Source organism: Musca autumnalis, unplaced genomic scaffold, assembly GCF_047663935.1.
Source record: "Musca autumnalis isolate F117 unplaced genomic scaffold, ASM4766393v1 scaffold_2, whole genome shotgun sequence".
In the NCBI taxonomy this organism is placed as follows: Eukaryota; Metazoa; Arthropoda; class Insecta; order Diptera; family Muscidae; genus Musca; species Musca autumnalis.
In genome coordinates this window covers 128,199,644-128,343,822 of record NW_027411755.1, presented here as the reverse complement: position 1 = coordinate 128,343,822, position 144,179 = coordinate 128,199,644, and the positions used below count along the sequence as shown (strand labels likewise).

At 34.9% G+C, this 144,179-nt stretch overlaps 7 protein-coding genes and 1 long non-coding RNA gene across 10 annotated transcripts in view; 4 read left to right on the top strand and 4 right to left on the bottom strand.

The window, feature by feature from the left end:
• Nucleotides 1-12,751, bottom strand: part of LOC141393082 (uncharacterized) — a 21,085-nt gene extending 8,334 nt beyond the window's left edge. The window contains exon 1 of the mRNA XM_073966033.1: nt 12,353-12,751. Coding sequence (XP_073822134.1) covers nt 12,353-12,658 — 306 coding nt within the window. The 5' untranslated portion in view covers nt 12,659-12,751. The remainder of the gene's footprint in view (nt 1-12,352) is intronic.
• Nucleotides 12,752-55,472: 42,721 nt separating this feature from the next.
• On the bottom strand, nt 55,473-65,147 carry LOC141394626 (protein insensitive-like). Its single transcript, XM_073969308.1, has 4 exons — nt 65,027-65,147; nt 59,959-60,054; nt 57,138-57,322; nt 55,473-57,041 (listed from the first exon to the last, which is right to left on the bottom strand). The coding sequence occupies exons 3-4, from the start codon at nt 57,150-57,152 to the stop codon at nt 55,677-55,679; spliced, it is 1,380 nt and encodes a 459-aa protein (XP_073825409.1). The 5' UTR covers nt 57,153-57,322; nt 59,959-60,054; nt 65,027-65,147; the 3' UTR covers nt 55,473-55,676.
• LOC141394627 (protein insensitive-like) lies at nt 62,879-65,041 on the top strand. The gene is made up of 2 exons (XM_073969309.1): nt 62,879-63,335; nt 63,448-65,041. The coding sequence occupies exons 1-2, from the start codon at nt 63,321-63,323 to the stop codon at nt 64,804-64,806; spliced, it is 1,374 nt and encodes a 457-aa protein (XP_073825410.1). The 5' UTR covers nt 62,879-63,320; the 3' UTR covers nt 64,807-65,041.
• Nucleotides 65,148-81,234: 16,087 nt separating the features above from the next.
• Nucleotides 81,235-81,918, top strand: LOC141392386 (ras-related protein Rab6-like). The gene has a single exon (XM_073965334.1). It carries the CDS (start codon nt 81,235-81,237, stop codon nt 81,916-81,918), a length of 684 nt encoding a protein of 227 aa, XP_073821435.1.
• Nucleotides 81,919-85,956: 4,038 nt separating this feature from the next.
• On the top strand, nt 85,957-97,386 carry LOC141394625 (uncharacterized). Of its 3 annotated transcripts, none has more exons than XM_073969305.1 (5): nt 85,957-86,742; nt 92,021-92,205; nt 92,265-92,388; nt 92,466-92,805; nt 94,992-97,386. In XM_073969305.1, the coding sequence occupies exons 1-5, from the start codon at nt 86,687-86,689 to the stop codon at nt 95,286-95,288; spliced, it is 1,002 nt and encodes a 333-aa protein (XP_073825406.1). In that variant the 5' UTR covers nt 85,957-86,686; the 3' UTR covers nt 95,289-97,386. The 3 variants fall into 3 exon arrangements, with proteins under 3 accessions (XP_073825406.1, XP_073825408.1, XP_073825407.1); XM_073969307.1 differs by lacking the exon at nt 85,957-86,742 and adding an exon at nt 89,606-89,732 and having other exon boundaries at nt 91,980-92,205; XM_073969306.1 differs by lacking the exon at nt 85,957-86,742 and adding an exon at nt 90,395-91,337.
• A 5,515-nt stretch (nt 97,387-102,901) lies between these two features.
• Nucleotides 102,902-118,778, bottom strand: ND-13A (NADH dehydrogenase (ubiquinone) 13 kDa A subunit). The gene is made up of 3 exons (XM_073969303.1): nt 118,552-118,778; nt 118,247-118,423; nt 102,902-103,067 (listed from the first exon to the last, which is right to left on the bottom strand). Exons 1-3 carry the CDS (start codon nt 118,687-118,689, stop codon nt 102,999-103,001), a joined length of 384 nt encoding a protein of 127 aa, XP_073825404.1. The 5' UTR covers nt 118,690-118,778; the 3' UTR covers nt 102,902-102,998.
• A 786-nt stretch (nt 118,779-119,564) lies between these two features.
• LOC141394624 (uncharacterized) lies at nt 119,565-125,223 on the top strand. The gene is made up of 4 exons (XR_012410465.1): nt 119,565-119,720; nt 121,266-121,481; nt 123,942-124,127; nt 124,189-125,223. It is a non-coding gene; the product is annotated as an uncharacterized lncRNA (long non-coding RNA).
• Nucleotides 125,027-131,116, bottom strand: Snx1 (sorting nexin 1). Its single transcript, XM_073969302.1, has 8 exons — nt 130,785-131,116; nt 127,635-127,756; nt 127,407-127,561; nt 127,180-127,349; nt 127,005-127,121; nt 126,482-126,925; nt 126,240-126,392; nt 125,027-126,156 (listed from the first exon to the last, which is right to left on the bottom strand). The coding sequence occupies exons 1-8, from the start codon at nt 130,941-130,943 to the stop codon at nt 126,106-126,108; spliced, it is 1,371 nt and encodes a 456-aa protein (XP_073825403.1). The 5' UTR covers nt 130,944-131,116; the 3' UTR covers nt 125,027-126,105.
• Between the last annotated feature and the right edge of the window lie 13,063 nt (nt 131,117-144,179).

Sequence of the window (144,179 nt, the reverse complement as noted above, 5' to 3'; positions counted from 1 at the left end):
ATTTCATATTGTCGCTTTAAAAAAATAGCATCGGGCACGCATACTCGTATTTTGCAGCACACATGATCAACACATATCAGAAAAGAGAATAAGCAACAAAGTTTCAACGGCTTAGCAATGTTTTCAGCAAACAATTGTTTTTGAGATCAGGGTTACCAGTGTAATGCATTCAAAATCACGATATAATTAATTCCACTTTTTCGTTCAAAGGACATGTGAATTTTTGTTGAAGGCGTTCAAAATATATTTTTTTTATTTTTAAACAATAATAATTAGTATTCTTTAGGTTTTACCATATGATGGGGGCATTTTGACATTAAATGACACCTTTTTTATTACTGCGTTGGCAACCCTAATCACTAAAAATACACTCGGTTGTTAATTCGCTGCGACGAATGGTCAGCCGACTGCTAAATATATAGCGTGGTTGTCGATTATGCCTAACGAAAAAAATATTAGGCGTAAAAAACGGACAATACAAAACAAATAACTGCATGCCGTCAAAATTATAAGCAATTCATGATCAGGCTTTAAAATGGATTTAAGCCAAAATTTTACAGTGCTACTAGAGCCTTAATGATGACCCCCAGTTGAAAAGCCATTGAAACTTACGAAACTACGAAACTTTTTTTGTAGATTTTTTCTTCATTTGAAACAGTATAACTTAATATGCTATGTCGGCATACTAATGATTAGATTACCACATTTTGTTGACTTCAAAATACCTCATAACTAATCCTACAAATAGGATTTTCACCTTAATGACTCAACCAAATTGGTTAATAAGTAATTTAAAGATAAATGTACACCCAGTATGGAGCGGTACTTGTAGTGTATGGTTCGGAATGATGTATGGGGTACTAAAAAAATAGGTTTTGTTATAAAGTGCCAAAAAATATGCATATTTTTAGTGCATTAACGGAAAATAAGGCCTAAAGCACCTTATTAGGGGTTATAGTAATACTTCGGCCCCTTAAAGGACTTTCGGCGGGAGTAAAGCATGAAATCAGTTGAATACACTATAAACTAACTAATACGAACAATTATTGTATAAAATTATGCATCAATTAACCTTAAAGATAATTTTACTACTAATGTCTCTAATTAGCTGGCCAGGCTAATATGGACCATTTTTAGAAAAGTGGGTTGTACTTCCTCCACATATGTGGAATCTCAGAACGTTTGACATTACTCGATAGTGCTTATTATACCAATACATTTTATGCAAAATTTATTTCATCAAAATCTAAACAACCGTGTAAAACGCTTCGATACTAATATTAAATAAATATTTTGTAAATTTTCCCTGAAGACGCAATTTAAAGGAGTTGCGAAATATTGGAAATAATAAAAATAAAAGCATGACCTCAAGCTCGAAAAACACTTGTTTAATTTGAATACAAATACAAAAGGTTGTTCGACAGCACTGAAGAAACAAAATCTAAACATTTTTAAATGAAATCGAATAATCTATTAAACTGAACTTGTTGCCCTTAATTATCTGGCCGCCACTGTAGGTAATAACTTGTACGAAATATATAAATATACGGATTTTTTGAGAAAGGAACGGGTAAAATTGGAAAAGGACAATGAAGACGTGACAATATCGATTTTTTTGGAACCTACATAATATTCTCGGAGGAACATTTTTGTAGAATTTTTTCATGTAGAAAATCCCGTCTTATTTTTCTTTTTCAGTTTAAGAACAAAACGGATATGGAAGGAACTGAGCTATAAGGTCAAAATATTCTACAAAAAGATTCCTCATTCTATTTAACTGAAAACATGTCATCTCAAAATTATGAAACAATATCAAACAAAGCTATAAAGCATTTTTTCAAGGCGTTATTGGGGGCCAATCAAAAAATCATTACGTCATAACTCAGAAATATCAGCTATGAGATCCTATGGGTTTTTTAATATACTCAATATTGGCTTTCATTCCCAAAGGGAATTTTTCACCCCTAGACCTTGACTTCCATTTGCTGTCACCGTGTAAACAGTAGGATATCCGAAGAGACCGAAATGTTTTTCGACGGAGTAGACCTTTGTAAGAAGACCAGTAGCTCTTCTGACAGAAAACTTGTAGGATTTATACACGCAGAAAAATATATGTAAGAAATATGTTCGGATCCAAACAAATATTTGTTTGGCACTGATTGCAAGCAAATATATGTTTGGATCCAAACATAATTTGTTTGTGTCCAAACAAATATATGTTTGCAACATTTTGTAACATATCTCAATTTAATATGTTTGGGTACCAACATATTTTTTATATTAGAACATATATTTTATGGGTGGAGAGGATTTTTGTCAAAGAGAGTAACAACAGGGCTCTCGCAGCTGCGGAATGCTGGTTTATAATAAAGAGCTGTGCGCATGGTGTAATAGGAGACACAGAAGTTTTGTGATGTGTATGCGTAAAACACGTGTGTTTCGTGCTTAGTTGTTGTTAACCAACGTAGCAAGCGAAAAGGAAAAGAAAACAAGTGGGAAAAGCGTTAAGTTCGGTCGGACCGAACTTTTTATACCCTCCACCACAAATTTCAGCCATTTCGGTGGATTAATGTGGCCACAACTTTCAAAATACCGAAAATCGGAAGTTAGCGTTCTATGGGGGCTATATGACGGCGCGGACCTATACCTACAAAATTCTGGGCGGGGGGGGGAGTTTTATAGCCTCAACGAAGACTAAATACCAAATTTCAGCCATCTCGGTGTGATAATGAGGCCAAAACCTTCAAAATACCGAAAATCGGGATATATCGTCCTACGGGGGCTATATCAAAACGTGGACCTATATGAACATTTCATGGTAGAAATGTTTCTTAGCCTCTGAAAACACCAAATACAAAGTTGCAACTGATTCTGTTGTCAAATGGGACTAATACATTCAAAATATATTAAAACAAGTGAGCCAAGGCTATAGTCGGGTCGGGGCCGACTATGTGTGGTACCCTACACCACTACCCCTGTTCATAAGCTTTTGACTAATAAAATTCAAAATATTAAAATTGGGATAGCTTAGCGCCTTTGCTCTGAATGTCTTCATTAACACAGGTCAATTTTTTTGAAACGCATTTAAGTGCATCGACAGTACAACCCAAATAAAAAATGGAAAAGTGGGATGTATGCCAACCATCAATAGGCTTCTTTCTCTGTTAGACCCCCATCAACCCCCAAAATATCGTGAGGATCCGATCAAAATTTCGTAGTGTGATTGCACAAAAATGGAAAAAGGGATGCATTACCGACCATTGCGATATCTCTGTTGTTTGACCACCTATGACAACCTACTTCACATCGTTGTAAAGGTTATATTTTCTACTTTCTTTGCCAGGTTTTGCTTTCGATATACCTCCTACAGAAGAGAGATATTAACTTTGAAATAAAACGTTGGTCTTTTTTCCAAATATTTTTTTTCACATTCCGACCCCTGAATAATATCCGACCATTATCAAAAATCAAAAGGTTTTTTCCTCCCCCAAATACAACCAATAACACCCAAAATTTCGTGACGATCTAATTGAAATTGCGACCTGTAGCGTGATTTCCAAAAAAGTGGAAAAATGGGATGTATTACCGACTATTGCGATATCTCCGTTATTTGGCTACCTATGCCAACCTGCTTTACATCATTGTAATGATGGGATTCTCTACTTTCATTGTCAGACTTTGCTTTTGAAGGTCCCGAACCAAAGCTGTGATATTCGTCAATATTATTAAAATCGCAAAAATGAAAAGTTGTGTTCTATTAGCGGCTATTGCGATATCTTCGTTGTTTGACCACCTACGACGATCCGATCAAAATTGCGATCTGTAGCGTGATTACAAAAAAAATGAAAAAATGGGATGTATTGCCGACTATTGTGATATCTCCGTTATGTGGCCACCTACGCCAACCTACTTTCCATCACTTTAAAAATGGGATTTTCTACTTTCATAGTCGGACTTTGTTTTTGGAAGATTCCCAACCGAAGCTGTGATATTCGTCATTATTATTAAAATCGCAAAAATAAAAAGTTGGGTTCTATTAGCGGCTATTGCGATATATTCGTTGTTTGATCACCTACGAGAACCTACTTTACATAATTAGAAAGGCGATATTTTCTACTTTCATGGCCAGGTTCTGCTTTTGGTATACCCCATATTGAAGCTGAGATATTCGCTTAGGAAAAAAACATTGTATTCTTCTCCAAATTAGTTTTTTGCCCATTACGACCCCTAAATATTATCCGACCATCACCAAAATCAACAGGCTTCTTCATCTGTGTGACCCCCATTAACCCTCAAAATTTCGTGACGATCCGATCAAAATTGCGACGATTTACGATTTCCAAAAAAGTGGAAAAATGGGATGTATTACCGACTATTGCGAAATCTCCATTATTTGGTCACCTACGCCGACCTAGTTTACATCATTGTAAAGATTGGATCTTCTACTTTCACAGCCAGGCTTTGCTTTTGGAAAGTCCCTAACCAAAGCTGTAATAATCGTCATTATAATTAAAATCGCAAAAATGAAAATTTGGGTTTTATTTGCGACTATTGTGATATCTTCGTTGTTTGATCACATACGAGAACCTATTTTACATCATTAGAAAGGTGATACTTTCTACTTTTATTGTCAGGTTTTGCTTTTGGTATGCCCCGTACAGAAGCTGAGATATTCGCTTTGGAAAAAAAGTTGTATTTTTACCCACATAAGTTTTTTGCCCATTCCGATCCCTACATATTATCCGACCATCACCAAAATCAATAGGCTTCTTCCCCTCCGGGACCCCCATCAACATCCAAAATTTCGTGACGATCCGATCAAAATTGCGACCTATAGTGTGATTACAAGGTTTAGATGGACAGACGGACAGACGGACGGACGGACTGACGGACGGACTGACGGACGGACGCACATAGCCAGATCGACTCAGCTCGTCGAGACATTCATTTTGGTATATATAAGTATGGGTCTACGACCAATATTTCGATGCGTTACAAACTTTTTGACCAAAACCAACTTATAATACCCTCCCCACATAGTGGTGTAGGGTATAAAAAGTCTAGACTTCAGGGGATAGTAAATATCCTGTAAATCGTCCTCTAACTACCGTTCGCTTTTAGGTTTTCTTATAAATTTCTTTTCAAATAAATAATGTTTCTTTTAAAAACTTGGTGTGCCGAATTTAGTGTTATATTTCTATAATGTAGAAAAAAAATTGCCCGGAGTCGAAGTCGAGATATTTTTACGACCCTGAATTAAACAAAATCAATTTCACTGTTTTTTGTTTTTTTTATACCCTACACCACACTGTGGTAAGGGGTATTATGTGTTAGTGCATTTGTATGTAACATGCATAAGGAAAAGAGATAGACCCATAGTTCCTTCTAGGGATATGCATGTCCGTCCGTGCGTCCGTTCGCAACGTACAGGTCGCATTTGTTCTCCGATTTGGCTGAAAATTGGGCAAGATCATTTTTTTAGCCGCCGGAAGAACGCTATTGCTTTTGGTGAAAATCGGTTCAAATTTGGATATAGCTCCCATATATATTTTCGGCCGATTTGACGTATTTGCTGCAAACACTCTATTTACGTCCAATTGTGATGAAATTTGGAATGTGTGACTGAATTTGGTCTAGAAATAATTGTACCAAGTTATATCGAAATCGGTTCAGATTTGGATATAGCTCCTATGTATATTTTCGCAAGATCTGTCCAATTTTGATGCAATTTGGAATGTGTGACGTAATTTTCTTTAGTAATATGGGTACCATATTATATATAAAATATAATATAATATATATGAATCAGTTCAAATTGATATATATCTCTTATTTTTACATATTCACAGTGGGTATCATATAGTCGGCCACGCCCGACTATGACCCTTTCCTTACTGGTTTTTTCTTTCGTTTAAATTTTTATTTCGCTGTTTTTTTTTTATTTTGTTTTGACAGAGCGCGTTGTTTTATTTATTTATTTATTTATTTATTTATTTATTTATTTATTTATTTATTTATTTATTTATTTATTTATTTATTTATTTATTTATTTATTTATTTATTTATTTATTTATTTATTTATTTATTTATTTATTTATTTATTTATTTATTTATTTATTTATTTATTTATTTATTTATTTATTTATTTATTTATTTATTTATTTATTTATTTATTTATTTATTTATTTATTTATTTATTTATTTATTTATTTATTTATTTATTTATTTATTTATTTATTTATTTATTTTTATTTATTTATTTATTTTTATTTATTTATTTATTTATTTATTTATTTATTTATTTATTTATTTATTTATTTATTTATTTATTTATTTATTTATTTATTTATTTATTTATTTATTTATTTATTTATTTATTTATTTATTTATTTATTTATTTATTTATTTATTTATTTATTTATTTATTTATTTATTTATTTATTTATTTATTTATTTATTTATTTATTTATTTATTTATTTATTTATTTATTTATTTATTTATTTATTTATTTATTTATTTATTTATTTATTTATTTATTTATTTATTTATTTATTTATTTATTTATTTATTTATTTATTTATTTATTTATTTATTTATTTATTTATTTATTTATTTATTTATTTATTTATTTATTTATTTATTTATTTATTTATTTTTTATTTATTTATTTATTTATTTATTTATTTATTTATTTATTTATTTATTTATTATTATTTTTTTTTTTTTGTCAAATGAGCAGTTTTACAGATTTTCAACTTTTTTCACCATGACATTTGTAGAGCAGAAAGTAGGAAAAGAGAAAGCCATTTTGGCATGCTCTCTCTTAAATTTTACTTCAAGTTTAGCTACTTTTTGGGGTGGAGGAACGCTTTACGAGTTACAAGTGGTAAAACTGATCAAACTTTAACAAGTAAAAAAGCATTAAGTTCGGCCGGGCCGAACTTTTCATACCCTCCACCATAAAATATTCATTTCTGTCCCCAACTTCAAGTGAGTACGTTAAAATGTCAGATAATGTACATAAAATGAAGCATTCGGGAGGCCCTTTGGTGCCTATATCTAACTGTTGACAATTTTTGGTGGGCTAGAAATTGGGAGGTACTGTTATATAGGGGTTATAATAAAACATGGGCCTATGTTGACAGTTTTTGAAGGGAGCCTTTAATGTCAAATAACTCCTAATTCGGTTAAAAAATTTAGCTAGATTCCTCAAAATATCGAAAATCGGTACATAACGTGGGAACTTCAAATGCCATTAACATCTAGTTCGGAGGTATCTGGGCTATACAAAAATATGAACTTAAATGAACAATTTTTTTGCAGAATTTTTGTTGACTTTTAAATTTCAAATTACAGAAAGTTCGTCCAAAAAATAAAGCTAAGGTACGGAAAATCGGGAGGTTTGTTTTGGGGCTGTACAAAAACATGGACCTACGTTCGGTTAAACATTTTAAGTAAAATCCTCAAAGTACCGAAAATCGGGAAGTATTGTTATATTGGGGCTTTGTGGAAAATTGTTGATGCAGATGTGTGGTGACCACTACAACCTTCAAATGTCAAATTACAGTTAGTTCTGTTAAAAATTGTAGCTAAAATTGCCAAATTACTGAAAATTGGGAGTTCCGTTACATGGTAGCTATATCCGAAAATGGACCTATGTTGACAATTTTTGATGGAGAGGTGTTGTGACCACTAAGAACTTCAAATGTCAAATGTCAAAATTGTAGCTAAAATCATCAAATTACTGAAAATTGGGAGGTACCGTTATATGGGGGCTTTCTTGACAATTTTTGGTGGAGAGGTGTGGTGACCACTAAGAATTTCAAATGTGAAATGTTCAAATTACAGATAATTCGGTTAAAACTTGTTGGTAAAATTCTCAAAATACCTGAAATCGGGCGGTAACGTTATATGGGGGCTATTCCAAAACATGGAGCTATGTCCACTAGTTATATAAGTTTATTGACATTTAAGAACCCTAAATGTCAATTGATAGCTAAATCGGTCTGAAAATGTAAAATTATGCCGTAAATCGGGGGTACCGTTATATGGAGGCTATACCAAAACGTGAACATAGGTCCACAACTTTTGTTATGTAAGTTTAGTTACACTTAAGAACCCTAAATGTCAAATTATAGCTATATCGGTCTGAAAGTGTAGCTAAAAACGTCAAAATACCGTAAATCGGGGGGTACCGTTATATGGTGGCTGTACCAAAACGTGGACCTATGTCCACAAGTTTTGTTACATAAGTTTATTGACATTTAAGAACTTCAAATGTCAAATTATAGCTTCATCGGTCTGAAAATGTAGCTAAAAACGTCAAAATAACGTAAATCGGGGGTACCGTTATATGGGGGCTATACCAAAACGTGGACCTATGCCCACAACTTGTGTTATATAAGTTTAGTGATACTTAAGAACCCTAAATGTCAAATTATAGCTAAATCGGTCTGAAGATGTAGCTACAAACGTCAAAATACCGCAAATCGGGGGGTACCGTTATAGGGGGGCTATACCAAAACGTGGACCTATGTGCACAAGTTTTGTTAAGTAAGTTTAATGACACTTAAGAACCCTAAATGTCAAAATATAGCTAAGTCGGTCTGAAAATGTAGCTAAAACCGTCAAAATACCGTAAATCGGGGGTACCGTTATATGGGGGCTATACCAAAACGTGGACCTATGTCCACAACTTTTGTTATATAAGTTTATTGACATTTAAGAACCCTAAATATCAAATTATAGCTACATCGGTCTGAAAATGTAGCTAAAAACGTAAAAATAACGCAAATCGGGGGGGTCCCGTTATATGGGGGCTATACCAAAACGTGGACCTATGTCCACAAGTGTTGTTATATATGTTTATTGACACTTAAGAACCCTAAATGTCAAATTATAGCCAAATCGGTCTGAAAATGTAGCTAAAACCGTCAAAATACCGTAAATCGGGGGGTACCGTTATATGGGGGCTATACCAAAACGTGGACCTATGTCCACAACTTTTGTTATATAAGTTTATTGACATTTAAGAACCCTAAATGTCAAATTATAGCTACATCGGTCTGAAAATGTAGCTAAAAACGTCAAAATACCGCAAATCGGGGGGTACCGTTATATGGGGGCTATACCAAAACGTGGACCTATGTCCACAACTTCTAATATATAAGTTTATTAACACTTAAGAACCCTAAATGTCAAATTATAGCAACATCGGTCTGATAATGTAGCTAAAAACGTCAAAATACCGTATATCGGGGGGTACCGTTATATGGGGGCTATACCAAAACGTGGACCTATGTCCACAACTTTTTTTATATAAGTTTATTGATACTTAAGAACCCTAAATGTCAAATTATAGCTAAATCGTTCTGAAAATGTAGCTAAAAACGTCAAAATACCGCAAATCGGGGGGTACCGTTATATGGGGGCTATACCAAAACGTGGATCTATGTCCACAAGTTTTGTTATATATGTTTATTGACACTTAAGAACCCTAAATGTCAAATTATAGCCAAATCGGTCTGAAAATGTAGCTAAAAACGTCAAAACACCGTAAATCGGGGGGTACCGTTATATGGGGGCTATACCAAAACGTGGACCGATATAGCCCATCATCGAACTTGACCTGCCTGCAAACAAAAGACGCATTTTCCCAAAATTTCAGCGTCCTATCACCATTTTTGTGGATGCTAGAGTGATTACCACAGACGGACGGACGGACGGACGGACGGACGTGCTCAGATCGACTTAGAATTTTACCCTGATCAAGAATATATATACTTTATAGGGTCGCAAATGAGTATTTCAATGCGTTACAAACGGAAAAACAAACTTAATATACCCTCCATACTATGGTGGAGGGTATAAAAACAAATGAACAAAGCTAAAAATTTCCAGTTATCGATAATTGTCGGTAATTCTGTCGTTAACTAGTTACAGAACCGCACTACAGGTTTTAGTAGTCTGTAGTAATCGTATTGACAGCACAATAAGAGACAACAAAGTGAAGGAAAATGTCGATAAAAACTTCAAAATGCCCAAAACGGGTGGTACGGTTATATGAAAACTATTCCAAAACTTGGACCAATGTCCATAATTTTTGATGAAGAAATTTATTGATCAAATCATAGCTATTTGGTCTGAAAATGTAGCTAAACACGTCAAAATACCTGAAATCGGACGGTACCGTTATATGGGGGCTATTACAAAACCTGCACCTATGTCCATATTTTTGTAAATAATTTTCTTGACATCTAGGAACGCTAAATGATCTGAAAATGTCAATATATCTCAAATCAGTCGGTACCGTTATATGGGGGCTATTCCAAAACGTAGACCTGTATCCCTAATTTTTGTTTTCTGTAACAAAACGTGGACCTATGTTCATAATTTTTGGTAAGGAAGCTCCCTGATCACTGGGAACCTTAAAACCAAACTATAGCTAAATAGGCCTGAAAATGTAGCTAACTGGAGGCTATACCAAAACATGGACCGATATAGCGCATCTTCGAACTTGTCCTGCACGCAAACAAAAAACGCATCTTTCCAAAATGTCATCGTCCTATCTCAATTTTTGTGTATGCTAGAGTGACTACTACAGACGACGAGCGACTCAGAATTTTTCCCTGATCAAGAATATATGTACATACATATCGCTCATTTACTCAAAGAGTGGCATAACTCAAAAAAACGCGGTTTCTGAGTTAGCAATTCCTATTTTTTCTACGACTTCTACTTTATCTTGTGTCAAATTTTCATGCTGATATCTCACAAATTCGACGAGTTACAGCTCATTTACTACGAGCTACACATAATTCAACACAAAAGTTTTTTGTGTTTATGAAGCACTAAAACACTTCAAATCATGCTTGATCTTGCACAGAAATTTAGCACTGATATCTGACTAACTGTTTCCAAAATATGGTCCAAGTTGTTATTTCATTATTTGTGTAAACATTTTTTTTAGTTGCGTAGTCAAATTTCAATCGCCAACTTAAAACGCGATTTTCTCGAAACTGTGTTTTTTAAGATGTGGCACTCTTTGAGTAAATGAGCGATATATATGTACTTTATAGGATCGCAAATGATAATTTCAACGCATTACAAACCAATTTAATATACCATCCATACTATGGTGTAGGGTATAAAAACAAAATCCAAAGAGGAATAAAAAAGAATAAACAACTAAATAAAAATTTGTTGGTATACAGTCAGGGACAAATATTTACATACACCATATAAATTTCAGGTTTTAGGGTAAGGAATGATTTTTTTTTTGAAATTCCAAGTGCACAGTCTTATTTCTTCTTACTAGTTAACAATATTTAATTCAAAATACACATATTTCTTAGGGGTGTATGTAAACTTTTGTCCCTGTCATTGTTTTGGTTTTTGTAAAATTTACCGTTATTTGTACTTGGAATTTCACAGAAATCATTACTTACCCTAAAACCCGAAATTTATAGGGTGTATTTAAACTGTTGTCCCTGACTGTACATGCACAAAAGACAAAGATAAAATCATCCTGTCATACAAACAAAACTCACCAATGTTGCTTTTCACCACGGCATCGAATATAGAGAGAAGATAATAAAATTTGTTGAAGAAAAGAACATTTTATTGCCCATACTTTAACTTGACAGGTACAGTTATATTGGGAGCTATACCAAAACTTGATCTGTTATAGCTCATACTGTACCCAATATTCCCCACGAACTTTGTACGACAACGCTTGCTTAAGAAAAAATGTTTGATGTTGTCTTGCCAGATGCTCAAACTCAGAATATATAAAGGGAATAAGTCCAGTTTAGAGCCCGGTCCCGGGCTGATGATATATACCACCTTTGCCTTTGGGGTCCTGGCTATAACGCGGTTAAATCGCCTTTTAAAAACTAAACGTTTTATTGTGTGACCAGCCATCGGTCGGACAGGGCCCAAATCAGCTAAGCAGTTAAATATTCCCTTTAAAAATGAAAAGTTTTTCCAACTCCCCATATCCATAAAAATACGAGAAATATCATTGATATTTACAGAAAAGCCCATATCTCGGGACGTATGAACTTATGCAACACAAAATTTACATTGTTATACTCGGGACAACAAGGTCCTGTGGTATATTCCGGGACCAGGCCCTAAACTGGACTTATGCCGCACTGAGATTTAGCATAGCCCCTATTTAACCATATTCCCATAATAAAGAAATTTGTTCAGCCGAAATGTCTTCAAATTTAACATATTGCTAGCAATAGTTTTACATTCAATTTTAAATATGTATAATTACATTTGATGCCGGATTATTATTTAATAGTTATTTGTTTTGTTTTTTTCCCCTTCTTCCCTACTTCTTACCAACTGCATGCATATTATTTGCAAATACGTGTGATGATCTATGCACTCCTCCAGTGTTTTTGCCCTATAAATGATGTGACCCAAGTGGAGTTTATTTTGATCGCGTATCAACACATGTTCCTTTTTCTTTTGCCCATCGTCCGATTCCACTTTCAGCAACTCTTCATTCCACATTAAATCAGCTGAATTAACAATTTTTCTCGTTAGCTTTTGAGCATCCTGATCGTATTGCACTAAAAACCATTCACTTTTGTTTTCCTCATTGGGGGGCATGGGTAAGTCTTTTTGGAAATCTTTAGAATCCATTTTAGAAATGTTTTGTAACACAGAAGTAGGAGATTCTTTTAAGCAAAAAATAAATTTCGTGTTGTTATTTTTGTATGTGACGCTCAGTGACAACTGGTTCTCTGATTTTAATGCAGTTGGTTACACACTGCAATATTACTTCGTTATTAGAGATGGCACGTGTTAAATAAAGAGATACGATGACGTATTTTTTTGACATTTACTTAGAATGATAGATCGCAAAATAAATAAGATAATATATTTTTCAAAATGAATATATTTGCATTATCATTTCTATACATTTTTGAAATGGAACTGGAAAATGGTACAGTGGCTTGGGAAACTTAAAACGTCAGATAAAAACCAATAATGAAGAGATCAAAGTCGGACAGGCCGACTATATGATGCCCTACACTATTGTAAATATGTAAAATACATACTTGGCACACTTATTTCTAGACCAAATTCCGTCAAACATTCCAAATTTCATCGAAATCGGAGATATATATCGTGTTTGTTTTAGCAAATACGTGAAACTGACCGAAAATACATATGGGAGCTTTATCCAAATTTGGACCGATTTCGATATAATTGGCACATGTATTTTTAGACTGAATTCAGTCACACATTCCAAATTGCATCGAAATCGGACATATGTATATTAGGGTGGGGCGATTTGTGTGGAATGAAAAAAACCTTAATGAGCCCTTCGCGTTTCTGATTCCTGGGATTGAACTGAGCAAAAAAGTCCACTGGACCATATATCTACCGTGAAAATCGAGCCTCCCGATTTTGATTTTCGATTCAACACAAAGCACAGAGGGGAAATTTGTGTTAAAAGTTGATCAAAAGCCCTAGAAAGCTCATTTATAGTCCGATTGATATAAAATTTTGCACAAAGCATATCTTCTGTATAAGGATTAATCCTATAGAAAATAATGAAAATCGGTCCAGATTTGGATGCAGCTTCCATATATATTCGCATCTGACATGAGATAAAAATGCACCAAAATCACTGAAATTTGACACATGCAACCTGAACAAGCCTAAAAAAACATTGAGCCAATTTTCAAACAAATCGGTACAGATGTATATATAGTCCCATATACATATATTTCATTCCAAATTTTATTTTTTGAAACTTACTTAAATGAAATTTATCTCAATTCACATAAGAAAAGTCGATATTTGATAGGTGTTGGTTTAGTCTGACTGATAAATAAGGCGGAGCAAAATTTAGTGTGAGTAAACCTTGCAATTCCATATAAAAATATTTCATATTTTAGTTGAGAAAAATTAGATTTTTTCGGAATGGCGCAAATATGCGCAACTTTTTATGATTGAATCTGATATTTGAGACTCAAGCGCATAAAACATTAGAAGAAACTATGATCGGGAAACGACGGGGAAATAGACTTTTTCACTATTGAAATTGAAGTAATCTTAAAAATTATCATAAAAAAATTTCATAAAGAGGATATGTATCACCATTATTAAAGAGCAAAGATGTAAAATCAATCTGAAAATTTTAAATGCTAATCTTGTTCGGAGACTGTACAAAAACAATAAATCTTGAAAAATATAAAATTTCGCGAAAATAATGTCATTTTATGTTCACCTAATTTCTTAGTTTTCGAAAATTTACTTTTTGTTTTCAGTATGGCTGAGTTCAATCGACTGCTGCATTGATTGGTTAATCTTACAAAGTCGAGGATGGTTATAGCAAATGTAGAAAAGAGTCTGGTTGCCGTTTATCAACATTTTTTCATAAAAAAACGATTTTCATATTTTGAGTTTTGAGCAACTTTAGGCCTATGTTTCCCCTCTGTGCAAAGACAAAAATTGTAGCCAAGACAGTAATTGAAAACTCTCTAATACATTGCAAAAGCATTGGAACGCTTTTTCAGGCAGTTTTGGCCTTAAGAATGTGCAAACTTTTCGAAAAATGTCGATAAATGGCATTGTGCTACAAAATTTGACCAGAAAATTATTCAAGCGTTCTGATGCAAAATTCTATCGTGTTGGGATCCATGGACAACGAAAATGCCTTTAATTCGATTGGGTAACTCCGTTTTATTTTTTTTATAACACTAAAAGTAGTGAAAATCTGGGTTTCAAAAATTTTCAAATTTATACGGACATATCTTCTTTTTTTCACAACGGATTTCTAGTGATCCTTCTTCCTTTTAAAGGGGTGAATAATATCTTTAGAACAAGTTATTACTTGTTTAAATCGGTTAACAAATGGCTAAGTTATAGTGGTTTAATTCTGAAAACCCTCTCAAAAAAACTATAACTGAATTTCTCATAATTTTGAAAATAATTATTGAATAAAACAAAAAAACATTATATTTTTGAAAATTATGAAGAATTCAGTTATAGTTTTTTGAGGGGGTTTTCAGAATTAAACCACTATAACTTAGCCATTTGTTAACCGATTTAAACAAGTAATAACTTGTTCTAAAGATATTATTCACCCCTTTAAAAGGAAGAAGGATCAATAGAAATCCGTTGTGAAAAAAGAAGATATGTCCGTTTAAATTTGAAAATGTAAGAAACCCAGATTTTCACTACTTCTACCGTTATAAAAAAATAAAACGAAGTGACCCCAACGAACTAAAGGCATTCTCGTTGTCCATGGATCCCAACACGATATAATTTTGCATCAGAACGCTTGAATAATTTTCTGGTCAAATTTTGTAGCACAATGCCATTTATCGACATTTTTCAAAAAGTTTGCACCTTATCAAGGCCAAAACTGCCTGAAAAAGCGTTCCAATGCTTTTGCGATGTATTAGAGAGTTTTCAATTACTGTCTTGGCTACAATTTTTGTCTTTGTGTTGAATCGAAAATCAAAATCGGGAGGCTCGATTTTCACGGTAGATATATGGTCCAGTGGACTTTTTTGCTCAGTTCAATCCCAGGAATCAGAAACGCGAAGGGCTCATTAACGTTTTCAAATCGCCCCGGCCTAATGTATATAATGTGTTTGGTGCACCAAATACGTGAAATCGGACGAAATTATATATGGGAGCTATATCCAAACCTGAACCGATTTTCTCCAAAAGGAATAGTGTTCTTTCTATGGCTAAAAAATTATATTCTCCAATTTTGCAGCTGAATCGGACAGTAAGTACGACCTGTGCGTTGCGAACGGACGTACGGACATGCATAAATCGACTCAGAAATTGATTCTATATTAGACTGATTGTAACTCAAAGGGATAAAATCAATATCGGATTTTTTATGCGGTAACCCCTAAAGTGTTTAGATTTTAAGATTGCCAAAGTTTGAGCACAATTGGAATATGTTAACACTTGCCACTGTGGCCTCAGAGTTTCCATAGCAATTTGTACAGGGCCAAAGGCCAATTTTCACGAAATTGCTCTAAACGCCACATTTATTGTCCAATCAAAGAGAAAATTTTACCCGTTCATTTCCGCAATCTTACCAAAAATTGTGAAAATCGAGCAGATATTAATAGAAGGCTATATTATAGAGTCCCAATTGGCCAAATATGCTATTGGAGCAATACTCTATATATTCCCAAAAGGAACTATGGGTTTATCTCATTTCCTTATGCATTTTACATACAAATGCTCAAAGACTAATACCCCTTACCATAGTGTGGTGTAGGGTATAACTACATTTCTAAATATTACCCCCTCTTTATGTATTTCGAAACGAAAATGTGTGCGCATGAAACACACCCAAACTTTAGTTTTGGAAATATTATTTTCTTTGATTTTGCTTCAAAACAAAAAACAAATTTGAACAAGTAAGAACGGCGTTAAATTCGGCCGTGCCGAACTTGTTATACCCTCCACCACAAGTTGTATTGAAGTAAAATGGAATAATTAGTTTCCTTTCGTGTATAAAGAATACTTAATACTTAATTTCAGCAATTTCGGTAAAACAATGTGAGGCACCATTCTATGGGGGCTATTTCAAAACGTCGATCTATACCGACAAATTTATGACGGAAAGTTTTTAGGCTCAAAGAAGACTAAATACCAAATTTCCTATATTTCGGTAAGAGAATGTGGCTAAAACTTAAAAAATACCGAAAATCAAGTAGTACGCTTCTATGGGATATAGGAAGACGTGGACCTATACTGATAATACTCTTCTGGAATATGTTATAACTCTTGGAGGACGAAATAACGACGTCACAATATTCAGTATTACGAAAATCGGGAGGTACCGTTCTATGGGGGCTATATCGACACGTGGACCTATACCGACGAATTTTAGTCAGAAATGGGGCACTATGAAAGCGTGGACCTGTACAGACATATTTCTGGCGAACAGTTTTATATCACATTGAAGACTAAATACCAAATTTCAGCCATTTTGGTGGAATATTGAAGACACAACCTTCAAAATACGAAAATTCGGGAGGTACCTTTCCATGGGGGTTATATGAAGGCGTGGACCTTTACCGACAAATTTAAAGGGGAAGTTTGAGTACCCCCAACGAAGTCTAAATACCAAATTTCAGCCACTTCGGTGGAATATTAAGGCCACAACGTTCAAAATACCGAAAATCGGGAGGTACCGTTCTATGGGGGCTATATGAAGGTGTGGACCGATACCGACAAAATTATGGGGGAAAGTTTTATACCCCTAAAGAAGATTAAGTACCAAATTTCAGCCATTTTGGTATGATAATGAAGCTAAAACCTTAAAAATTCCGAAAATCGGGAGGTACCGTTCTATGGGGGCTATATGAAGGTGTGGACCGATACCGACAAAAATCTGGGGAAAAGTTTTATACCCCTAAAGAAGACTACGTAGCAAATTTCAGCCATTTTGGTAGGATAATGAAGCTAAAACCTTAAAAATTCCGAAAATCGGGAGATACCGTTCTATGGGGGCTATATGAAGGTGTGGACCGATACCGACAAAATTCTGGGAGAAAGTTTTATACCCCCAAAGAAGACTACGTACCAAATTTCAGCCATTTTGGTAGGATAATAAAGCTAAAACCTTAAAAATACCGAAAATCTGGAGGTACCGTTCTATGGGGGCTATATCAAAACGTGGACCGATATATCCCATTTTCAATACCAACCATCCTGCAAGTAATAAAAACTTCTGTACCAAATTTTGACTCTCTATCTTTAAAATTGCGAGCTGTATCTTGATTTCAACAGACAGACAGACGGACGGACGGACGGACGGACAGACGGACAAGGTCAAATCGACATAGAATTTTATGCTGATCAATAATATATATACTTTATAGGGTCTCCGACGAATATTTCGATGTGTTACAAACGGAATGACAAATTTAATTATACCCTCCATATGGTGGAGGGTATAAAAACACTCTCAAATTTGGTAGTTTTTCTTACTCATTAATTTTCTTACCGACATACATAAACAGGCTCTTAATATAGGTACAAACAAGTCTGAACATAATTAGTCCATATTTATATTAGGCAATTTTACTTACGGCAATTGTCAGTATGAAGGAGAGAGAGGTGAGACATATGGTTACCCTTTGCCTCTGAACACCCTCTCTCACCATGGTAGAACAAATACAAGGTAAAGTTAATACTACAACAAATACAACTCGAACAACAACCACAAAGGAATTTGTTTTTGTTTGTAACGTTACTGCCAGTTGTATTTGTAAACAAAACAAGGAAATGTCTATAAATTATTGGAATTTAAAAAACTAATAATTTTTCACATTTGGTTGAATATTTTGGAAAACATGAATGAAAATTAGTTACATTTTCAATTTTCATGTTTCCACATCATTCCACTAAATGCATAAATTCTCGCAGAAAGTAGAATTCTTGCAGAAAAGTTTGGGGTCGCTGGAAATTCATAGAAAAAGGAGAAGCTGTTTCAATGTTTTGTTTCAGAAATCAAAGAAGCACATGTTTATTAGGGCTTTATTTTTTTTAAATTTTAACAAAATACCTCACATATTAACGAACGTTGTATCGCCTCTACAAGCGGGGATTTATGCTTACGGCTTATCGTTCGAACTTGGAGGAGGTTACATATCATTGATATGAAGAAGTCTTTCTGGGAAATGTTTTTTTCCGAATGATATATTTTTTTTTCAAAAAATATATGTCCCTAATGTTCATCGAAATAGAAATAAATGTATAAAATGTCATATGAAATTTGACACTAACGTTACAACCCAGTTCAGTCAGCTGTGTATTGCTGCTACCTTTTCTTATTCTACCATGCTCTCTCACCTACAAACTGACAATTGCCGCAAGGTAAATATGGACTTAGATTAGTCTTCTATTGGGAAAACCCCCATAAAAATCTTATATAGACAGCTAAAAACACTATTAGTAAAATCAACCAATTTGGATTAGTTTCTCCACAAATATTGAAATATTAATTGGCTGACCGCCACTGTACAATGGTTTTATTGGCCCATATAGTCCAGTCAAAATAGACATTGAAATAGCAAAAATTCCCACATTTTGGTGGAGAGAATTTTGGTGGAGAGCTAGGGTTTGCCATTAGAAGCAATGTCCTAAAAGTCCCCATCAATCCCATGTGTGCAAAAACAGTTATTCGGAATCATAGGTTAAAATTTAGAGATTTTTTAGATTTTCGGATTTTTTTCTTGAAAACGGTAGGTCTAATCAAAAAGTGACAGAAAAATTCTATAAAAGTTAAGTCTTTGTTATTTTTCCTAGAAGGAACCATTCCTGAGATATAGCGGTTTTAAAAAACATACCATTTATATGCACTTATAAGAGGAATACGCACATATTCCGATGAACCGGCTAAAATAAGCGGAGTGACCGGGTCTGTCCCCCCAAAAATATATGTTTCCTTAAAGAGCGATATGATACCTATCTTTAAAAAAATCCAGCAAAATATGAGCGTGTTTAGTAGAGTTATTCCATGTTAGAGGCATTTTACGCCAAAAATAGTGCAATCGAAAGCCGGCGGATCCGGTTCGCCGGTTATTTGACCCGAAAGTCCAGATTTAAAACCGTTAGACCCGGTTCTACTGAACACTGCATAGTATCGGTATCGTTTGATAGCTTATAGAAATACCTAACACATGACGTTGTAATTTTAACCAGTGCGCCTTATGATCTTCTTACGAGGCTTATTTCTTCACATGTCTAACTTGAAACTTATTTCACGATATCTCAAGAATGGTGACTCCTATTGAAAAGTCATAAAGATCATTCTTGTAGACAATTTTTAGGCCTACAACTTTTACTTTAGTCGATTTCTGATAAGTCTTACCGTTTTTGAGAAAAATCAAAAAACTGAATAAGGCCTCCAAAAAAAGACCCTTGACCCTGAATAACTTCGTTCGACGGGGACTTTTAGGACGTTACTTCTAATAGCAAACCCTAGATTTCCAGCTTTGTGGGAATTTTTGCTATTCCCCCTTATACACATGTCTATTTTGAGTGGACTAATATAGACAGCTAAACAGGGACACTTGTAGCAAAATCGACGAATATTGTGTATAGAACATTTTCGACGTTTACACTTTTACTTTGGCCCTAAGGCAAAAAAGTCTCATCTCTATTGATAACAGTACTTCATATTCTCTGCTGTGCAAAGAGCCGTGTATTATGTGAAATGATTATGTCTCTAACTGACGAACAACAAATAATTTGCTGTTAACGAATACGGGAATGTAAATCTAAATATTTTTTGTTATCAGGAGAAAAACAAAGCATGTAAGAAAGTATCAGTCAGCTGTACGGACGGAGATATACCATCAGTCTCTGAACAAAAAAGAAGCAAACACAATAATTATGCCGTATACAAAATATATTGATTTGTACCACGAGTTTGCTTTAAAATATGTGTGGAATCTGTAGGTACCATAATGTGGGACTCTACCAAATCATTAACATATACCAACAATTTTTAATAAGGTCACTTTTGATTATATAAATCGAACTTGAAATATTAAATTACGTTAAACTAAGTTTGGAAAAAATGTTTGAAAAAGTTTGTGAGTTAGCCGCAGTATGTGCCGGCAGGTTCTTTGGAGCTTTTGGGCCATTGTCTCAGGAAGTATGCCCATACTCTAAATAATAGGAACCGACAAAAACAACCTTCTGCAAGAAATGTCAAATAAATAATAGGAACCGACAAAAACAACCTTCTGCAAGAAATGTCAAATAGATCCAAGACGAGTCCTCAAACTCCACCTTTCCCAAATTTTGTGTGGGAGATGCCCGAAGGACAGGACCGATATAGTCCATATTCCAACCTGATAAATGACTGGATGAAATAATACGATATACAAATGTTGGGCCAATCATAAACTCCCTGCGAGAGTTTTATTGCGGATTTGCAATATTAGATGGAGTTTTAAGGTCATTATCTCAGAAAGTTAAGACTTGCCCCGAAAAAAAATTGTACCGTAGTAAAGGGAGCCGCAAGAGTAACGTGCTAAAAACTTAAAACTTAAAACTCAATAGAAAGAATTCATAATATTTAGGATACAATTTTAAATATTTACAGAGTAGAATATTTAGAATTGAAAAAAAATATCGGGCCACATTCGGTAAAGTCGCCATGTAAAATTTAAGCCCCGTTTTCAGTATATTGAAGTTTTTAATAATAAAAATAATAAAAAATACAGGCCCACGTTATAGTTTATCGCAGAATTTTACAACCACAAAGAATTGCCGTTGCCTTTGCTATAGCAAGGTTTTTACTATTTCGATGCCGTTACTGTGTTTCCAAATGAAAATATCAGAAAAATTTAAGAATTTTGGGGATATGGTGCGAAATCTATACAAATTATGGAATTTTTAGATACATGTATTATAAAATTTGAGGTAATAAATGTAGGTTTTCCAGTTCAATATTTGTCCAAATATTTTATTCTGACCCTTTTCTACAAATTTGATTCAGAGGTCAGAAGAAGATTTTCATTGGTTTCAGAGATATAGCCCCGAGCTTCTTTAAAAAGTCGATAATTAACAATGTTTAGATGGGGCCATAAATTCCAAGCTGGATCTGACTCAACAAAACGCTTTTGTACTTTGGGCCTGTACTTTCAAAAATCCTCACTTCAAATTGTTTGCACAAGATTACCTTAAAAATGCTGCACAGTGTTATTTACCGGAAGAGATAGAGTCTGATTCAGGATTATGTTTTACTTTTAATATAATGTTAAAAAAGAAGCATTATAACTTTTTTTTAATTGTACGATTAGAAGTTTTTGGACTCGACACTTTGACGAACACTTTGATGGACTTAGTTCTATATAGTTTTGACAAATAACAATCGATCCTTATTGAACCCCACTTAAATATTCGCTAATTAATTTTAGAAATGGATCTTATTTTGAGATACACTTCTCTCGATAGTTACCACGCCCATTAGCTATTTTAGTTGGTCACCGTAGCATTTAGAGCTTTGTCAGGAAGCATGAACTTGTTCACGAAAAATAGGATATCGCTGTAAACAAGACTACAAAATGTCCAAAGGATCCTCGAACAGTCTTTACACTGCAGTTATGTATGAGTGACCTGAAGATGTTGTCCAAACATATTCTCTTGGAACTTGATGTACTTTTGGAAGTAATTTTGCGAGTGAACGAAGATAGTCTATATTAGGTTCGATTTTAGACCGAATCGGTTAGTCCCTTCGACCATTTTAGTGACAATTGTTGAACTTTTATGGTGGAGGTACCGATATGACTTAAATTTAATTTCGACAAAACATTACGAGATCCAAAAATTGGACCAAATCAGTTGATCCGTTCGAGAGTTATCATGAGTTCCAACCTGCCAGACAAACAGAGATACAGACGGATGGACGGTGGTAGGTACTTCCATCATGTCTGAAACGAATATCGTCCAAACATATCTGTGTGGAGTCTAAAATCATTATTTTGATGAGACCTATTTGTATCGTATCCTAGTGTATATAATATCGTAACCTTAAAGTCTACGCCTACAATTATACTTCGGTAATGATAAGGAAAAAAATCAAGTGACGCACAAAAATTCATTTGTCTTCATTATTTTCTCATACCGTTTAGCAGCAAATTTGTCTAAAATAGAATAACAAAATTTTGGCGATGGCAGTAAAACAAATTTCTAAATGGCTTTCAAGATGTAGTCCACGAAGGACCGACCCTTCATACATTGTATCCAATAGACATTTTTTCATCCATTCACACAATACTGAACTCGTTATTTTTGTTGTTACAGGATGAGTTTTAAGCCTCGAGAGCTCTATATAGTTCGAATATGGCATAAATGATATGACATGAAGAAGTAATTCAGATTTCATTGGAAGTTTCTCTCAAAAACAGCATACAAACAAAAATTTTTAAAATATTTTCGTACAAAACTTGTTAATGATGTACATTTTCTGTTCAGAAATTTAAGAAAACATAAATTTTAATTTGAAATCTGCAAATATACAAACATTTTTATGAGATAAAAATATAATAACTAGTTACAGCAGATTAACAAATTTTGTTCGATCAAACCATTTAGAGGGGGGGGGGCCGGGCCCCCTGTGCCCCCCCCCCCCCCCTGCGTACGTCCCTGTTTTTTACATATTCATGCATAGCAACTGTCACTTTTTTTCGTCCATATGTAATTCCTTCTGCACGGCAAAATTTTATTTTACATTCGTTTTCTGTTGTTTTCTTTATTTATATCGCGTACAAACAAAACAGCTGTTTACCTTTGTAAAAAACATACCGTGTAGAAACCCCATTATACTAAGTTTGTGTAAACTATTACGAAGTGTAAAATTTGGTTCGAATTGGTTGATGCATTCGAAAGTTATCGTGCGCACTAGCCAAACAGACGGACGGACAGGGCAAAATGGTTGTCTGAAATGAATTTTTTCCAAACATCCTTGGGGTCTAAAACTATTATTTTGATGCAGACTATATCAAAGTGTGGGCCTATGTTGACAATTTTTGGGGGAGAAGTTCTACTATCACCGGGAACCTCAAATAAATAAAAATAAATAAATACCGTTATTTTTGGGGGAGAAGTTTTGTGGCCTCTGGGAATCTCAAATATCAAATAACAGGTAGTTCTATAAATGTAGATAAAAATAAGGGGACTACACCAAAACATGGAACTATGTTGACAATTGTTGGTGGAGTAGCTTTGTTACCGCTGGGAAGTCCAAACGTCAATTCGGAGGTAGTTAGCTTAAAAATTGTAGGTAAAATGCTCAAAATACCAAAAATAGGGAGGTACCGTTATATGGGTGCTATACCAAAACATGGTCATGTCAACATAAGTTTTCGGCGGAGATATTTTGTGGTCACTGGGAACCTCAAACGTCAAATTACAGGTAGTTCGGTTAAAAATTGTAGCTAAAATCCTCAAAATACCGAAATTCGGAAGGTACCGTTATATGGGGGCTATACCAAAAATAGACCTATGTTGAAGGTTTTTGGTGGAGATGTTTTGTGAGCACTGGGACCCCAAATGTGAAATTACAGGTAGTTTGGTCAAAAAATGTAGCTAAAATCGCCAAAATGCCGAACATCGGGAGGTACCGTTATGTGGGGGCTATACCAAAACGTGGGCCGATATGGCCCATCTTCGAACTTGATCTGCCTATGGAAAAAAGACACTCGGGTCCAAAAATATAGCGCTCTAGCTCATTTATTGCGAACGCTAGAGTGATTACAACAGACGGACAGACAGAGCCTGGATGCACAACATCCAAAGGAGTCTAGCCTACGATCACCCATTGTAGAATGAACTCCCTACTCTTACTCGATAAGCTAGGGATGAAAATCATGATGTGACTTATTATTGGTCAATGTAGGTTGAAACCTCTAATCCAGGATGAACACAATGGAGCAAAGGTCTCCAAATGAAGCAGTCACTATACTATTAGATGACTGCGAATCCTTAAACCAAACCTAATCACTGTGCTCTTGAAGCAACATTAAATGGAATGTGCTTACACCTAGCAAGTTTTTGCGGATTATGAATGATGTTCATAGATGAGAAAAATAAAAAAAATCGGCGGAGCGCTTTTTAAATAAATCGCGATTCAAGTTGACATTTTTAGGGGTTTTGTATGTTTTCACAATTTTGCTTGTAAACCGCAATCGTTATGGGACTAAAGAAGATGTTGTAGCTATGAAAATTCTCTACAAGATTGACTTTTATGATAATTTCGTAGGTTTTACCGTTATTGAGATATAGAAGTTCAAATCGAAGTTCCGAGATGTAAGCACCTTCCATTTAAAGTTGCTTCAAGACCACCGTGTAATTAGTTTTATGTGGAATGTGGTACTGTTCTCAACCAGATATTATTTGCGACGAAATCAATCAGTCGCATGTCATCATCAATCCTACCATTAAAATCTTCTAGAACAATCTTAATGTCACGGACAGGATTGCAGTGTATATTTTTAATCTATTCCTCTTTTCCATCTGTCGGAGCATGTGTCCAGATGAAGCTGGTGCTATTGAACTTAGCTTTTACTTATGACAAATATTTTATTTACCTAAGTGAATCTGGAAATAAGAATTTTTCTCTGGTTTACCATAATTCCAACAGCTCATGCCTCGTCCATCCTAAGTTTTATTGTTCTTATGCTTCAAAGCTGACACCCCGGAAGTATAAGTGTTACTTGAGAAACCAAAATAAGTCCGAGAATGGAAGATAATGATATCCTACTATGGACTCATAACTTGATTCATCACAACAACATGAGTATCTCAAACATATGACATCCATTTTCAGGTCTACCAAACAGCGTTACGATTCTTCAGAGATTAAAAAGAGGTCATTCCTTTAGCCTTGGTTGTAAGAAAGAAGAATTCCTGCACAATCCTAATACCCTCAAATAATATCATTGTCACAGTTTTAATCTTCCCTAGGAATAAGTGTTATAAAACACAGCAGGACAATAATTAATCTTCTCTACACCTCAGAGAAAAGGAAGACATGTGCGCATTTGTTTTGCAACAAAAACAGTACCAAGCTAGAAGGACGTATCAAAAAGCCATAAAATGAAAAAAAAAAAACAACATTCATAAACAGCAGCAAAGACATTCGTATTTGGCATCTTCTTTGTTTTCTATTTCGTTTAATCCTTACAAGACAATTGCAAACAAGAATCCTTCAAAACGAAACAACAACCAAAGGCCACAACAACACAAATTCTATATTTCACAAGAACTCTATTCACACAATTCAAAATCTAATATGCCACCTTTGCAACTTATTCGTTTTCTTCTTTTGATTTTAAAACGTAGACCTGCAATACGATCGCCCCAGCACGCACAGGTTGTCCTGAAACGGGGAATTCCCAGTTGTAAAAATGCCACAAACTCGTACCAAACTTATAAAGAAATTGTGTGCATATTCTACGAAGTTCATAAAAGTGGCCTTTTATGGCTATGGTCGGTGAGCACACACACCCACACCAACTACCTACCTGAAGGACCCTAAAAAGGATCCAGTGATCATAGTCGCCATAATACTCGTTGTGTGTGCATCTGATCGAATTATTATAATCATAGATCTATTTTGAAAACCTTCACTTTTATCTGTTCTTATCTGAAATCATAATCCTTATACTAAATACAGGTATTAATCTTACAATATACCCTTACTTATGTACGTCAGGTAAATTATTTCACGATCCTGTTCAGCTTTGATTTCATTCTTCATTTTTCTTATTATGGCCAATTGGAATAAAATGTGCGAGGGACATAAGTAAACTAATGAAGGAATGTGTTACGTTAAAATATTAAATTGGATCGTCATTGCTCTTTATTCTTTTACATTTTAAGGCAGCTTATGTGTAAATACCTCAGCCGTAAGCATCTGTTAGACAATCTACGTTTTAGTTTCGATTTAATTGTCAGTATGATTTTTCTACCAAATAATTTAAAGGATTCGTAAAACATAACTAAAAGAACTATTTTTTTAATTTTTACCACTTTTTCACATTTTGTGTTCCCTTACACACAATTCGTATGAAAATTGTTTAAGACTTTTACAACTTTTGTGAGATTTAGATTAGTATATTGTTTATACCCTCCATCATATTATGGGTGGTATATTAAGTTTGTCATTCCCTTTGTAACTACTCGAAATAATAATTTTAGATCCTACAAACTATATATATTCTTGATCAGCGTGCAATTCTATATCGATATAGCCATGACCGTCTGTGGAAATCACTCTAGCGTCCGAACGGATTAAAGTAGATGAATGAAATTTTGGGCAAATCTCTTGTATGTACGTAAGACTTTTGGTATTGAAAACGGGCTATCTTGGTTGACCACTGAATTAGTTTTAATTTGGTATTTTGTGCCTCCAGAGGCTAAAAAAACATTTCTACCAAAAATGGTTTACATAGGTCCATGTTTTGGTATAGCCCCCATATAAAGCCCCCTGTATAGTACGTGTCACTCTAAGATATAATGACTGTATTAGTTCCATTTGACCACAGAATTGGTTGTAATTTAATATTTTGTGTTTCCAGAGGCTAAGAAACATTTCTACCAAAAATTGTTTATATATGTCCACGTTTTGATATAGCCCCCATAGGACGGTATTTCCCGATTTTCGGTATTTTAAAGGTTTAAGCTATATTATCCAAACAAAATGGGTGAAATTTGGTATGTGGTTCTCCTTTGGGCTACAAAACTTTCTCCCAGACATTTGGTAGCACAGGTCCACGTGTTGATATAGTCTCATAGAAGAGTACCTCCCGATTTTCGGTATTTTGAAGATTTTAACCACATTACCGAAGTGGCTGAAATTCGGTATTTAGTCTTGTGTTGGGCTACAAAACTTTCTACCACAAATTTGTCGGCATCGGTCCACGTTTCGATACAGCCCCCATAGAGCGGTAACTCCCTATTTTCGGTAGTTTGAAGGTTTTAGCCTCATTATAACAACGAAATGGCCGAAATTTGGTATTTAGTCTTCGTTGAGGGTACAAAACTTTCCCCATGAAATTTGTCGATATAGGTCCACGTCTTCATATAGACCGCATAGAACGCTACCTCCCGATTTTCGGTATTTTGAAGGTGTTAGTGTTAGCTGGGAGTGCAAAACTTTTTACCTCAAATTTGTCGGTAGAGGCCCACGTTTCATGTAGGGAGTGCAAAACTTTTCACCTGAAATTTGTCGGTATAGGCCCACGTTTCATGTAGCCCCCATAGAAAGGTACCTCCCGATTTTCGGTATGTTGAAGGTTGTGTCCTCCATATCAAACCGAAATGGCTGAAATTTGGTATTTAGTCTTCGTTGAGGATGCAAAACTTTCCACCTGAAATTTGTCGGTATAGGTCTTTATATAGACCGCATAGAACGCTACCTCCCGATTTTCGGTACGTTGAAGATTGAGATCTCAATATCCCACCGAAATGGGTTTAATTGGTATTTAGTCTTCGTTGGGAGTACGAAGCTGAAATTTTCGGTATATGTCCGCGCCTTTAAATAGCCCCCTTAAAGCAGTACCTCCCGATTTCCGCTATTTTGAAAGTTGTGGTCTCACATAGCCCCATAGAAACGTATTTATTGGTTTTCGGTATTTTGAGAGTTGAGGCCTCAATATATACCAGCGATATGACTGAAATTTGGCATTTAGGCTGCCATGGGGGTATAAAATATTGCAAAAGAGAATGATCAGTATAAGTCCATGTCTTTTATTAATTTTCTCGTTTAGAGTTAAGCTTGATGATCGAAATTTTTTGCAACTGAAAAAGGAAAGCCAAGTACTCGAACCCACACTGTTACCAAATTATGTGACCGGTTTCGCTGTTAGCTGTGCAGCTCTTCAGACATATCGACTGTGGAATGGCTTCACTGTCCTAGAACTTTTGGTTTTTCAAATGCAAATGTGTTTTCCATGTTTTCAAATAGCTCCCATATAAGCGTACTTCCCGATTTTCTCCGTTGGTGATATAAAACGTTCTACCTGAAATTTTCCAGTATTGTTCCATGACTTCATATATAGCCCCCATAGAACAGTCCCTCCCAATTTTTGAAGGTTTTAGCCACATTATTCAACCGGTATAACTGAAATTTGGTATATAGTCTTCGCTTGAGTAACAAAACTTTCCTCCAGAAGTTTATCGTTACAGGTCAACGTTTTATACAGCCTCCATATAACGGTGCTCCCGATGTTGTTAACTATCCAAATCCAGAATATCCAGGTTTAGGTCTAGCCTGTATTGCCCAATTTTATGTATTTCGCTCTATTCGGAAAATTGTAAATCTTGGTCCATGTTTTGGAAAGAATAACGATGACGCCCCATATCAGTTGTTTTGAAGAGAGTATCATCAGTTGGGATATATGCACTACTCCTGCAATAAAAGGAAGAATTTAGTACATTCATAAACAACATTAAACTAATTATTTCTATTCACTGCAATACAGTTTGTAATGGAGGATATAAAAAGATTGGCCCGGCTGAAAATAGCGCCTTTTTACTTGTTTAATATAAATGCGGAATTTGATTTGCTGCCACAAACCTGTTTCGGCAACCTAGTCAAAACTTTTTTCTGTAAATACATATGTAAGTTAATTATTTTTATTATTATTTGGTATATTTTTTAGCCCAATTTATAAAACACGGCGGCATTGTTGCCAGAATTACCTTCAGAGCCAACTGCTCTGTTTATTGTAAAAAAAAAAAAAAAAATATTGACATTTAAGTCAGCATCTTATTGCCGTATTGTTATTAATTAATATTTTGCTTTGCTTATTGCGACTATTAATATTTATTACTAATTATAAAACAATTACATAATAATCATAATATTTAACATTATAATTTAATATTATTAACTTCCGTTAACATGTATAATATCCCGGTTACCCTTAACCGGATTGACACAGTGGGTTTGGGTTTCAAATGTTAATATGCGTGGTCGTTTACTCAAAATTTTTACAAATTGTTACGGGATGTTGTTCGTTTACTCTCCAGTACAATGCAAAAGACCTTAGTTGTTTACAAGAAGTTACTGGACTTGTACAAATTTGTACAAATTATTGAGTAAACGAACAGACATAATTCCATAGCGCAAACTCAAATAAATCCTCATGAAGTGGGGGTTAACCCGGCAAAAAACTCAAAAAACTCTAATGTAACATGCTAAATCAAGGTGACACCTTTATTCAAGATGATAAATTGTCGAAACTAATCGGTAATAATTCTTATCAAGTCGCTGAGCGCCATCTATAAGTCATCACTAAAAGATCGCTCATTACCACAGACACAACCCACAATATACAGAACAATGAAATCATAGATCAACATCATGGCACAATCATACAGGTACCCGCATCAACGAGCTGTCAATAATGTTGTTGTAACAAAAACAAAATGTGTGTTGCTGTACTTTTTTAATGGTAAAAGTAGAAAAAGAGCGAAGTGTGAATAATGAGATACACACAACTTTATTCAAAAAGTACGGAGGAAATGGAGAAAATGTAAAAAAAAACTGGGGGAAATGTCAAAGTCGGCATACCAGCCAATTAGAAGCCGGCAACCATGTTACTATTTTTCACACGCTCAAATTTGTCGTGTAAAAAGTTTTTAAAGAGAGCAGCATTCAGCGCCATTTCGTTTAAAGAGAAGGAAAGATTTTACAATATTTTTGTGTACGGAAACGGTTTGGGAAAAGTGGTAAAATTTGTAAAAACTTTTTAGTTCTGGAACAAAGCTAAAATTAAACCAGTAAGGAAAGGACCAAAGTCGGGCGGGGCCGACTATATGATACCCTACACCACTGTGAATATGTAAAATATAAATCGGAGCTATATTCAGATCTTAACTGATTTCGATATAATTTGGCACATTTATTTCACACATTCCAAATATCATTGAAATCGGACATACATAGCGTGTTTGGTGCAGCAAATACGCGAAATCGGCCGAAATTATATATGGGAGCTTTATCCAAATCTGAACCGATTTCGATATAATTTGGGACACTTAATTCTAGACCGAATTCAGTCAAACATTCCAAATTGCATCAAAATCGGACGAATATAGCGTGTTTGGTGCAGCAAATACGTGAAATCAAGCGAAAATATATATGGGAGATATATCCAAATCTGAACCGATTTTCACCAAAAACAATAGCCTTCTTCCTATGGCTAAAAAAATTGTTGTTTCCAATTTTCAGCTGAATCGGTCAAAAAATACGACCTGTACGTTGCGAACAAAAATACATGGACAGACGGACGGACACGCATAAATCGACTCAGAAAGTGATTATATGTATATTCCCAAAAGGAACTATGGGTCTATTTCGTTTCCTTTTGGATGTTACATACAAATGCACAAAGACATAATACCCCTTACCACAGTGTGGTGTAGGGTATAACAATGATTGGTTCATTTTACAGTGCTTTAACGGTGTTTTATTTAACTTGCATTTCAGCTCTGGTAACTCATGTTCCACACTGCTGCAGTTGACCAATCGAACTGAAACTTTGCACACTTTCAGATTTGAATATGGGCCCAATTTTACAGCCCCCATATAGCAGTACCACCCGATTTCAGGTATTTTGAGGATTTTATCTTCATTTTTGCCCGAATTAGCTGTCATTTGGCATTTCCAATGATACAGTCATTTCCCCACCAAAAATTGTGAACATAGGTCCAGGTTTTGGTATAGCCCCCTTATAGCGGCACCACCCGATTTCAAGTGTTTTACGGATTTTATCTTCATTTTTAGCCAGAATTGGGTGTAACTTGGCATTTGGAGTCCCCAATTGTACAGAAACTTCCCCACCAAAAATAATGAACATAAGCCCAGGTTTTGGTATAGCCTTTATATAACGGTACTACACGATTTCAGGCATTTTAGAGGTTTAATCTAAATTTTCGGCCTAAATTGACTATAATTTTGTTCTCAGTGGTCAAAAAAATGTATTTACTAAAAAGTTAAAAATAAAAAATATAATTTAAAAAAAATTAAGTTTCAGTGTTTTATTTAGAAGTGCACTCAAAACTAGGAAATAATTGTCGCTTAGGCTCAATAAATATATTCTTTCTCACGATGGAATCTCTCAAATAAAAGGCTTGCATTTAAATTATAAATGGTGGCAAAATTAAACGTGAAGCGTTTTATTTAAGAGATTCCATCATGAGAAAGAATATATTTATTGAGGATAAGCGACAAATTATTTCCTAGGTTTAAGTGCATTTCTAAAGTCCCGGTCCACACTAGCGTGAATTTCATTAAAAAATTTCATGAAATTAGGTGTTCTTAAATCGAACTCCCCACTATTATGATTTTACTCTACTATGGACGTCGATCTAGAGTCGCATAATTTCATATCAAAATTTCAGAGAAATTACTGTAGTGTGGCCCGGGACAAATAAAACACTGAAACTTAATTTTTTTTAAATTATATGTTATTTTTAAGTTTTTAACATTTTTTTGACCACTGGGAACAAAATTATAGTCAAATGTCAATTCCATAGTATATACGTCAAATACGTAGTTCTAAATCCACTGTTTTTTTTTTTTTTTTTTTTGACGTATATTTTATGGGTTTGACAGTTTAAATCGTAGTATAATTTCATAGTCTAACAGGCGTTTTAGTTCCTTTATAAATCACTTTGATTTTTGTCGAAGCAACGTGCATACGCTGCCTCAATTACGACGGTAAACGTCCGAACTGAACAACCGATTTCGTCAAAAATTTGGCCTTCGACATATATTGTCCAAACTTTGTTTCAGTTTGAAGAAATATATTTAAAAAATTTCACTAAAATGGTATCGGTATAATGGTATGAACGCGGCAACAAATTTGGTCCAAACTTTGGATTTCCTAATGTTTTGTCCAAATTTAGTTTAACTTTTAAAATGGTCCATATCGGTCCTCTCCTCCTCCGGTACTTCCCCCACATAAGTTCAACATTTGTGTCTAAGTGCAGTTTAGGGTCTGTTCGAAGATCCTTTGGAAATTTACACCGATGCTGTTCGTTGTGGGCCTGTTTACAGCGATATTATGTTTTCCGTGGACAAGTCCATGCTTCCTGGCACACTGGTCCACAACTTATACGATAACACGATATCTATCGAAAAGATATTACTTCCAAAATAAGATCCACTTCCATAATGGACTACAACATTTTTGAACTTAATTCCTAATCCACATTTTTATAGGCATGTTGAAATGTCCAAAAATGTCCACCAAATTCTGAAAAGACCCTAAATACATTCGACCTGTCCGTAGATGAAAGTTCCAATTCACATAGGCTGAGGGTATATCTCTGTTTTAGAACACTGTGACACAAAATGGAACTCAAAGTCCGGGGGTGGAAAAATCCATTTGGAGATGAAAGCCCTTTTGTTATTAACGTCTTCTTCATTACAGGAGCTTTTTTGGTAAATATGTATGTCTACATAAACAATTACCAATTAGTAAGTCTACATACCAATAACACGGTGCTCTTGAAACAATTTAAATGGAAGGTGCTTACATCTTGGAAGTTTTTGCGGATTCTGAAACAACAATGTTCATAGATAAGAAAAATCAAAAAACAAAAAAAAAATCGCCGGAGCGCTTTTTAAATAAATCGCGATTTAAGTTGACCTTTTTAGGGGTTGTTTAGGTTTTCACGATTTTGCTTAGAAACCGCAAGTTCTATCAATATGAGACTAAGAAAAATGTTGTAGCTATGAAAATTATCTACAAGATTGACCTTTATGGTATTTTCGTAGTTTTTACCATTTTTGAGATATAGAAGTTCCAATTGGGACAATGCCCTGACTGTATCGCCCCCTTATAAAACAATGTCATGAAGGGTGCGCCTTAACTAACTTTTGATAAAAACCGCTTACACAGGGAAAGTTTTTGTGATTTCTGAAATAGCAGTGTTCATAGATGAGAAAAATCCATAAACGAGAAAAAATCGCTGTAGGGATTTTTAAATAAATCGCGGTCAAAATTCACATTTTTAGGTGTTTTTTAGGTTTTCACGATTTTGCTGGGAAACCGCAAGTCCAATCGAAATAGAGCTAAAGAAAATGTTGTAGCTATGAAAATTCTCTAGAGGATTGACGTTTAAAATTTGTTCCCAGCCTGTACCATTTTTGAGATAAAGAAGCTCAGTTTACATTTTTAGGTTTTTTTTTTGTTAGGGTTCCGCGATTTTGCTTGAATACGGTAAGTCTTATAGATATGGGACCTGAGAAAATCTTAAGTAACTTATCCTAAGTTGTAACATTTTTTAGATATATAAGTTTAAGTTGGGAATTTGCAGTAATGACATTGTTTTATAAGGGGGCGATACAGAATTGAATTGTCCCAATTTGAACTTCTATATCTCAAAAACGGTAAAACCGACGAGTATACCATAAAAGTCAACCTTGTATAGAATTTTTATAGCTGCAACATTTTCTTTAATCCCATTTTGATTTGGTTTCTAAGCAAAATCGTGAAAAACTAAACAACTCCTAAAAATGTCAACTTAAATCGCGATTTATTTAAAAAGCGCTCCGGCGATTTTTTTTTTGTGTTTTGATTTTTCTCATCTATAAACATTGTAGTTTCAGAATCCGCAAAAACTTCCCAGGTGTAAGCACCTTCCATTTAAAATTGTTTCAAGAGCACCGTGATAAATAACCAATGTCGAATATACAGAAAAACCAAACATAGTTTTTTTCTGAACCAAGACCGAGTAAACATTAAAAAGACAATGAAAACGGGACAATATTGATTAGTTGTCATTGATTAGTCAAAGAGAACCCTACCTAAAATATTCTGAGCAACATTTTTGTAGATAATTTTGATGTTGAAAAATCTCATCTTGTGGTACTTCTACTCCGGTTCAAGAAATAAAGGACGAAAAGGATGTGAAAGGAATTGAGTTAGAAGAATGAAATATTCCACAAAAAGATTCGCCAATCGATTTGACTGAAGACATGTAATCTCTAAACAAAGCTACAATAACGCCAAAGTGAGAAGCTATTTTCCCAAGTATTATAGGGGAAAAATCAAAAAATTCATATCGCGATATCTCAGAAACTTGACCTATGGCGAAAATTCCCTTTTGGGTTCTAAATATACTAATCAAGGGCTTTCATCTCCAAATGGAATTTTCCACCTCCCAAAAATGCTGCTACACAGTGTTATTTATATTATTAGACGTTTTTACTTGTTTTTGAAAATACAATTATATAGTATTACAATTTTTATAGTTTTTTGTAATTTTGTAGTTGGTTTATTGGTGTTTGGCCTTTTTAATAGATTGAAGCATAAACTCAAAGCACTTATATTTTGCATAAAAAAATCAAAATCCTCTGCAACTACTAGACCGAATTTGATTGTTTTTGATGCATCGAAAAGCTGATTGTGTTATCCGTAGAAAAAATATGATAATACCGTTGGTAACTTTCCACAAAAGATTTGACATTGCTCTGGAATATTTTGAGCTTCTTTGCAACAAATTCAACATTTCCTTCATATGGATGTTATAAGTATTGTATTATTTTATTTTTTTGGCGAGAAAAGTGAGGTTTTGTGTCTGTTATTGTGTTAAAAGTTTCAACGGAAGTAATAAATTTTATTTTTCAATTGACAACTTAGAATACAAAGGTATATTGATGATACAATATTTAATATAGCAAAGTATTATTTTGGGAGTTCATATCACTCTTCAACACCCCCACTAGATTGTACTCCCAATGCCATAAGTTCACAACAATGAGCATGTTTCAATCTTGTCAAGGGTTTGGTAAGCAGTGTTGCCGTTTTGGGCATTTCGGCCCAAATTTGGGCCGAATAAAAAATAATTTTTAATTTTGGGCCGATGGGCGGCCCAGATCCATTTTGGGCCGTTTTCATGCTAATAATTTTAAACAATATTTTATAAAATAAGAAAAAATATTATTCTTTGGGCTATTATTACATGCTTACTTTTACTATTGGATGGATTTGAAAACGTAAAATAAAGCATTATAATTTTCACATTAAAACTTAATGCCAAGAAGGTCCTCCTAGTAGTTTAATGGTCACTTTTAATTTTTAGTTACCCGGGTTTTGAAATATATTTTTCACGATACTTAAGTATTTGGTAAAGATTCATGCATTGTGTTTATAAATAACAAGTAAAAAAGTATCAGTCGGCTTTGCCGACAGAGATATACCCTCAGCCTGTGCAAATTGAAACACTTTTTTCACAAAAAACTTATGTGTTTAAAGTTCAAAAGTTTTGCGGAAATAGGGGGTTTTTACACCCTTCGGACTGTTTTCTCAAGAAGTATGGACTTGCCCCTGAAACAACTTTTACCATCGTAATTGAGACAGCAAAAATCAAAGTGATTCAATAGCAGGTCTTAAAGTGAACTTATCCAAAATTTTGTGTGAGAGGTACGGGATGGAGTGGAAAAATATAGCCCATATTCGAACCTGATCTATATCTGGTAGATATTTTGAGAATGTGTAAAGTATGGACCAAATCGGTCACTCCCATCAAGAGTTATCGTGCGCACAATTTTTCCGAATATTTTTGAACTTTTGTGGGGTAGGTACCTGAATGAGTGGACCGATATGGCTTCTCTATGAACTTAAACCAAGTTTGGAAACAATATTACGAAGGCCAAATTATGGCCGGAATCGGCATTTCCGTTCGAGAATTATCTTGCGCTTCCACCCATTAACATGGTGTCATAGGGTTTGTTTTTCAACTTTCAGGCTATTTTTTCAGGAAGTATGGACTTGCCCCTGAGGAAACTTGTACCTTCGTATAGGGGACAGTGAATACAAGATGTTACAACGAAAACCAAGGCGATTCGAGAGCAGGTCCTAAACTGAACTTTTCCGAAATTTTGTGTGGGAGGTACTGGAAGGAGTTTACCGATTGAGTCCATATTGGAACCTCATCTAAGTCTGGTAGAAGTTTCATAATGTGCAAAGTATGGACCAAATCGGTTACTTCTTCCAAGAGTTATCGTACGCACAAACTTTCCGAACATTTTCGAACTTTTGTGGGGCAGGTACCGGAAGGAGTGGACCGATATAATCCATCTTTGAACTTGAACTAAGTTTGGACAAAATATTACGAAAGCCAAATTTTGGACCGAATCGGCAGATCCGTTCGAGAGTTACCTTGCGCTCCAACCACTACACACGGTGTCATAGTGTTTTTTGTAACTTTCAGGCTATTTTCTCAGGAAGTATGGACTTGCCCCTAATGAAACTTACAGCGTCGTATAGAGGACAGCGAATACAGCTAGCGTAAACAAAAATCAAAGCGATTCGAGACCAGGTCCTAAACTGAACTTTTCCGAAATTTTGTGTGGGAGGTACCAGAAGGAGTGGACCGATTGAGTCCATATTGGAATCTGATCTAAGTTTGGTAGAAATTACACGATGTGCAAAGTTTGGACCAAATCGGTTATTCCCTTCGAGAGTTATCGTGTGCACAAGTTTTGCGACAATTTTTGAACATTTGTGGGGGAGGTACCTGAAGGAGTGGACCTATATGGCCCATCTTCGAACTTAAATCGAATCTGGACAAAATATTTCGATACCCAAAATTTGAACCGAATCGATTGATCCGTTCGAGAGTTATCGTGCGCACCAGCCAGCCAGACAGACATACCGACAGACAGACAGACAGACGGACGGACATTGCTAGATCTACTCAAAATTGTCTGAAACGGATATCGTACAAACATACTTGGGGTCTAAAACCATTATTTCGATGAGGCACGTTTTTGGTCGTATCAAAGTGTAAATACCCTCTTTAGCCTAAAGGCTGAGGGTATAAAAAAAGTTCATAATAATTTGGTGGCAACGGATTCATGCCAAGCTAGAGGTTTTTTTTTCTATTTTTATACCCTCAGCATTTATGCTAACGAGGGTATACACACTTTCATACGGGCAAAATGTGCCTCATAGAAATAATGGTTTTAGACCCCAAATATGTTTGGACGAAATGTGTTTCAGACAATTTGGAGTCGATTGAGCAATGTCCGTCCGTCTGTCTGGCTGGCTGGAGCGCACGATAACTCTCGAAGGGATGAACCGATTCGTTTCAAATTATGACTTTCGTAATATTTTGCCCAAACTTAGTTTAAGTTCGAAGATGGGTTAAATCGGTCCACTCCTTTCGGTACCTCCCCCACAAAAGTTAGAAAATGTTCGGAAAATTTGTACGTACGATAACTCTTGAAGGGAGTAACCGATTTGGTCCATACTTTGCAAATCGTGAAATGTCTACCAGACTTAGATGAGTTTCCAATATGGACTCAATCGGTCCACTCCTTCGGGTACCTCCCACACAAAATTTGGGATAAGTTCAGTTTAGGACCTGCTTTCGAATCGCTTCGATTTTTGTTGTAGCAACTTGTATTCACTGCCCCCTATACGACGGTACAAGTTTCATCAAGGGCAAGTCCACACTTCCTGGGAAAATAGCCCCAAAGTTGCAAAAAAAAACCCTATGACACCGCGTGAGGTGGTTGGAGCGCAAGATAACTCTCAAAATTTGGCCTTGGTAATATTTTGTCCTAACATAGTTTATGTTCGAAGATAAGCCATATCGGTCCACTCCTTCAGGTACCTCCCCCACAAATGTTCAAAAATGGTCGGAAAAATTTTTCGTACGGTAACTCTTGAAGGGAGTGGCCGAATTGGTCCATACTTTACACATCCTAATATATCTACCAGATATAGATCAGGTTTAAATTTGGACTATATTTGTCCACTCCATCCGGTACATCCACACAAAATTTCGGATAAGTTCACTTTAAGACCTGCAATCGAATCACATTGATTTTTGTTGCAGCAACTTGCATTCGCTGCCTCAATTACGATGGTAAAATTTTCTTCAGGGGCAAGTCCATACTTCTTGAGCAAACAGCCCGAAGGGTGTAAAACCCCCTATTTCACCATATGTAGTGGCTGGAGATCCACTTCCATAATGGTCAATGTGGATCCATTCCTTTAAGTATCTGCTCCGCAAAACTTTTTATCTTTAATCATAATCGACCTTATTGTCGGTTTAAACATCCAACATTTTTAAAACCCCTTTTTTGGGAAAACATTGTTTCAATATACACAGGCTGAGGGTATATCTCTGTCAGCAAAGCTGACAGATACTTTTTTGCATGTTGGAATATATTTTACCTATAATTAACAACCTTAAGAATGAATTTAAAGCAGATAGTTCAGGTTTATCCTATTTATATCCGAGTGTCAACTCAATATGTCCTTTTTTATAAAAAAAAAAAAAACAAAAAACATTGACTACAAAAATAAATCGTACCAGCTCGAAACTTCATAAATATTTGTAGGCACAAAAGCAGACAAATACATTTATGCACACTTACTTAACAGAAAATGAAAACTTTGAAATAAAATTTGCTGTTTTGGAGTTTTATATTTAATTACAAGATCAAAATAATAAGAGAATAGACTATAACCCAAATACCCCCTTTATTAGAACTCTTCTTTTGTTATAGTTTGGATTTTGCGAACAGATTTATAGCGTTTCGGCTAACTTAAAGTTGAAAGTAATAATTAAAATTGAAGGAGGACCTTCTTTGTATTAACGTTTAGTGTGAAAATTACACTTTTAATGCATCCGAATTGGGTTTTTTTGCGTTTTCAAATCCATCCAATAGTAAAAGAAAGGATGTAATAATTGCCCTTAAACTACTAAACCTCAAACGAAGTTTTGCCTATTATGAACCAGGTATTACATTTTCCCAGACTTGTAGAATGTGACCCCTATTTAATAGTAACAGATTGGAATTTGCTAAGACTCGGTGAAACTATACTTTCTTTCATTTCAAAGAGCACGATTGGAATTTTTGTTGTTGAAAAATAGTGCATATTCTTGAGGTAAATGGCTAACCATCTTTTTGTAAAAGCGTTTTGCGGTGCCAACGATAGCTCGAAAACGGATGGTCCGATCATAGCATATTTTTGTAAGCGTTTTAGGAACCTCATAAAACAGAATTATAAAAAATATTTTTAAAAAAACGAAAACGAAAAAAATTGACTTTTTTTATCAAAAAATTGGGCAAAATAATTGTTTTAATCTGTCTCCCTTAAAGGCAAGCGTTTTATGCATTTAATAAGCTCACATGGATAATATAATAAGGTCATATGAAGATCGGTCAATTTCTTTTAGAGCTATCGTTGGCACTTACTTCAAAAACGCCGTTTCGAGAAACACGCACTTAAAGTTTATATGCTACATTCAAATCACTTCCAATCATATCTCAGACAATTTTTTGCGACATACTACCTTTACGTAAAAATAGACAATATTTTTTTCGATTTTTCTTAAAGTAATAAAAAGTATCTATGAGAAATATATATTTTTGTTTTAATTTTTAATGTTGGGCCGTTTTAGGTCGTTTTGGGCCGCTTTTAGGAAAATTTTGGGCCGAAAAAATTTTTTCGAACGGCAACACTGTTGGTAAGTGCATCTGCGACCATATCCTCTGTACACAGATACTCAACATTTATCTTTCCATTTTCTACAAGTTCTCTTATGAAATGATGTCTAATGTCGATATGTTTTGATCTGGCATGGTAGGCGCTGTTTACAGTTAAATTAATAGCGCTTTTATTGTCACATTTAATTTTGACCGGTGATGCTTTTCCCAGTTCATAAAACAAAGACGTTAACCATAAGGCTTCTTGTACACACGCAGACAAAGCCATATATTCTGCTTCGGTCGTTGACAATGCTGTAGTCTCTTGTTTTTTTTTTTTTTGAATTCCAAGAAATGCAACCACTTTGAAATTTGAAGACATACCCTGAGGTCGATTTTCTTTCGTCGAGATCACCAGCCCAATCAGCGTCAGAAAATCCCTCCAGATATTCTTTATCTGTTTTTTCAAACTGAAGCTTATATTCAACAGTATCTTTGAGATACCTCATAATTCTTTTGACAGCTTGCCAATGTGCTTTTCCAGGGTTATTGTTGTATCTGGACAAAACCCCCACTGCATAAGAAATATCTGGACGACTGACTTGTGCTGCATAGAGTAAGTTTCCAATGGCTTCTTGATATGGAACTTTCCTCATTTCTTCTATATCTTCTTCTGTTGTTGGGCACATCTGCTTTGACAATTTCTGGTTAACATCTAACGGCGTCGAAATAGGGTTGCAGTCTATCATGTTGAACTTCTGCAGAATGTTACGAATGTAGAGTTCCTGATCCAACCAAAGCTTCCCATATAATGAGGTTGTCCTATATCTTTCATCTTGAAATTTGTTGAAAGGCTTTTCTCAATAAAAAGTTTGGATTCTTCATTATTTGTAAATATCAAGATGTCGTCTACGTATATTGCTACGTATGTAATTTCTTCCTCATTTATCTTGTAGTAAACACACGGCTCTGTTTTCGATTGTTTCAGACCAATTCTTTTCAATGTACCATCTAGTTTCTTGTTCCAAACTCTACTAGCTTGCTTCAGACCATACAATGATTTATTTAACTTGCAAACCATACCATTAGAGTTTTGAAGTCCTTCAGGAATTTTCATAAATATTTCCTCATCCAAATCACTTTGAAGGAAAGCAGTCACTACGTCCATTTGGTCAATATCCAAATCGTGCTGAACTGCCAAGCTCAGTAACAAACGTATGGAGGATTATCGGACGACAGGTGAAAAGGTTTCCTCATAATCGACACCGTACCTCTGAGAGTATCAGTTATCAGGAAACAAATATGCTATTAAATATGTAGTTAAAAATATAAATTAATATTATTAATAAATTTGAATAGTTGCAATAAGGTGCTGACATAGCTGTTAACGCCCTGATTGCGACAATAAGAATATTAAGTAGGGCAATAAGGTGCTGACTTTGTGTCAATGCCCAAATTGCCACAATATGCTTATTATACAATTTGGTGGTGGCTAGCTATACTTTTAGTTTTAGTTCAATTACATTTATACCTTTAATGGGAGCGGTTAGCTCGTACTAATAATAAAGTAATTCACAAATCAATAACAACGTTGTGTTATTATTATGCATTGACGAAAAGGCCAATGTGATGAAATAAAGATCTTAAATAAATAATTGGCGCCCAACAAAGTAAGATCATCCACGCCCAACTATAACAAAACCATCATCTACATTTGGATCAACAAGCAACTGGAGATTTAGTTTATATTTGTAAATATTAAATTAATCAAAAATAAAGACATGTAAGTAGACTTTTTGATAAAACATAGACTTCAAAATTTTATGCACTTTTTGAGAAAAAAAAAAGAATTAAAAAAATAATGTGGAAATGTGTTTTAGAAAATGTGACAAGAATTTAATAATTCAGTGTAAGTGATATCGTAACATGTAACTAAAAATAGTTTTTTCGGCTAAATTTTTCTTTCGTGAAAGTTTCATCCTGAAGTGCTCGTCCATAATAGACATGGATATAATCGAGCTACAGAAGGTGATAGAAGCGGCGGTGAAAAATGCCGTCCGCGAACGAACGGAGCGATTAGAGAAACAACTCCAACTTCAATTTGACGATATAACATCAAGATTTGACCACATTTATGCCAATAGATACTCCTTAGGTACGGAAGAGAATAGACGGAAAATTGACGATAGTTCTTCATGTAAAAACATGAATGTTTTTTCGGAAAAATGTTCGAATTCTAACGAAGCGAAAATGGTCAACTCTTCAGTTAAAATTGGTTACGGGACACCCGATGAACAAATAGAATTCCCTAATAAATTAAAGGAAACAATTAAAAAATTTTGAACTAAATAAACCCAAGGAATTACTGACCCCTAACGAGGCAGTAACCTTAAACAGTTTAGTTCCAATAAATACAAATAATTCAAATTCAGTTCAGATAATTGAACAATCAAAAAGTCGTAATAAAATACGGAATAACTTTAAGAAATCGGACCTGAAGAAATCTACGGTATATTCGACCTCTAACGAGGCTATAACCTTAAACACTTTAGCTCCGATAATTAATCACACGTTACAAAAAGTGTCGAGCACTTATAAACAATTGGATATAAATAAACCGAAAGAATTTTTGACCTCAAACGAGGCAATAATCGAAAAGTCTTTGGTCTGCTTAAAGTCTGATAATAAAATTATACCTATTAAAGTTAAATCTCAATTTAAAAACAAGTAAAAAAGCATTAAGTTCGGCCGGGCCGAACTTTTCATACCCTCCACCATAAAATATTCATTCCTGTCCCCAACTTTAAGTGAGTACGTTAAAATGTCAGATAATGTACATAAAATGCTTCATTCGGGAGGCCCTTTTTATGGTGCCTATATCTAAAGGCCTGCGTACATAAGCTGCCTTGCCTGGTTGCCTTGCTTTTCTGCTTCATTTCTGACACAATAAAAATAAAAGAATAAAGAAGGCCGAGCAAATTTCGAACTGGGTTGCCCTTTTCTTTTTTATTCTTTTATCAGAAGCAAGCAAGGTAAGCAGGCGAGGCAGCTTATGTACGCATGCCTTAACTGTTGTCAATTTTTGGTGGGCTAGAAATTGGGAGGTACTGTTATATAGGGGTTATAATAAAACATGGGCCTATGTTGACAGTTTATGATGGGAGCCTTTAATGTCAAATAACTCCTAATTCGGTTAAAAAATTTAGCTCGAATCCTCAAAATATCGAAAATCGGTACATAACGTGGGAACTTCATATGTCATTAACAGCTAGTTCGGAGGTATCTGGGCTATACGAAAATATGAACTTAAATGAACAATTTTTGTTGCAGAATTTTTGTTGACTTTTAAATTTCAAATTACAGAAAGTTCGTCCAAAAAATAAAGCTAAGGTACGGAAAATCGGGAGGTTTGTTTTTGGGGCTATACAAAAACATGGACCTACGTTCGGTTAAATATTTTAAGTTAAATCCTCAAAGTACCGAAAATCGGGAAGTATCGTTATATTGGGGCTATGTTGAAAATTGTTGATGCAGATGTGTGGTGACCACTACAACCTTCAAATGTCAAATTACAGTTAGTTCTGTTAAAAATTGTAGCTAAAATTGCCAAATTACTGAAAATTGGGAGGTACCGTTACATGGGAGCTATATCCGAACATGGACCTATGTTGACAATTTTTGATGGAGAGGTGTTGTGACCACTAAGAACTTCAAATGTCAAATTACTGCTAGTTCGGTTTAATATTGTAGATAAATCATCAAATTACTGAAAATCGGGAGGTACCGTTATATGGGGGCTTTCTTGGCAATTTTTGGTGGAGAGGTCTGGTGACCACTAAGAATTTCAAATGTCAAATGTTCAAATTACAGATTATTCGGTTAAAACTTGTTGGTAAAATTCTCAAAATACCTGAAATCGGGCGGCAACGTTATATGGGGGCTATTCCAAAACATGGACCTATGTCCACTAGTTATATAAGTTTATTGACATTTAAGAACCCTAAATGTCAAATTATAGCTAAATCGGTCTAAAAATGTAGCTAAAAACGTCAAAATACCGTAAATCGGGGGGTACCGTTATATGGGGGCTATACCAAAACGAGGACCTATGTCCACAACTTCTAATATATAAGTTTATTTATACTTAAGGACCTTAATGTCAAATTATAGCTACATCGGTATGATAATGTAGCTAAAAACGTCAAAATACCGTAAATCGGGGGGTACCGTTATATGGGGGCTATACCAAAACGAGGACCTATGTCCACAACTTCTAATATATAAGTTTATTAATACTTAAGAACCCTAAATGTCAAATTATAGCTAAATCGGTCTAAAAATTTAGCTAAAAACGTCAAAGTACCGCAAATCGGGGGGTACCGTTATATGGGGGCTATACCAAAACGTGTACCTATGGCCACAAGTTTTGTTATATATGTTTATTGACACTTAAGAACCCTAAATGTCAAATTATAGCCAAATCGGTCTGAAAATGTAGCTAAAACCGTCAAAATACCGTAAATCAGGGGGTACCGTTATATGGGGGCTATACCAAAACGTGGACCTATGGCCACAAGTTTTGTTATATATGTTTATTGACACTTAAGAACCCTAAATGTCAAATTATAGCCAAATCGGTCTGAAAATGTAGCTAAAAACGTCAAAATACCGCAAATCGGGGGTACCGTTATATGGGGGCTATACCAAAACGTGGACCTATGTCCACAACTTCTAATATATAAGTTTATTAACACTTAAGAACCCTAAATGTCAAATTATAGCTACATCGGTCTGATAATGTAGCTAAAAACGTCAAAATACCGTAAATCGGGGGTACCGTTATAGGGGGGCTATACCAAAACGTGGACCTATGTCCACAACTTTTGTTATATAAGTTTATTAATACTTAAGAACCCTAAATGTCAAATTATAGCTAAATCGGTCTAAAAATGTAGCTAAAAACGTCAAAATACCGCAAATCGGGGGTACCGTTATATGGGGGCTATACCAAAACGTGGACCTATGTCCACAACTTTTGTTATATAAGTTTATTAATACTTAAGAACCCTAAATGTCAAATTATAGCAAAATCGGTCTAAAAATGTAGCTAAAATCGTCAAAATACCGCAAATCGGGGGGTACCGTTATATGGGGGCTATACCAAAACGTGGACCGATATAGCCCATCATCGAACTTGACCTGCCTGCGAACAAAAGACGCATTTTCCCAAAATTTCAGCGTCCTATCTCCATTTTTGTGGATGCTAGAGTGATTACCACAGACGGTCGGACGGACGGACGTGCTCAGATCGACTTAGAATTTTACCCTGATCAAGAATATATATACTTTATAGGGTCGCAAATGAGTATTTCAATGCGTTACAAACGGAAAAACAAACTTAATATACCCTCCATACTATGGTGGAGGGTATAATAAAGGACTTAGATATCCCCTATTTTTGGAGGACAAACAAAAAGAAAATAACAGTAGCGACAAGTTAATTGAAAATTTAAATGAAATAAATGAAGTTTCCATTATGGATTACAAGAAAGATTTTAGAAATTATAATAAAATGTATCTTCATGACTATATAAAAAACAGATTAAGTCAAATTAAAAGTGAATTTAAAATAAAAAAAATGAAATACTTCAGCCAAAAGAAGTAACACAGTCTGATAAAAATGACAAGAGGGTTAAATATATTAATAAAAATTTTGTAAGAAAGAATTCACACAAAATTATAACACATGGTTTGCTCTTAGAAAAGAAGAGTCGATATAAAGTACTACATCGTTTGCTAATAAACAATAAAAACCCGTTAAGCAGATGTAATACACACAGGCAAAATAGGGTGTTTGACAAAGGCAAAAAAGCCTACTATCCATATTTCATACTTATTGCTCATTTTATTAAATTTTTTTGCAATCTTTTATCTTATTTAATCTTATTTGTATTTAATCCAATTTAGTTGATTTTTAAGTTTGTTTTCTTAAAAAATATTAATTTATCCATTTAATATTTCGCATTATTAGTAATATTCATTAATCTCATATTTTGCCCTTAGTAATCTATTAGAGTCCTCGTTTCTTAAAATTTCGAAAGTAGTAAATACAAGCAAAGCATCAAGTGAGCTCCTTTATAAGATTTTTTATGAGTATTTTAGAAAAATGCGAAAAATTAATAAGTTCCAAGGTTTTTCCACAAAATTGGTTTATAGATATGATTAAGTGTTTATTTCAACACCAAATGATACATTTGTTCATACAAATTTTCTAAAAACGATTTAAAATATCATACAATCCCATTTTTAGCATATTATTCAGCAGACAGGTTGAAGTTTTATAAGACAACCGAAGAAAAAATTGCAAACTGACGACAGCTTTAGCAAACCGTTCTATTTAAGCCATGATTCCATGACTCGTCCTAGCAATTATATTACTATCTGTCCTAACTCTAGCTTCTACCTAACATTGGCATATTAATCTTTAGAAACTCAATACTACCTCTTAGTTGAGAATAACTTATTTATTTTCCAATTTTTTATTCAAATGATTACATGATTTTCCGCACTTTAAGAAAGGGATTGTTCTTTCTTAGCCAAAGTAAAAAAATCATTGGTGCACTCAGATTTTTTCTCTAAATTTTTGTTCTTATTTCATGAGCATTAGGCAACTTTAAAGTTGGTGTCAACTTTTTATTAATTAAATTTATTAATTTGGATTACATTTATGTTTAAAATATGATTTACATATCGCAATTTCGCTCACCGCTACCTTAACTTGACAGACTAGGTATTTCCTAAATCGGATGTACATGAATTTTAGAGAAAAATCGGTCACTAAAGATGTTCAGTAGATCGACATGTTTGTTATTGTAACAAATACACAAAAGCTCGTAAATTTTGCATGTGAGAAAAAAGGGCATAATAATGTTTAGACAATCTTGGACATTACTTTAGCCATAGCTAAAACCCTTAGAACTGATTGCCGCATTCTCTGAAAACTCTATCATGGATATGAGTGAATTCATCCTCCGTGGGAAATGATTTTAATGGTATTTTAACCTCATCGAAAATAGAAATAAAAGCACAAAATTTCGTTTTGAAATGGACACTTATATTACAGCACAGGTCAGCAATCTGAGTTTTTACTTATATAAATACTCCATGACTAGTATCTTAATAATAATTCGAACAATTTTTCGACGATTTTTTAGAAGGGGAGTGGCCCGAAAGGTCAATTTGCGATAGATTTATTTGCTTTCTTTCCTTTTATTGCATTGTCCAAGCTGTATTTTTGTTTCTCTTTAATAAATCAATATTACAATAGCATTGCCGTTAGGTCCACAAAGATAATTCAAGAGATCAATTTCTTTTTTATATGCCGGTTAAAAAATCAATAGCGAAATGGGACGGAAAGGCAAATGGAACCAACTCATAGGCAAATCTTGGATATAAGTAATAATAGTGACCAAAATTGCACAGTTTCGCTCAAATTCTGAATTTTAAGATTATTGTCACACTAGCTAAATATAACGTTAAAAACTCCCCAAATTTAGGGAATAATAAATTGAAGTCTATTTATTGAAAGGTTTATAATTTTGCAATTTAATTAAAATTATTAGTTAATGTAAAATTATTAATTAATGTGAATTTATAATAACCATTTAGAATAAGTTATGTAGTGCATGTATTATTTATAATATATGTAGCTCACCTGCGATCGGATTGAATAATAAATCACCAAACAAACAGCAACCACGATGATCGAGCGACGACGATCTAAACGCGCGACTAAATAATGGTAAAGATATATTTACCAGGTTACATAAAGAGCACAACAACAACCCAACTTTTGCCGAAAATTCTTTAAAATATCAAAATGTTTGTTTAAGTTTTCAGACAGACAGTTTTGACAGATTGAAACCAACCACCAAGCTATTTTACGCCACCTTATTATTCCATCATGCGCACTACTAAGTACCGATAGTGTCACCATAAGACATGTTTTCACCCACACTCCTGGATCCACTCGCTTTCACGAATTCCTGTAAACCATAACGACACCATATTGCAGTTGGAAGAAAATACAGTTGCAGAATGCGACGATAGGGTCATAGCTGTCAACAATTGTGCAAAGGTCAACCAAGCAACATTCTGCAGAGTAATGAAAAGCGATACCTGTGCGCGTGCAATTCATTCAGGAGGTTCTGCCCAATGCCACACACAACCAAGTCACCTATAACCATCGTGGACGAGGGTGTAATAGTAATCAACGACCAATCCGCAAGGGTTAGAACAGATAACAGCCCTGAAATGACCATAAGCGGTACTTATCTCATCACCTTTGAGAACACAGCTACAATAAATGATACCAATTACATAAACCACAATGGAAACCTAATGAAAGCACCAGGAATAGCCTCTTCACCGTTACTGGACATCATTGGCCATAATGATGTTTTAAGCCTGCCGATGTTGCACCGAATGAATGAGCAAAACCTGAAAATCATAAAGGAACTTAGGGATGACGTTGCATCAGATGGCTCCCCAAAAATGTTGTTTGCCGTTGCAATGACAGCAAGTCTATCTTTTAGTGGCGCTATCATCCTTTGCCAATATCTTAAGACAAGACGTGCTTCTAAGAAAATTCAACGAGTTGTTGAAAGCTATGTCGTGGCTGGGACACCCACTTCTTAAAGGGAGAGCAGTTATCAGGAAACAAATATGCTATTAAATATGTAGTTAAAAATATAAATTAATATTATTAATAAATTTGAATAGTTGCAATAAGGTGCTGACATAGCTGTTAACGCCCTGATTGCGACAATAAGAATATTAAGTAGGGCAATAAGGTGCTGACTTTGTGTCAATGCCCAAATTGCCACAATATGCTTATTATTAGACATCGGATTTTGCATATTTGCATATTTTTTATTAATAAAGATACGAAAATTCTGATTGGACCAAAATTCGTTTTGAAGAAAACTGAATGCAATGACAGGCTCATATTTTTTATTTTTTTGCATATTTGCATATTTTGCATATGCACAAAATATGCAAAATATGCAATATATGCAAAAAATATGCAAAATATGCAAGTAATTTTTTTGACAAAAATCATCAAATTAAATTTGGAAAGTCATCAAAAAGTGTTCTAAATTAAGTTTATTGCCGTCAAACGTCGATTTCTTAGCAGATTATCATGTTATTAATTATTATTCCGCCACAGCAATAAATCTGGACTAAAAGACTTAGAAAATTTCCTATAACCCAGCCTTCTTATTACAACATAAGTTGCTTTCTAATATAAATTTGTTAAAAAACTCAATCAGAAATGTCAAAATGAACGTATCAAAATATCTTGATAGTTTCTGCTCGGCCAAATTGTCTGACAGAATATCAAATGAGCTAGAAATTAAGACTAAGACTTGTGCCAGACTATGACAATTTTCATGAAAATGTTTTGAGCTTATGGGTAAGAAGGGAGAGAGGGAGCTCCTTCACCTCCGCTCTCTCCTAAAAGCTAAAATATTTTCATGTGTTATTTTCAGTGTCTGGCACAAGAGTAAGACATTTGGCCTGTTCCCGTACTTTATAAAGTGGTAAAAGTCGTAAAAGTTGTAAAAGTCGTAAACGATTTTCATATAAATTTTGTGTACGGGAACGCAAAATGTGTAAAAGTGGTAAAAATTGTAAAAACTTTTTAGTTCTGGAACAGAGCTAATATTGAATATTACATAAATGGTCTGTTCCTTTACTTTTGAAAATGGTAAAACTGGCAATAGTAGCAAAAGTTGTAATCTACTTCCATATGAATTGTATGGTGTCTGAAGTAAAGGAACGCTTTTCGAGTAAAAAGTTGTAAAACTTGAAGATTCTTGCACGTAAAGGAACAGGGCTAAAATCTTTCATATTTTATTAAAAACATATACAGGGCAATCATGAATATTTCCCTCCGAATTTTCCGCACGGAAAATAATTTTAGAAACTCTTTTAAAATCAATATTTGTTAAAAGTTGAAAGCTACTAGATTCGCTTCATGATGGCATATTCTTGTCGAATCGACAAAAATATTGCATTTTTGGGCAAAAATATGGAAAAAAAATTGTGACATTTGGGAAAGGAAACAAATTATGCACGGAATTTTTATTCATGATTGCACTGATAACAATTTTTTAATACCCTAGGGGTATTATGTCTTAGTGAATGAGTTTGCAACATGCAAAAGGAAACAAAATAGACCCACAGTTCCTTTTGATTATCTGCATAGATTCGCACTTATCCATCTGGCCAGGTCATTTTGAAAACAAAGTACAGGTCACATTTATAGACCAATTCGCATAAAAGTTGGAGATTTTTTGGCCCTAGGGCGATCCCTGTTTATTTTGGTAAGAATCGATTCAGATTTGGATATTGCACCCATATATACAGTATAATCTCGATAATCCCTACACCACAGGTTTCGGCCGTGTCCGAATTATCAAATTGTCCGGATTAACGAATAGTAAAGAAAATAAATTATTTTCTATGATTAAATAACTCGTGGTAGTTATATAATACTCTACGTGCTCTAAGTGTTAAAAATAGTGAGATTTTTCTATACGCCAATCCGCACATTTTTATTGGCATTGGCCTTATTTGTTCCTTTCCTTACTTTTTACCAATTTACCATGCAACAAGACTCAATTTTCCCAAATTACAGAAAACGCCAATCAGATTGTGAAAGTTGGTTGGCAACTTTAATGACAATATTGCGGCGAATATTTTTCTTAATATTTTATTTATATCCTAGACAACAAGACTAACGTGTTATAAAAGCTGTTATATCCTTGTACTCGACAATTTTTTCTAAATGTTGCTGAAAAAATGTATACAGCAACTCCTCCATTAAACAACTGTCCAAATTCGAAACATTTTTAATAATTAGTTCAAATTATCGAGTACACAGTCAGGTATAAGTTAATTAATTGTATAATTTCTTTTCGACTGTGTTATCAATATTGTTTTCCTGTAGCAGGAATGATAGAACTATATTTTTTAGCATTCCAAATGCTTTTCTAGCAGAAATATGTGAGTGGTTTTGCCATGTTAAAGATAATTCCAAGGGTTTGACTTATTTTACCACTACCACGCTATTGTGTGGTTTTTCTGAGTGATGTCATTTTGCACTAATCATTTGGTGTTCTTCACATCAATTTTAACTACATCCCACTTTAAATAAAACTTGTTGTTTTTAAAAATTTGAAAACAACAAAACCCGAGATTAAGCTGAAATTATTTTACAACAATAAAATAATGCATATCTCAACAAAACTGCCAAAAGTGAATCTAAAAATAATGCATTACTTTTCGCCGAGGAGTGAACATTTCCCAATTCTGCATTAAGCGGTTGTATGCGTACAATATACATATAAAATTATGTATTTTTAGTGCATTAAGCTAAAACCATGTCATCAATATTAAAGCGGTAGTTAGAGCATTTTCCAAAGAAGCTTTTTGACCACAAATATAGGACTAAACACTATAAAATATATTCAAATCTAATATGTGTATATTCAAAACGTATACTTCTAATTATAGTTATATTCCAGAACCTGGAATCGTAAATGGTACTTTAGTACTTTTTCCCATTTTGCGCTAAAAAACGAACCCTATTTCCAAAAACTAGAAAAAATTGCGCTTTTATCTAAACAAAAATAGCGATGACTAACTCTAGCTCCTTTGTTTTTCTGTTAGACAATTTTGGCCGATTAGAAACTATCACCATATTTGGATACGTTGATTTTGACATTTCTGATTGAGTTTTTGAAATTTGTCCATTATCTATCTACATTTGTATAGGAAGCAAATTATGTTGTAATAGGAATGCTGGGTTATTTGACATTTTCTCACCTTGTGAAAACTGATTTAAGTCTTGTTAGTCTAGATTTATTGCTGTGGCGGAATATCTGGAGAGTCTCAATAACATAGTAATCTGCCAAAAACTATGTTAAACTTCAAAAAACTTAATTTTGAATGCTCTTTTGATGATTTTCCAAATTTAATTGACGATTTTTGTCAAAAAAACACTTGCATATTTAGCATATTTTTTGCATATTTTGCATATTTTTTGCATATATTTTGCATATTTTTTACATATTTTTTGCATATTTTTTGCAAATTTTTGATATGACCCCAAATATCGAAAAATTGACCCTCAAAACGCCTAGATCCAAAATTTGAGTCCAATCGGATAAGAAATAAAAAACATGCTAAAATCCGATGTCTACTTATTATACAATTTGGTGGTGGCTAGCTATACTTTTAGTTTTAGTTCAATTACATTTATACCTTTAATGGGAGCGGTTAGCTCGTACTAATAATAAAGTAATTCAGAAATCAATAACAACGTTGTGTTATTATTATGCATTGACCAAAAGGCCAATGTGATGAAATAAAGATCTTAAATAAATAATTTATCCTTTAATAACAAGCCTTGCCTTGAATCTCTCGATATCACCTTTTGAGTCTCGTTTAATCTTAAAACACCATTTGCTGTCAATTGGCGTTTTCCCTTCTGGTAAATTGGTGAGAGTCCAGGTATTGTTTTCATTCAGAGCTTTCAGTTCATCGTTCATTGCCTTTTCCCATTGTTCTTTATAGGTTCCTTCTAATGCCTCTTTCACCGTCTTGGGTTCTTCCTTTATATCTTTAGCATTGTATACGTAATCATGTCTTTTTACAGGCTTTGGAATTCTTAATGACAGTCTTAAATTTGGTGGCGATGTGATTCTAGTTCCAGATGGACCAGCGGAATTACTATCAGATCCATTATCAGTACCAGCTAATGGCAAGCAATCCGTTTCATCAGAGTAATACTCAGAATCTTCTTCCTCATGCGCATCTTCGGAGCTTGTGTCGCTTATGGTAATGTCGTTATCTAATTCCGGTAGGATTTCTTTAGCATCTGGGTTATCAGTATATTTTTCCCCCACTGAATCACATCCGCTTAAAATGTAAAATTTTACATCATCTGTCTGCATCTTGCTACTAAATTCACTCTCTAAAAATTTCACGTCTCTACTCAACTCGACCTGATTTCGAATTGGGTCGTAAAATCTATACGTCTAAGGGCCATTATTATATGTGTTCTTTTACTATCTGATGGATTTGAGAACGCAAAATAAACTAATTTGGCAACATTAAAAATATTTTTTTTACATAGAAAGTTAATGCCAAGAAGCTCCTCCTTGAAATACAATCATCCCTTTCAACTATAACTTAACCGGAACGCTATAAATATGTTCGGTAAATCCAAACTATAACAAAAGAAGACTTATAATAATGGGGGTTAGAGTGATTTGAGTATCCAATAAATATGACTTCTTTACCTTTATTGTCTAGCTTCCTTCTCTTTTGTTTTGGGATATGGATGACGGCTATGCATCCAAATACTTTAAGATATTTCAAACAGGGCTTTTTGCCCGTCCAAATTTCCTCAGGGGTAATATTGTTGATAGATTTACAAGGAGTTCGATTAATAAGGTGTACTGCTGTATTTGCAGCTTCGGCCCAAAACTTCTTGTCGAGCTTCGATTCTATTAAAAGTCATCTTGTTTTCTCTATTATTGTCCTATTCATTCTCTCAGCCATCCCATTTTGTTCTGGGGTATAGGGCACTGTGGTTTGATGATCAATTCCATTTTGAATCATTATTCTCTTCATTTGCTTGTTACAGAATTCCGTTCCATTGTCACTTCTTAAGGATTTGATTTTTCTGTTCGATTGATTTTCTACTAATTTCTTGAACTCCAGGAATTTTCCTGCAACTTCCGATTTTCTTTTTAAGAAGTATACAAAAACTTTTCTTGAGAAATCGTCTATAAATGTGAGCATATATTTTGATCCACTTATTGAAGGAACTTCCATTGGGCCACAGAGATCTGTGTGCACCAAACCTAAAATATCATTGGCTCTTGTTCCACCATCTTTAAACGGCGCTCTTGATATTTTACCCTTCAAACATGAAAAACACAATCTTTATCACTTATTTCGCAGTCCACACCTAGAACAGCACCTGAAGACATTTTCCTCAACGTTTCTTTATTGACATGTCCAGTTCGCTTATGCCATAACTCGCCCAGCTTAATTTTTTCTTGGCAAATGAGAGATCTGTTATTAGCAATATTCATGCGAAACATACCATCTATCAATTCGCCTGTAACGATGATATCTCCGGCTTTGTTCAGAACTTTACATCCCTTTCTGTTGAATACAACTTCGTACCCGCTTTCCACGATTTTGGAGACTGATAGCAAATTTGTAATACACAAATTTGGAACATGCAGGAAGTCCTGAAAAGTTACATTTTCCTTCTTGAACTTTCCAACCATTGAGACCATATCCACATTTCCAACACCATTCACAATCTTTGTATTATTCGCTATAACAACTTCAGAATTCTTTTTTTGAAAGTCGTCGTTGAAAAATTCTGATTTGGAGCACATATGGGCGGTTGCACCAGAATCAAAGTACCAATCTCTATTTTTCAACGTTCCCACCGCAACTGCTCCCATCGCAGAATTGCCTTTATCTTTCTTCTTAGAATCGCCTTTTGAATTTTTGCATGGGCATTTTGCAGCAATGTGCCCGTACTGATTACAGCTGTAGCATTTAGGTCCTCTAGCTTTCCTTACTTTTTTGTTGCTAGCAAATGCCACATCCGTTGATTCCGTCTTTACATCTTGTAGCAATTTCCATTTTATTGAATCTCCCGTGACTTTAATACCGGAACTTTGGATTCCCATAATCATCGGCTTATATTCCTCGGGTAATCCAGCCAGAAGCATAGATCCAATCCATTCTTCGTCGACATTGAGGCCAGCCGACCTTAGCTTGTGTGCCGTATTAATTATTTCATTCACGTACTCTTCAACGCTGGAGCAATCCTTCAATTTGGTTGAGCAAAACTTCTGGATGAGCCCAACTCTCCTTACAAGACCGCTATCTTCGTATATGCCCTGTAATGTTGTCCATATTTCCTTCGCACTTTTGCACTCACGTATGTGGGAATACACCGCTTTGTCCACCAACAAAATCAGTTCAGCTTTGGCTTGAACTTCCTTATCTTCCTTTTCTTCTGTTCCTTGAACTGAACTCCAAAGGCCTTTCATTTGAAAATATGCCTCAACTGCAAATTTCCAATCTTCAAAATTCTCGCTTCCACGAAGCTTTTCCAACTGCAAATTGGTCGACATTGTATTATCCTCTTTTCTATACGCGAAATCACACAAAAATTCAAAATTATACGCGGAAGAGGAGGCCCATAACCTGTTATTGTGTTAAAAGTTTCAACGGAAGTAATAAATTTTATTTTTCAATTGACAACTTAGAATACAAAGGTATATTGATGATACAATATTTAATATGGCAAAGTATTATTTTGGGATTTCATATCACTCTTCAACAGTGTCCCAGCCCCAGCAATTTATAAAAAAAAGATATTAATTATGACATACAATATAACAATAGTATTTGGTTTTATTTTCTTTCCTTGGAAATAAATACAATTTTCAATGTGCAATTACATCGGTATTTGAATAATTTTGTACTATAGGTGCTTCTAGAACTAAAGATTCCTTGGGATTTTCAACACAGACTTAAAACGAAAAATAAAATCAACTTTTTGAGCTTCGATTAAAGAGAGAGAAATTACACCATCATATTGTTGTTGATGGCTATGTTTTCTTTTTTGCTGATTTCTCTCATTGGCGTCCGCTTGTTCAACTGTAACTTCATCATTTTATTTTCATCGGCACATTTTGTGGTAATGGCATTGCGTACCTCTTTTTCCGATACATTGCATTTACGTGTTACGGCAAAAATAATATCTTGTATGGCCAGAGGATCCAACATTTGTTTTAATGGCTTGCCATGATCTTTGAAGGCAGGCGATGGTTTTCCCGTCATAGAGTGGGTGGCAAGAGTTTTCCGATCAAATATGGCCATAAGCAGTTTGCGTGTTGCAATCGATGCTGAACTCCAATTCATGCTTTCGTATATTTTTGCTGGTATTCTTGTGTTGTTAGGACCAATCGATACCATTACATTGTCCATATTGAGTTTATATTCTACGTCGCCGTTTCCAGATGGTAAGGGTGAAGATTGTTGCTTTGGTGTTGAGTAGGAGTTTTCGGTTTTAATATTTGTCAGGGAAATATTGCCGCCATATTTGCTGTGTCGTCTTTGTGTTGAGTCATAATTGGAATTTTCATTGGGCTCTTCATTCTCATCGGCTGGCAAACGTCTTCTTTTTAAATAGTTCTGCTCGCCCCCGCTGGTCGTATTGCGAGACAATGGAGTGATTGTGGTTGTTGTGGGCAGGGTGGTTACTGTTTCCGTTTTAATTTCCATTTCATCCGATGCCAAACATATTTCCAAACGATCAGAATCGGCCGAGTTGTTGAGATTGAGAGCTCCATCATCCTCAGCCAATTGTATTTCAATTGGTTCACCATGGGCATCACCGGTACCCTCAGCAATTATGGTGTATTTTATGCTTTCCGTATTTGTAGCAGGAATCGAGTGTAGGGGATTTATCACTGAACTGGTTGGCGAATTGTGAGTGCTTTTGACAAGACGAGGACTGGGTTCAGTTACTTTGTAGGAAGTCACATTGGAGGATTGTGACTCGATTGTTTGTATTTGTATAGGCTTAACGGAATGCTGTTCAGTTGTTGTCATTGTTGTCGACGAAGAAGATGCTGTTGATTGTCCCAGTAAAGCTGAGGTCCTGGCCGATGTTGCATGAATTTGAGATAGCAATTCAGTGTGGGCCTTAAGGTTCTCTTCCAAAATGCGAATTTTTTCCAACAACTCATTTTCACGTTTCGTGTGTTCTTGCTTATGTTCGAAATCATAAAGAAATTGGAAATCATCATTTGTTGTTTGACACCAGGCATTTACCATTAAGGGACGCTCATAGAGGTCAGGAATTCTTTTAAAATTTTGTCCATTACCCACCATAATTTTAGTGGCAACATTTTGTTGTGGTTTAATGATAACTTGTGATGAAATCTGAAATTAAAAGAGAAGGAATACAATTAGTTTTGTTTTCAACTTTAGGATATAAGAAACTTGATGTGGCTTATTAGCTTCGGAGCAATAACTTACCATTTTGGAATCCATTTTACAATCAAATCTATATTGCGTGGCTTATAATTTGCAATTCAAACCAGAATATTCTTCTTTTATATTTTTGTTTCTATTGCGTTACTCTGCACTCGTAGCTGTTCCACTTCGTACTGACTGGAGTTTGTTTCGCAGCGACAGATAATATACACATAGCCAGAGCGTACCTGAAGGATTACAACAACTGATCCTCTTTACTTACTGCTTGTTTGCCTGTTGTATCCTTTACACATCCGTGTGTGTGTGCGTGTACCTACTCTGACTACCCGCTCAGTGTGTCAAATAAGGGTAGTAAATACATATTCGTACATTTTGCTATGATATTCTAACTGAAATCATCCTTCCTATTCCCTTTTCTTACTAAACAGGGGTAGCTGCTACCGCTGCTGTATAACCACCGCCTGTTTACCTGAACTATTTTTTATGGCGGGCGAATTCTTGTTAATGCTGTTAATTCATTGTCCTTTGGAATGAGAGATCAGGCGTGCAAATACGAATTCGATCTTCTATTGTTGGTTTACATTGTTCTTATTTTAGAAATCAGCAGTTGGTTGGATTTAAAAAAAAAAAACAACAACATAATCACAAGTGGTACCAATTTCGCGCTCTTTTTCAAAATTGTTGCCAGAATTAAAAAATGTGTATGTCGAAAAGAGCAATGTTTGGGAGAGTGGAGAGTAGATGAGTCCTGTTTAAAATTTAAAATATTGGCCATAGTACCTAAATATAGGCGCGTGCTTGGTTGATACAAATCTATTTCACAATGTCTTGCTCTTACCCTATCTCTCTCTCGCTCTCTCTTAAAATTATCCTTCTTATATGAAGTATTTGCTACCAGAATCAATACAACCGAATCTTATATGAGAGAATATAGACAAAAGTGAAATATGTAGATCATCCAAGTCCGGTTATTTGAAACCTCTTTAACGACTGACTTTCCGGTAAATTACGTTTCTTATTCTCACATTTTCAAGGTTTGAGTCGTTATCACACCAAAATGACTGAAGTTTGCTACTTAGTCTTCCTTGGAGCTACAAAACTTTCCTCCAGAATTTTTTTAGTATAGATCCACGTTTTGATATAGCCTCCATAGAACGGTACCTGCCTGATTTTCGGCATTTTAAAGGTTTTAGTGTAATTAACACACCGAAGTGACTGAACATTTGTGCTTACTCTTCTTTGGAGCCACAAAAACGTTTCCCCATATGTTTGTCAGTACAGTCCCACATTTAGATATTGATTTCATAGAACAATACCTCCCGATTTTCTATAATTTTATGGTTTTGTCCTACCAATTTAGGTGATATTTATTAGGGGCACCTCCACTCAGAAGGTCTTACGTTCAATCATTGAAAAACTTCTTTACAAATGGTGCCGTAAGACACACCGTTCGTTCTCGGCGATAAAAAGTAGGTCACGTATCATTGAACCAATATGAATCGGCGTGCATTTATTGATATGAGAGAAGTCTCCATTATCCCTTCGGCGATGGGGTTGAGAGCTTTTGTATGTATGCATAAAACACGTCTTTAGAGAATTGTCGGCATAGTTCCTCGTTTTGATTTTCGGTATTTTGAAGCATTTTACCACATTATCGAAACAAAATGGCTTAAATTAGTCTTCGGAAGGGGTATAAAACATTTTCGGTATAGGGCCACGATTCAATATAGTCCTCTTATAATGTTACTGCACGATTTCGGTATTTTGAAAGTTTTTGCCACATTATCCTGCCGAAATGGCTGAAAATTGGTATTTAAACACATTTTACAACAGGTGTTTTGGGGAATTTACGTAATTTATTTGACAGACATTCTATGGAATTGACAAAAGTCGCTTTAGCCTTCGATATGGGAATACAACATACCTGCAGAGAATTATGGGTATAGATGCAAGTTTTAATATAAATCGGTAGTCTTATATGGGTGTACACCTGATTTTCTGCATTTTTGTAGTATTTTTTGAGGATTTAAGCTTATTTTTCATACATAAATAATAGTAATTCGACATTATGGTCCAAGAGATCACAAACTTCTCCGCGAAATATTGGCGCCATATCTCTACATTTTGGTATTACCCCGATATCACGGTACCTCACATTTGTTGCTATTTTGAGGACTTCAGCTACATTTTCGACCAAAATTGCTTTTATTTGCAATTTATGATGTCTAGTGGTTAAAGCTGAGTACACATTGTCAGTTTTGAATGACAGCTTTGCTCAAATAATCGGGTGCTTGGTAGTGTGTCATTCATCATGCAACCACAAAAAAATTTGGGGTTGTTGGACGGTCGGACAGTTATCGATAATTATGAAAATCGATACATAGGTCCCATTTTAGTTTAATCCCGATATAACTGTCTCTCCCGACCGAAGTTGCTGTAATTTTGTTCAGCCGGTTCTTAGATTGGACGTAAACGATGCCGTCCGATGCAAAGTCTTTTAAAGGATTTATACTATGTTGGCTGTATCTTGTTAATTCGGATTATCAATGGGTAGAAACCGCATCAATATACTTAGGTTTATATTTTGGTACATATATATCCCATATGAAGGTATTTCAATATAATTTAGCGAGATTTTTTGGGCCAAACATATTTCTACACCAAATTCCTTCACATTTTACAGATATAGCGTATTTGGAGCATAAATATTAGCAATATCTTAATCTCTACCGATTTCAATATAATTCGGTAAATTTATTTATAGGCCATATTACGTCACACATTCCAAATTGTGTGCATTAAATACACGAAATCGGCCGAAAATATATATAAGAGCTATATCCGAATTTGAACCGATACTCACCGAATGCAACGTCTTTCGTCCTTTGAGCAGCTGTCATAATAGACAGCTGTTCCACTCGGAGACCTTATGGACCATTGTTTTCTTCCTGGTAGAGTGCTGAAAGAGAGATTTCGGAAAAGAGAGACGTAGTGGACAGACAAGATTAATATAAAGATTAGAATATAGATTAAGATTATAGGTTTACGTAGGGTGAGCATTTGCCACGTTTTCTTCCCGTTAGAACCATCCCAAGCCCTTGGTAAGATAAAGCAGATTTGTCGGCAGAAACCTGTTAGAGATTGATTCGTGTGTTCACCCGTGGTACGCAATCTTCTAGGCATAAGCATTGGGCAGCGCCATAATAGGTGCTCGATTGTCTCTATCTCTTCTTCATCTTCTCACAGCCTGCCATTTGCAGTGACCAGTGATTATTCCAACTGTTAAGGCCTGGGTACATAAGCTGCCTCGGCTGGTTGCCTTGCTTGCTTCTGATAAAAAATAAAAAAGAAAAGGGCAACCCGGTTCGAAATTTGCTCGGCCTTCTTTATTCTTTTATTTTCTTTATGTCAGAAATGAAGCAGGAAAGCAAGGCAAGCAGGCGATGCTGTTTATGTACCCAGGTTTTTAGATCGGATTTATTTACTGAGAGTAGTGATGCGTTTCTTGGCTTTGAAGGGACTGGCCATATTGCCCTAGATCTGCCTCATATAGTGACACAAAGGGGCTTAATGGAGTTATCGTTCGCCATTTCGGTTGACTCCCAGACTTAATAGAGTGGAACTTGGGTGATTTAAGGGCCGCTTGACTATCGACGTAAATAGTCTCCGGTCCAACTATGTCCCTGTTCATATTGCTTATCAGTTCTGTGACTTTTCTGATCGCAAAGACTTCGGCTTGGAAGACCCTACAATTTTCGTTCAGCTTGAAAGAGAGTCGTAAGTTGAGGGGATTGCTATAGACACCTGCTCCTGTACCTGATTACATCTATTAGCCATCTCTGCAGATTTCCCATTCGCCTGAGAACACGATGTCACGCAGACAATCTTCAATCATCGGTTATCGACTGTCACTGATCGTGACGTCGGGATTAGATATATCGATGACCGCTGCTCTAGCTTCATCAGGTTTACTCGTTTTCTTACCAGACACCTTGAGACTCAAGTTGACCTGATAGGTTGCCTGGCCTTGGTATCCTTCCGATCAGATCTATCGATGACCGCTACTCTCTGAGTTCATCTGGTACCAGCGGTCTACTCGTTTTCTTACTAGCTCCGCTACCCGTGCTTGGGACAAAACCTTGTGGCTCAACTTGACCCAAGAGGTTGCCTTGGCAGTGGTTGTTGTTGTAACAGCGTTTGGGGAATCTCTTATTCGTAGGAGATCGCCTGACACCCCGGCGTTATGGAATCTCTTATTCGTAAGAGATCACTACGTAGTTAACCCTTTGTCGGTCACAATTTCCCCACTCAACGTTTCAGAACAGAATTGAGCAGGGGAGATTGTGACTTTAAGCCCCCGCATATAACCGAGATTGTTAAATCCATTCCAGCTATTAAAACTACATCTTGCATATTTCAGAATAGATTCTAGTCAAGTACATACATATTTAGTTAATACACAGACATGTACTTGCCTAAGTAAGAGGATGTGTTAACAACAACAACCTTTTACTTTTTAAAGCGAAGTGGGAATTCCCCACTCTTAAAAAATCAAAAGAAAACTATGCTCAGCTAGTATGTAACAACCATATACCTACTCAAGGTCATATGTACGTAGATAAATTTATGGCGGCAGATTATGTGATCACAGCAGGACTATACTCAAATGATGTACATTTTTTGAGATAAAAATCTACCTGATACCTAGTTTCCTTTAAAGCTAGAGATTTGTTAACATGCTCCGATCCCTTATTCTAAGAAATGAAATTTCCAATAAGACATATTTATGGTGTACATGGCTATAAATGGTCCAGCTGCCCAATAATCATGTCATATAATGCAGCAACAAGATGGCATGTCTAACGCTTATGGGACAGGTAAAATCGTTTATAAAATCTAATTCGATTAGAAAGCCTCGAACTATTAAAAAATGTATGTATATGAATATTAACAATATTCTTCACGAAAGTTACATACATTATTGGGATGCGAATAGGGCAGACCTTTTTGTATGGAGTCAACGAAGCGAGACTTAAAAAACAATCTCTCACAGGTAACGCCAAGATATGCTTATCATATCACGTAAATAGCACAACACCAACTCTACTTTGACAGAAAATTTTTCGAGATACCATAATGTCTTTTTACGTTTTCATACAATTTATTCACAGTAACAAAAAAATTTTACAGATTGAAAGCATGTCGCTGGCGTTTTACACCATCTTATAATTTCGATAATAATTTCTATGTACATATATCCTTATATTAAAAAAAAAAAAACAAATCCCATTAGAATGAAAGAAAAATTAAATTGAATTTTGCCTTACGATTTTTGTTCGTAATGTACACGTTAGATTTACGTTTGACTAATTCTAACATCCAATTGGCAGCACTTATCTGGCAATACAGCAATTGACAAGAAAATCCCATAAATCGGTATAAATAACTGCTAAAATTCCATTCATTTATTAAAGATGAAAAAATCAATTGTTTATTATGGATTAATCCAATATTTTCTTGATTAATATTAAATTTTATAAACAATCTCTTTCTCATTCCCCCTAAAAATTGCTAATACACAATAGAATTGCCATCCAATTGGTTGGTATCTTATTACATCTGGCAACCACCAAAAATAAGGCGCGTAAACATTTGTTTTGTTTTGCTTTGAACTGATATCGTTCGTTGGCCAGCTGCTAGAAAGCAAGCAGCACATGAAAGGAATCAAATAGTAATTATTCATGTACATGTGTGAGTTTGCGTGTGGTTCCGCTTTATTAGATAGTGGCGCGCGCGTTCTGTCCTGTTTTACCTATAATACATACCTATTCAGGGAGTAAGATTTCTCATTGCATTGCAGTCAGAAATACATAACTACACACACATACAGTTCACTTTCCACCCTTAAATCCAGCCTGCCCTTTGCGATCGTTTATGAGTGTGCAACAAGAACTAGGAATTTAGGTAGACAAATTACAAAGAACACAGGGACAAAAACTAACAGCAGCAGGCAATCAAGTCAATGGGACTCACTGGCAGCAAACATAACCAGCAAACAACAATTGTTGTAATCTTCGACATGTGTGTATAATATTGGATTACTTTCAAGGAACTATCGCAGTATTTGAAAGACCAACGAAGAGTAGAGTGGTGTTGCAAAAATTGTGAGTTCTAAATTGAATTTTATATCGAAGAGACCTTACTTCCAAACCAACTTTGGCTAAAATGGATCCCAAAATTGTAAGTACAGTGCATGTGTGTGGTTTTGTTGATTTTCAGCAAAGAACAACAAACCATTCAACGTTTTTTTTTCTGTATTGGAACTGTATAACTTATCATATTTCACTTACAGATATCCTCACAAATCATTGTAAGACCCCAGCAACGAAATCCCATAAAAGTTGTCACAGCTTGTTCACGAAACTTCAAAGGCATAGCAGAACACAGATATGACCGCCCGCTTATGGTAAATGCCTGGTCTCAAACAACCGGTGATGATTTCAATTTCTTACATGAACTAGAATTCAAACAAAAATCATCAAAACGAGAAGAAGAACTATTGGAGAAAATTCGCGTACTTGAGGAAAATCTAAAAGCCCATACCGAACTACTTTCTCAAATTCATGCCACGTCTGCCAGAACATCAGCCTTACTTGGACAACAAACAAACAATCAGTTGAAACCCATTCAAATACAAACTGTAGAATCACAAACGCTATCAAATCAACAATCATCTTTATATGCCGCCATACCAAAACGGGAATGTGCAGAGAATTCACCAAGTAATCATATGCAAAGCAGTGGAACCCAATCACCGAAAAGTGTTAGCTATACCATAATAGCTGAAGGTTCGGGTGATGGTAGTCAAGAACCCATAGAAATACAATTAGCCGAGGATGATGGTGCCTTAAATCTCAACAGTTCAGCAGATTCCGGTCGCTTTGAAATTTGTCTGGCCTCAGAAGAAGCAGACCTGAAAAACGATTCAATTTCCACACCAATTAACAACTCTTCTTGCGTATCAGGTAGTGATTCAATGACATCACTCAACAGCAGTGTTGAACATAACAACAGAAAGAGGAAATTTGAAACAGAAAGCTCCAACTATTACTTCAATACACAAGGAATACTTACTCCAGCCAACAAAAAAACCAACTCCGGCGAACAAACACCTCAAAAAAGTCTAATAAAACCAGTAAAGGCAGAAAATCTTATGGCCACAGCGAATAACTACCTCTCAACTTCCCAAAATTATTCCACACCAACCAACAACAATACCGAGGAAAATAAAATCAATAAAAACTATGTTATGGTCTCAATTGGTCCAAACAACACCAAAATACCAGCCAAGGTGTATGAAAGTATGAACTGGAGTTCAGCATCGATTGCAACAAGAAAACTTCTAATGACCATATTCGATCGTCAAACATTGGCAACACATTCTATGACTGGCAAACCTTCACCAGCCTTCAAGGGTCTCTGTAAACCGCTAAAAGAGATGTTAGATCCCCTGGCAATACAGGATATCATCTTTGCTGTTACACGAAAGTGTAATGTATCCGAAAGGGAAGTACGTAATGCCATAACCACGAAATGTGCCGATGAGAATAAAATGATGAAACTACAAATGAACAAACGAACACCAATGCGTGAAATTAATAAAGAAAACATTGAATATAAGCAATTAGATATAAATCGTAGATATAGCTAAAAAGTACATCCAAAGGATTGTTCTTTCATTATTGTTAATATTTTGTTAAATTTTGTTTCCACATACAGCACTAAGGTACAAATTAATATTTGTTTTAATATAAATTCGTTTTATGTTTTCAAGCATTAATATTACAGACCTAAGATTAATGAACCAAATTTCTTAAAACATAAGTTATAAATGTACATTGCAAAAATGTAAAATAAAATGTTGTACTTACTATATTTTATACAAATAATTGTTTAAACCCATAAATATTTTTCTCTGTTTGAAAACAGATTCCCAAAAAACATTCCTATGACATTAGTTGTGTCTTTTTACTTTTTCAGTAATAATTATTCAGTAACTTCTTTTCAGAGAGTAAGAGAGATTTTACTCTTTGATACGAAAATAGAGAAAAAGTAAAAAGACAGCATTTAGTAAACTTTAGCATGATAACAGTTGATAACCAAAACAAAAACATTGCCGCCAATGCATGAAAGAAAAACTAACTCCAAAGCAATGAAAAAGTTTTTAAATTTGAAGAAAAATAAATAAAAAATAATTAATATATTAATAAAACAATCAATAAATATAGCTGCATCGTAATATTTATAGTATTTTTTTCACAAAAATAAGATAAACATTGTGCAGCTGACCATTAGCAGATGATTAAAAAACAGCTGATCGAACTTGCTAAATGTTGCTGGGAAAAATTCTTTCAGCAACTTTTAGCAATTTCTCAGCAAACAACTGTCAAAATTGTTCTCTCACTTCGCTCTCTTTTACTGAACTTTTGTGTAAAAAGACAGCATTTAGTAACATTTCGTAATAATTATTACAAATTATCACGTAAAAAGACACACCTATTAATAACATGGCAAAATTGTGTGTAAATAAAGGTTTACACGCCTGACGTAGACTAATGAAGACATAGACGTCGGATCACTCAATTTTTCCGCGGTCAAGTCACTCAAAACCGAAAACTCAAAAAAGTTCGAAGACGATTTTTGGGGAAAATTGCAATATTTTCTTGCATATTTTTATCTGAGAATCAAAAACTAACCCTATGTAGACTTTTGTCAGAAAAAACTATTTGTTATGTTGTATTTTTTTGGCATTTTATATTGAGTTTCTTATTTAACACACTCAATTCGAACATAGTCGGTGAGAGAGATCCGACGTATATGTCTTCATTACTCTATGCACCTGACAAAAACTCTCCGGACTTGCTATGAGGAATCCTCCTCAATATTTAAGATAGAGCTTTATAATTTGGTACAGAAGGTATTACTCCTAGGGTGTTGTTATTGAAAATGGAACGGTACTTCCCGATTTTCAGTATTTTGAAAGTTTTAGTCACATTAGTCGCTGAAATTTGGCATTTAGTCTTTTTGGGACTAAAAAACGTTTCTCCAGAAATCTATCAGTATAGGTCCACGTTTTGATGTAGTCCCATAGAACGGTATCACTTGGTACCTACGGATTTTAGGTACATATTTTCAAGCTTTTAGATTAACTATCACACCGAAAAGGCGTTAATTTGGCATTTAGTCTTCGCTGGCAGCATTAAACTTCTCCACAGAAATTCGTTGCTATAGGCCTGCGTTCAGGTTTTAATCTTCCAAGGGGATACGTATTGATCATAACTTTACAGGCATAGATCGGGTTCGAATACGGATTAAATCGGTATACTCCTTCGGGTAGCTTCCACACAAAATTCGGAAAAAGTGAAGTTTAAGAGCTCCTCCAGGATCGTTTTGTTCTCCTTGCGGCCATCTTTACGACGGTACATTTCTGGGGCATGTCCATACTTCTGAATATTAACTACGTCGAACCACTCTTTCAAGTAACTCCCACACAAATTTTGGAAAGTATGCAGCTTAAGGACTCGTTTGGGATCGTTTATAAATTGTGTACGAGGACTGAACAAAAATTATCAGGCCTAACAATGAAAACGCGAATATTTACCATCAAAAATAGTTTTATTGTTTTCTTAAGTAGTCTCCAGCATGATTTATACGCTTTTTCATGCGCTCAAACCAATTGTTGAATCTCTTTTTCCACTCCGATTTATACACCTCAAAAGCATGGTTTTTGAACGCTTTTACATCATCTTCCGGACACGAAAATCGTTGAGCACGCCTTTTTTTCTTGAAATGCTGGTCATTTGATCCCCAGTCAGGACTGTACAGCGGATGACCCATCAATTTCACGTTTTGTCCCGCCAAACAGATGCTTGTTTGAATCGATGTGTGGGAGCTCCCATTGTCATGATCAAGAAGGATTTGCTTGAAGGATTCGTTTTTCGAATTTCTCAGGAAACTTCAGACAAAAAAATTGTAGTGTAACACTCAGAATTAACCATCCTACATTTCTAAAGCCGTATAGCCGCAACACGGTCAGTTTAGCCAAAGAAACAGGCGACCATTCTGATTCTTACATGAACGGCTTTCGTTGGATTTGGCTTGCTTTCAAAGACCTAAACGGTCGATTCCTGTTTTGTTTCGGACTCCTAAGCATAGATCCAAGATTCGTCGTCTGTAACGATCTTATAAACGTCGTTTGAAGCACAACGATCGTTTTTATTCATACTTTCTTTGCACCAATCCACAAGAGCCTCTTTTTGAGCGATCATCCAATTGTGCTGGATCTAACAAGAAAAATCCATTTTTGCGACCAGGTGTTCATGCAATATCAAATATTAGTTGGTGGAAGACATGCCCAAGGATGCCTCTATATCACGGTATATAACATTGCATTATCCGTACACGGACGGCTTAATTTTTTCTTACACAACGGGCGATTTTGGGCGATCCTCACTACATTCGTTTTTTGGCTAGTGTCGGCCACAATTGAATTCATTAACCCGGTTTTTCATAGCGTTATAGGATGACCCTTTATCGACATACAAAGATTTTAGGGGTCGATTATCGATAGCAATTATCGTTGAGTGGAGTTGTCAGTTGTCAAAATTACTTTATGTATGGCAACCTTCAACTGAAGTTGCGAATCTCAGTTGACGAACCGGCTGTTTTTCAGCAACCAGTTATTTTCAGTTGCAGTGAATATTTTCGAAGAAAGAAGAAGTAAAATTGAAAGGAAAAAACATTTTCTTAACAATTGTTGATTATTTGCATGATTATTTAATTTTGTCTATGAAAAATATGGTGAAAATAACAATAAAACAACAGTCTAAAATACTAATTGATAAATGTGCACATTGGTTCCATCTATACAGCCGACAACACCAGGGAATTTCGTTTTTGAATAAAAATGTGTTTTGTTTTGTCTTTTTTCCTCCTCCGACAATTTCGAAACGATCCAATTTGTCCTCTATCAAGTGGACAACTTCTTTCAATACGTTCGACAATGTAGATTGAGCCATGCAATTGTTGTAATCATTGCCATGGGACTTTTGGAAACTTCCATTCGCAAAAAATCTTAACGCAGCGCATTGCTATTGCAGTTGATCTGTAACTTACTTTGAAGTCATCCTTTAACGTTTCCATAATGTAAACTACGGCATCCTTTTCAATCGAAAATACGCCTTAAATCTAAAATAATTTACTGATTATACAAATCATTCGAACATGAGCTTCAACTTACAGTGCAGATGGCAATTCTAATGGATTCGACTTGTCCCTCAAATTTCTTCTAATAGATGCCATGTCCTGTACATTTTCTTCATCATCAAAGAGAAATTCTACTGAACTTATAATTTTAAAATAGTTTTTTTGTTGAATTGTGCCTTTTGGATTTTAAAGTTCACAAGTTTGAAAAAATACTGATCGATAACACGTTTATCGTCAACCCAGTTGGGTTGACACCATTGATACAACATTTCATCTCAGTTGTGCTGACAATTGACAACGCAACTCAAGTTTAGTGATAATGCAAGATCGACCCCTTAATTTGATCGATGCACTCTAGCCGTAATTCGACGTCGAAAGTTGTGAAAAATTATCGGGCGAAAATGTTCACAAGTAAATTCCATTTTTTTGCAAAGTGGGTTTTTCAAGTCACTGTAAACAACACTACACAAGGTTGTATGACAAACTGTCCTGAGTACGTATAGGCTAAACACTGTCAAACTGTCCAAAAATAAATTCAAATGGCGCCTGGCAACACACGGTGTTGCCCAGGCCAGATAGTTTTCCTGCATCCCGCGTATGCGGCCCTAGTTAAGACGGTACCATTTTTTCGGGGGCAAATCCATACTTCCCGAGAAATTGGCCCAAAAAACTTAAAAACCTCTTTGGACGACAGAAGTATTGTGTTTGCTTCTTTTCCTTAAGTCCGAGGTTGAGGGTATACCTCTGTCAGTACAGCTGACTGTAAAGGCCTGCGTACATAAGCTGCCTTGCCTGCTTACCTAGCTTACTTCTGATAAAAGAATAAAAAAGAAAAGGGCAACCCAGTTCGAAATTTCCTCGGCCTTCTTTATTCTTTTATTTTTATTATGTCAAAAATGAAGCAGGAAAGCAAGGCAATCAGGCAGAGCAGCTTATGTACGCAGGCCTTTACTTCTTTTTCAATCACTACGCAAATGGGTGCCATGCTTATGTGTTTAAATGCGTAGACAACCAAAAATGATCAGATTTTTTATAAACAAATACAAAAATATTTAAGATTTTGTGGGTAGAATAATGCTAAATTCATAATTGCAAAATGCTAAGAAAAATGCTAAATGGAAATTTTGCGACAAAAACAAAAAAATAATGCTAAATTTAGCTGCAAAAATGCTAAAATGACCACACTGATTGGGATTCAACAAGATCAATTTCAATAAGTACACCATCGGGCCAAACTTTATACAACCTATATCATGAGTTGTATTGAAGTAAAATGGAAAGTACTAAGCTCTTCCATAACATAGTAGCTTTTCCATCACGCCAAAACTTATCCTTAAAAGAAATAATATGAAGTAAAATTATTTGGGGAATACTCCAGACGATTGCCATGATGCAGTCAATGCCTATGGAGGAGGTGAGTACAACCTTAAACATACGTAAAATCAGGAGGTATGAGGTCGTATGGGGTATATACCAAAATATGAACCTATATTGATACGTGGAGGTTTCCAACGCACTAAAAATCTGAAATAATAAGTTACAGCAGCTTTCGTAAAAAATTACAGAAACATCGGTCTAAAGAAATCGTAAGGACCTACTTGTGTCCAAAATGTTTGTGGATACTTTTTTTTTACCACTAGAAACCTTAAATCGTAAATTAGAACTATTTTGGTCGGAAAATGCAGCTAAAGTCCTCAAAGTAGAACAAATCGTGAGATACCGTGATATGGGGGTAATACCAGAATGTGGACATATGGCGCCAATTTTTCGTAGAGAAATTTTCTGACCCCATGGAACTTTAAATGACGAAAATACTATTTATGTAAGCTAAAATGGCAAAACTTTTCAAAAACCTTTAAAATACCGAAAATAGTGAAGTACAGATATATTGACAATATCAAAACGTGGACCGATATAGCTTATTTTCAATGCCAAACATCGTAGAAGTAATAGTACAAAATTATAAAGCTTTATCTTAAACATTGCTAGCAGCATCTTGATTTCAGCAGACGGACATGGTTATATCGACTTTATATATTTTATAAGGTCTCCGACGAACATTTCTTTGTTTTCTTCTTCTTTATTTACTCATCCGTTATCCTCATAAAAGTGATCGTACAATTAATTTTTATATTTATCGCATTACAGTTATCTTATTGTATAGTCAGCTCTCTGAGCCTTGCATCGGTATAACCTGTCCAGTAATAATAATTATGGATCATATTGTAAACCGAATATATTTGAAACTCACTGTAAAACAGGCCTGCTCATACAAATATATTTTGTTATTAGGTCTGTAAATTGAATTGTGTATTGAAAATTTTCATTTCAACAACAAAAGCTCTCTTCTTAAACTTTGTATGTAACATGCAAAAGGAAGCAAGATAGAAGACCCATAGTTCCTTTGAGGCATATACAAGATTCACTTTCTCAGTCGATTAATGCATGACCGTCCGTCTGTCCATGTATTTTTATGATCAAAGTACAGGTCGCATTTATTGTCCGATTCAAATAAAAATTGGGGAAGATCATTTTTTGGTCAAATGACGAACGCTATTTATTTTGGAAAAACCGGTTCAGATTTGGATATAGCTCCCATATATATTTTCGCCCGATTTTATGTACATATTTGGGCCAACAGACACACAAATTCTGTCCGATTTCGACGAAATTTGAAACGTGTAATAAAATTTGGTCTAGAAATAACTGTGCCAAATAATATTGAAATCGGTTCAGATTTGGATATAGCTCCCATATATATTTTCGACTGATTTTAGGTATTTGTTGCGCCAGTCACGCTACGCTATTATGAAATTAAAAATTGTAAACAGGTTACGGAATTTGGTTTAGAAATAAGATAGCAAAATGATATTTTTCATACATTTCTTCACCCGATTTGAGGTATTTGGTGCACCAAACCATGGGTGACCAAGAAGCATGGTACAAATACACAGGTAGCCGCATCGGCAATTGTTGGTAACATTAGGTGTCAAAATTTGACATCAATTCAATGCAGTTGACACATTATGTTACCATCAGCTGGCATGATAATGCTACCTGTATTATTGTACCATGCCAAGAAGAGAACAAACAAAATGTGAATGTATTCAAAATATTTGCAATTTATGACATTGTGGTGTAGTAATGTTTGCACCCAGCAAACACAATGTCGGACGCGTCTGCTCAAAGTCGGAAATTTTTTCCGACGCGTCTGACCGAATTCGGTCCGAACTCTGTCCGGTTAGTCTGACGTCCTCCCTCTCTCTATCTGAAGCGATTTTGTTCTATTTTCTCTAAGAGATTTTCATCGTCAAACTTCAACACTATACCGTGGAAAGTCAGACATACATATATATAGCTTTGTTCCTTTACTTTTTTAATGGTAAGAGTGGTAAAAGAGAAAAGTGTCAGAATTGCTCAAAATTGCTCTCTCATGAACATTTTTAGCAGAAAAGTAAAGGAATGGAAAAATTGTAGATCTGGTAGCAATGTCAAAAGGAAACATACAAAATCAATTTTCGTCTTTTATTTCACAGTTTTTAATTTGGTTTTGTCAGCGTTCGACTTTTTCTTCTGTTTTTCGTCCATTTTTTTCTCCATTGTGAAATAATCGTCAAACAAAAGTCGAAAAATCAGTTCTGCCATTTTTTACCTGGAGAAATTTGTCTGGTAGCCTGTGGTAGAAGAGAAGGGCATATGTGATCTCTCTCACTCTCTTAAAAATTGTTGCCAGTTTTACCACTTTTTGGGGTTAAGGAACGCTTTGCAGGTTAAAAGTGGTAACAAATGGTAAAAATGGTAACCTCAGGTAAGTAAAGGAACACAGCTTATATTGACAAAGTTAAGTTTTTATAGCTTTGTTCATTTACTTTTTAATGGTAAGAGTGGTAAAAGAAAAAAGTGTCAAAATTGCTCTCTCATGAACATTTTTACCAGAAAAGTAAAGGAACGGAAAATGGTAGATCTGGCAGCAATGTCAAAAAGAAACATAAAAAATCAATTTTCGTCTTTTATTTCACAGTTTTTAATTTAGTTTTGTCATAGTTCGACTTTTTCTTCTGTTTTTCGTCCATTTTCTTCTTCATTGTGAAATAATCGTCAAACAAAAGTCGAAAAATCAATTCTGCCATTTTTACCTGCAGAAATTTGTCTGGTAGCCCGTGGTAGAAGAGAAAGCCATTTTCGCTCTCTCACTCTCTTAAAAATTGCTTCCAGTTTTGCCACTTTTCGGGGTTAAGGAACGCTTTGCAGGTTAAAAATGGTAAAAATGGTAACCTCAGTTAAGTAAAGGAACACAGCTTATATTAACTTTTAAATGTGAATCATGGCAGAACTACCAGGTAGTGGTATCACACCAGCTGATCGAATATGAAAAGTCAAATCCCTTTATAAAAAAATTATTTTTGTTGTAATTTCCCCAACAACATAAAGAAAGTTTTGACATAACATATTCAAAATTTTACGATGCCACTACCTTGGTAATTGTGCCATGATGTGAATACATGAATTTAATATATTAATTAGAGTTGCGTCGTTCATGAACGAACCGGCTCAAAGGAACGATTCCGTGAAAAGAACGAACTGATCCGTATCCAGCTCATTCTTTTATATCGTTCATTTAGATCTCTGATGGCAAAGACATTGCTGCTTACAAAATTAGCAGCATTGGTTTTGCAGTCAAACTCTAAACAAACGCTGCCTTAGCGCAATCAGCACAAATTTCCACACAAAACAAACAATGATTCAGAGAGCTACTCTCGCTCAGTAACTCACCTCATTCAGTAGCACATCTCGGTCATATCTTTCTTTTGCATCATTCGTTCATCTGGTTCTTTCATATCAAGACCACCACAACTATGTACGTTCAGAAACAAAACCACCCCCATTAGCACACAAACAAGCAAGTAACACAACAGTTGTGTCATTCGTGAACGAACATTTTCAAAAGAACGATTCTGTGAAAATAACGACGGAGTCATATGCAGCAGAGAACGAACGAATTCAAAAGAAAATAATACAGTCAAATGTATTGTTGAACGAAAAAGAGCCAACGAACGAAGTAAACGACCCGGATCTTTTTGGTGAACGGAATGAAAAAGATCGATCCGCTCAATGAACGAGATTGCCCAACACTAATATTAATAGCAAATTTTTTACAATTTTCACAGATCCTGTTGCTGAATTTGTGTTTCTCCATTGTTGGTTTTTCCTACCATGATATTAAAAGCTTTAATATGTTTATAGTAGATGAATAAACATATAAATGCAAGGATTTTAATTTTTCATTAATTAACTGTGTAGTTTAACAGTTATAAATAAAAAACAAATTCTGTTCGAATGCTGGTAAATAAAACAGAAATTCATACGATAGTTCATCAGACGTCGGATGGAATTCGGTCCAAAACTTCCGAATTTCATATGATTTTACTTCTGAATTCGGACCGATATTTCATGGCTGAAATACTCAGACACCCTCATTACTGAGAGATACTTTGCAACCGCTGAAAATTTCATGTGGCCTGGCCTAGGAACCGAACCCCGGCATTCAGCGTGAAAGGCGGGTGTACATACCATTGCACCACGTAGGCACCCTATTAGATACATATGTCAAAACATGGAAATTTTACATTTTTAATTTTTGAAAAATAGACTTCGGAGTCATTTAATATGCTCAAAGCAAAAAATCATTACGTATCTTCGTTTCTAATATTATTCCATAGATTGGAGCTATATTTCAACTTCAAATCCGCCTTGTACGCAGAATGTCGTGGGTTCGATTCACCGGCGAGGTAACATCAAACTTTCAACGGTGGCAACATACACCTCAGTAGTGTTGGCGACATTTTCTGAGTATTTCAGCAATATAAAACGTCTCTAAAAGTGGTGTCTTAGGACAAGCCATTCGGACTCGGCGATAAACTGTAGGTCCCAAGCTTAATGTGATAATGTGCCAGAATCGACAAAGTAGTTTCTTACAATAAGCTTATTTGTTCCATAAAGGAATTTTGATTTGCTGAAAGCTAATTCCCAGGGGCAGTGGTGTAGGATATCACATGGTCGGCCCCGTCCGACTATAACCTTTGCTTACTTGTTATTAAATAAAAGCAATTGTGTTTTTATATTTTTGTGTAGTACTTGTGCCAAATGTCAACAAAAGTATAGACATTTTTATTTACAAATTAATTGGTCTGTTCCAGTACTGCAAGAATCTACTAATTTTTGCTATATTTTTCGATAACATAAAGGAAAAAATGTTATCGTAGTAAAAAATAGTAGAGCAAATGTTGATGACAAATTGACAATAATTGCTCTGTTCCAGAACCTGCAAGAATCTACTATTTTTTACTACGATAACATTTTTTCCTTTATGTTATCGGAAAATATAGTAAAAATTAGTAGATTCTTGGAGTTCTGGAACAAACCAAATATCGATAGCTGTCGATTATTTAAATGAAATATCGAAAATATCTTAAGCTGGGTACACATTGTCAGTTTTGAATGTCGATATTTCGCAATTATCGATAACTGTCAAACCGTCCAGCAACCACAAAACATTTTGCGGTTGCATGATGAATGACAAAAATGAACCGCCACACTACCAAGCAACAACAAAGCTGTCATTCAAAACTGACAATGTGTACCCAGCTTAATGTTGGGAATATCGATAGTTTGCCAGCTCTGGTTATCTGTCCGGGCCATACTTTATTAAACCCTGCGTTTACAAATGCCGGTATTGGCAAGACAATAGCAAAAATACAAACCTTTTTTCACAAATACATTTATAAATTTTTAAATATGTGTAGAGAAAAGTATGATGTATTGGTGAAAACGGTTTGTAACTTTGCTATTGTCTTGCCAATACTTACGCTTACTTGGCGTTTACACACAGACAGTTTGTCTTCAAATACAACTCTGATTTACTTTTACATTTTACATTTACATTTGTCGGCAGTCTCACAGATGTCCATCATTTTTTCACAGATATTTTTGTAAAAATAAGTGAGATAATAATTGAAATATGTTGAAAACAAAAGCACATGAACGACGATTTTAGTTCATAATTTTACAACCGTTTTTGAAGTTGTCTAGACGCCTACGTCACACAGGGAAGTTTTGGGTTTTTGACAATCAATACATGTACTGAACTGTCCTGTCACGTGTAAACGCAAAGTTATTACCTAAAAAAAATCCTTCAAAAACTGTAGTGTCTTAAGTTGTTCGAATATGAATTTTGCCCCGACTCTGAACGCCATCTACACTTAAATGATGGAACTAATTAAAATATTCTTGTTTCATGTAAATTATTCGTAAATATTCTATATCGCACGAATTAAGGTGCGAACAAATTAGCTCTGTTCCTTTACGTGCAAGAATCTTCAAGTTTTGCCACTTTTTACTCGAAAAACGTTCCTTTACTTCTGACACCATACAATTCATATGTGAGCAGATTACAACTTTTACTACTTTTGCCGGTTTTACCATTTTCAAAAGTAAAGGAACAGACTAATTGAGAAATGCATTCTTATCCAACCTCAATTTGTGTAAAAGAATAAAGTAACGCAGGATCGCATTTTAATTAGGTCGTACCTCCACATTATTCTTTTACATGAAATAGAGCGTGAAGTGAGCTGCACATATCATTGTCCCGGTACATACTAGAGTGATTTCATTGAAACATTTGCAAACACATACATCGTTTCAGTAAAGTTGGGCGTCATTTCTGATAAAAGAAAAATTCGATCTATGCTGCCCTTTCTCTTTTATTCTTTTATGCCATGTTCATACCAGCGTTTGAATCACCTTGTTCGCTCTCATAATTACGTACACGAATTAACCCGTTCATACGACATGGTACACAATTCATAGCAACATGATTCATACTTTTATACTTTTTATTTACTGTTTTTGAAGAAAGTTTCAGCCAAAAGAAAATTAATTGATATGAAGTGCAAAAATATTTGTCCTTCTTTCAGATACCTATTTAATTTTAAAATATATTATTTTCATTCATGTTTTCTATTTTTCTCACAATTTTGGTGTTTTCAGAAAATATTTTAATTTTTCTATTTTCAAAATTAACGAGAGAGACCTGCCAAAATAACTTTTTAGTATACAGGCTTTCTGGCAGGCAATTGATTTTTGTATCTAGATTTGTACGCGAATTTGAACCGATAGATAAGAAATGCAACTGCAATGAAAGAGAAGACAAAATTTGCTATGATTTCAATGTATACTAGCCGTGAAACCGTTTACATTTCATTCATGTTTTGCAGTTTTTCTAAAAATGTTTGGGCTTTTAATAAATTTTTAAATTTTGTATTTTTCCTGTCATATTTAATTTATTTCGATACATTCTCTCATTTGTTAGAGATGGGACATATTTTATCATCGTTCGGAGAGTAATTAAAATTGAACAATGTACAAAAATCGTTGTTCGTTCTCACAATTTTATACGGGAAATGAAGTAATTATATCGCAATTTGGGTTCGAACAACGAATAGAGAGCGAATTAGCCTTAAGCATGGCATACACTATCAAATTTGATTGCCAAGCCGATGAACCCCTTATAGTACGTTTATATATAACCGGATTTAACAAACCCACTGGGTTTCAAATGTCAATTCCTTTTCGTATACGTCAAATAAATCCTCATTACGAAGGTTAACCCTGCAAAAGGCTATAATATAAACATGGCCTAACGTACGTGTGTGCTTGATAAGTGTGTAGCAAAGCATTCAATCAGCCTTCAATCTGCAATCGAAATCTTAAATTTTTCCTCTAAAAAATAATGAACTTATTTTTTTTTTTTTATTTCTTCACAAACGCAATGTTCTTTTTTCCAGAATTGCTTTTTGACAATTTTAAAATAAACCATATTCATCGGATTGACTGGGTTTCATTTTGAAAATCAAAACTTTTTTGATTTTCCTCAATCCATAAAATTCACACACACATTCTCATATTTTGAAAAATTTACACATACTACTACAAATGTTGACATCAAAATTTGATAGTGTATGGGGCGCTTTAGTATCATTGTATAAGTAAAGATGTAGATTTAAATGAAAACAATCTAAAGAACCCTTCTTTTTCCTTAATTCTTAAAACGTCAATATTAGTAAACACAAAAGCAACAAGTGGGTTTGTTTACAATACCATTTTTGAGCATTTTATAAAAAACGCGAAAAATGAATGAATGGTGCAATGGTATGCACGCCCGACTTGCACGTAGAAAGTCGGAGGTTCGATTCCCCGACCAGGCAACATCAAACATTTTTCAACGGTGGCAAAATACCCCTCAGTAATGTTGGCGACATTTCCTGAGTATATCAGCCTTGAAAAACTTCTCCACAAGTGGTGTCTTAAGACACGCCGTTCGGACTCGGCGATAAACAGTAGGTCCCATATCATTGAGCTAAATATGAATCGGGGTGCACTCATTGATATGAGAGAAGTCTCCCTTGTCCCGTATGGGATGTTGTGGAACAATGTTTTTTTTTCAAGGTTTCCCCACATAATCGGGTTGTGGATATGATAAAATGTTTGTTTCAATGCAAAGCCAACCAATTTCTTCCATACAAATGTTCTAAAAACAAATTTAAAAATCATTGAATTCGATTGTTCTTTAAATTTTTTGGCATATTATTCAAACAGCACACACACATAAGTTGTGTCTTTTTACTTTTTCAGTAATAATTATTCAGTAACTTCTTTTCAGAGAGTAAAAGAGATTTTACTCTTTGATACGAAAATAGAGAAATAAGTAAAAAGACAGCATTTAGTAAACTTTATCAAGATAACAGTTGATAACCAAAACAAAAACATTGGCGCCAATGCATGAAAAAAAAACTAACTCCAAAACAATGAAAAAGTTCTTAAATTTTAAGCAAAATAAATGAAAAATAATTAATAAATTAATAAAACAATGAATAAATATAGCTGAATCGTAATATTTATAGTATTTTTCCACAAAAATAAGATAAACATTGAGCAGCTAGCCATTAGCAGATGATTAAAAAACAGCTGATCGAACTTGCTAAATGTTGCTGGGAAAAATTCTTTCAGCAACTTTTAGCAACTTCTCAGCAAACAACTTTCAAAATTGTTCTCTCACTTCGCTCTCTTTTACTAAACTTTTGTGTAAAAAGACAGCATTTAGTAACATTTCGTAATAATTATTACAAATTATCACGTAAAAAGACACACCTATACACAGATTGTGTGTATTGTTTTGACGTTTTACAAACAGTCGAAAAAAAACATTTAAATTGACAGAAAGCTTTGGCTAACCTTTCTTATTAAACCATGCTTAAGGCCGCGGCACATACGGTCCGTTGAGCGTCGCGTTGCAACAACCATATGACGCAACGCGTCACACAACGGACCGTATGTATTTGGACCACTTCTGAAACGTTGGATGTGTTTTCGGCTTTTCTTTGGTGTGTTTCTACCTATATAATTGTATCATGGTACAATTACAAAGGTAGATGCATCGGCGAATTGCGAATTGTCAAAATTTTCGCCAAGTGGTCTCTTGTTGTCTCTTTTTATTGAGTTTTCATTTGACTTATACGCAAGGAATTGACAGTTGAAATCGAGTGCATTTCGTAAATGTAAACATAGTTTTACTTACCAAATCATATGGTTTTTTGTTTTAATTTTTCATGGCGAATTCCTAGTTTTTTGAAGTTTTAGATTCGATCAGCTGGGCTGAGGCATCTACCTTTGTAATTGTACCATGATACCAACAAAATTTATGGTGAAATAAAACATGCGCATCACAACATAATATGCCTGTTCGATAACTTTGCAAGTAAAAAGTTTTTGCAAATTCTTGCAACTACTTGCAAGACTTCTCATTTCTCTTTTACTGAACAAGTTTGTTATCGAACAGCATTTTGTAAAAGTTTGTGCAACTTTGTACAAACTTTTGGGTTATCGTACAGACCTAATAACTACATGTTTTCTTAACAGGGTTTGTATCAACAATTTTATGCTTGGTTTACATTTACGAAATCCACTCGATTTCAACTGTCAAATCCATAGGTTAAACGTCAAATGAAATCCAGATGAGATTTCATTTGACGTTTGAGCTATGAGTTGAAATCGAGTGGATTTCGTATATGTAAACCAAGCATTAGGCATCGAATATCCGTACTAGGAGGGTTACCATATGCACCAAGGAGTACCAGTAGTGGAATTCTGTAACTCATTTTTCGAGTTACCGACAAATATCGGTAAAATTAAAATACTTATAATTTCGGTAATTAATGAAATGTTTCGGTATGTTAACAACCAAAATAACGCTATTGCTAAATCCTACCGATAGCAAAAGTGTTGTCAACTTTTATTGATACTTTTAATTTATAATTTTGCTTTTTATTGTTACAGATTTTTGTCGGTAACTCAAAAAATGAGTTACAGAATTTCACTACAGGTCAAATTACATGTAAACAGAGGGTCCTATGGGTCTTAACTGGGTCTGACAAACTGTATGTTGTTATAGGAACGCTGGTTTATAGGAAATTTTCTCACCTTGTGAATACTGATTTGGTGTATGTCTATATTTAAGTCTTATTAGCCCAGTGGTGCGATTTGCTAACTCATTTTTTGAGTTACCGACAAAAATCGGTAAAATTAAAATGCTTATAATTTCGGTAATTAACGACATTTTTCGGTAAGTTAGCGACAAATAAAAAACAGGCGTAAATTTCTACCGATAGCAAGAGTGTTGGCAACTTTTATTCGAACTTTTCATTCATAAGTTTGCATATTAATTTTAACGATTTTTATCGGTAACTCAAAAAATGAGTTACAGAATTCCACTACAGATTTATATCTGTGGCGGAATGTCTGCAGAGTCTCAGTAACATAATAATCTGCATGAAATCGACAAAAAATTAAATTAGAACACTTTTTAATGATTTTCCAAATATAAGGCCATGTTTATATTATAGACTTTTGCAGGGTTAACCTTCTCAATGAGGATTTATTTGACGTATACGCAAAGGAATTGGCATTTTAAACCCCGTGGGTTTGTTAAATCCGGTTATATATAAACGTACTATAATTGACCATTTTCGTCAAAAATTCCTGCATTTTAGCTTATTTTTTGCATATATTTCGCATGTTTTTGATGTGACCACAAATATCGAAAAATTGATCAAAACGTCTAGATCCAAAATTTGAGTCCAATCGGATAAGAAATAAAAAACATTCTAAAATCCGATGTCTAATGATGACATTCTACAGAACATTTATAAAAGTTCATTTTCAAAAAGAATGAGTTACCCCCTGTTTTTGTAAAATTTTTTATTCTTCTCACACGAATTGTCAAATTTTGTAGATCGATTTACTCGCTTACCTCAAATGTAGAGCGCTGATTTTTAAGTGAGGAATTCTTAAATATATGTATATGAAACGGGTGTACGAAAAATTAGATATCGGCCTGTTCCTTTACTTTTGAAAGTGGTAAAACCGGCAAAAGTAGGAAAAGTTGTAAACTTCTCTCATATGAATTGTATGGTGTCTGAAGTAAAGGAACGCTTTTCGAGTAAAAAGTAGTAAAACTTGAAGATTCTTGCACGTAAAGGAACAGAGCTATGTATGTCTTCTGGGGGCTGAGCTATGGATGCCTAAATTATTACGAATATAGACGAACGAACAAAAATAAGTTACAAAAAACAGGGAGTTATTATTGTTCTAAAAATATGTGTACTTATAAAACCACAGCTATGAATAATTCCAACGTATTTCAAAAATAAACATTACTTATAAGGCAAGTAACAGTCAGTATTCCTATTGTAGATCATCAAGCGACAACACATCGCGGATTCATAAAACTAGAAAATCTCTCTTATCCAACTAAGTCAAAATGTCGAATGGAGAATTTAGCAATGCCATCAGTAAATGCAAATTAATTTTCCTTGGAGAAAATAGTGTGGGAAAAACTTCTCTGATAACTCGTTTCATGTACGACAGTTTCGACAATACATATCAGACTACAATTGGTATTGATTTTCTATCGAAAACCTTACATTTGGATGATCGAAGAGTACGCCTACAACTGTTGGATACTGCTGGACAAGAACGTTTTCGTTCGCTAATATCCTCGTATATACGAGATTCAACAGCAGCAATAGTTGTTTATGATGTTACCAAACCAATAACATTCGAACAAACCTCTAAGTGGATAAGTGATGTTAGAGCTGAACGAGGTACAGAGGTTATTATCATTTTGGTTGGTAATAAAACTGATCTTGCTGGAAAACGAGAAATCACAACGGAAGATGGCGAAAATAAAGCGAAGGAATTGAATGTAATGTTCATAGAGACAAGCGCTAAAACAAGTTATAATGTGAAGAAACTGTTTGATCGTGTAGCTATGGCGTTGCCCTTCGTAAGATCAGCGCCGAGAGATATGTCAAGTGGGGATGACCAAAGAATTGAATTGGAATTGCAGAAAGAAGATGAAAGGAAAAGAAACGAAAACAAAAGAAAATGTTTTTGTTATGCCATGTTCATACCAGCATTTGAATCTTGTTGTTTGCTCTCATAATTATGTACATGGTAGAATAAAGTAAAGGTAGGACACAGCTAACAGCTGATTACAATTTTTTTCTTTTTATGGCCTAATCTGTCAAAAGCAGGGTTGACATTTTGTACTATGTTTGACATTATGCAATCATAAAGGTAGATGCATCTTGAATTGTTCCAACAAAAAACTTCTGCTGTTACAATACATTTTAAAATTAAAAATGGGCAAAAATGTGTATTCGCGTGGCAAAATAAAATTGTTGATTTTTGTTGAATGTGTATTCGCGTGGCAAAATAAAATTGTTGAATTTTTTTAGCAAAACTTACGAATGAACGATTTATCAAATATTGATATTAATTTAAATTTGTTCAAAAAGTACGGGAATGTAAAAATTACAATTTTTGTAAAAATTCTGCTGACATTTATCTGCAAATCGGATGCCAGCAATCACGATGCCAGATTAGCCAGACTTGTCAAGTAGAAAATAAGTGAATGATATGTTTTCACTGTCATAAGTTTGGGAAGAACTTTTGCTATTTTTGGAACACATTTCCAACAAGAATATTCTGGAGCCTAGCTAAAAAAGTTTTTACTCTATTTGGCACTTTTAACATATAAAAAGTGGAGCTCTAAGTTCCATTTTTTTTTTTAAACGGGATAGCTATTCAGATACATCTACCATTATTATTGTACCATGCCATTTGACGTTTTAAGCCATGGCTGCAGGGTTCCATTTTTCAGTGATTTTCATACCTGGCCTACCACTACTTGATTGTACCATGATTATGTACACGAATTAACCCGTTCATACGACATGGTACATAATTCATAGCAATAGGATTCATATTTTCATACTTTTTATTTACTGATTTTAAAGAAAGTTTCGTCCAAAAAAATTAGTAAAATTAATTGATATGAACTGAAAAACTATTTTGTCTTCTTTCAGATATCTATTTAATATTTAATTATATTATTTTCATTCATCTTTTCTATTTTTTCTCACAATTTTGGTATTTTCAGCACATTTTTTTAATTTTTTCTATTTTCAAAATTAACGAGAGAGAGGCCTACCAAAATAAACTTTTTGGTACACAGACTTTTGGCCCCGGCACATACGGTCCGTTGTGCGTCGCGTCACGCATTAAGAACAACAACCACATGTAAGTGATGCCAAGTTTGTTCTTGAAGTTTTCATGTGGTTGTTGTAACGCGACTCTCAACGCGCTGTATGTGCAGAGGCCTTTTCTGGCAGGAATTTGATTTTTGTTTCTAAACTTCAAGAACAAACTTGGCATCACTTCCACTTTTTTCATGTAGTTGTTCCCAGCAAAAAATTTTGGAAGTTGTGCAATTGGAGTTATGATTTCACTACATCTTTCGATGTAGTCCAACAGAGTTATGAAAATGCACTCCGTTCGATACATTTTAGCTTTGTTCCTTTACTTTTTTAATGGTAAGGGTGGTAAAAGAGAAAAGTGTAAAATTGCTCAAAATTGCTCTCTCATGAACATTTTTACCAGAAAAGTAAAGGAACGGAAAAATGGTAGGTCTGGCAGCAATGTCGAAAAGAAACATAAAAAATCAATTTTCGTCTTTTATTTCACAGTTTTTAATTTAGTTTTATCAGCGTTCGACTTTTTCTTTTGTTTTCGTCAAACAAAAGTCGAAAAATCAGTTCTGCCATTTTTTACCTGCAGAAATTTTGCTGGTAGCCTGTGGTAGAAGAGAAAGCCATTTTCGCTCTCTCTCCACTCTCACTCTCTTAAAAATTGCTTCCACTTTTGCCACTTTTCGGGGTTAAGGAACGCTTTGCAGGTTAAAAATGGTAACAAATGGTAAAAATGGTAACCTCAGGTAAGTAAAGGAACACCGCTTTTATAAGCAGTTGCTGTAGAGATCCCTACAGAAAAAAACCAGTTGGTTGATCCCTACACATTTCTTCAAAAGACAAACAAGAGTGTATACATTTCGGAGAATTTGTTATAAAATAAAGAAATAAAAACTTAAGTTGCGAACATTTTTGCGGTAATTCACGAGACGGAAATTTTTAATGGAGCGGAGTTGGAGTCCATGTCGAAAGCTGAACTAGTGATGGGAAGGCAACATAAAAAACCTTTTGGATGATGAAGCAAAATCAGATGCGCTTGGATTAAATTGAGAGCGAAGGAAGTAAAGGCCTACGTACATAAGCTGCCCCGCCTGGTTGCCTTGCTTGCTTCTGATAAAAGAATAAAAAAGAAAAGGGCAACCCAGGTCGAAATTTTGCTCGGCCTCCTTTATTCTTTTATTTTAATTATGTCAAAAATGAAGCAGGAAAGCAAGGCAACCAGGCAAAGCAGCTTATGTACCCAGGCCTTAAGCTCAAATGTGATTGAATTTAATGGATTTTTTTTTTAAATTTGTGTATATACATGGTATAAGTAAAGAGGTAGATTTAAATGAAAAAAATCTACAGAACCCTTGTTTTTCCTGAATTCCTAAAACTTCAAAATAAAAGCAACAAGTGGGTTTGTTTACAATACATTTTTTGAGCATTTTATAAAAAACGATAAAAATGAATGAAGTGTTAAGTTTTCTCCACATAATCGAGTTGGGAATATGATAAAATGATTGTTTTAATGCAAATCTGACGAAATTTTTCCATACAAATGGCCTAAAAACAATTTTAAAAATCATTGAATTCGATTGTTTTTAAAATTGTTTGGCATATTATTCAAACACCACACACACATACACATTTTGTGTATTTTGTTTTGAAGTTTTAGGAATACTGGAATGAAAAAAATTAAATTGACATAAAGCTTTGGCTAACCTTTCTTATTAAACCATGTGTATATATATAATAAATATAATAAAGTTCATTGAGTTCTTGTTTTACACAAATAATAAATGCATTTTATTTATTTTGGTATATTTCGCAATGGCTTGCATTTTTATTGCATCTATAGACTGATTAAAAATGCAATCCGGAGAATGAATATAAATTCAATACAAAGCACTGCATCTTAAGCCGTGATTTGCATCGAAAATGGAGTGCATCCTAGCTGTGTGCTGTGGAAGCAAAATGGAGTGCATCCTAGCTGCGCGCTCTCTTGTAAAATTTATAAGTGAATTCATAGGAAAAGAACTGATTAAACTACATCCACGGATGCAAACTTTTTGCTGGGTTGTTTCCGACGCGTGACTCGACGCACAACGGACCGTACGTACCGGGGCCATTAGTATGAACAAGGCATTATCAGAAATGACTCATAACTTATGGCCCCGGCACATACGGTACGTTGTGCGTCGCGTTACAACAACCACATGAAAACTTCAAGAACAAACTTGGCATCACTTACAGTTTTTTCATGTGGTTGTTGGTTTTAACGCGTGACGCAACGCACAACGTACCGTATGTGCCGGGGCCATTATGGGCCAAATACATACGGTCCGTTGTGAGACGCGTTGCAACAACCACATGAAAAGTGTGTAAGTGATGTCAAGTTTGCACTTGAGGTTTTCATGTGGTTGTTGTAACGCAACGCTCACCGTGTGTGCTGCCGCATTTAAGTCCCGGTCCACACTAACGTGAATTTCATTAAAAAATTTCATGAAATTAGGTGTTCTTAAATCGAATTCCCCACTACAGCAATTTTGTGATTTTGCTCTACTATGGAGGTCGATCTAGAAACGCATAATTTCATGCAATTTTTTCAATGAAATCACTCTAGTGTGGACCGGGACTAAGGCCTCGGCACATACGGTCCGTTGAAGGTAGAAACACAATGAAATACGCCGCTTTAGTCTTTTACATGAAACTGAGCGTGATCATGTAAAAGACTAAGGGCAAAGTACTAGCTATTTCAAATGAATTCGATAGCATTTGAATTAGGTAGTACTTGGCCTTTATTCTTCTACATGAAATTGAGCGTGAAGCAAGCTACAAAGTTCAATGTATTTTAACCTTGAGCGTTGAGTTACAATAACCACTTGAAAACTTCAAGCAAACTTGGCATCACTTACACATTTTTCATGGGGTTGTTGTTTTCAACGCGCAACGCGTCACACAACGGACCCTATGTATTTGGCCCATTTCTGAAACGTTGGATGTGTTTTCGGCTTTTCTTTGGTGTTGTGGACAGACGTTTGCCGAGCGGCCAATAGTGAACATCAACAACAATTAATTTGCTGCAGTTGTTCACAGAGGTCGCTAGAATACACAAAAACAAAAGAGCAATAAAATAAATATTAAAAAATAGAACAAAAAGTGACATAAGAAGGGTTGTTTGATACCAACAAAATTTATGGTGAAATAAAACATGCGCATCAGAACATATCTACCACGTAAAACAAACAGCAGAGAACTAATATTCTTCTCAGTGGAGTTTGACAGATTAGTTTGATTTGTGTGGACAGAGTACAGGACAGACGACAATATCGCGCGGATAAATTTCGGGAAAAAAGTTGTGTAAAAAATTGGAATTGTTTTTCACAAAAAAAAAAAAAAATAGCAGACCCAATAAGATAACAACAAACAACGAGAAAAGTGTCATAGCGCATCGTAAATAGTCAAAAAGCAAAGGAAAAATAAAAAAACATTCGAGCATATTCTTATATTCTTGCTTAACGAACGAAAAGAATAAAAGCTAATTACAAAAACAAACTGCTTGTACAAGAATAATCTGTGAGATACTTTTGGGTTTTCTTTTATTTCCAATTGTTTGGGTTACATATTTTGGGGCAAAAATTCTCCTTTGATTTGCGCGAGTTTTTATTCAACCACAAACAAATATTGTTTTTCCTAACTATGGATATCTTAAAGAAAATGTTCCAACAAACCGAGGAAGATGGCAAGGATAAAGAGTAAGTAACACTGATTTTAATTCCCTTGGAAACGTTTCTATTCCAAAACTAAACTGACTGAGGGGTCTTTAGGTTTGTTTTTGTCTTTAGGTTTGGTTATATTTTTCATTTGGTGAATACAATTGCATAAATGCCTTACTGTCTTTCTATACTATAGAATTGGATTGGCTTGACTGCCAGCTGATAGAGAATTTGAATTTACCAACATATTTCTTTACAAGAGAACAAGAAGAGCAAAATCAATAAAAACAAGCAAGTCTCGGCATTCAGCAGGCAATTATCTATCAAATTTCCTGGCTGTTTATACTTCTGCGGGCGGTCGTGGTGTATACCTCCTTTGATGTCCTGTGTGTACACTTGTATATGGACCATTTCAGTATAGACAAAATTATTGTTATTGTTGCAAAAGTTCCATTCACCCATTCGCTCCCTCCCCTTGTAAGGATATAAACGAATAGTGTAGTATATGCATGGCTGTTTTGGAGGCTGCGCACTATATATTTCTTTAGAAATTCTTTGAAGAAAAACTTTAAATTTGAACCCATATATAGCTACACAGCTTATAGATGTGGGATTTTATGGTTCCATTAAGAATTTAATAGAGTGTGTATCCTCCACATTGATGTATTTATTAATGCCATCGTAATTGGTATGCTCTTCTGGGAGCTTTTCAGGTAGGTATATATGGTTGTTGTTAAATATACCCAACTCATATGTTGATATGTAAATATTAATTGCTCTGTGCAGCAGCAGCGAATTAAAATTTCTAAAAATTAAAGGATTTGTCTATTTACTCCTTACCATTTTCAGCTTCCTAACTGTCATAAAGCGAATTCTTTGATTTTTGCATTCGTTGAAATTTCTGAACGAGTACTTCCTTCTTCCTATCAACATCGCAATCTGTTTTTATGCTCTAGTAACTGGACATCGGTATGTCTTTGCAGCAGTGATATTGATCTTGATATTAAAATTAACAAATTCTATGAGATCATAAATAAATTTATGCTTGAATGTATTCCAACTATTAAAGTCACAAATTCTTATAAATTTCCATGGATTACTCCTGAGTTATCAACTATAAAAAATTCCAAAAATAAACTTTTTCGTAAATATAAAAAGTCAGGTTCTTCAATTGACTACGCCAATTATTCTGTAGCTAGGTCTAAGTATACGCTAGAATCTCGTAGATCATATAATGAGTACCTTAACAAGATTAAAGAAAATTTTAAGTCCAATCCTAAGTCCTTCTATGACTTTGTTAATTTAAAAAGAAAAACACCTTCTAAGCCCTCTTTATTGAAATTCAATAATCAAGAATTTACTAAAAACACAGATATTGCTGAATGTTTTGCAGAATTTTTTGCTACAACTTATTCAAGTGCATCTTGCCAAATTAGAGATACATATCCTTATAAATTATCTCAGATTGATGAAATTTACATGCCTTTCTTACAATACCAAGACGTTTCCAAAAGTCTGCGATGTTTAAAACCCATTAAAAGTCCAGGTCCCGATGGAATACCTAGTTTAATTCTGAAGCATTGTTCAGTTGCATTGTCAACCCCTTTAACTCTATTGTTTAACTATTCCCTTAAATTCGGTCATTTCCCCGCAATATGGAAAAAGTCTTATATTGTACCTTTACATAAGTCAGGCAGTCTGACTAATGTATCCAATTATAGAGGAATTGCAAAATTAAGTGCAATTCCTAAATTGTTCGAAAAATTAATTACTTCTGTAATTTCCCATAAAATTCAACCCATGCTAAGTCCATGTCAGCATGGTTTTCGTAGTGGTCTTTCGACCATAACAAACCTTACAGAATTCACATCGAATGTAATAAAAGGATTTGTTCGGCATAATCAAACTGACACAATATATACAGATTTCAGCAAAGCATTTGATAGGGTTAACCATAGGCTTTTGTTGTATAAACTAGATTATATGGGCTTTAATACTAATTTAGTAAGATGGATATCTTCTTATTTACAAAATAGATCACAAACAGTTTTGTTTGATGGATGTGTCTCAAAATCGATTGACGTGCCATCGGGTGTTCCGCAAGGAAGTCACCTCGGACCGGTTCTCTTTCTTTTATTTATAAATGACTTGCCAAACTCAATAATGCATTCTAGATTGCTAATGTACGCTGATGATGTCAAGCTATTCATTACTCATAAATCGGAAAAGCAAGCTGATCTTCTCCAGAGTGATTTAAATAGCCTTTTTCAATGGTGTAAAATCAACTGTATGGACTTAAACTTAAAAAAATGTAAACATATGTGTTTTTCCAGATCTTCTTCTTTAATAAGGCAATTCAATATTAACGGTTCTCAATTATTAACTGTAGCATCATTTGTTGATCTTGGCCTTTTGATGGATCGAAAATTAAAATTTAATAATCATGTAATTTCTATTGTTAATAAAGCGCATGGAGTTTTAGGATTTATAAAAAGATGGGCCAAAGAATTTTCAGATCCCTATATAACAAAACAACTATTTACGTCACTTGTAAGACCTATATTAGAATATGGTTCTGTTGTATGGGACCCTCAATACGCAATGTATTCTGATAAAATTGAATCAGTGCAGAAACAATTTTTGCTTTTTGCACTGAGAGGTTTACATTGGAATAGCGATTTTGTCTTGCCTTCATATACAAGCAGGTTAAAATTAATTCGATTACCTACATTAAAAAGTAGACGCACAATGTTAAACACTATGATGGTGCATAAAATTTTAATGGGTAATATTCCCTTGGATTTCTTAATATCATCTATTAGAATAAATGTTCCTTGTAGAACAATTAGAAACTATCAACCCTTATTTAGAGATTTCCACCGCACGAATTACTCTATGGGAGATCCTATTAACAAAATGTGTGTAGATTTTAATTCCATGTATTGTAATGTAGACTTTGGCATGAGCCTTGACCTTATAAAATCTAACATAATTTTATTTTTAAATGAATAGTATATAAAAATGTATTAGTAAGTAACTAACTAGCTGATGAAGTAAATTCTGTAGCTGGTTTTCAATTTCCCTCTCATACCCCATCATGATGCGGATCATGGTGTGTACGCGATCCCTACGTAAAATGGAGGTCGCCCCCTCGGTCGGCAGGGGTGGGAAAGTGAGGCGTGGGAACGTTCGAAAAAAAAATTTATAAAGGAAAAAATACCAAATGCCTTTTAGGGTATTGCAAGTTCAGGAACAAAGGTTGTGTGTTAGGGATTAAAAGGAAGAAAGGTAACCGATTTCACTCTGTACAAATATGAAAGAAGCAGTAGAGATAGTGGTTATAACTATCCTTTTCAGACTATATATTTCACTCCTGCTATACTCCAACAGTCTTGAGTTTCTATAGAGGAACTTCCATATATTTAATCTATTCCGGTAGACCCCATTGGCCTATGTATGTTATATGTGGGATCTACATTCATACCGATGTATGGGCGCAGATCGTTTTGAAAATTCCCTATCGTTTTTAAATACATTTTACGCGAGTAATATCGTCCCAGCGACTGACTTCAGCCTCATTAGAAAGCACTAATTTTATGTGGCCAGGACAGTCGCGAATCTAAGAGTACTAATGGTCGGCCCACGTCGATAGAACGAAATATCTTTCAGCTCCAGGACACAGTTGAGGAAGGAAAATCGACCGAGAATGTTTCCGAACTGAATCGTAAATCTGTTAGCTAACGGAAAGAGATCTTGCTTAGGTCGATGCACTATCTCAGGAAGTTCGTTGTCACGTCAAAGGTAGGTCACCCCTCAAAGCTAAAGGAAGTTAATTGAAAAAAGATGAATCATTAATTGAATCAAAGCAAATCAAATATGCAGAAGGCTAAGTAAACTGGCACAGCACAGGCGAGATTACTTTTGATGTTCTGTATCCAGGTTCCAAAAGTCAGTTTTGATGTGTTTTCTCGATGTAGATCTCACGAAGTTTGCAGCTGTAATAGCACATTGATTGGCGAACAGATTCATCAACTGTAGGTCCATAGACTGAGAGATAGTTCTTTTAGCAATTCATTTCCCATTTTATTACTAAGACCTGAAATCCTGCAAAATTTAACGATATTGCGTATATCATGCAGTGCTTTCCTTGCTTGCCTTTATGTCCTTTCACCAATCCTGCTGTTTTCCTTATAGCAATAATGTCTGCCTGAAAGACGCTGCAGCTATCAGTAAACTTTAATAAGTATTTGATTAATGGGTTTTCGCAGTAAACGCCGGGGACAGTGTCTTCCTCTATCTTGGACCCATCTGTATATACTGCCAGACCGTTCAGAGGAGAGAAACCTTGAGCCCAAGTGTCCCTACATAGGAAATTTACGGATGATGATTCAAACGGATAATGATTCAAACTTAATCGCTTACACAACACCTGCCATATAATTCAAGTTGACGATGGATTAAGTTTAAGACTTGCTAATGTCCGAAATGTGAAGTCTGCCACGATCCTGAATATCGGAGCCAAAAACCATCCTCGCAGGTGGAGTACATAACTGTACCCATGTATTTTCCGGAGATGATGTCAATGCAACTCCGTTCAAGTTGGAGGCTGAAAATCGGGAATTTTGCGTTTCCTGGTGAGTAGTACAAGTTCTGTTCAGCATGGACCCAGCTTGCCAGCTGCACCAGAGCACTTTGCGTGAGGTCAGACAGGTTTGGTAAAAATTTGCCGCTTGTCAGCACTACCACATCATCAGCGTAGACCACAACCTTAGTTTTCAGTTGGTTGAAGCAGGCATGAATTTCATTTAACCCAGGAAACCAAAACAGAGGTGAGAGAACCAACCCTTGCGGTCTGTCTCTGTTGACAGTATTCCTCAGGCAGCCGCGTAATGGGAACTTATCCCTTGCAATATCTTATTACTTCCTGGACGAGAAAAATCTATATTGAGCTTGATATGGTCAAAACCATGGGTAACCCCACTCTTCTTAATCCTGCAGTAGCCTTCGACAATCTCCTTCACTTATTTTGTCACGGGGAAGGTGAAATCCCGAAATTAAATATCAAGATGTCATTCCGGCAAACAATAAGTGATTGTCGATTGTAATCCCAAATAGCGCTTAGAAATAGGAGTTGAGATATGGATGGTAGAAATCGTAAACGCAGTCGAGCTGCTCTAGATATTCTTTTGTATCTCCTAACTTGGCATTCAAGTTCCTAATACAATTTATTATGCTTAAGAAACGGATGATCAACTGCCCCGCGAAACTAAAATAAGTAAAAAATTGAATTTCATATATTTATTTTATTACATTTCAGCTCCTTGGCCAAGGATGAATTCCGTAAACCGCAATGGTTTGAAGAGGCCGAAACCGATGATGAACTATTTGATGATGATCGTAAATTTGCTTTCCAAATATTCACCAATCCCATGGAGTTGCAAAAACATTTTGAACGTCAGATGCAACAAATTTTGGAAGCCGTTAGCGAAATGGATGGTGGAGGTAAGTCGCTTTACATTCAAATATTAAATAAATCAAAACATTCAAATTTCATTTTCTAGACAAGAACATTATTGTTGAAAAGAATATCAAAGAAGATTATTTAAAGCCCGGTTTTGAAAGTGAAATCCTAAAGGAATTTGAAAAGCAAAAAGCTAAATACTATGACACCGATTTGGATGGAGAGTAAGTAGTATTAACAAACAAACATTTGTTCATTTACTAAAGCTAATTTGTTATTGTTATTGTTTTGTATATTCTAGAATATATCCCGATCAATTACATTCATTGCTACAACGTTTCGCCAATGGTGAGGGAGAAGTTATGAAACATTTGCATGATCCCGAAACCCCGAGTCACATTTTGCCACGCAATGACAACAAAGCATTCCGCAATTGGAATCGAAAACCGAAACTGAGTGATGAAGAAATAATAATGGGAAAAATTCATGGTACCCTAGATGATGATGTGCAGCAAGAGAAGCATAAACGTGCACCACCGCCTCCTGCATTCCCACGTCGTCCGGACATAATGACACCCATGACACCGATGATGCCGAGAGGTTCATTTGGGGGCGGTGGTGCCTTTGAGGGGACTTATACGGTAAGTTAGCGATTTATAGAATAATAAAATTACATTTAGTAAGATTATAGATTAGGTATAGGAAGAAAAAAAAAATTCTGCAGTGGTGCAATGATAAGCGCTCACCGGCTTTGGGCATCAATGACCATCGCTAATATTTCCGTCGTGGTGAGCTTGTCAATAGGCCGGTCTGACATAAGGCTTCATGCGTCCTTTCCTATAAGCTTTGGAGGGACAGCAGTAGATCGATGAATTTACCGCCTGAAAAACCATGGTCTTCTTAGTCTGTGGAAGTTGGTTCGTCCTCTAAGAAGATGCTTGATTTTCAGTCAAACCAAGCACCATTGCCTTTCCCTCCTCGTCAATTGATTTTCTTTACGAATCTCGTTCGGATTATGGGTAGGTTCTTTGGTCTTCATACTGTCTGATTTGTGTTTAGCTTCGGATCAGAATAAGACTCGACCCCACAGCATGCATGGGGAAGCAGGCTTCGTCTTCTCTTCTTTTTTTTTGCTTGCTTCAAGGATTTGGCTGCAGCAGCTATAAGGTCTGGGAGGACCTTATCCACCTGAAGCTCGCATCGGTGAAAATATACCTGTTATGTAGAAGACCTCCTTCTCAGAATGCCCATGCGGAGCACTTACCACGAATTTGCAGAAATAAATAACAGCACTTTTATAGGGTTTCGTATCTCTAACTCATCGGGATGTTCTGTCCTTAAAAGAACCCTTTCTTTCAGAAAGGTTCCATAGAAGCACCATGTGTTTCAGAAAGGGTCCATATATGTACCCCCTCTTTCACAACGGGTCCATAGAAACGCCCCTTTTTTCAGAAAGTGTCCATAAAACAGGGTCGTGCTTCTTTGCTTCTTTCTATAGTGAGGGCGCCCACTGAGTTGTTTTTGCATTTGCTTCTCTCTCTCACGTACAGTGTAAGTGTACATAAAAAACAATGAACATCATGTGGTTGTTGTTTTTTTCACCCATGCATACGCACATGTTTTAGTATTGATGGAAATATAGTGGGCGACACTGCCATAAAAGCACCCCTTTTTTCAGAAAGTGTCCATAAAAGCACCCCTTTTTTCAGAAAGGGTCCATAAAAGCACCCCTTTTTTCAGAAAGTGTCCATAAAAGCACCCCTTTATTCAGAAAGGTTCCATAGAAACTGTAAATGTGTATAGAAGCAATCTTTTTTCACAAAGGGTCTGCAGAAGCAGCTTTTCTTTCCTCCAAAAGGGTCTATAGAAGCAGCCTTTCTTTCAGAAAGGTTCTATACAAGCAGCCTTTCTTTCAGAAAGGGTCTATAGAAGCAGCCTTTCTTTCAGAAAGGGTCTATAGAAGCAGCCTTTCTTTCAGAAACGGTTCTATAGAAGCAACCTTTCTTTCAGAAACTGGTCTATAGAACCACCATTTCTTTGAGAAAGGGTCTATAGAACCGCCCTTTCTTTGAGAAAGGGTATATAGAAGCACCTTTCTTTCAGAAAGGGTCTATAGAAGCAGTCTTTCTTTCAGTAGGGGTCTATAGGAGCACCCTTTCTTTGAGAAAGGATCTATAGAAGCACCCTTTCTTTGAGAAAGGATCTATAGAAGCAAACTTTCTTTGAGAAAGGATCTATAGAAGCACACTTTCAGAAAAGGATCTATAGAAGCACCCTTTCTTTCAGAAACGGATCTATAGAAGCACCCTTTTTTCAGAAAGGGTCTATGGAAGCAGACTTTCTTTCAGTAAGAGTCTATAGAAGCACCCTTTCTTTCAGAAAGGTTCTATAGAAGCAACCTTTCTTTGAGAAAGGGTCTATAGAAGCACCCTTTCTTTCAGAAAAGGATCTAAAGAAGCACCCTTTCTTTCAGAAAAGGATCTAAAGAAGCTCCCTTTCTTTCAGAAAGGGTCTAAAAAAGGGCCCATAGAAGTATATTTGTTTCCGAAAGGGTCTATAGAAGCACCCTGTTCTTACAAACGGGGTCTATAGAAGCACCCTGTTCTTACAAACGGGGTCTATAGAAGCACCCTGTTCTTACAAACGGGGTCTATAGAAGCACCCTTTCCTTTCAAAAGGGGTCTATAGAAGCACCCTTTGCTTTCAAAAGGGGTCTATAGAAGCACCCTTTTTCATATTAGCCGATGGTCGAACACCACAGCAGGAAGTTCTAACTTTATTTATTTGTGTAATTGCTTTAATAATTTAAATATTTTTTTGTTTTCAGGGTCCCAAAATGTTTAGTCAAAGTGTTATGACTAAAACTATACGCAAACCCGATGGAACATATGAAACTACAAAAATTACCCAAGACTCGCAGGGTAATAAAACGACCACGGTTACGCGTGTTGTTGATGGTAAAACCGAAACAATAACAACATATGATGGCGCTGCAGCTGCTACTCCCGGCGAAATGAATAAACTCAAACAATTTTCCGCTGGAGAACCTCAAGCTCAAGTATATTCGGATCGTAATGTTTATGTATCCAAAGAAGGTTATGCCTTACCACGGAATCTCTGGTGACCAGTGGTTGGCCAATTGCAGATCAGTGATAATTTGCAAATTTATTTTATTATCCTTAGAACAGCAAATATGCAAATTCAACAACAACAAGCAGAAGATATGGACACTGTTATTGTAGTTTCTATTATTATTATTAAAATGATTGTAGTAGTGATGGCTTTAGCTTCTTTAGAATCAACAAAAACAAATATTTATTTATCAACAACAACACCATTAACACCTATCGTCGTTTCTAATGATATTTTAGTTTATAGGAGGTTACCACGAATTTGGTGTTTTAGATGAAGAAAATCTTATTGAGACAAAAAATAACATTGAACCAGAACAAAATGTAATCCCAACCCAATGAGTGGGACATTTTGAATATGCTACAATTATTACAAAACAGTAATGACTTTTTTCAGTTGGCCAACGAGAAGAAAAACAACAATTAGTCATTGTCGATTTTGTTAACAATTGTCTTTATATTGTTTGTGGACATACATATGTAACATTCTATGGCAATGATGATGGTACATACTACATACCATTGTTATGGAATGCAGAAGAAGCACATTGTTGGCCGCCATCACCACCACCACCGTTTCATTGGCTGACTATTACTGACTGGCCGACCGGCCGGCTCTACATGAAAATGCACAACATTCTAATGTGCATCACAAAACAAAAACACTTGGGATAAATGAGAGACAACAACAAATATGAATAACAACAAATCTAATCTATCTATTTTGGAGGAAAATTATTTTCTCTGGTAGTTTTTTGGGTTTTTATTGTAATAGCCTATGTTTCATAGGACGTTATATGATTTGTATAATTATTTTTGTCTTTTCTCTATCGTCTCAAGACACTAATGACCCTTTGTGTCATTAACCTCTAGACATGCATACACGACAAAGTTGAACGCAATGTTTAGGCAGAACTATAACATCAATGCAATTTGATTAGCATTATATTTTAAAATTTCTTTACCATTTTTGGAAACAATACAATGAAAAACACTTCGGGCCGGTTTTTGGAAAATATCATTTGTGCTAAAGAAAAACAATTCTGTTTTATTTAACGTTTGTGCAATATTTTCGGAATAAATAACAGTTTTGTTTTCTTGTAAATTTATTGCCAGAAACCAGCGATCACCCAAGTGTATTAAAAAAACCAAAGTTTTGAAAAGTATTTTTAGGTTTTATTAGAATTTACAATTTTTATTATTTTTAGTGAATAAAACATTCTCATGAAAATAGTTCACACACACACACGAACCCACAAAGTCAGTCGTCTGTCTCAATAAAGAAAATAAAAATAAAGCAAAACAAAAAGATAACTCATCTAAAATACCAAATTATCATCAGTATCATTGCTTAAAGTAAATGGACATAGACCTTTTTTCTTAACATAACCTTTTCACTTTATAAACAAAACTTGATGTTGAATTATTATTTAATGAAACCATTTATAAATAAAATCTGCTATTGAACCACATTTTCTTTTCCATACATCACTGAAGTGTGAAGTCATTAAAAAAACGAAACGAAGTTACCTTACCAAGAAAAAGAAGAAGACATACATACATATAAATCAAAAGTTATATTTTATTGAAACTTTTATTATCTTTATTATTTTTATGAAGTAAATTTTTATGTTCTTTAATATATTTTTTGAAGAGAAATTAAATTTCTCTTATTATTATTTTTAAGGATTATTCTTAATTGATTTATTAGTTTTAGTTCAAAATAAATTTTATAAGTTGTATGAAAAATTATTTGTATACTTAATTTTTTGTTTTGTTTATTTTCTATGTAAATTTCAGATGTGTGAAATTTTTTGCAATTGAAATTAAAATTAAATATTCAAAATTTTCTCAATGGCAGGATCTTTTTGAGTCATAACTTTAAAATTCTTGTAATTCAAAAATTGAATTTGAAAAAAGAAAAATAACCAAATTAAAATAAATGTTAATCAACTGAAATGCTTATATAATAGCATTTCAGGAAAAACTGAAATTGGCAAAGAATATTTTTATTTTTTTGTTTCATAGTTTTGTGTATAGACATTTATTTGTATTATGTGTTAAAATACAGATTTATGTTTAATTAATAAATTTCGTGTTATTATACTCTTGTCGCCTTATGAATAAAGGAGTTCAAATATTAACTTTCAAACGACCGGAAAGAATAAAGCCGCATCATCTGATGTTTCAGATTATTTAATCCCCACATAGACTGACACCTCAAATCATTTTCGAAGATGGACTGTGTCGAACGTCTTCTTCTGACATCTCCCCGGCAAAATTTACAATTTTGAGTATATGTAGAATAAGGTCTGCTGCCATAGCATTTTATGATTTATGGAACAGGTCATGGTAGAACAAGAAAAGGTAGCAGCAATACCCAGCTGACTGAACTGGGTTGTAGTGTTAGTGTCAAATTCCATTCGACATTTTATGTATTTATTTCTATGTTCGATGTATATTAGGGATATATATTTTTGAAGAACAAATTTATTCATCAGAAAAAAAAAAACTATTTCCCATAAAGACGGCTTCATATCATTGACATGTAACCTCCTCCAGGTCCGAACGACATGCCGCACACTAAAACACCGCTTATAGAGGCGGTACAATATTTGTTAATATGTGTGGTATTTTGTTAAACTTGAAAAGAATAAAGCCCTAATAAACATGTGCTTTTTTGTTTTCAAAAGCAAATGATTGAAACATCTTCTCTTTTTTCAATGAATTACCAGCGACCCGAAACATTTTTGCAAGTATTCTACTTTCTGCGAGAATTTATGCATTTAGTGGAATGATATGGAAACATTCAAATTGAAAATCTAACGAGTTTTCATTCATGTTTTCCAAAATATTCAATCAAATGTGAAAAATTATTAGTTTTTTAAATTCCAATAATTTATAGACATTTCCTTGTTTTGTTTACATTTACGTTGACACTAAGGTTTACAAACAAAAACAAATTCCTTTGTGGTTGTTGTTCGAGTTGTATTTGTTGTAGTATTAACTTTACCTTGTATTTGTTCTACCATGGGAACAGGTCAAGTTTAGGCAGAACTATAACATGCAAGTGTCGTAGGCGTAGTCGTAGTTTACATTTTTTATATGATGAAGAATGATATACTACGAAAAAATGTTGTATTTTACAGCATCTTGGATCTAAGATCATCCATGTACACATGAAAGGCACCATTCTTATGCCAAGTTTACACTTGCGCTCCAAAATCCACTGGATTTTACGAAATCCTGAAATACACCCCGGTGTTTACACTTATTTTTTGTTGATTTCAAACATATCACAATGATCAAGGTAGATGCATATGCGCAGCTGATCGAACATGAATTTTCAAAACTAGTTGTTGTAAATTGAATTAATCATCAAAAATATACGACAATATATAACTTTATTTGGAAAATTATCGTAAAACTATCTATGTCCCAATTTACATTAGGCGAGTTTACTTGCGGCAATTGTCAGTTTGATGGAGAGAGAGGTGAGGTATATGGTAACCCTTTGCCTCTCAACACCCTCTCTCACCCACAAACTGACAATTGCCGCAAGTAAACTCGCCTAATGTAAATTGGGACTATACATCGTATAAATTGTGTATAGGACTAACAAATAATTTTATCGTTGAGATATAATAATAAATTTTGATAGATAAAAGTTGTGCTCAGAACCTGCACAATATTAGTACTTGCAGTAGTTTTCCCGTTTAGTGCTAAAAATGCGTTCTAGTACTCCGAAATCTAGCAAGACTTGCACTTTTCTATAAACAAAAATAACGCCGAATAACACCCTCTTCTCCTGTTTTCTGCCATACAATTTTGGCCTAGTAGAAAATAGCAGCAAGCATGCACATTGGCATCTAACATGATAGCTGATACGTTGATTTTGACATTTATGCTGGAGTTTTTGCAATTTCCGTCATTTATCCGTTCCCGTATTTTTTAAGAAATTTGTATGGGGAAGCAATTCGCTATTTTTTCTAACATTACCATTAAAAAATTAAGGGAACACAATGGAAAATAGCATTGTAGCAGAGTCATTTAATATTTTTTCACAATTGTTTACAAATTTTGATACTAAAATTTTTTGTTGCATCAATTGACCATCTACCTTGTTTATTGTGATACGTGAAAAGTGTTGCAACTTTTGGTACTTTTTTAGGCAAAAACAGGGTTGTATATCATGTGTACTGTGATTTCCATGTTGATTTCGCTGAAATCACGAAATGAGATGATTTCATTTTTGTATGCGAAATCATGATAAATTTTGGTTGATTCCGCGCGAAATCAAGAAACGCCCTCGAAATCACGAAACGACGCCGAATGTAAACCAAGCATTAGTATGCATTTTTTGGATACGACAAATCGGCGTTGCAATACGAGAAAAGAGACGTGACCGATTTTACGACTGCATATAAAAATAAAGGGGTCGATTATCGATAGCAATTATCGTTGAGAGGAGTTGCCAGCTGTCAAAGTTACTTCATGCATGGCAACCTTCAACTGAAGTTGCGAATCTCAGTTGACGAACCGGCTATTTTTCAGCAACCAGTTATTTTCAGTTGCAGTGAATATTTTCGAAGAAACAAGAAGTAAAATTGAAAGGAAAAAAACATTTTCTTAACAATTGTTGATTATTTGCATGATTATTTAATTTTGTGTATCAAAAATATGGTGAAAATAACAACAAAACAACAGTTTGAAATATTAATTGATAAATTGAGTGCAAATCCAATGTGCACATGGGTTCCATCTATACAGCCGACTACACCAGGGAATTTCGTTTTTGAATAAAAATGATTTTTGTTTTGTCTTTTTTCCTCCTCCGTCAACTTCGAAACGATCCAATTTGTCCTCTATCAAGTGGACAGCTTCCTTCAATACGTTCGACAATGTAGATTGAGCCATGCAATTGTTGTAATCATTGCCATGGGACTTTTGGAAACTTCCCTCCGCAAAAATCTCAACGCAGCGCACACTTTTAAAGTGGGGGTATCGCTGTTGATCTGTAAATTATGTACTTTGAAGTCATCCTTTAACGTTTCGACAATGTAAACTACGGCATCCTTTGGCAATCGAAAATACGTGTTAAACCTAAAATAATTTACTGATTATACAGATCTTTCCATACGAGCTTCAACTTACAGTACAGGTGACAATTCCAATCCTGTACATTTTCTTAATCATCAAAAATAATTCCACTAAACTTACATTTTTAAAATAGTTTTTTTTTTGCGAATTGTGCCTTTTGGATTTAATAGAGTTCACAAGTTTGAAAAAACACTGATAGATAACACGTTTATCGACCACCCAGTTGGGTGACACCAATAATACAACATTTCATCTCAGTTGTGCTGACAATTGACAACGCAACTCATGTTTAGTGGCAATGCACAATCGACCCCAAAATCAATTTTAAAATAAAAAATAATTTTATAATTAAAAAAAATATTTTTTTTTAGTTTTGTATAAGAAAACAAGTGAGCAAAGGCTATAGTCGGGACGGGGCCGACCATGTGATACCCTACACCACTACCCCTGTGTATAAGCTTTTCACTGGTAAACATTTCTTTTAGGGAATATAATTCAACTACCATCAAACATAATATGCCTCTTTCTCTCTGGGACCCCCAAAAGCAACCAAAATTTCGTGACTATCCGATCAAAATTACGTCCTGTGGTATTTCCCTTGTTTGACCACCTTCACCAACCTGCTTTACACCAATGTAAAGTTAATATTTTCTTCTTCCATCGACAAGCTTTGCGTTGGAATACCCCTACTAGAAGCCGATATATTCACAAAGAATTAAACTTTGAATTTGTCTCCACATTAGTTTTTCCCCATTTCGAAACCAAAATATTATCAGACTATCAAAGGCTTCTTCCTCTGAGGGGCCCGCATCAACTCCCAATCAATTCGTGACTACAAAAAAATCGGCAAATGGGATGCATCATTGTAAAGGTGGGATATTCTACTTTCATAGTCAGGCTTTGCCTTTGGAAGCTCCCCATCCAAAGCTGTGATATTCGTCATTGTAATTAAAATTGCAAAAATGAAAAGTTGGGTTCTATTATCGGCTATTGCGATATCTTCGTTGTTTGACCACCTACGACAATCTTTTATATATCATTGTAAAGGTGATATTTTCTACTTTCGTTAGCAGGTTTTGCTTTTGATATACCTCTTATACATAGATGCGGAGATATACGCTTTGAAATAAAACGTTGACCTTTTCCCCAAATAAGTTTTTTGCCCATTCCGACCCCTGAATATTATCAGACCATCACCAAAATCAATAGGCTTCCGATCAAAATTGCGACCTGTAGCGTGGTTACAAGGTTAAGATGGACAGACGGACGGACGGACACACATAGTCAGATCGACTCAGTTCGTCGAGAGCCCTTATTTCGATGCGTTACAAACTTTTTGGCCAAAACCAACTTATAATACCCTCCCCACATAGTGGTGTAGGGTATACAAATCTCGTCGTAAATGTTAGGTTGTAGGATCCGCAGCTGCTATAGGTTGCAGCCACTCCACTCGGAGACCTCGTGGTCCATTGTGATCATCCTGGGTGTTGAAAAAATTTTTGTGTGTTTATTGGTTATTGTTGAAGAATTTGTGTAAGATAGTTGCGGATCCGGTTGTGGTGATGATGAGTGCTGGTGATGGAAAGAAGAGATGCTATGGAGATGAGAAAATAGATGGAAGGTAAGGAGACAGGGGAGAGTAGAGAGATGATAAGAGAGTGAAGGAGATGAAACAGATAACCCGCCCCATAGCCATTTAAGGCCTCTGCAGTATGCTAGCAAGACTGTGGGGTCGGAAGAGAAGAAGTGAGACAGGGATTCCGTCGTGTGAACGCCAAAAAGCCTGTGTCTTTTGGACCTCAGTCTGGGACACAGACAGAGAAGATGTTCAATTGTCTCCGTCTCATCCACGTCCTCACACAGCCTACAATAGTCACTGCTGCTGTTATCCCATTTGCAAGTCATAGATCTAATGTTGCAGTGACCAGTAATGATCCCGACAACAACTCTGATCTCCGACTTGCACAACGAGAAATGTAAATGTTTCTTGGTACCAAAAAAAAAACACTACTACAACGACTACGCCAAACTATTATTTTGATTGTAAAAATAGTAGGGTTGTTTTTTTCTGGATTAGAAGTTTAAACACGATACACTAAAAATTGTACTCATTTTTGTTTCCAAAAGAATTCTTTAAAAATTTTATATTTTTGCTTTTTTGTACAAATACATTCATAATGCCAATACCAAATCAAAGTAGAGCTCGTAATATTTAAGAGAAGTGCAAATTTTGATATAGTCCCCCCCACATAAAACGGTACATCTCAATTTGGCGAATTTTGAAGCCGCCGAGAGTGGTCGGTTCAGGTCCACTGCTGAGGTCTTCATGGATGTAAAAGTTTAACCGAATACTCTCCATTGCCATGAATTGAAGCGCTCACATATCAACTAGGCTTTGTTCAGATACAGTCGCTATTCGACTGCAAATCTAAAAGCAACAATTGGCATTAGTGTATTTCTTCATTGGCTGTGTGTCTACGAATATCAATAAAATAACGAATTTCCATTAGTTTTTGTTAAAGATTTTAAATCATTTTATTTTGTAATATTTATTCAACAAATTTAGGTTTTTTAATTTTGTTTTGTAATTTTTCTAATTTGTTTTAATGATGACCATCCTTCTTGACAAATCTCAGACCACAATAGCCACAGATGTGTGCACCAGGTTTATCCTGAAAAAAAAAAAAAAAAAAAAAAACAATAAAATATGGGTAAGTGAAAATATGTAAGAAAAGTACGAATATTTATTTCTTATGAACATTACACACGAAAAGAGGTTTGTTTGACTTCTTATCTTCAATGGTTTTGTGTTGTATAAACTATAAACGTCAAAATATTTCAGTGGCGCACTCATACGTTGTTCCTCGAAAATGCATCAGAAATAAAAATGATACATGTTTGCGTTTTACCTGCGTTAAAAATTCGCAATTTTGACGTTTTGAAACACGTAGCTTCGCAGTTTTTAAGTACAACGGCGTTAAGAAAAATAATACTTCACACATTTTAAGTCATTTACCAAGCAACTGACGATACGGAAGATAGGCTACCAGAACCTGCCAGAATCTACTATATTCGACATTTTTAATTTGCACCCTTTAATTAGTTAGATTTTATCTTATACATATAAAAGATTGATGATGACTGACAGATCTACAACGCCCAGACAAAACGGATGAAACTAGAATCTTAAATTTTGGTTAGTCTTGGAGCGAGGCTGGGATTTTGGAAATTCATACTAGAAGGGTGCGAAAAGTACTAAAATGTACTAAAAATGGTACCATTTGCATGGTTGACCGACTAATAATTAACGCCCAGTCCAAACGACTGGAGCTGAAATCTTGAAATTTTTGGTGCGAATTAGTCTTGGGGCGAAGGTGGTCGATAAGGTTGGGATTTTGGAAATTCGTACTAGAAGTGTGCGAAACATACTAAAAATGGTACCATTTGTGTGACTGACTAATAATCAACGCCCGGACGAAACGGCTGATGCAAGAAACTTTAAATTTGGGAGAGGTTCTCTCTTGGTCAGAAGGTATCAGATATGGCTGGGTTTTTGGAAATTCAAAATTGAACTGTACGAAAAGGTACCAAATATGGTATCATTTGTATATGGCGAACCGGTAGTGCTAGAAATTTGAAATGAGAGTCACTGAAGGAATGTAGCACAGATGTACGAAAGGGTTTTACAAACTAGAACCATAAGTGTACGAAAAGTACTAACATTTACTAAACTTGGTACCATTTGGGTGACGTAGGGGATGGAAGATACCAAGGAACGGTCCTGACCGGTTTTAACATGGCAAAGCCCAGGATTTATCTTGGTCCCTCTTTCATCCCAAGTGGACACTGACCTCCCCGTGGTGTCACCTGGGGAACTGCCTTTAACACCCGTTAAAGGTAGTGAGCTAACATGTGCCGCGCGTTCACCCATAAGAACGTTAAAAACTTGGGTTTGGGCGTCGGGTTAGTAACCCTCCCCTAGAAAAAACAGCCTACTATGAAAAAACGAAAGAAAAGAAAAACAAACCCCTCTAAAGTTGACGAACCCCGCAAACGTTTTAAGGACCATGATCTGCGAATCTGCACCTGGAATGTTCGCACTCTTTATAGAGAAGGTGCAGTCTTCGCATTGGCAGACGTACTTGAAAAGTACAAGACCGATATTACTGCCATACAGGAAATACGATGGATTGGGAAAGGCGTCACAACAACACCTAAAGGTGACGCACTGTATTATAGCTGCCATGACGTAAAGCATGAGTTTGGTTGTGGATTCGTAGTTAGTCGGAGACTAAAACATCTTGTATCCAGCTTCACTCCAGTGAATGAAAGACTTGCTGCAATTCGAATAAAAGCTAAATTCTTCAACATCAGCTTTATTTGCGCTCATGCTCCCACTGAAGAAAAGGACGAACAGACCAAAGATATATTTTACGAGTGCTTAGAAGAAACATATGACCGTTGCCCTGCCCATGACATTAAAATCATTCTAGGCGATTTTAATGCCAAAATTGGAAAGGAGAATATCTTTGGCCCAACAGTCGGGAAATTCAGTCTCCACAGTGAAACATCTGACAATGGTATGAGACTGATAGACTTTGCAGCTGCAAAAAACATGGTAGTTAGCAGTACCAGATTTAATCATCTCGATATTCATAAGGGCACCTGGCTGTCTCCAGATCAGAAAACAAGAAACCAAATTGATCATGTTGTGATAGATGGAAGACATTCATCGAGCGTGTTGGATGTACGATCGTTCCGAGGCGCAAACATTGATTCGGACCACTACCTTGTTGCAGCAAAGGTACGCACCCGCTTAAACGTAGCAAACAAAGTACGAGCAGACACAACACGAAAGTTAGACATCGGTAAGCTGCAATCACAACAGATAGCCACAGCATATTCCACTCAACTAGCCCAATTGCTTAATCAAAGCCCTCCTCATCCCGATAACATATCAGCGCAATGGCAAAGCATTGCCCACTCCATGCAAACAGCCGCAAAATCCATACTTGGATACCAGAGACCTCCACCAAGGAATCCATGGTATGATGAGGAGTGTCGTGCTGCCACCGAAGAGAAAAATGCGGCATATAAGGCTACTTTACAATCCGTAGCAACGCGTAGCGCACGAGAGAGATACAGGGAGAAAAGGAGAGAGGAGAAACGTCTTTTCCGTAGGAAAAAGAGAGAGATGGAAAAGCGGGAGTGTGAAAAAATCGAGATGTACAGGAGCCAGAATGAAGTCCGAAAATTCTACCAAAGAGTCAAGCATCAAACTGATGGCTTTGGTACAGGCACATCCTCCTGTAGAGACCAGCAAGGTAATTTGGTAACTGATACAGATAGTATACTCAGGATATGGAAAGAACATTTTTCAAATCTGTTGGTATCCAATAGCAGCGAAGAAGACGAAGATACCACAGTCCCAATCCCAGAAGATGGTATTGAATGTATACTGCCCAGCCAAGATGAGGTAAAGACAGCAATAAATCGGCTGAAGAATAATAAGGCAGCAGGGGCCGATGGCTTACCAGCCGAGCTGTTCAAAACCGGAGGCGACACGCTGATAAGGTGTATTCATCAGCTAGTTAGCACCATCTGGCAGGAAGAACGAGTACCCGACGATTGGAACCTGAGTATCCTGTGCCCCGTCCACAAGAAGGGAGATAAGACTGTATGCTCTAACTATAGGGGCATAAGTCTACTCCCTATTGCCTACAAGATCGTGTCAGGGATATTGTGCGAACGACTAAAGCCAATGGTCAACGAGATTATTGGACCATACCAATGCGGCTTTAGACCTGGCAAGTCCACCATTGACCAGATATTTACCCTGCGGCAAATCCTGGAGAAGACCCAAGAGATGCAGATCGACACCTACCACCTTTTTGTCGATTATAAAGCAGCCTTCGACAGTCCGCTGCGCTCAAAGGTATTCCAAGCCATGTCTGAATTTGGTATTCCCGCAAAGCTCATCCGGCTTTGTAAAATGACTTTAACTGACACGAGGTCCTCAGTTAAAATAGGAAAGAACCTCTCCGAAGAGTTTGGTACCAAAAGAGGTTTCAGACAAGGAGACAGCCTTTCGTGTGACCTCTTCAACATCCTGCTAGAAAAGGTTATACGAGAGGCAAACGTCAAAAGAAGTGGCACAATCTACACCAATAGTCACATGTTACTTGCTTATGCTGATGATATAGACATCATGGGTCGATCAGTAAAAGAAGTAACTGATACCTTTATAAAGGTCGAAGGAGAATCTGCTAAAGTGGGTCTGGCGGTAAACGGTGAGAAGACCAAGTTGATGGTGTCGACGCGCAATGCGTCCATTGAGCTCGGACCGACTGTGGAAGTTGGTTCCTATAATATTGAGGTAGTAAAAGACTTCGTCTACCTCGGCACCTCCGTCAACACAACAAACGACATCAGTTGTGAAATAAAAAGAAGAATTGTATTGGCCAACAGATGCTACTTTGGATTAAGTAAGCAGTTTAAAAACAAAGCCACATCTCGTCAAACAAAAATAACGCTCTACAAAACACTGATACTACCCGTGCTGATGTATGGCTCCGAAGCCTGGGTACTTGCGCAAGCAGACATGGCAGTGCTTGGTGTGTTTGAGAGAAAAATTCTTCGAAAGATCTACGGACCAATCTGCGTTGACGGTGAATATCGACGTCGCATGAACCACGAGCTGTATCTGCTATACAACGACATGAATATTGTTAAACGTATCGAGATGCAGCGATTGCGTTGGCTAGGCCATATCATAAGAATGAGCGATGATGAACCCGCTAAAAAGGCGTATGAATACATGCCACATGGCGGTGCACGCAGAATTGGCAGGCCAAGGAATAGATGGCGCAAACAAGTGGATGTTGAGATGAAAAGGCGCGGTATTCCAGAGAGCAAAGCAACAAATAGAGAGGAATGGAGATCTCTTCTTAGTTCGGCCTATAGAACAAATGTTCTGTAATGGGCCAGCTAAGTAAGTAAGTAAGTACCATTTGGTATTCTGAGAACGGACAGAGCTATTAGCTTGAAATTTGGAATGAGAATCGATGTTGAGAAGTAGGGTTGATATAAAGAGGTTGTTTTGGAAATGTGTACCCATGTATATGAAAAATACTAAATGCTTCTAAATTTGGTACAATTTGGATTTGGGTGAATGGATATAGCTGGAATCTTTAAATTTGGAATTATGGTTACTGTTAGAGTGTAGGGTACTACACCCAGAGTGTAGGGTTTAGATATGGAGAGATAGTTTTGGACATTCGTACTTATGGGTACGAAACGTACTAAATAGTACTAAATTTGGTACAATTTGGATTTGGAATCCTGAAATTTAGAAGCAAGAATTTTTGAAAATTTAGGTGTTTTCTAAAATTCCTACTTATGTATTTATATGTTAAGTACTATAATTGGGTTTGGCGGAATTGATAGAGCTAGAAATGAGAATCATGGTTTGTATAAATTGTTAATATAAGAACGCCATTTTTCAAGGTTATACGAAATGCACGGTGCTCTTGAAACAATTTTAAATGGTAGGTGCTTACACCTCGGAAGTTTTTGCGGATTCTGAAACTACAATGTTTATAGATGAGAAAAATCAAAAAACCAAAAAATCGCCGGAGCGCTTTTTAAATAAATCGCGATTTATGTTGACATTTTTAGGGGTTGTTTAGGTTTTCGCGATTTTGCTTAGAAACCACAAGTCCTATCAAAATGAGACTGAAACATATGTTGTAGATATGAAAATTCTCTACAAGATTGCCCCTTATGGTATTCTCGTCGCTGTTCCCGTTTTTGAGATATAGAAGTTCAAATTGGGACAATTCAAATTCAATTCAATTCTGTATCGCCCCCTTATAAAACAATGTCATTACTGCAAATTCCCAACTTAAACTTATATATCTAAAAAAATGTTACAACTTAGGATAAGTTACTTAAGCCAGTCTTGTAGAGAATTTTCACAGCTTTAAGATTTTCTCAGGTCCCATATCTATAAGACTTACCGTATTCAAGCAAAATCGCGGAACCCTAACAAAAAAAAAAACCTAAAAATGTAAACTGAGCTTCTTTATCTCAAAAATGGTACAGGCTGGGAACAAATGTTAAACGTCAATCCTCTAGAGAATTTTCACAGCTACAACATTTTCTTTAGCTCTATTTCGATTGTACTTGCGGTTTCCAAGCAAAATCGTGAAAACCTAAAAAACACCTAAAAATGTGAATTTTGACCGCGATTTATTTAAAAATCCCTACAGCGATTTTTTCTCGTTTATGGATTTTTCTCATCTATGAACACTGCTGTTTCAGAATTCACAAAAACTTTCCCTGTGTAAGCGGTTTTCATCAAAAGTTAGTTAAGGCGCACCCTTCATGACATTGTTTTATAAGGGGGCGATACAGTCAGTGCATTGTCCCAATTTGAACTTCTTTATCTCAAAAATGGTAACACCGACGAGAATACAATAAAGATCGATCTTGTAGAGAATTTTCATAGCTACAATATTTTCTTTAGTCTCATTTTGATAGAACTTGCGGTTTCTAAGCAAAATCGTGAAAATCTAAACAACCCCTAATAATGTCAACTTAAATCGCAATTTATTTAAAAACCGCTCCGGCGATTTTTTTTGTTTTTTGATTTTTCTCATCTACGAACATTGTAGTTTCAGAATCCGCAAAAACTTCCAAGGTGTAAGCACCTTCCATTTAAAATTATTTCAAGAGCACCGTGAATGTACTAAGACGAAAAGTAGTAAATTTGGTACCATTTTGTTATTGCATGAACGATAATATAAGGATTTTTTTTTTTTTTGAAATTGCGTAAAAATTCTGAAATTTTTTATGAGGGCCTCTGATTGCTGAAATGGTACTGGAAATACCTACTATAAGGCTACGAAAAGTATAAAGTTGCACTAAAATTGGTCTTGGGTTTATTTTTTACAATAACGTCTTATCTTCTGAGGATAGAAAGCCCTTAATTAAAATGCCTCAAAAAATGTGGCTCACTGTTGATGTGTAAGGGTGATTTATGACTAGACATCGGATTTTAGCATGTTTTTTATTTCTTAACCGATTGGACTCAAATTTTGGATCTAGACGTTTTGAGGGTCAATTTTTCGATATTTGGGGTCATATCAAAAACATGCAAAAAATATGCAAAAAATATGCAAAATATATGCAAAAAATATGCAAAATATATGCAAAAAATATGCAAAATATGCAAAAAATATGCTAAATATGCAAGTGTTTTTTTTTGACGAAAATAGTCAATTAAATTTGGAAAATCATCAAAAAAGCCTTCTAAATTAATTTTTTTGCCGTTTAACATAGTTTTTTGCAGATTATTGTGTTATTGAGACTCTCCAGATATGGCGCCGCAGCAATAAATCTGGACTAATAAGACTTAAATCAGTTTTCACAATGTGAGAAAATGTCAAATGACCCAGCATTCCTATTACAACATACATATGTTGCTTCCTATACAAATGTTGGTAATGGAAAAATTTAAAAAACTCAATCAAAAATGTCAAAATCAACGTGTCCAAATATGGTGATAGTTTCTACTCGGCCAAAATTGTCTAGCAGAAAAACAGAGGAGCTACAGTTAGTCATCGCAATTTTTGTTTAGATAAAAGCGCAATTTTTTCTAGATTTTGGAAAAAGGGTTCGTTTTTTAGCGCAAGATGTGAAAAAGTACTAGAGTACCATTTACGATTCCAGGTTCTGAAATATAACTATAATTAGAAGTATACGTTTTGAATATCCACATATAAGATTTGAATATAATTTATAGTGTTTAGTCCTTTATTCAGTATATACCGGCATAAATTGGCAATTTTTGTTCCTTGTGGTCTAAGAGCTTCTTTGGAAAAATGCTCTAACTGCCGCTTTGACATTGATGAAATGATTTTAGTTTATTGCACTAAAAATACATAATTTTATAATATCGATCTACATTGTACGCATACAACCGCTTAATGCAGAATTGGGAAATGTTCACTCCTTGGCGAAAAGTAATGCATTATTGTTATGCCCATCCACGATGAATAATAAGCAAAATGAGGAACACCCAATGATTAGTTCAAAATGACATCACTCAGAAAAACCACACAATAGCGTGATAGTGGTAAAATAAGTCAAAAACGTTGGAATTATCTTTAACATGGCAAAACCACCCCCATATTTCTGCAAAAAAGCATTTGGAATGCTAAAAAATATAGTTCATTCATTCGTGCTACAGTCGAAAAGTCATAACCCTTTTGTATACACAATCAATTAAATTATACCTGCCCGTGTACTTGATAATTTGTACTAATTATTACAAGTGCTTCGAATTTTGACAGTTTTTTGATGGAGAAGTTGCTGTAAAAATTGTTTCAGCAACATTTAGTAAAAATTATCGAGTACAAGGATATAACACATTAGTCTTGTTTTATAGGATATAAATAAATATATTAAGAAAAATATTCGCCGCAATATTGTCATTAAAGTTGCCAAAGGCACTATGCACCTAAAAGGCAAAGATGTCAAGGAATTTTAATTTCCAAAAAAATTAAATTTCACATCTGTCCCGTGTTTGGTTACATCCTGATATAAACTTTAAAAACGTCATATTTCTAGCTCTACTTTCACAATCTGATTGGCCTTTTCTGTAATTTATGAAAATTGAGTCTTGTTGTTAAAAAGTAAAGAAAGGGACAAATACGGGCAATGCCAATAAAAATGTCCGGATTATCGTGTAGAAAACTCTCACTTTTTTACGGAGCACTTGTTACTTCTTTATTTTATTTAAAAGTTCGGTATTAGCAATTACAATTTAAAAAAGTATTATGATATAACTACCACAAGTGATTTAATGATAGAAAATAATTTATTTTCTTTACTATTCGTTAATCCGGACAATTTTCGGACACCACCAAATCCTGTGGTGTAGGTATAATCGAGATTATACTGTACATATGGGAGCAATAGCCAAATCTGAATCGATTCTTACCAAAATAAATAGGGATCGCCCTAGGGCCAAAAATATCCAATTTTATGCGAATTGGTCTATAAATGTGACCTGTACTTAGTTTTCAAAAAGACATGGCAAGACGGATAAGTGCGAATCTATGCAGATCATCAAAAGAAACTGTGGGTCTATTTCGTTTCGTTTTGCATGTTGCAAACTCATTCACTAAGACATAATACCCTTAGGGTATTAAAATATGAATAAAAATGATGTGCCGAATTTGTTTCTTTTCCCCAATTTCACAATTGTTCATTTCCATATTTATGCCCAAAAAGGGACTATTTTTGTCCATTCGACTAGAATACGCCATAACGAAGCGAATCTAGTAGTTTTTAACTTTTAACAAATATCGATTTTAAAGGAATTTCACTTTTTAAAATTATTTTCCGTGCGGAAAATTCAGAGGGAAATATTCATGATAGCCCTGTATATGTTTTTTATATGTTTTTAGTAAAATATGAAAGATTTTATGTAGTATTCACTATTTTCTTAGTCTTAATTTCTAGCTCATTTGTTATTCTGTCAGACAATTTTGGCCGAACAGGAACTATCAACATATTTGGATACGTTCATTTTGACATTTCTGATTGAGTTTTTGAACAAATTTGTATTAGAAAGCAACTTATGTTGTAATAAGAAGGCTGGGTTATAGGAAATTTTGTAAGTCTTTTAGTCCAGATTTATTGCTGTGGTGGAATAATAATTAATAACATCATACTCTGTTAAGACATCGACGTTTAACGGTAAAAACTTAATTTAGAACACTTTTTAATGACTTTCCAAAATTAATTTGATGATTTTCGTCAAAAAAATTACTTGCATATTTTGCATATTTTTTGCATATTATGCATATTTTTTGCATATTTTGCATATTTTTTGCATATTTTGTGCATATGCAAAATATGCAAATATGCAAAAAAATAAAAAATATGAGCCTGTCATTGCATTCAGTTTTCTTCAAAACGAATTTTGGTCCAATCAGAATTTTCGTATCTTTATTAATAAAAAATATGCAAATATGCAAAATCCGATGTCTATTTATGACTGATTTTTTTTTTTTTTTTTTTTTTTTTTTTTTTTGAAATCGAACTAATGTTTTACAAACAGTGTTTAAATAAAAAGAAATATTGATTAAAATTAATATAAGTACAACAAAATTTTCAGTGTTCGCCATTTCCATATTAAATATTGTTTATTTATTTTTTATATCCTTTCCGCATACGAAGTAGCGAGCAATTTGCTAGTAACTGTATAAAAACTGAAACCGATTTACTACACATTCAGTATTTTAAAATTCGCTCCCAATCTTGCATTTCTATAATGATTGTGGTTTTAAATTAGATAAACCTTCCGCCACTAAAGGTCGTTGAGCCATCGATCGATCTATCTATCAATGCTTGCGTCCGACACCTTGGATTACATGCAAAATTGATCATAGGCGATGACTTCTTAATTTTCTAAATATAAAATCGTTCGTCGAATTCAGATTCGAAGGTGGAATCCTTCTTCCAAAAATTTAAGCTGACACTTCCTGGGCGAGAGAAAAAGCAACATTGGTAGACACGTCAATAAGTCCTCCACATTATATGAGCTTTCTTTCTTAGAATCGAATTTTAAGACTATTAAATTTAATGTATTGTTAGTTTTAAGCTTTTGGAGTACTGTATGTTTTGTAGCTTTTGGAACCGCTCTTGGCCCTATGGGCTAGGTTCCCATTTATGAAAATAAATTGAATTGAATTGAAAATGAAGACCCAGAATTATAAAGGGTGCGTCTAAATAGTGATCGTAAATCCACTCCATTATTGCAGCGTGGATCAAGTCCTATTGGTAGCAGGCAATAACTACGTACTCCAACAATATAGACTTTTTATTTATTTTTTTTTTTTTCGATATCTGACCTTTCGCAATCACTTTCAACTTTGAGTTGCATGGGAGACATTGGACATTGTCATACTTCTAACGTGGTCGTCCCTCACATATTGAGGATGGTAAACGTATTTAGTCATGATGAGTTAACTACAGCCTACAGGATTCCCCGGAATAAAATTCAGTATATAATCGGTACAGTGGCTTATTTCCCATATTCGCTATCGAATGATTTTACGATCAAATGAATATATGCATAGCTTCATAAATAATAAATGAGAGCATAAAGCGCCAGGGATTGTTTAATTTGTGGGCAACTCACTCTAGGATCCGGCGAAGAATGATGCTAGAAGGTGACAATGATTGATAAGAAGTGGTGTCTTATTTGAACCGGCAGTTTATAAAGTGATCATAGATTGATAATGCCAAAAGAAGCGTGCTGCGCCTTAAAACCTTAAGTAAATCTAAAACCACATCCTTGATCACGGCAAGTGGACGGCTAAAATTGTTCGATAGTGCGTTGAATTCAACCTCCAACAACCCCAATATACATGTTGTAACGTTCGGCAAGGAACAAGGTCAAGTCAGACTCCAAAAGTCTTTTAATTTGCTGACAATGCACATAGGTTCCAATCAGGAAATTTTTGGCCAAAACCCTATTTTTGAAGTTTTGAAATTTTAATTTTTTTTACACAGAATAATAAAAAACACATCAAGTCATCTGAAAATAATTAGTTTTTGTAAATATCGTTAGTATTCGTTGATTGGCGCAGTACCAACGTTGACAATTTTTATGTAAAAATAAAACAGACTTTGTGCTGTAAAATATACAATTTTTGTTGTATTGCGTCGCTGCATAAATATACAGAAGTGGGACCAAAGTTATTATGAATCGGGAAGCTGTTAATGAGTACCTTCCTGAGTACCTAATATTTACAAAAAGAACGATGCAATTTGTAAAATTAGCGTAATAAAATCAATGTTTTTATATATATAAAAAATTATTTTTTACAAACATTTTTTAAATGTACTTAAACTTTTAAAAAAATGTCCAAATATGTCCACCTCCAAATCGAATTTGAAAGATAGCAGGGGATTTGTACTAATAAATTCAGAAGTCAAATCGTGCTCAAATTTGCCACAGTTAAAATAAAGTGGATTTTTTTATTTTAAGATGGGAAAATACCTGCTGTGCCTGTACGTAGTATCCAATTGAAATAGAACGGTAATACCCACATCTATCAACCGATTTTCCCTAAAATTCATATTTAAGGGTTTATGACCGATTAGGCTGAAATTTGGTATTTTGACCTCTTGGAAGATATGAATCCTTCGTACCAAAAATGATTAACATAGGTCAATGTTTTGGTTTAGACCCAACACAACGGGACCACCCTGTTCAACAAATTTTGGCAGTTTTTGGTCATTTTGGTCGATAAAACGGAATAACTGCTATTTGTACACATTTATTATAAATAATAATTAATTTCAATACAAAATGGACGTTGAAATAGTTTTGGCCAGAAAATTTGGATTTGGGACCATTGTGCAATGAAACCTTGTGGAATATGTGAATGATAACGATACGCAGTGGTCTGTTATTTTGTTTGGCTGTTCATGACACCGGTGGGTGGTACATACACGAGAGCAAAAAATATTGTGGTTATATTAGTTGTTTTGGTGCTATACCAGTGACCATCCCTACCACAACCTTGTAGACAGGGATCCCAACCCAGGCATATCAAGAAAAAAATTCGTTGATTTAGAGATATAGACCCCAACCATTAAAATTTAATGTTTTGCCTTATTAAGGCGAAGGCCATTTTTAGAGTGATATTTGAATTAATTCTCTTTCGAGTTGAGCTATTTAGACCTAATAGGTACATTGAAAAATTAGGAATCCACCGAAGTCCCACACATTCAACCACTATGCTACGTTTCACGGGTGGTTAGACCGATCATCAGGCATATTGAATGGTGTTTTTTTTAGTGGGTGGACGAAGGCTAAGCTTGGAGACTAGCATTTATATCACAAATCATTCGAAATTTGTATATTCGAATTTTTTATTTATTTTAATGTTAGTCATTTAATTCCAAACCTTTCCTATAGTCCGACTTGGCTGGTAACCCTATTTTTCAATGCTTTATTACAAATACTAAGGCAGCTTTTTTCCACCCTTATTTTATTTGTTCTTCTGTATCAGAAGATTTTGATCATCAATATTTGTCATCGGAATCTTTGACAAGTTGATGGTGGCTTAGAACGCTAAGACGCCTGCAACCGTGTCACTTGGTTGTTGGGGTCCCAGGTTCGAATCCCAGCTTGGCTCATGCTGAAATCATTTTTTTGTTTTGCCTTATTAAGGCGAAGGCCATTTTTAGAGTGATATTTGAATTAATTCTCTTTCGAGTTGAGCTATTTAGACCTAAAAGGTACATTGAAAAATTAGGAATCCACCGAAGTCCCACACATTCAACCACTATGCTACGTTTCACGGGTGGTTAGACCGATCATCAGGCATATTGAATGGTGTTTTTTTTTTAGTGGGTGGACGAAGGCTATGCTTGGAGACTAGCATTTATATCACAAATCATTCGAAATTTGTATATTCGAATTTTTTATTTATTTTAATGTTAGTCATTTAATTCCAAACCTTTCCTATAGTCCGACTTGGCTGGTAACCCTATTTTTCAATGCTTTATTACAAATACTAAGGCAGCTTTTTTCCACCCTTATTTTATTTGTTCTTCTGTATCAGAAGATTTTGATCATCAATATTTGTCATCGGAATCTTTGACAAGTTGATGGTGGCTTAGAACGCTAAGACGCCTGCAACCGTGTCACTTGGTTGTTGGGGTCCCAGGTTCGAATCCCAGCTTGGCTCATGCTGAAATCATTTTTTTGTTTTGCCTTATTAAGGCGAAGGCCATTTTTAGAGTGATATTTGAATTAATTCTCTTTCGAGTTGAGCTATTTAGACCTAATAGGTACATTGAAAAATTAGGAATCCACCGAAGTCCCACACATTCAACCACTATGCTACGTTTCACGGGTGGTTAGACCGATCATCAGGCATATTGAATGGTGTTTTTTTTTTAGTGGGTGGACGAAGGCTAAGCTTGGAGACTAGCATTTATATCACAAATCATTCGAAATTTGTATATTCGAATTTTTTATTTATTTTAATGTTAGTCATTTAATTCCAAACCTTTCCTATAGTCCGACTTGGCTGGTAACCCTATTTTTCAATGCTTTATTACAAATACTAAGGCAGCTTAATAAGGCCTTAATAAGGCAAAACAAAAAAATGATTTCAGCATGAGCCAGGCTGGGATTCGAACCTGGGACCCCAACAACCAAGTGACACGGTTGCAGGCGTCTTAGCGTTCTAAGCCACCATCAACTTGTCAAAGATTCCGATGACAAATATTGATGATCAAAATCTTCTGATACAGAAGAACAAATAAAATAAAGGTGGAAAAAAGCTGCCTTAGTATTTGTAATAAAGCATTGAAAAATAGGGTTACCAGCCAAGTCGGACTATAGGAAAGGTTTGGAATTAAATGACTAACATTAAAATAAATAAAAAATTCGAATATACAAATTTCGAATGATTTGTGATATAAATGCTAGTCTCCAAGCTTAGCCTTCGTCCACCCACTAAAAAAACACCATTCAATATGCCTGATGATCGGTCTAACCATCCGTGAAACGTAGCATAGTGGTTGAATGTGTGGGACTTCGGTGGATTCCTAATTTTTCAATGTACCTTTTAGGTCTAAATAGCTCAACTCGAAAGAGAATTAATTCAAATATCACTCTAAAAATGGCATTCGCCTTAATAAGGCAAAACAAAAAAATGATTTCAGCATGAGCCAGGCTGGGATTCGAACCAGGGACCCCAACAACCAAGTGACACGGTTGCAGGCGTCTTAGCGTTCTAAGCCACCATCAACTTGTCAAAGATTCCGATGACAAATATTGATGATCAAAATCTTCTGATACAGAAGAACAAATAAAATAAAGGTGGAAAAAAGCTGCCTTAGTATTTGTAATAAAGCATTGAAAAATAGGGTTACCAGCCAAGTCGGACTATAGGAAAGGTTTGGAATTAAATGACTAACATTAAAATAAATAAAAAATTCGAATATACAAATTTCGAATGATTTGTGATATAAATGCTAGTCTCCAAGCTTAGCCTTCGTCCACCCACTAAAAAAAACACCATTCAATATGCCTGATGATCGGTCTAACCACCCGTGAAACGTAGCATAGTGGTTGAATGTGTGGGACTTCGGTGGATTCCTAATTTTTCAATGTACCTATTAGGTCTAAATAGCTCAACTCGAAAGAAAATTAATTAAAATTTAAATCGACAATGTTACCATGCAGGGTTGAATGGTATTCAAACCATTAGCCGGCCTTCTTATATGAGACATCCATTGATACTTTGTTGGGACGAGGCAGGTTTAAATTCTATGATTGATCCCTTTCCCATAGAGGAAGACGATAAAATACGTTGTAAGTATGAATGTCCTTGTTGTTGAGGTGACATTGGCTGTGAGAGCGGAAATAAGTTTGTTTCGGATAATAGACCTCAATGTCGCGGAAATGATGATAGACGCTCGTTCTGTCGAAAAAATCTAGCACAGTCATAATAAAAAATTCAAACTATCACATAAATCGTTCAGGGCAATTGAATTCCATTGGAGCGCGTAGATTTGATGTTACAGAATGTCGTCAGATGTCAGTTAGTGGTCAAGGAGAACTGGAGTCTACCTTAATTGTGGGCTTAACAACGTCACTTAATCCAATGGTAAACAGTTGTTTATCTTTCTTGTATGTCAGTAAGGGGGTTAAATCAATTATAACGGGAATGGGAATCCGACGATTTAAAATTTTAACATGCGGTATTATATACTTTACTTAAATAGTAAAATTATATTTATCAACACTCACCAAATTAATGTAAACCTTAGGATGACCCAATGGACCATCCCCACCATCACAGTATACTACACGTTCTGTGCATTCTTTGGGAGGAATTTCATCGACCAACTTAATACCCCAATTTTCGTTGACATAACGCTTGGCATTGTTAAAACGGACATTGCGATAATCTTTTTCGTCAAAAACCTACAAAATGGAAAGAAATCCCTTTATATGCAAACACACAAAATTTCATCCAAAAAAGCCATAGGCAAACGTTTGCGTAACAAAAATCGTTCTGTGAAGCAACGAGAAGCGCTTCATTATAGACTTACTTGACCGGTATGGGTGACTTGTTCCAAGTCTTTGCGTGTAGAATATGAACGCACTGGCGCTGTGACCACTGGTGCAATCAAATTCTTGCCATTCTTTGAGAGAATCGACAAATTGGAAACTACTTTGCGGCAGGCCATTTCGAAAACACAGCAAAATGCAAAAAATTTCACACACACCAACCGAGAATAATGTCAAAAACAGCTGTGCTGCCGAGACAAACTGTCAAAATGTAGCCACCGAAAGCGACACCAAGTAGACAATAGTCAAAACTATTCTCGATACTAAAGTATCCATGGTACAATTAGAAAGGTAGATGCCTCAGCCCAGCTGATCGAATCTAAAACGTCAAAAAACTAGGAATTCGCCATGAAAAATCAAAACAAAAAACCATACATGGCCCAATTATAGGTCCTCCGGCAAAATCAGATGATTTCGATTTGAGCTGTCAAAATTTATATTTGTCATTTGAATTCGCTGTGAGGTATTGAAATGTCGAACTGTATAGAAACAGGTAGATGTATCTCGAAAAAAGAAAACAAATAAACTTAATGTTGTACACGTAAAATGTCAACATTTGTTGTGTTTGTATGAGAATTTAATTTACAATAACTTATATTAGCAGTTCAAGTTTGATCAGCTGGTATTTTCTGTTTCGTCAAACAAAAATAACTACAGTAACAACTTTTTGTCGGAAAATGTTTTGTATGTATCTACCTGAATTGACAGAAAAGAAATTCGCCTCAACAATTTTTTCGCCTCTGTTTATGAATTTTGACATTTAAAATCTTCGTTTTTCTTTGAATTCGCTTGATGGAGGACCTATAATTGGGCCATGATTCCATATCTACCCACGGAGGCAATGTGGAGACGTAATTTTATCATATTTTTGTTGGGGTGGATGCACAGAATAAATGGCGTAAGGAAAATCTCCAATATTGCACATATTAGCGACTATAGAATGATGGAAAATTGCATGTCATATGACATTTACATATAGTGTAAACTACCCCTTAGATCGATGTATTTTTTCACGGTTCATAGTAAATTCGGATGCGCATAAAAAAGTGTGTGCACTTTGTGCAAATTATTAGATTTTGTAGTTATACAGATTTTTGCACACTGATCTGCAGTGGATGCTAATCCGCCAAAATTGGCATATTCATATAAGGTAAATGCATGAAGTACAACAACCAACAAATTTACAAAAACAACATTATCCTTTAACTTTGGAGGTAAAAATGTAGGACGTACTTTTTGACGTGGTGGTAAATTTTACCCCTATACATATTCTTAAATATTTCTTTATATATTTTCTATTTTTTATAATATTTTGTATTTTTTGCATGATATTGTGTCAGCAAATAATAAAATAATATCAAAACAAACCACACTTTTTGTTTATATAGAAAATTAGGCTCAACATTTCACAGACATTTTTTTATCCAACAAAAAAGACATATTTTATTTTTAGAAGAAATAAATAATATAACAATACTTCAAAACGTGAAATTGCATTTTTTGACAGTCTTGCCTACATATTTAATAAAAATGCAGAGATCATTCAAAAACACACGTTTTTAAAAAATCTGCAGGGTACCAAATAGTTGATTTATCATTCATAGTGATCGTACACTGTACACATACATATGGGTATGATGCAACCCATTTACATTCCTTTATTGGATTGGAAACAGGTATGTGTAGTTTTTTTGTTATGCCTACTAAGCATATATAACATATTTTTGAGTCTCTGGGATATATTTTGGATGGGGCTATTGAGTCCTTGCCCAAGATCCTAGTAATAATTTAACGTAAGTAGTCTTTGGTTATGTTGAAGTCGGGATCGACCATCACCGTCAACGTTGCTGAACTTATCGTCCTCTTCTAGCAATTGCCTTATTATAGGAACACTGATTTGTTGTGAAAATGGATTTATTGAAAATGCAGAATATATAATTCATATGCAGACTTTGACGTGTGGTCAAAACTTTTCCATGAAATTCAAACGTCGTGTTGGACGTGGGGTCATTTTTTTACATAGGATACTTACGTTAGTTTGGAGGTGGTGGTAAAATATTTTCTGTGCCACAGCGACAAGAACTTGGACGTGGGGTAATTTTTACACCACCGTAAGCATATCTCCCCACTTGCTAGTCATATGACAACCAAAACATTACTGCCTACTTATGTTAAGGAAATATGAAGATACAAAGAAAATTAGACCGATCGCTCAAACCATTTGAAAGTAATTAACAAAATATGATCGAAGGGGTAAAATTTACCCCCACCTCCACAGTTAAAGGTTATGTATGTTCGTTTACTTACAATTTGTACAAATTGTTCGTTTACTCTACAGTACACTGCAAAAGACCTTATTCGATTACAAGAAGTTGATGGACTTGTACAAATTTGTACAAATTATTGAGTAAACGAACAGACCTATTGTTGTTATTGAAAATTAATTGTCAAAGATAACTATTGAATAATAGGGTCGTTCCAAAAATTTGTTCAGGAAAAACATAAATACATTTTGAAAATCCTCTAAAATAGAACAAATTTGAATCAAAATGAAAAATCCACTTGTCACATTTTAACAACATTCGGATGCAGTTCAACGGAGTCGTGAAAGATTACATTTACATTACATTTTTCATGAATTTTTGGAACAACTCTAGTTTAGTAAAACTCTCAGATTTTTTTAATTTTTTTCTAGAGGTAGATATTGTTGCGCTGATCGTGGGTTGTCGAGATTCTAAGAGCCATATCTCTGGATTCAAGGTATTTCAACATATAGCACCATTTTGGAAAGGTTAAAGTGTGATCTACAATCTGGCTTACATTAAATGGGACCCCCCCCCCCATAATGGGCCCATTCCAGGGTCCAAAAATCATTTTGGGTTATATCACCTGACCTGCATATTCATATAAGGTAAATGCATGAAGTACAACAACCAACAAATTTACAAAAACAACATTGTTGTTATTGAAAATTAATTGTCAAAGATAACTATTGAATAATAGGGTCGTTCCAAAAATTTGTTCAGGAAAAACATAAATAAATTTTGAAAATCCTCTAAAATAGAACAAATTTGAATCAAAATGCAAATATAAAGCATACAGAATTGTTGTAGGTCATTGTTATTACACGTTTACGGTGAAAAGATGAATTTTATGGTAACAAATTTCGAAGTTTCAAATTTCATGAGTAGACCCTATTACATTTTAAAAAAAATGTTTTGATGCAGTTCGAACGGAGTCGTGAAAAAGGCACTCCATTCCTCACATTTTAACTGCATTTGGATGCAATGGAAAGAGTCACATCCACTTGTCACATTTTAACAACATTCGGATGCAGTTCAACGGAGTCGTGAAAGATGCACTCCAATTCCTCACAATTTAACAGCATCCGGATGCAGCCCAAACAAGTACATAAATCAATTTGTACATCTCTACAGGCAGCGACATACATTTTCCAAGAAGAGATAAACGTGTTAACATTTCCAAAAATTTGTTAATATAAAATAAAAAATATTAAATTTGCGAACATGTTTTCGGTAACAAAATTTCCCAATGGAGTGCTGTTGGAGTACATGCCGAAATCTTAACTGGTGATGGGAAGACAATATTAAACCTATTTAGCCGGTGAAGCAAGAACATAAATAAGTTTCATGAACTGCATTGCCAAGTTGATGATGGGTATGATAAACACTAGGATAACTGATTGGATAAACCGATTTAAAGTACTTAATGAATACCAAGCAGGATTTAGAAGTGGATATTCAACTGTCGACAATGTGTTTAACATATCAGCGATTGTAAATATAAAGTTTGAAGAAAAAAAGAAGGTATATGCATTTTTTGTAGACTTCAGAGCGGCGTTTGATACAATTCCTAGGCAATACCTTATATACAAATTGCATGAACTGGGATTATCAACAAAATTGGTGAGGTTTATAGAAAATGTATATATGAACAACAAGTCGGCGGTTTGGACAGGCAAAGAATTATCGGAATATTTTGAATCAACATACGGTGTTAAGCAAGGATGCCTATTGTCACCGGTATTATTTGCATTATATCTAAACGATATGCATGATTTTCTAGGAGGAGGTATTTATATAGACGATATTAACATACGATTACTCATGTACGCAGACGATATCGTTTTGCTAGCGGATGATGCCAAGACTCTACAGATGATGATTAATAATCTGTCGAAATATTGTGATATGTGTGGTATGGAAGTGAACCAGAACAAGTCGGAAATCATGGTATTTAGGAAGGGCGGCAAACTCGCGGATAATGAAAAGTGGTTATATAAAGGAGAATGTCTCCGGATAGTAAATGAATATAAATATCTCGGAATAACACTAACCCCTAGGCTCTCCTTCGCGAAGCACATTGAATACAAAAACAATGCATCAAAAACATGTTTAAATATAACCTGGAAACAATTCATTGGAAAACCAAATATATCTATATACGCAAAATGGAAACTGTTTCTTTCAACCTGCAGGTCAATCCAAAGCTACGGTGCTCAATTATGGGGTCATGCTTACTTCGAGGAAGTGGACAAACTTTATAGATATTTCCTTAAAAAAATTCTGAAACTACCAGATCATATACCCAACTATGTCCTAGCCCTCGAAACAGGGTATGAGGAAGGGTTCTTTTATACATACAATCTACACTTGAAGTACATATCCAAATGCTTATTCGATATGCAAAGTCATCGATTGCCACATAGACTCACGTTAAAAATATTAGGGAGAAATATATCCTGGTATAAACATTTGAAAACAACACTCGCAGAAAATGATATATCTACTGAGAATGTATGCGAAAGCAAGAGCATTTGGTTCTCAACATGTTGTCAGCTGTTCGAAAACATCAAACAAAAAACCGTACACAATTACATAATCAATGCACAAAACTCCGCTTTCAGAATTTATAAAAGACTGAAGTACGATATTGGTCCTACATATTGTTGTAAAGATTACAATCAAAACCAAATATCTCTCATCATGCGCGCAAGAGGTGATTTACTATGTCTAAATGGCTCCACCTATCGAACAAACAGCCTACAAATTTGTTCATTATGTAACCTGCGAGAAATTGAAACAATCACACACTTTCTTGGTCGTTGTCCTATTTTTAATAACTTAAGAATACGATATTTTCAAAAAGCACAGCTAAATGACTTAGAGGTTATTTTTCAATTGAACGGTGGTGAAGATATTGCCTGGTTGCGTCTGTACAATTATTTGAGAGAAGCTTTGAATTACAGAACATTCTTAATAAATGAATTTAATTACTATTGAAATATAAAACTCAAACTTCCAGCGGACGATTCATAAGAATCATGCTGTAAACCATCTTATTTTTTCAGAAACTAATTATATTCTTTAGCGTAAGAAATACTGTTGTAACGTTTATGAAAAAAATAAAGATACATACATACATACCTATTTAGCCGGTGAAGCAAGAACATTTCAGCTTGGATTAAATGGAGAGCGGAGGAAACACGCATGGTTGCGATTGAATTCAATGGAGAATGTTCATAATTTGTGTTAATGTAATAAAGTTCCTAATATTTTTGTTTTACACAAATAATAAATGCATTTTATTTGTTCTAGGATATTTTGTAATGGCTTGCACACATTCCGCAGAATGTATCAAAACACGTGCTTTGGACTGCATCCTATTCTACCCCCAAAGGGTTAGTTAAAATGCAATGCCAATTGGTCAGTTAAAATTCAATGCCAAATGGTCAGTTAAAATGCAGTGCCAAAAGGTCAGTTAAAATGCTGCAGTGCAATGGAGTGCATCTTTCAGTAGTCACGCTCTTGTAAAAATCATGAGTGAAAATGCATAATTTGATGCACTTCCAAATCACTTGTATATATGACTTAACTGCCTCTTTGGAGTCAAACTTTTTGCTTGGTAATAATCAGCTGGGCTTATTGTCCGACCTTAGGACGAAACCTATAGCTCTGCGTGTTGCGTGTGCGTTCAAAAATACAAAAACAAAATACATGTGGTCCTCTAGAATCTTTGCTGCTGGCGACAATATCATGTTTGTCTGGCTGCGTACTGCTACCCCCGAACATTCCATGTATATGTTACTAGAGTCAAGCGAGATAGGTCCGTACTGAACAGCATTAGGAAGGCAAGTCCTCTTCCTCCGCTTCTTATACGATCCTTCAACAAAAGGTTGTAACCATCGCAAGATTGCATGCTACAAGTGTTTCCTTGATCGCAGCGCCCATGATGTTTTTCGGCTCATAAAATTCACAATCTCGCAGATCTTTTTGCGGAGACGGTGGTTTTCGGGGCGCTGAACAATAACTTGTGGTGTTAGATACTTCGTTTGCCTGACACTAAATCTCTCCTTCATCTTTCTCAAACACTTCGAAATTCCTTATGTAATGTCCGGCTAACGTTGTGCATCTCTAAATACAAAAAGTTAACATGTTTTAACATTATGTACAATTATTTTTTATTATTATTTGTATTTAAATAAAAATTTGTTTTTTTTTTAGATTTCAAATATGTTTTAATTGAAAATAATACATATTAATAAATGTGTTGTTGTTGTTGTTTTCTTTTTTAGTCATACATAATATATATTATATTATAGATGTAATAAATGGTTCTTAATCCCTTTGTTTAACTCTCTTTCGTTTATTTATTCTAATACAAACATGATAATGTGTTGTTGGGTTGTGTGAAGGCCAATTAATTTGTTGTTGTTGTTTTTATTACGTTTACATTTAGTAATTTTTTGTCTAATACCGATTCGATTTTCTTTTTCATTAGAACATTTACATGTAAAAAGTTTTTGTTTTTACTACAATATAAAAATTAAGGCGAAAAATAATAAAGATAGATAATAATAGTTTTCAATAACATAATAATAAACTTTGTAAGTTTTATGGAAATACATAGATTTTTTAACAAAATAATAATAATAATAATGTTGTAAATGTAAGAGATTTTTAATCTGTGTCAAAAATAATTATTGGAACGTTTTAGGTTTTCTTGTGTGTAGTTTTCTTTGAGGAATAACACAGAATTGAAATAATTATTTGACTGAGGTAATCTTAACAGTGGTGAGATGGTGAGATTTCGCACAGATATTTAACGATTTGTTATTAGATTTTCATCTTGATTCATTGATTTTTCAAAAGCAACACTCGTTCGACTCCTCTTTTTGCGCAATGAGAAATGTAATTGCGTTTCAAGCAACGCAAGCAATGTACAAAAAAGATATCAATTTTATTGGTGGTATTTATCAAAGCCATGGTTTTGTTTTTTTTTTTTTTTCTTTTTTTAGTTTGTCTTAACGCATTTGTGGTCCCACACTTTTAGGGAATTTCGTATAACAACAATTGTGTTCCAATATCTTAGTCTTCACTTGTAGTGGCAAAAAAGTCTTTAAAGGCGGAAAGTATGTAGCATTAGTAATAACATATTCATATACAAGTAAGAAAAAATGCGTTTTGACTTGTTTTTTGTTGGTTTTTTGGGTTTCAGGACGACTTCTTCTTTTTTTAAACAATCTCACGAGCACTGGGCACAAATGATTCCCAATAGCTAATTATCTAGACATTTCGGGAAAAATAAATATATTGTTAAAAATAAATAATAGTTAATTTGTTCCTGATATTAAAATTTCATTAAATACCTGCTGTTGATGGGCCATTTGGTCCTCGAGATATTTTACAATGTTTGCCTTAAAATCTTGTATTCGATTTAATTCAAAACGTTCCATTTCTTTTTTGATTTCGGTTGAAATTTCCTCAAATTGTTGTTGACATCTTTGAACTTTAACTTGCCACTGAAAAAAGAAGAGCAGAAATCAGAGATTTAACGTTCATACATGAGAGAAAAGGTGCTTCATTATAGACCCATTTCACTACAACTTACCTCCTCTACCTCCTGGTGAGCCTGTTCCAATTTGTCAGCACGATTATTTAACTCATAACGACCACGATTTTCACGACGTTTTGACAGTTGCATTTGTGCATGTTGCCAATTTTGAAAAACTTTTACACGTTCATGGAAAACTGATTTAATTGCCACAAACAAACCCAAATAATCTTTGACAAATTCTGACATAATATAAAAGTCTGAATTGGATTGTTCGGAACGTAAAATTTCAATTTTCTCTTCAACATCGGCCAAACTTGATAGTGCTCTCGACAGGCCGGTGTGCTCCTCACAAGTGCTTAGCATTGCGGCCGATTTCGCCACTAACCCAGTCAGATTTGCCAGTTCTTTGCGTGTGGTAACCAAGGATTTTAAAGCGGAATGTAATTTTTGCAAATTATTATCGAGGTTTTCAACCTCCGTTATTTTGTCATCGAACCACTGCAAAGAAGTAAAAAGACAAAAACAAAATGCAAATGTCATTCATGTTGAAGTTAGGTTTTTTGGCAATTTAACTTACTGGATCATTTTCATCCATTTTATAGGTTATTTTATTAACAGTCTCTCCAACTTTATTGAAAAGGCGCACCACAGCAGCACCACTCAAGGCAGCAGTGTTAACAGCACGAGGTAATTCCTGAGATATTGGGTAAACATATTATTACAAAAACAAATGACAAAATAGATTGACATACTTGATCACTTTCTAAAAAGTTAATAAAGTCCAAATCGATTCTTAGCACAGGATGTTGAGCAGTACGATTTATATAACGTTCTAATGCGGCTCTACGCTGTTCAACCCATTCAATATTTGTTCCATTACCAGGCTCATTTTGTTGGGGACTTATTTTTACTTTTGTAGTACCTTTTTAACAATAAACTTAAAGTATTATGCTCAATACTGGTTATTTGATTAACTTACCAAAAATATTCTTTGAAGGTGCCGGTGGTACAATTTTTCCTAATTTTATATATTTGCTAGCCAGCAGCGAATGTATTCCCAGAAAATCACTAAATCGTCGAAGTGTACTAAACTCGGTACGTTTGAACTTAGGAATGTTGGTTTTTGTTGTTACCCTAAGTTTGGAGGAGAGGTAATATTGTTAATTTATTGTTGTTTTTTTGTTTTACAGAAAGGCATTATATTTACTTATATGTCAGATATGACCCCATACCATCACCGACTTTTTGTGGTTCTGATACAGTGATCTCTATAAAATAATCACCATTATCGGAAAGAACATCTTGCATGTTACTTGATGAGATACGGCGCTGAAAAAATAAAATGTATAAAATCATAAATTTTTTAGTGGGTAGACAGAATATGTGTATACTATTTGAAGTCGTTGAAATTTTTTTTTTGAGGAACTCTAGCAGATGTCGTGATATGTCACTTTTAAAACTGATAGCAACACTTACACATGCCCAAGCTTTCGGACACAGCTATACTTTTTGCCTAACTCGACTATATCAAAGGAAAATCAATAGAAACGGCACTGAATATCGTCGTTAGGTTTATCGAGATAAATATGGAAGACTTAATCTACACGTTAGCAGCCTTTCTTTACATAGAAGGTGGCTTCAATAACGTATTGGTCATGATTGACGGAATGTTCCCACAAACTCTATCGGAATTTATGCAAAGAGATCTAGTAAACTTTCGGGATTGGCACACAAAAATTTTCTTTGGGTGAACTCATCAAGGACAGACAAGAGAAAAATCAAACAATTTACCTTACCAATGCTAGATGGGCTCTTTTTGGAAGCCAAAACTAACGTCAATAGCATAGCGGGCGGTTCTATGCGCCAGATTGACCAAGGACCGTCACCTCAACAATTATGTGTTTGTATGATGATGCCAGACAAGGAAGCCAGCAAAGAACAGGCCGATCTTCATCTTGTCGCCAGTAACAAAGATTCTAGAGGCACACCCCCCTTCCGACCTGAAATTAAGTAGGAATAATCACGGGTCACTGCAGAATAAGATCAATGTCCTGCAAATGGGAAAGAGAATATACTGTTGACTGCTGCAGGGTATGCGAAGATGAAAAGGAAATAGAAACAATCGAACACTTATTTTGTCGCTGTCCAATGCCGCGGAGACTGCAAATCATGGGCGAACACACGATCCAATCACTGACAATCTTCAGCCAAGCGGAGCCAACAAGTTTGGTTCTTCTTAACAAGGGTCTAAAATGGATCCAACGAGAATAAAATATTGTACCATTAAATGTTAAACTCTCTCTCTCTCCTCTATTCCTATGCACATCTTTTTCCTTCCTTAAGATATTGCGTGTAATATTCCACAGCATGTTTAAGACGTCTTTGCAAGCTACAGCTATTTGCGACCTCTTATAAAGCAAAACGCTGGTATGTGTTAAGCTATGCGGTACCAGTGTGGTAATACAAATGTTAGTGCTTTGCAGTGCAAAAATATTCAAACATGCCAGAAAGCACTGAGGACTGCAAGTGCCTTTCTCGGAGAAAGGCAGAAGATTCACCTCCCAAGGCAAATGCGATTGGTTTTAGACTAGTTAAGATCCGGACGATGCAGTTGCCTCAATTAATATTCGTCCCAAATTTATGCCACGATACCGAACACACATGCTGGAGGGTGAGCCTAAGCGGAAATAGTTACTAAACATCCTGAAGCAATACACAGCACTGGTATAGAAGTTAATTGATGATAATCTCGAATCCAAAAGAGAGATAACAGCGGTGCGTGTGGCTGGCTTTGACAAATCGCATAGGGACGCGTGTTGTTTTAACTGTCAAATCGTAGAACAATGCAGAGTGGTACCTCATATTACCATTAGCGATACCAATACCCATAATGAAGAGCAGTTTCGCAGATGCTTAACATCATAATAAATTCTGTTCCCACGCATATCCCAGAAGGATAACTTTTCTCTAATTACTGAGTGCACCACTTTTAGAGAAGTTTTAAATATCTAAAATAATCAAGAATCTCACATACAATACACAACAGTTACACCCTTCCTTTTTTCTTCATCTGTTGTTGTTTTCTTCTTTATCAAATCATTTATGGATACTTCGAGTGAGGCAACCGTCATACAACAACTGCCAGCGAACCTCAACCTAATCTTTGTATCAAACGGAATGATATCTACCATAAACGGATATTATGATCAAGGACTCAAATGCGATGACATTACAATGTCATCGATTTATTAAGAAATAGGTCTATTAGTTGGTCTAGTTTAGGAACTCCACTCTAATCGTTTCGAATTTTTTTCCTCCAAAATTGTTTGCATATTTCGATTTCCAAGAGTCACTTCCTTATGTCAGTAGTCACAGGTACGAATTTTACAGTAAAGTACGGTTTAGAAGAGAGTGAAGTGGAAGGGGATTTGTAAATTGGAAACGTTACACACACCATATTGAAACCCAAGAGACTTAGTCTAGGTCTAACACAAATACTCATACATACATAAAACAGCCTACAAATTTTGGTATTTTTAATGCTTATCAATAATTTTAAACATTATTTATTTTATCTTTCCTGCGTTTTGAATGAATCATTATTATATACTTATGTTATCAATCAATTATGAACATTCAAGAAACAATGTTTTAGGTATGTTAATTAGATGAAATAGATGGTTTATTTAAAGTAGTAAATATTTATTATAATACCCCATACATTCTAGAATTCTATATAACCAGTTCATCAAAGAGTTAAAACGCTTTGAGCAAAACGGAAATAATGACCCATTATCATTAAAACATTTGCAGTTGATGCAGAAACAACATGCAATACAAACATACAACTGATTTGATTGGTGGTGGTATTAACCTGATAAGCAACAAATGAAAAAATTTACAAAATTGCAAAATTATAGAATAAACAAAGGATGATTGGACAAGTTAATAAATACCGATTTTATATTTAATTCATGTGTTCAACGGCTAGTAAGACAAATGACAAGAACGAAAGGAAGCGGAGAAGGGAGGGAAAACGTAGTTGCATTGTATGCACCCATAAGCTCACTTAAAAGATATACAACATATTACTAACATATTACTGCAGACACCGTACTCTATTAAGCGGTTCATTCTTCACATTTTACAACCGCAAAACATTATTTGTTGGTCTCGACGCCGCCACAGACACCGCCCATTAATTTCCTTTAAATTATTTTTTATTCTTTACACCGCAGATTTACTTTGATTGAAGAGTGATTTTGACACGCAAGCTAAACCCCTATTGGAATTTAAAAATCTCTACTTCGTCTGTTTTGCTAACATTTCCATTATCCGCTTGTCTGGAGCAACTTACATGTATTGAAGGTTGATTTAAACCATTATTTTTCGGATTTGGATTGGGTACTTCTTCTTCTTGTTCATCTTCATTGTTCGAATCTCCTCCGTTATTTATATCAACATCGGCGAAATCGCGTTGCATATTTGACATATCATCAACATTTTCCATAGACATGATTCGATTTTGTGACTTTTTATATTGTTGAAAGTATTATTTTATTGTGTTCTTCTATATTAAATAATATTTGGTAAATAATTCTATTAGACAGGCGGCACAAAAAAACAAGATTTTTCACAAATAATTATTACTCTTCTTCTTTCAAAAGTTTTCCAATTCCAATCAGAATTGTTTGATAGCATTTGTATATGTCAAAAATGTCGGTAATACTGTTCTCAGTCGTGGCAATTCATCTTAAGCTACGTTTGCATTGCAGAAATTATACCGGAGTCTGTTGTAATGGTATAAATGCCTAGGTACATAATGGGTACTTTACACGATATGTTTTTTACATAGCACATATGTAAAATAAGATGTTGTGTAAAGTAACCATAAGCTGTCTCGCCTTGGCTTGCTTGCTTCTGATAAAAGAATAAACAAGAAAGGGGCAACCCAGTTCGAAAATTGCTCGGCCTTCTTTAGTCTATGTTTAGACACGCAAATTTCTCGGGAAAGTAAATTGAGTTTTTTGGGAGAGAGCGGAGAGGAAAGAGCTCCTCAATACTCTTTCCTACCCCCTACTGCCTAAAAATTTAATTTACTTTCCCGAGAAATTTGTGTGTCTAAACACGGACTTACTAGGCGTTTACACCAGACAGTTTGCCTTCAAAAACACTCTGATTTACTAACACATGCATACATTTGTCGTTTGTCTCTCAGCTGTCCATCAGTTTTTCACCATGGTGGAATAAGAAGGTGTTACATCAAATCATACCAAACGTCAAATTTGATCACAATAATACAGTGCTGTGAATTGCTTGTTTACATTTTGTATGCGATTTTATTCACAATAATGCATTTTGACAACTAGTCTGAAAATCAGCTGTTTTTGGCGCTGTACCTTCTTATTGTGCCATGGTTTTTCACAGACAGCCGGGTTGAAAATTTTTGACATTTTTGTGAAAAAGAAGTGAGATGATAATTCAAATGTGCTGAAAACAAAAGAATGTGTACAAAAGGTCTGTTCGTTTACTCAATAATTTGTACAAGTCCAGTAACTTCTTGTAATCGACTAATGTCTTTTGCATGGTGCTGTAGAGTAAACGAACAACATCCAGTAACAATTTGTACAAATTGTAAGTAAACGAACACACATTAAGACACGCAAATAATAGGTCTGTACGATAACTTAAAAGTTAGTACAAATTTGTACAAACTTTTACAAAATGCTGTTCGATAACAAACTTGTTCACTAAAAGAGAAATGAGAAGTACTTGCAAGTAGTTGCAAGAACTTGCAAATACTTTTTAGTTGCGAAGCAAGATCTATTTAACAGGTCACGTAAGTAGCACAACAACAACTCTATTTTGGCCGAAAATTCTTCAATATGTCAAAATGTTTGTTTACGTTTTCTTACAATTTATTCACAATAACAAAATATTTGACAGATTGAAACCAATCAGCTGGCCGTTTTACGCCACCTTATAACTTCATCATGCTTGCGAAGTTATCGAACAGGCCTAATGTTTGTGTAAATTTTCTGATTCTTCTTGATCACGCAAAGGCAATATTGCTTATATAAATTAAATTAAAGTTCATTAAAAATTAAATAAATACATATGAATATGTTTACCTTAAATGTTTATAGATAATTTTTTGTTCAATTTATTTTTCATCACAAAAGCTTTTAATTCAAATATATCCGTTGTTGTTTATTTGCCGGCGTAGAAAATGATATGAGAGAAAATCCAAAAAAATTTTGCAAAGAATAAAGAAACAAAACAGAACAGAATTTGCGAGTACAGGGGTGTGTGTACCCCTTCTTATTCCTCTCTACTCCCTCGCCCATAAACTCAATTTTCTTTTCCATTAACTTTGAACGTCTAAACATCGACTTATAGAAATTAAACTAAAGTTCATTAAAAATTAAATAAATACATACATATGTATATGTTTACTATTAATTTTTACAGATAATTTTTTGTTCAATTTAAGGCGATATTGCTTAGTCCGTGCTTATACGTTCAAACTGAAATGGCAAATTTTCTTCCCAATTTATTTTAAAATTTCCTTGCAGTTTAGACACGCAAATAATATTTGGAAAATGAGTGTGAAGAAGAATCAGAAAATTTGATTCTTCTTCACACTCATTTTCCCGTTTGATCATACAAAGGCAATATTGCTTATGGGTACTTTACACGATATGTTTTTAACATATGGGTTGTCACTTTTTAAATACAAGATGTATATGCAAAGTGACAACCCATATGTTTAAAACATATCGCGTAAAGTTAAATAAATAAATATGTATATGTTTACTTTAAATGTTTACAGATAATTTTTTGTTCAATTTATTTTTCGCCACAAAAGTTTTTAATTCAAATGTATGCGTTGTTGTTTATTTGCCGACGGAGAAAATAAAATGAAAGAAAATTCAAAAGATTATGGGCCTAGGTGGTCCCGTTTACTGTTAATAAGACCTGGTAATTTTTTAGTCGATCTGGCAACCCTCCTGATCGAGTTATTCTGTAGGCAATATTTATTGTAAATGATTGTAGCCTATCCTGGTCTTGAACAATTCGACTAACTAATTTTTGCAAAAAACCCGACATTTTTATCACAACCTTTTGTAATTTTCACTAATTAATGCATGAAAAGTGTTCGAAAAATCTGCTAAGAATAAAGAAACAAAACAGAATTTGCGTTGTTGTTTATTTGCCGACGGAGAAAATAAAAAGTGAAAGAAAATTCAAAAATCTGCAAAGAATAAAGAAACAAAACAGAATTCCTCTCAACTCCCTCGCGCATAAACTCAATTTTCTTTCCCATTAACTTTGAACGTCTAAACATCGACTTTTTTGCGTATACTTCCCGATATATAGGCCTTCAAAGTTCCGAAAAATTTCCTTGTTTACTTGGAAAAAATTTTCGATTAAAAAAAAATCGCGTAGCCGAAATTTGCTCCTGTCCATAGAAGAAAGTCTTAAATCCCGGCCGAAGACAATTTGTCTTCAAATACAACTCTAATTTACCAGCACATACATACATTTGCTGGCTGTCTTCCAGTTGTCCATAATTTTTTCATAAACAATCGGGTTAACAAGTTGTTGATATTTTTGTAAAAATAAGTGAGATAATAATTGAAATGTGTAGAAAACAAAAGAACATGAACAAAAACAAAGTATGTGAACGGAAAACAAAAAGAAAGCGATGATTTTCATCTATAATTTTACAACTTTCAATTGTCGGGACGCGAAAAATGAATGAAGTGTTAAATTTTCTTTACATAATCGAGTTGTGAATATGATAAACTGATTGTTTCAATGCAAATCTCACCAATCTCTTCAATACAAATGGTCTAAAAACAATTTTAAAAATCATTGAATTCGATTGTTTTTAAAATTGTTTGCCATATTATTCAAACACCACACACACATACACAGTTTGTTTATAATGTTTTGAAGTTGTAGGCATACTCGAATGAAAAATATATTGTCGTAGTTTGAAATTGAACAAAAAACATAGTTACCCATAGCAAAATTATCAAAAATGCTAAAAATGCAAGACTTGCACTTCTCTTTAAACAAAAATAGCGCCGAATAACACCCACTTCTCCTGTTTTCTGCCATACAATTTTGGCCTAGTAGAAACTAGCGGCAAGCATGATCATTGGCATCTAATATGATAGCTGATACGTTGATTTTGACATTTATGCTGCAGTTTTTGCAATTTTCGACATTTTTCCGTTCCAGTATTTTTTAAGAAATTTGTATGGGCAAGCAATTTTTGAATATTCGCTCTTTTTTCTAACATTACCATTAAAAAGTAGGGGAACACAATGAAAAACAGCATTGTAACAAAGTAATTTAATATTTTTTTTTCACATTGTTTACAAATTTTGATACTAAAATTTTTTGTTGCAGCAATTGACCATCTACCTTGTTTATTGTGATACGTGAAAAGTGATGCAACTTTTGGTACTTTTTTAGGCAAAAACAGGGTTGTATATCATGTGTACTATGATTTCGATGTTGATTTCGCTGAAATCACGAAATGGGATGATTTCATTTTTGTATGCGAAATCATGATAAATTTTGCATGATTCCGCGCGAAATCACGAAACGCCTTCGAAATCACGAAACGACGCCGAATGTAAACCAAGCATAAAGGAAATTTGTTCCAAGGGTTACTCTTATGTTACACGCTAAAACTTTCATACGAAACTTTCCCATTATTTTGGCGTTCTTAGGTCGAGTTCCCCATTACAGTAATTTCATAAAATTACTTTTGTATGGAACTCGATCTATGAACGCCAAAATAATGGGAAAGTTTCGTATGAAAGTTTTAGCGTGTAACATAAGAGTTACCATATACGGCCCGGGCCACACTAGAGTAATTTCACTGAAATTTTAACATGAAATTATGCGTCTCTAGATCGAGTTCCATAGTAGAGTAATGTTTGGTTTACATTCGGCGTCTTTTCGTGATTTCGAAGGCGTTTCGTGATTTCGCGCGGAATCAAGCAAAATTTATCATGATTTCGCATACAAAAATGAAATCATTTCATTTCGTGATTTCAGCGAAATCAACAACGAAATCGCAGTACACATGATATACAACCCTGTTATTGCCTGAAAAAGTACCAAAAGTTGCAACACTTTTCACTTATCACAATAAACAAGGTAGATGGTCAATTGATGCAACAAAAATTTTTAGTATAAAAATTTGTAAACAATGTGAAAAAATATTAAATTACTTTGTCACAATGCTATTTTTCAGTGTGTTATTGTACTTTTTTTAATGGTAATGTTAGAAAAGGAGCGAATTGTCAAAAATTGATTCCCCATACAAATTTCTTAAAAAATAATGGAACGAAAAAATTACGGAAATTGCAAAAACTTCAGCAAATCGACGTATCAGCTATCGTATTTAGATGATAATAAACATGTTGCTAGTTTCTACTATGCCAAAATTGTCTGGCAAAAAAAAACAGGAGAATAGGGTGTTTGTTATTCGGCTCTGTTTTTGTTTAAAGAGAAGTGAAAGTCTTGCTAAACTTCGGAGTGCGGGAACGCATTTTTAGCACTAAACGGGAAAACTGCTGCAAGTTCTGAACACAACTTTTATCTATCAAAATTTATTATTTAGATGTCTCAACAATAAAATCATTTTTTATTTTTTCATTTGTTATTACTATACACAATTAATACGATATACAGATAATTTTCCGATAATTTTCGAAATAAAGTTGTAAAGTTATATATTGTCGTATATTTTTGATGACTAATTCAATTTACAACAACTTGTTTTGAAAATTCATGTTCGATCAGCTGCGCATATGCATCTACCTTGATCATTGTGATATGTTTGAAATCAACAAAAAAAATAAGTGTAAACACCGGGATGTATTTCAGGATTTCGTGAAATCCAGTGGATTTTAGAGCGCAAGTGTAAACTTGGCATAAAATCATGAAATTACTGTAATGGGGAATTCGGCTTAAGAACACCTAATTTCATGAAATTTTTTAATGAAATTCACTCTAGTGTGGACCGGGACTACCTATCCTCTCTCTCTCTCCATCAAACAGACAATTGCCGCAAGGAATATTGCCTAATGTAAATGTGGACTTATTCTTTTATTTTTATTATGAGCGTTTCCAAACGAGCGAATTTGACTGCTCAAAAACGCGTTGTCCGTTTTGATTCTCATTCGCAAATTGTGTCAGTGTTGAAACAAAATAGGTCTGTACGATAACTTCGCAAGTAAATAGTACTTGCAAGTACTCAGAAAGTTCTCGGTAGCTTCTCTCCACTATTTTTACTCTCTCGAAGCTAAAAATTTGCAGAATGTTATCGAACAACAATTTGCAAAAACTTGCAAGAAGTCAGCTGATTTGACAAACAAGAAGTTTGGCGGATATGATTTAATTTAACAATCGAAGATTGTTTACGAAAATTGTTTGATTATCCATTGCTACAAAAATAATTCTCTTTATATATCATAAATTAACGGCTGGCCGTCCACATAGTGTTCCTCCTACTGCATGGATGCGCCGCTTTTTGCTGGGATTTGATACCTTAGAACAACATCCGGCAAAAAGGGGCACACGAGCACTTGATGAGAATAACAACAGAACAACCACCACTCAGTCTTCATTCAGAAGTCAATGAAGAAGGTTCTGTTGTCGGTTGTTTCAATGATTTTTTATTTTAGCAATGCATTAACGCACACGCAGGGCTGCCAGATTATTTTTATTGAAAATCGTCAAAATGACGATTTTTAAAATTTTACAAAATCGTAATATTTAGTTATGTTTAAATATATTTTTTAATTAAAATAAACATTAAATGGCTATTCGAGTTAGTAAACATATTTTTACTTCAAATCAGTATTAAATCAAATTATTAATTAAACGATTTTGTAAATAAATATTTGAGTTAACATTCTTAACAAGTCTGGTTTAATTAATGTGTCAAACAATGTATTTTGTTAAGTATACTCTACATTGAATCCTTATGAAAAGAATTTCGATACATCAGCCAAGTAAATCTTCACAAAACGAAATGTCAAGATTTACTTGGCTGAAAACTCATTTTTCAAATCATATATTTAAATGCGAAATTAATCCGTTTCATTATTTTCAAACATTTTCTCAAAATGTAAAAGTTTTAGTTCACGAAATTCTGAATCCAATTTTTTGCTTTTCCTTCTTGTTGACAAAATGTGAAAATTCGTTAAGGATGTCGAAAAATAAATAAAAGTGTTAAAATTTCTGCACAAAGTTCAATATAACGCAGTTAATTGCCCAGAACAGAATCTATTATTGCTGAAATTTTTACTTTTTGCTCCTTTATAAATTTACCAAAAAATAAGAGATTGTTGCAGGTTCTGGAGCAATGCAATTATATATTTTGCTTGTTTCCATGGAATGTAGTTTGGTTCTAGTTAAAAATTCCTTTGCATATGCACCCAAACATATCGTCAACATTGATGAAATCTAAAGCTGAAATACATGTTCTGGCAAAATTTCAATCTTTTACGTTCAAAAATAACGATTATTGTGATTATTGTTTAGCAATTAATTTTTAAAATCAGCTATGTTTTTACAAATTCATATTTTACAACATTTTTTATGACTGCATTATCAAAATATCCAAAAATCGTATTTTTTTGGGTAAAAATTGTCAAATCGTCATTTATAATTTTTTGACCAAAAAATCGTCAAAATGACGATAAATCGTCAAATCTGGCTGCCGTGCGCACACGCTGTTTGTGGAGAGAGCGAGAGAGAGTCGTATGCGTGAGGCCGCAAACAATGCGTTTGTATTGGTGCCGATACCTGCCTTAGAAATAAAACAATCATCACAAACATAGAACGTTTTCACACGATAAGGTTTGCCTGCTCAAAAATGCGTTGTCCGTTTTGGTTCTCATTCGTAAATTGTGTCAGTGTTGAAACAAAATGTGGAAATAAGTGAACGAAAACGTACATAAAGTACCATACATACAACACTAGCATGTAAGATATTATCTACCTGTTTCATCATATTTTTACAAATAAAGGTGTTCTTCAAAACATGACTTCTATGTACCTGTTAATAACAAAGGTATTTCTCTATTTCATAAAAATCTTTCTTGAAAAATTTACTCTGGTAACGCAGGTATCATCTTACCTTCAGGTGGTAAGAATTATTACATTATTTTTTACATGGCATGCGCGCATGAGGCAACAATTTTAACAACGCATACATTTTACCCAATTTTATGGGATTCACAAGAATTACTTTTTTAATTTTCAAATACAATACACACATAAACCTTTTTGGTACATTTATGTAAAACCGTACTTCTTTTTGTTCAAAAAGTACGCTTGTATAAAATGACTTCAAAAACGCAACACTAGATGTGAAAATTACGAATGAGAGTCAAAACGGAAACCACGTTTTTGAGCAGTCAAACCTTATCGTCTGAAAACGTTCATAGATGGGCAAAATGAAATTGAGAGTATGAGTAATATGCTGTTTATATTAGAGCTTTTTGCAGGGTTAACCTTCTTTATGAGGGTTTGTTTGAAATATAAGCAATGGAATTGACATTTAAAACCCAGTCGGTTTGTTAAATCCGGTTATATATAAACGGGGTATTAGAGAGAATGAAAATGCACTGAAAGAAATTAAGTGCAAGCATTTTGTGGTCGCTGCCTTAATGATCTGTAAACATGTATGTACATGATATTGTATGCTTTGTGCATTCAAAAAATTAAAAGAAAAATTAATTAATAAGAAAATAATATTATTGTTTTAAACACATGTTTATATTGTTTAGAGAAAAATTAAAAATATTTAAATTTTTGTATTTTTTTCATCATAATATAATTTTTCCATAACATTATGCGTATTTAATATATGATAATATGCGCAAAAATGTTTTCTTAAAACGTGTGACACGTTTTGTAAAATAACAAAAATTGTATTATGTTGTTATATACATTTTTAACAACATACTTAATTCCCTGAAAAATAATTGTAGATTTCGTTGTGTGTACGCAAGAAAATCACGCGCGCACCCCATGCGTGTGTTCATTCTTCGGCTTCTCAGCAGCAACTTATTCGAAGAGCGTAATGGCTCCGGCACATACAGTCCGTTGCGAGTCGCGTCACGCGTTAAAAACAACAACCACATGAAAAATGTGTAAGTGATGCCAAGTCTGTTCGTCAATTTTTCATGTGGTTGTCGTAACGCGACGCACAACGGACCGTATGTGCCCTGGCCTTAAAGCTGGGTACACATGCCAGTTTTGAATGCCGATATTTCGCAATTATCGATAACTGTCAAACCGTCCAGCAACCACAAAACATTTACCTGCGTGAAGTTAGCGACGTCGCCAACTTTCGATAACACAGAGTTATCGAAATTCACAGGGTGACACAGAACGTCAAAAATTCACATTTAGTACTATTTTTGCAACCCTGCTGACGAAAAAAGTTAGCGACGAATATTATAATTAATTAATTTTATAAAATTATGAATGAAAAACTCTAAAAACAATCCATCTTATTATAAATAATAAAATATAAGTAATTTTCAAGAGTTAAATGTACGTCAATGTTACCAAACCATATCAAATAACGCATTGTTTTGAACCTAAAATTGACCGGTGGTCAGGACAGAGAATCACCTCTGGTATCTTTCCTATACAAACCTCGTCCAAACTGAATGCATGGAATGAAAGATAGAGTCCCAGAGAACATTTCCTCATACTAGGAATATTCAATTTCAGTTGTTTGTAGAACAAAGTTGTCCATTTTCCGTTTTCCAACTGGTGGTCAGGACATAGAATCGCCTCTGGAATCTCCCCTATACAAACCTCGTCCAAACTGAATGCATGGAATGAAAGAAAGAGTCCCAGAGAACATTTCCTCATACTAGGAATATTCAATTTCAGTTTTTTGTAGAACAAAGTTGTCGATTTTCCGTTTTCCAACTGGTGGTCAGGACAGAGAATCGCCTCTGGAATCTTCAATATACAAACCTCGTCCAAACTGAATGCATGGAATGAAAGATAGAGTCCCAGAGAACATTTCCTCATACTAGGAATATTCAATTTCAGTTTTTTGTAGAACAAAGTTGTCCATTTTCCGTTTTCCAACTGGTGGTCAGGACATAGAATCGCCTCTGGAATCTCCCCTATACAAACCTCGTCCAAACTGAATGCATGGAATGAAAGAAAGAGTCCCAGAGAACATTTCCTCATACTAGGAATATTCAATTTCAGTTTTTTGTAGAACAAAGTTGTCGATTTTCCGTTTTCCAACTGGTGGTCAGGACAGAGAATCGCCTCTGGAATCTTCAATATACAAACCTCGTCCAAACTGAATACATGGAATGAAAGATAGAGTCCCAGAGAACATTTCCTCATACTAGGAATATTTAATTTCAGTTTTTTGTAGAACAAAGTTGTCCATTTTCCGTTTTCCAACTGGTGGTCAGGACAGAGAATCGCCTCTGGAATCTTCAATATACAAACCTCGTCCAAACTGAATGCATGGAATGAAAGATAGAGTCCCATAGAACATTTCCTCATACTAGGAATATTCAATTTCAGTTTTTTGTAGAACAAAGTTGTCGATTTTCCGTTTTCCAACTGGTGGTCAGGACAGAGAATCGCCTCTGGAATCTTCAATATACAAACCTCGTCCAAACTGAATGCATGGAATGAAAGATAGAGTCCCATAGAACATTTCCTCATACTAGGAATATTCAATTTCAGTTTTTTGCAGAACAAAGTTGTCCATTTTCCGTTTTCCAACTGGTGGTCAGGACAGAGAATCGCCTCTGGAATCTTCAATATACAAACCTCGGAAAATGGACAACTTTGTTCTACAAAAAACTGAAATTGAATATTCCTAGTATGAGGAAATGTTCTCTGGGACTCTTTCTTTCATTCCATGCATTCAGTTTGGACGAGGTTTGTATATTGAAGATTCCAGAGGCGATTCTCTGTCCTGACCACCAGTTGGAAAACGGAAAATCGACAACTTTGTTCTACAAAAAACTGAAATTGAATATTCCTAGTATGAGGAAATGTTCTATGGGACTCTATCTTTCATTCCATGCATTCAGTTTGGACGAGGTTTGTATATTGAAGATTCCAGAGGCGATTCTCTGTCCTGACCACCAGTTGGAAAACGGAAAATGGACAACTTTGTTCTACAAAAAACTGAAATTAAATATTCCTAGTATGAGGAAATGTTCTCTGGGACTCTATCTTTCATTCCATGTATTCAGTTTGGACGAGGTTTGTATATTGAAGATTCCAGAGGCGATTCTCTGTCCTGACCACCAGTTGGAAAACGGAAAATCGACAACTTTGTTCTACAAAAAACTGAAATTGAATATTCCTAGTATGAGGAAATGTTCTCTGGGACTCTTTCTTTCATTCCATGCATTCAGTTTGGACGAGGTTTGTATAGGGGAGATTCCAGAGGCGATTCTATGTCCTGACCACCAGTTGGAAAACGGAAAATGGACAACTTTGTTCTACAAAAAACTGAAATTGAATATTCCTAGTATGAGGAAATGTTCTCTGGGACTCTATCTTTCATTCCATGCATTCAGTTTGGACGAGGTTTGTATATTGAAGATTCCAGAGGCGATTCTCTGTCCTGACCACCAGTTGGAAAACGGAAAATCGACAACTTTGTTCTACAAAAAACTGAAATTGAATATTCCTAGTATGAGGAAATGTTCTCTGGGACTCTTTCTTTCATTCCATGCATTCAGTTTGGACGAGGTTTGTATAGGGGAGATTCCAGAGGCGATTCTATGTCCTGACCACCAGTTGGAAAACGGAAAATGGACAACTTTGTTCTACAAACAACTGAAATTGAATATTCCTAGTATGAGGAAATGTTCTCTGGGACTCTATCTTTCATTCCATGCATTCAGTTTGGACGAGGTTTGTATAGGAAAGATACCAGAGGTGATTCTCTGTCCTGACCACCGGTCAATTTTAGGTTCAAAACAATGCGTTATTTGATATGGTTTGGTAACATTGACGTACATTTAACTCTTGAAAATTACTTAAATTTTATTATTTATAATAAGATGGATTGTTTTTAGAGTTTTTCATTCATAATTTTATAAAATTAATTAATTATAATATTCGTCGCTAACTTTTTTCGTCAGCAGGGTTGCAAAAATAGTACTAAATGTGAATTTTTGACGTTCTGTGTCACCCTGTGAATTTCGATAACTCTGTGTTATCGAAAGTTGGCGACGTCGCTAACTTCACGCAGGTAAACATTTTGTGATTGCATGATGAATGACAAAAATGAACGGCCACACTAGCAAGCAACAACAAAGCTGTCATTCAAAACTGACAATGTGTACCCAGCTTAAGAATGGGTGAGGGTTGACAATCAACGCTGGCGTGTATGAAAGCCCACCATTACCCTCCTACCACAGGCAAACCAGACAAATTTCTGCAGGTAAAAATGGTAGAACTGATTTCACAATGAAGAAAATAATGAACGAAAAACAGAAGAAAAAGTCGAACGCTGACAAAACAAAATTAAAAACCGTGAAATAAAAGAAGAACATTGATTTTTATACCCTCCACCATAGGATGGGGGTATATTAAGTTTGTCATTACGTTTGTAACTACTCGAAATAATCATTGTAGACCCCACAAAGTATATATATTCTTGATCAGCGTGCAATTCTACATCGATGTAGCCATGTCCGTCTGTCCGTCTGTGGAAGTCACTCTAGCGTCCGAACGGATTGACGTAGGTTGATGAAATTTTGGGAAAATATGTTATATTTACGTAGGACTTTTGGTATTGAAAGCGGGCTATGTAGGTCCACGCTTTCGTATAGCCCCCATACAAAATGACACGTGACGCGTCGTCGTTTTAAGGAATTTTTAAGATATTTGGCCCATTTTACCACCGAATTGGTTGTAATTTGGTACTTTGTGTCTCCAGAGGCCAAAAAATATTCCTACCAAAGTTGGGTTATATAGGTCCACGTTTTGGTATAGCCCCCATATAAGGCCCCATATAAAGTACGCGTCATTTTAATATATTTTGAATGTATTAGACCCATTTGACCACAGAATTGGTTGTAATTTGGTATTTTGTGTCTTCAGAGGCCAGAAAACATTCCTACCAAAGTTGGGTTATATAGGTCCACGTTTTCGTATAGCCCCCACATAAGGCCCCTTATAAAGTACGCGTCATTTTAGTATATTTGGAATGTATTAGACCCTTTTGACCAAAGAATCGGTTGTAACTTTGTATTTTGTGTTTCCAGAGGCTAAGAAACATTTCTACCATAAAATGTTTATATAGGTCCACGTGTTGATATAGCCCCCATAATACAATATCTCCCGATTTTCGATATTTTGAACGTTTTAGCCTCATTATCACACCGAGATGGCTGAAATTTGGTATTTAGTCTTCTTTAGGCGTATAAAACTTTCCCCCAGAAATTTGTAGGTATAGGTCCACGCCATCATATAGCCCCCATAGAACGGTACCTTCCGAATTTCGGTATTTTGAAGGTGGCCACATTAATCCACCGAAATGGCTGAAATTTGTGGTGGAGGGTATAAAAAGTTCGGCCCGACCGAACTTAACGCTTTTCTTACTTGTTTATGTTTCTTTTTGACATTGCTACCAGATCTACCATTTTTTCGTTCCTTTACTTTTCTGGTAAAAATGTTCATGAGAGAGCAATTTAGAGAAATT

What these genes read in the sequence shown, in the direction of transcription:
- LOC141392386 (XM_073965334.1), top strand. Translation starts at nt 81,235, where the DNA reads ATGTCGAATGGAGAATTTAGCAATGCCATCAGTAAATGCAAATTAATT.
- LOC141394625 (XM_073969305.1), top strand. Translation starts at nt 86,687, where the DNA reads ATGGATATCTTAAAGAAAATGTTCCAACAAACCGAGGAAGATGGCAAG. An exon ending in GAAGATGGCAAGGATAAAGA is followed by an intron (nt 86,743 to 92,020) that starts GTAAGTAACACT and finishes ATTACATTTCAG; the next exon opens with CTCCTTGGCCAAGGATGAAT. An exon ending in CCTTTGAGGGGACTTATACG is followed by an intron (nt 92,806 to 94,991) that starts GTAAGTTAGCGA and finishes TTTTGTTTTCAG; the next exon opens with GGTCCCAAAATGTTTAGTCA.
- ND-13A (XM_073969303.1), bottom strand. Translation starts at nt 118,689, where the DNA reads ATGGCCTGCCGCAAAGTAGTTTCCAATTTGTCGATTCTCTCAAAGAAT. An exon ending in AAGTCACCCATACCGGTCAA is followed by an intron (nt 118,424 to 118,551) that starts GTAAGTCTATAA and finishes TCCATTTTGTAG; the next exon opens with GTTTTTGACGAAAAAGATTA. An exon ending in CTAAGGTTTACATTAATTTG is followed by an intron (nt 103,068 to 118,246) that starts GTGAGTGTTGAT and finishes TTTTTTTTTCAG; the next exon opens with GATAAACCTGGTGCACACAT.
- Snx1 (XM_073969302.1), bottom strand. Translation starts at nt 130,943, where the DNA reads ATGTCTATGGAAAATGTTGATGATATGTCAAATATGCAACGCGATTTC. An exon ending in CTCACCAGGAGGTAGAGGAG is followed by an intron (nt 126,393 to 126,481) that starts GTAAGTTGTAGT and finishes TTCTTTTTTCAG; the next exon opens with TGGCAAGTTAAAGTTCAAAG. An exon ending in AAATGGCCCATCAACAGCAG is followed by an intron (nt 126,157 to 126,239) that starts GTATTTAATGAA and finishes CGAAATGTCTAG; the next exon opens with ATAATTAGCTATTGGGAATC.